This window comes from Dendropsophus ebraccatus, chromosome 1 (genome assembly GCF_027789765.1).
Source record: "Dendropsophus ebraccatus isolate aDenEbr1 chromosome 1, aDenEbr1.pat, whole genome shotgun sequence".
In the NCBI taxonomy this organism is placed as follows: Eukaryota; Metazoa; Chordata; class Amphibia; order Anura; family Hylidae; genus Dendropsophus; species Dendropsophus ebraccatus.
The window spans coordinates 195,918,359-196,028,495 of NC_091454.1; the positions used below are offsets into that span (position 1 = coordinate 195,918,359).

Below are 110,137 nucleotides of genomic sequence, written 5' to 3' on the forward strand. Positions count from 1 at the left end.
GTGCACAGCTGTTTTTGCTAAATATTCACTTTATTTAATATGAAAATTGGCTGGTTTGGACTACCACCCTCAGTGCACCATTCAAACCCGTCCCTCCTCATGTTTGCATAAGCCCGTTTTCCGTTTTGGTCACTTTTTAAAGATTTTTAGAATTTTTATCATTTGTATGACTGACGCCATCGTGCGCGGGGTGGGGTTTGACTATGAGGCTATCGGGGTGGCTCGGGCAGCAAGGTGAGGAGGAGCCCTCACAGGCTTAAATCATGATCCAAATGTACACCTGCTGGAAGTAGGAGTAGATATGGTATGCCAGGCGCACGTCTCTTAGTGAGTTCGGCCGGGAAAATGGGACAGGGCCCAATTTAAGACTGGCGTACGAGTACGTTGGTCTTGATTAATCCCCCCCCCCCCCCCCCTTTTGTGTTCATCCTCTGAGCACATAGCAATATGCTTGTTTTACTTGTGGCATTTAGATGGTGGACAGCTTTGCATATCAGGTAAGTCCCTGATTTGCTTACTGCATTAAATTGATTTCTAATAAATTAGTCTAACACTCCTTCCACGTGCACTGAAAATGCTTTCCTCATATTTCCTCATTATTCTGACTCAGATTATTGTTGTAGTGATTTATCCCTTGTAAAACCTCTATGCCTGGCCTGTATAAGCAGATGTAACCACTGAGGACAATCCTTATCAGATAGATGAACTCACCAACACTGTTTTCATCCAAAAGCTGGTTTACTCTGTACATCAAACAACAGGAATACAGCAGAATGAATGGATTTAGTATTATGCGGTCAAAAGATGATGCTTTCCTTAGCTTAGCATGCAGGATACAGGAGCCCTGTTACATGTGGTAGATGCAGGCAGCCATGATGCAGGAAAATACACCAAGAAGAAGCAGGAAGTGGTAATACATACACAGGAAATGGGTGGTGTATCCATAAAGGAACATGGAAACAAAACATACCAAGAACGACCACTAGGTGGCAGCAAATAACTAGTCATAGAAAGATCCATATACAATAATAAGAATATTAACTGTGTAACAGCATACTCATGTCATCCAGTTGCTCCACCAACAAGCAAAAGCTCTCCAATTGTGAGGGCATCTCCTGTGTACAGCGCCCCCTTTAGGTCAATCCATAGATTTTCAATTGGATTCAGGTCTGGGGCTCTGGTTGTAGCATTCAATATCTTTGATCTTCTTTCTTTTCTTGGTCTAGACCAGGGATGGGGAACCGGTTGCTCCACCAACATGGATCCATTCCCTGGAATATCCTGGCCACATATTGCCAGGATCGCAACTATGCACCCGGGATCGCCGGCATCAAGATCGGACCAAAAAGACTGAAACCAAAAGTCTGAAAAGTTCGCTCATCTCTACTAAATGGGGATGTACAAGCAAAGTACTGCAGTCATAGTAGACATGACCTCTGAGTAAATGGATAAAAGTGCAGTTATGAGTGATGTTCAGGGCGCCTGTACAGAAGTTATTAAGATGCACCTAATACTAATACAAATCTAGTCAATATGACTAGAAACCCATGTCTGCCACAGAACTTCTACATTATTTTCTTCTTTAATAGTATACTAAAGAAAAGTTGGTCTGTAAGTTCCCTCAATGCGTGTAGGAGACGTGATCCATCACACCGAGCTATTTTCTTCATTGTTCCAGGAACTTCTGTAGTTCTCTTATGGCTGCTTACCTGTTAGACCTGATTTTGTGTCACCTCAGGTTACTGAATATCAGACCTGCCTGAATGAACACAATATACAGCTACTGCAGTTGTTGCTGCTGCTTCTTCTATATCCACATATGAACCATGTCCTGGAATTAAAGGGGTTATCCAGCACTACAAAAACATGGCCACTTTTGCACCATTCTTGACTCTAGATTAGGTGGGGTTTGAAACTCAGTTCCATTGAAGTAAATGGAGCTTGATTGCAAACTGCACCTGAACTGGAGACAAGAGTGGGGCAAAAGTGGCCATGTTTTTGTAGCGCTGGATAACCCCTTTAAATATGTAAGTTACAAATCTTATATGAACTATATTTATCTCACCCTTATGACAGCACCAGGCCAGAGATTATCCTCCTCCCACCTAGGAGAAAGCAGAAACAATGACATATCTCTTTACCAGTAGACCCTCATCTTATGGTTCTACATATCTCTCCGAATGACCTAATGATTACATGTCTGGTCCATACCTTTCTCCTGGTAGCAAAGAGATGCTTACTAGCTAGATGGTTAAGGCCTGACATGCCCACAACGCACCATGTTATTCAACAAATTAAGAAGTACCTCTTGATGGGTCAGCTAGATTCAGAACCTGTTAGGACAAAGAGGGCAAAAGTTCATCATTACCTTTCTAGACCATTCGGAAATCCAAACATTTAGGAACACAAAATGGTACCTGGAGGCAGACATTGCTGGTTTCTTAGATGCACTGAGGTCGCCAGATAGAAGGGTAATGGTGCATTTACACAGGCAGATTTATCTGACCAATTTTGGAGGCCAAAGTCAGGAATGGACTTGAAAAGACAGGGAATCTCAGTCTTTCCTTTATGACCTGCACCCTGTTTATAGTCTGTTCCTGGCTTTGGCTTCAAAAATCTCTCAGATAAATCTCTGTGTAAATGGACCCTAAGGGTCAATTTACACAGAAAGATTATCTGACAGATTATCTGCCAAAGATTTGAAGCCAAAGCCAGAAACAGACTATAAACAAAGATCAGGTCATGAAGGAAAGCCTGAGATTTCTCCTCTTTTCAAATCCATTTCTGGCTTTGGCTTTAAATCTTTGGCAGAATCTGTCAGATAATCTTTCTGTGTAAATGGACCCTAAGGGCCACATGTATCATCCGGCGAACGGATGATTTTCGGCGGAAAGTGCCGATTTGCGCATTTTTTTATTCGCAAATGGCCGATTTGCGAATAAAATATTCGCAAATCGGCACTTTCTGCCGAGTACGCCAGGGGGGGCGGAAAGGGGGCGTGTAGTGGGCGGAACGGACTCAGAGTCCGCGCGATTTACCATCCGTTCCGCCCAAATGTACGCCGAAAACCTCCTCCAGTCCTCAGCTGGCGTAGGTTTTCGGCGGTGCGCACCGGCGCGCAAGGGATTTATGTAGAGGCAATCCGCCTCTACATAAATCTCCGTAGCGCCGGAGCTGCGGGGGCATTTATAAGTCCGGCGTAAAAAACGCCGGACTTAATAAATGCCACTCTAAGAGTTAGATTTAATTGTTGCATAATTGTGATTGATGCATTAGGGTCCTTTTACATGGAAAGATTATCTGACAGATTAACTGCCAAAGATTTGAAGCCAAAGCCAGGAATGGACTATAAACAGGGATCAGGCCATACAGGAAAGCCTGAGATTTCTCCTCTTTTCAAATCCATTCCTGGTTTTGGCTTCAAATCTGTGGCAGATAATCTGTCAGATAATCTTTCCATGTAAAAGGAGTCATTCCTCCCACTGTGCGCCCTCTAGAGGGCTATCAAGGACTGTGGTTACTCTTCGCGGGTCGAAGCTTGGAGACTTTTGTTGTTGTTCAAGGACTTTCCTGGTTTCTTTGTATGCACTGTATGCCTAAATTGTGGAAAACTTTAATAAAAATTTAGTTTGAAGCAGAAACAACAAAAACAACTTCTACTGATACAACGCCATTGCCTTCTTGTCTTTTTCCAGCCTAGACGCCATAGTGATACTATGCAATTATGGGTCCAATTTCAGTAGATCACAATGCAATATAGCACGTTGCTACTGTTAACCTACACGTGTATATCACAAACAAAACGGCATTGTTGAATTTTTGTCACCATGAAATTGAAGACTCATGAGCTTCATGCACGCACAGTGTTAGGTTTCCCCCATAGGTCAATTCTAGCAATAAATCGCTGTACATACAATAGCCGCTTTGGGTCTGGTGGGGAAAAAAAAATGCGGCAATATATGCAAGCATGTGGCCGCTGTACTTAAAGGGGTACTCCAGTGAAAATCTTTTTTTTAAATCAACTTTTGTGAGAAAGTTATATACATTTGTAATCTACTTCTATTAAAAAAATCTTAAGTCTTCCCATACTTGTAAGCTGCTGTATGTCATGCAGGAAATGTTTTATTTTCAGTCTGACACAGTGCTCTCTGCTGACATCTCTGGCCGAGACAGGAACTGTCCAGAGCAGGAGAGCACTGTGTCAGACTGAAAACAAAAGATTTTACTGCATGACATACAGCAGCTGATATATATGGGAAGACTTGAGGTTTTTTAATAGAAGTAACCTACAAATCTATATAACTTTCTGAAACCAGTTGATTTGAAAGAAAAAGATTTTTACTGGACAACCCCTTTAACTATTACTCAGGCATCTATCTGGCAAATATCACATTGTGGGCCAGCTCTCGGACACATCTACCTATGTTACCGGTCGAGCACACGCCACACGGGTACGGGTACGGGTACAAGGTTAGGTGTATGCCTGTTTGTTATTTTCCCTGTAGCCCCAACATGTCCAAAAACACCCAACATCCCCAGACAACCCCTTCAATGGACAAAAAGCACTAAAGTATAACTGCAGGATTATTCCATGAAAGGTTTGTTTGTTTTGTTCCAAATCTTTTTTGGAACAAAAGGCTGGGAAATTATAGACTGAAATAGGTAGCAGCCAAAAGTGAACCTTGTCCAAGGAGCAGAAGACAGCTGAAGCATTCTGCTTCTCTGTGCACACTTCCTGAGAAGGGTCCATTTTCTTTAAGGGTATATTCACACGAATGGACTCCAGCAGTTCCCACACACTATATACTCGCTGCGGTCTGAACGACCGCAGCGAGTATGTAATTCTACCACCCTTAACCCCTTCTGCTCCCGCCCGGCTCATTACCTCTCCTCGCTGCACGGGTCCGGCGTCCTGCTCTCCTGTCCGGCCAATCAGTGTGTTGCCCAGCCGCAGCCACTGATTGGCCGGTCGGGAGAGCAGGACGCCAGACCCGTGCAGCGAGGAGAGGTAATGTATGCTTACAGCGGGGGAGCCGGGCGGGAGCAGAAGGGGTTAAGGGCGGTAGAAATACATACTCGCTGCGGTCGTTCAGACTGCAGCGAGTATATAGTGTGTGGGAACTGGCAGGACCTGCCGGACTTGCAGCGAGGATCGCGCTGCGAGTCCGTTCGTGTGAATATACCCTAAAGGGGTTATCCAGCACTCCATATTAGTAAATATAACAAACATGTTATGCTTACCTCTCCGCGCTCCCCTGGTGTGGTCACCGGTGTCCCCTGCTGTCTGTAACCCACCCAGCCAATCACTGACGGAGACAGTGATTGGTTGAGCAGGCTATCACTCCTCAGACAAGCTCGTCTTGGAAGTAACTGTGGCTATAGACAGCAGGGGACACCGGCGACTGCATCAAGACACCTGGGGAGTGCAGAGAGGTAAGTATAACATGTTTATGTTAATTAATATGGTAGCAACAATTTTGGAGTGCTGGATAACTCCTTTAAGTGATTTTCGTCTGAGTACTGCCACAAACAAGAGGCAATCGGAAAGATTGGTACTTGTTTGCAGTGCCTTTATAAGGCATGCCTAAGGGTGCAGCCGGGCCGCTAGAATGGATCTCTACATTATTCATGTAGCCATGAACATTCATTGTTATTCGCCGCACATTAATTGTTTACAGAGAGATGTGCGGCCAATAATAATGGATTTTACCATTATTAAAGGGCCTTAAAGGGGAACTCCAGGTAGAGGGGGGGAGGTGGGAATGAAACTTCTGCACAAGCATATAGCATTACTTACCTGTCTATCCCAGTTTTAAAACTACCAAAAATCTATTTGTTTGGGGGTTTTTTGTTCTGTATTGTGTTTCTGTACTTCCTGGTTGAGGGTTGTACACAGTACTACAGGTTCCAGAATGCAATGCTTTCCCTCAGCTGTTCCATTACAGTCCTCCACCCTGCCCATTCCCCGCCCAAATCTATTGCAGAACATCTAGGCTAGTGTTCACACATTGCAGTTTCATTGTGTTTCTGAATTATTGTTCCCACCCACACAGCACACTGTATTGTCTACCTGTAACACCACACAGCACGCTATATTCTCTACCTGTAACACCACACAGCACGCTATATTCTCTACCTGTAACACCACACAGCACGCTATATTCTCTACCTGTAACACCACACAGCACACTGTATTCTCTACCTGGAACACCACACAGCACACTGTATTCTCTACCTGGAACACCACACAGCACACTGTATTCTCTACCTGGATTACCACACAGCACACTGTATTCTCTACCTATACCACCACACAGCACGCTGTATTCTCTACCTAGAACACCACACAGCACACTGTATTCTCTACCTGTAACACCACACAGCACGCTATATTCTCTACCTGTAACACCACACAGCACACTGTATTCTCTACCTGGAACACCACACAGCACACTGTATTCTCTACCTGGAACACCACACAGCACACTGTATTCTCTACCTGTAACACCACACAGCACGCTGTATTCTCCACCTGTAACACCACACAGCATGCTGTATTCTCTACCTGTAACACCACACAGCACACAGTTACTACCTGTAACACCACACAGCACGCTGTATTCTCTACCTGTAACACCACACAGCGATGTATTCTCCTGTAACACGCCACAGCGCACTGTATTTCCTACCTGTAACATCACACAGGGCTGTATTTTCTACCTGTAACACCCCACAGCACACTGTACGCTCTACCTGTAACACCACACAGCACACTGTATTCTCTACCTGTAACACCACACAGTGCACTGTATTCTCTACCTGTAACACCACACAGCACGCTGTATTCTCTACCTGTAACACCACACAGCACACTGTATTCTCTACCTGTAACACCACACAGCACGCTGTATTCTCTACCTGTAACACCACACAGTGCTGTATTTTCTACCTGTAACACCACACAGCACACAGTTACTACCTGTAACACCACACAGCACGCTGTATTCTCTACCTGTAACACCACACAGCGATGTATTCTCCTGTAACACGCCACAGCGCACTGTATTTCCTACCTGTAACATCACACAGGGCTGTATTTTCTACCTGTAACACCCCACAGCACACTGTACGCTCTACCTGTAACACCACACAGCACACTGTATTCTCTACCTGTAACACCACACAGTGCACTGTATTCTCTACCTGTAACACCACACAGCACGCTGTATTCTCTACCTGTAACACCACACAGCACACTGTATTCTCTACCTGTAACACCACACAGCACGCTGTATTCTCTACCTGTAACACCACACAGTGCTGTATTTTCTACCTGTAACACCACACAGCACGCTGTATTCTCTACCTGTAACACCACACAGCACACTGTATTCTCTACCTGTAACACCACACAGCACACCGTATTCTTTACCTGTAACACCACAAAGCACACTGTATTCTCTACCTGTAACACCACACAGCACGCTGTATTCTCTACCTGTAACACCACACAGCACACTGTATTCTCTACCTGTAACACCACACAGCACACTGTATTCTCTACCTGTAACACCACACAGCACACTGTATTCTCTACCTGTAACACCAAACAGCACGCTGTATTCTCTACCTGTAACACCAAACAGCAAGCTGTATTCTCTACCTGTAACACCACACAGCACACTGTATTCTCTACCTGTAACACCACACAGCACACTGTATTCTCTACCTGTAACACCACACAGCACACTGTATTCTCTACCTGTAACACCACACAGCACACTGTATTCTCTACCTGTAACACCACACAGCGTGCTGTGTGGTGTTACAGGTAGAGAATACAGTGTGCTGTGTGGTGTTACAGGTAGAGAATACAGTGTGCTGTGTGGTGTTACAGGTAGAGAATACAGTGTGCTGTGTGGTGTTACAGGTAGAGAATACAGTGTGCTGTGTGGTGTTACAGGTAGAGAATACAGTGTGCTGTGTGGTGTTACAGGTAGAGAATACAGCTTGCTGTTTAGTGTTACAGGTAGAGAATACAGCGTGCTGTTTGGTGTTACAGGTAGAGAATACAGTGTGCTGTGTGGTGTTACAGGTAGAGAATACAGTGTGCTGTGTGGTGTTACAGGTAGAGAATACAGTGTGCTGTGTGGTGTTACAGGTAGAGAATACAGTGCGCTGTGTGGTGTTACAGGTAGAGAATACACTGTATTCTCTACCTGTAACACCACACAGCACGCTGTATTCTCTACCTGTAACACCACACAGCACGCTGTATTCTCTACCTGTAACACCACACAGCACACTGTATTCTCTACCTGTAACACCACACAGCACACTGTATTCTCTACCTGTAACACCACACAGCACACTGTATTCTCTACCTGTAACACCACGTAGCACGCTGTATTCTCTACCTGTAACACCACACAGTGCTGTATTCTTTACCTGTAACACCACACAGCGTACTGTATTCTCTACCTGTAACGCCGTTATAGGGATAAAGTAAAGAACTTTTTAAATTTAATTAAAAAAAAATTTTCTCTTTATCTCCACGCACATATTATAATCAAGCATCTTTAATCTTTGAGGTTAAGCCCCACAATAAGGACTTTATCCGATATTATGTTACATGGGATATACTGCTTATGCCTTGTTTTTTCTCTAGGTGGGCTTGGCAGTGTCGGCTCTGATCCTCTCTGCCGTTTAGCATCATGTAATTGTGTTACTGCATCATTTTTGTGAATACGCTGCAGTACTGCAATCAAACTCCAAGATGTGTGAACACAACCCTAATTTCACTGCACACTTCTGCACAATCAGCAAAGTTGCACCACCTGCTTCTGGACGGTCAGAGATGGTGAATCACTCAGGGGATTGGGGGATGCAGCCAAGCCTCCTGTGACACCACGCCCTGCCCCTGTCTGCATTATCAGCCTGTGCTCACAATGTGAGACAGAGGCATGGAAGATTTGTCTCCTAAGGTGGGAGAGCAGAGGACAATGTGGATTGGCACAGAGGCCATTTTTCTTCACTTCCTGGGTGTCTATCAGCTACCAGTGTGGCAGAACCGTACAGATACGGTAATACATTGCATAGACACATTTATATAACTTTTAATAGAAAACAAGTTTTGCTTATGTGGAGTTCCCCTTTAAGCCTTCCAAGACATGGAAGGGCAGACAACCCCCTTCATGGCTTTATTAAAATGTATTATGGCTGTGTACAACCAGTAATCCATAGCAGAAGTCTATGAAGCCTTAGGGACATATTACATAGGTCAATAAATGTCCACACAGGCAGCTGAGTAATAGGCAATTGCTTGTATGTGCGCTGATCACGTTAAAAAGTCACTGGAGATTTACCAAACTGGTGCAAAGTAGAATTGTCTTAGTTGATCCTAGAAACCAATCAGATTCCACCTTTCATTTTTCAAAAAATGAAAAGTGGAATCTGATTGGTTTCTAGGGGCAACTAAGACAATTCTACTTTGCACCAGTTTGGTAAATCTCCCCCACTGTTTATCTGTTTATCTCCATATGTAAAAGGGATGTGCAGCCAATGACTGATAGAATTGCACGAACTATGTAGTGGTCAATAGTGCGGCCTGGTCACATAACTGATCAAGCCTTGTGAAGAGTCAATCCTTATAAGTGGCACCCATTCACTAACACGCCTGTGCCATCTAATGCGGCCATAACTGTGTAAAGCCTTAGACATACTAGATAGAACAGAATGGCCTCCTGCTCGCAGCTCTGCCTCATAAGAGACCTCACTTGATGTTTAATATTGAACATTTTGACATAATTGATGTAATTAAATATATAAGAAGCCGAGTTATGTCCTTGGGGGTTATCTCTTCTATTCAGTAACAAAGTTTCAGTCTATGTTAGTGCTGATTGTGTAAAACCTCTTCATAACGAAACTGAAATCATCATAATGCAGAAGGACACATAAGTGAGATATGATGCACAAGAGTTCTAAGGCTACGTTCACACAGAGCAAAAGGGGCGGATTACGTGAGGAAATATTTCCGCCTGAAATCAACTGACGCTGAATTCCGAGCAGAATATAAGCAGAATGCAAGCAGAATCCCTGCGTATTCTGCTAGGAAAGTGTTCAGCTCGTAATCAGCTCTTGACAAATTCAGCGCGGAATACTCGAGGAATCCGCGCTGAATCCGCATGCATTCAGCGCTGAAATTCAGCGAGTATTTGGTGAGTAAACTAGACTATACCAGAACATATACTAGAATCCTCCTCCCCCCCCTTTTCCCCATTTCCGCGCTGATTCAGCGAGTAATTTCCGCTTGTATTCCGCTTGTATTCCGCGCTGAATCCGCGCTGAATCCGCGCTGAAACAGAAAATCAGAGCCCCATTGATTTGTATAGGCTTCCGCTAGCGGAAGAATGAACATGTTCATTCTTCTGGCGGAAAGCGGATTAGTTCAGTGCGGAAATTCCACTGTGTGAACTGCAGAGCAGAATTTCCATTCAACACAATGGAAATAAGCTCTGCACCTATTTTAACGGCTGAAATTTCAGCGCTGATTCAGCGCAGAAATTCAGCTGCTTTTGCTCAGTGGGAACGAGCCCTAACAATAAACATTAACTTTGACTTACAGAAATGTTGACACTTTTTGCCTACATTAGAGGGTGCATGTTGGGAGGATCTTCTTTCGAACAGCTTTGGCTGAAGGCTGCAATCTTCCCCACTGTAGATATAATGAGATCTTACCTATAATATAGCCTCGCATTAAAAAAACAAAACAAAAAAACACAACAACAACATATACAGTGCAGTATACTGTATACCTCTGTATTGAACAGTATTCTAGTGAGTGGCTTTACAAAGACAAAAAATGTGCACTGATATCTACTGACCTGACACTCTTTTGGCCCCTGGTAGGTGAATGTACCAATATGGATATGTAAAAAAAAAAGTTATTTTTGCTTCCAGTAGGTAGTGGGGGTCTATAGATAAGATTACAGTGGTACCTCAGTTCTCGAACTTAATTTGTTCCGGGAGGCAGTCTGAGAAGCGAGCAGTGTCTTCCCATAGGAAATAATGTAAATGTGTTTAATTGGTTTCAGCACCCACCAATAATTACCTACAATACTCATTTATTACATTGAAAAGTGCCCAGTGTAATCTCTACAATACTGTACAGAGCAGCACTATATACTGTACAGGACAATACAGAGCAGCACTATATACTGTACAGGACAATACAGAGCAGCACTATATACTGTACAGGACAATACAGAGCAGCACTATATACTGTACAGGACATTACAGAACAGCACTATATACTGTACAGGACATTACAGAGAAGCATTATATACTGTACAGGACATTACAGAGCAGTACTATATATTGTACAGGACATTACAGAGCAGCACTATATACTGTACATTACAGAGCAGCACTATACTGTACAGGACATTACAGAGCAGCACTATACTGTACAGTACATTACAGAGCAGTACTATATATTGTACAGGACATTACAGAGCAGCACTATATACTGTACAGGACATTACAGAGCAGCACTATACTGTACAGTACATTACAGAGCAGTACTATATATTGTACAGGACATTACAGAGCAGCGCTATATACTGTAAAGTACAGTACAGAGCAGCGCTATATACTGTACAGGACATTACAGAGCAGCACTATATACTGTACAGGACATTACAGAGCAGCACTATATACTGTACAGGACACTACAAAGCAGCACTATATACTGTACAGGACATTACAGAGCAGCACTATATACTGTACAGAACATTATACACAAGAAACATTCAACAAAACCAGCAACTATAGTACAGTAGTCACCAACTCCTCACTCATCCTTTACTGTATAGAGTCCCCCCCCCCCCCCCCAGCACTGTAACTGATGGGAGATGGTGGTGCCCTGACTGTACTACTACTGTGCTGTATATGCACTCCAGCAGTCTTATACAGTACTGTACAGGATGGGAGATGGTGGTGCCCTGACTGTACTACTACTGTACTATATATGCACTCCAGCAGTCTTATACAGTACTGTACAGGATGGGAGATGGTGGTGCACTGACTGTACTACTACTGTACTATATATATGCACTCCAGCAGTCTTATACAGTACTGTACAGGATGGGAGATGGTGGTGCACTGACTGTACTACTACTGTACTATATATATGCACTCCAGCAGTCTTATACAGTACTGTACAGGATGGGAGATGGTGGTGCACTGCCTGTACTACTACTGTACTATATATGCACTCCAGCAGTCTTATACAGTACTGTACAGGATGGGAGATGGTGGAGCACTGACTGTACTACTACTGTACTGTATGTGCACTCCAGCGGTCTTATACAGTACTGTACAGGATGGGAGATGGTGGTGCACTGACTGTACTACTACTGTACTGTATATGCACTCCAGCAGTCTTATACAGTACTGTACAAGGTGGGAGATGGTGGTGCACTGCCTGTACTACTACTGTACTGTATATGCACTCCAGCAGTCTTATACAGTACTGTACAGGATGGGAGATGGTGGTGCACTGCCTGTACTACTACTGTACTATATATATATGCACTCCAGTAGTCTTATACAGTACTGTACAGGATGGGAGATGGTGGTGCACTGCCTGTACTACTACTGTACTATATATGCACTCCAGCAGTCTTATACAGTACTGTACAGGATGGGAGATGGTGGTGCACTGACTGTACTACTACTGTACTGTATATGTACTCCAGCAGTCTTATACAGTACTGTACAGGATGGGAGATGGTGGTGCACTGCCTGTACTACTACTGTACTGTATATGCACTCCAGCTGTCTTATACAGTACTGTACAGGATAGGAGATGGTGGTGCACTGACTGTACTACTACTGTACTGTATATGCACTCCAGAAATCTTATACAGTACTGTACAGGATGGGAGATGGTGGTGCACTGCCTGTACTACTACTGTACTGTATATGCACTCCAGCAGTCTTATACAGCACTGTGCTGTATGTGAAGCCTCTCCAGTGCTAAACTCACCAGGTACAACCCACCATCCACGCTCATAAAAATGTTCAGATACCGAGTACTTCAGGACTGGGGGCCCGAAAAGAGTTAGAGAACCAAAGCAAAGTTTCCTTGAAAATACAGTTTGAGTCCCAAGCAGTTTGAGAACCGAGGTACCAATGTACTGGAATATGGTAAACTTACACAGTAACACCCTGCTGTTACCAAGAGATAGAACACACACTTTACTACAATCCCCCTTGCTTACATGCACAGTGGAGATCAACTGCCAATACTAATGGGACAGATCAGGAGACTGTGGTTGAACTGAGCATGAGTGACCCACATTAGTAAATGGGCTGTAGGTCAACAGGTGATCAAAACAGAGCAGACGTATGGGTGATTAGTACATCTATACCTCTCATTGGTTTAAACCTATATATCTGCGTGATACAACCCCTTTAAGATGACCATACACTTTCATTAACAGGTCAGCAGAATGTTCATTCGGCCGACTGTTAACTCTTCCAATGTTCATCGGGTTCGAATTTAAAGGGCAACTCCAGCGAAATTTAGTTTCTCTCAATTCAACTGGGGTCAGAAAGTTATATAGATTTGTCATTTACGTCTATTAAAAAATCTCCAGTCTTCCAGTACTTATTAGCTGCTGTGTGTCTTACATATCTATGTCTATGACATACTTGAGATTTTTTAATAGAAGTAAAATACAAATCTCTGAACACTTTTGCAAGGTACTGTAAATGTGATGTTTAGCCATTGAATAAGAGGATTTTTTACTCACCGTAAAATCTCTTTCTCGTAGTCTTCATTGGGGGACACAGATACCATGGGTATAGGCTGCTGCCACTAGGAGGCGCTGACACTAAGAGAAACAAAGGAAGTGACTCCTCCTGAGCAGGATATACCCGCCCACAGGCACTGAGCTAAACCAGTTTGTACAAGAGCAGTAGGAGAAGTCAAGAACAGGTAAAGTAGGAATAACACCAAAAACGGAGAAAACTCCCATACCGAGGAAAAACCCCAAAAGAAAATGGGTGGGTGCTGTGTCCCCCAATGAAGACTACGAGAAAGAGATTTTACGGTGAGTAAAAAATCCTCTTTTCTCGTGCGTCTTATTGGGGGACACAGATACCATGGGACGTCCAAAAGCAGTCCATGGGGTGGGAAAGATAAACGCTAGACAAGGAGCTTGGTGAGAAGGCACAGAATAGCACCAACACAACCATCAACTAGGAATAGAGCAAGGGATGATGCTGAATGCATCAGAGAAAACCCCTACAGGTCCGCAGCAAAGGAAAAAATGTCTAGTCCCTGGAGCAACGTGCTGCACGGCAGACAGAGTGGGTTGTGTCCGTCCTGGAAGCCAGCAACATGATGTAACATCGAGTCCAACAGAACTAGTAGGCTAGATGTGGGGAAAAAAAGCAGACGCCCAGCCAAGTGGGTGACCACAGGCGGCAGGGACTTACTCTGAGGTAGAATAGAATAAAAGGCAAATACAACCATGACGGGAGAGACTGGAAAATGTTTCATGGCACATAGAGGTCTAAGGCGTCAAATAAAGGAGAGAGAGGACTGAGCGTCTCTCATAGAAGGTGCCACATGAGATGCAGGAGAAGCTGCGTCCTTGACTATGGAGCTGGGAAGAATGGCCAGGCTGGAAGCTCCATGGGCCTAGGAGTACAGTCTTCACTGAGAAGACAAAACTTGAGCACAAGAGAAGCCATGGCCTATGACATGAGTTATCCCATCTGAGAAACACATGTTAATAAGAAGAATCAAGCTGTCCAAGCATAATGCAGTCCAGGGAAGGAAGGAAAAACAAGATCAGAATCTTGAGTAAGTTGTCCTGGAAGGAGTACAGTAGTACCTGGTACCCCGCAGTGCCCGGCAGAAAAGAGGAGCAGAGGAAAGCCGGTAAGCCGGGGAAAAAACAACTCCATGGGCTGTTAGAGCCTTAGAAAGGAGGTTGATCATATAAAACACTCCGCTCCAAGGAAGCCTAGAGGTACTCGAGAGCCTGGAGTCCCAGAAGAAAACTGTCAAGGGAGGTCAAGGTAAGGCTGATGGGCATGGGAGTTGTCACAGGACAATGGGCACAACAGGTAATACATAGACTAGAGTCCATATGTAAACTAGATCCAGAAACCAACGCCTCAAAGGGTGAGCAGAGACGTTGCTTGGTAAGAGCAGAACAGCAAATGTAAGTCCTGCCAGAATGGGCCAGTGAACAACCCTGTTTCCAAGGAGAGGAAACCCTTAAGGGATTAAGTTCTCAAGGAATCCACATGGGAGACAACATAAGGGAGGGGGATGGCCAGTCAACAACAAGACCAAGGACAAGGAATTCAAGCAGGAGTGCTCATAGAGGCCAGTGAGGGTCAGAAACCCACACCTGCCTGTCGGAAGAAGCTATTACGGAATAGCAGTCCTCAGGAGGATACTTATACTAAATATTCCATCCTCCTGGAGGAGGGAAGGGCTGCTTGAAGATTTTCTGACTGAGTGGTAAAAAACCAAACCCAGGATGGGGGGGGTCATGCACAACAGTGCATTAAGCCAGGGAGAAGGAGTAATGGTGTAAGCGGGAGCACTGCAAAACCCTGAACTGAGAGCAATGCTTCATAGTCCATATGGCCAAGCAAGGACACCTGGAAAAGCTAGACCACGAAGAGACCATACACCTATGCTTAGGATGGTAGAGAAACAGTGCAGGCAGTAAACATGAAATCCTCACCCTGTGACACTGCAGCTGCCTAAGAGAGAAGACTAAATACTTGCCATGTTGGCCATAGGCAGATGCAGAAGGAGAAGTCCTAAAGTAGCACTGTGATAGACATGTAGGCAATTGATGTCCTACATACACCAGGGGTAGAAGAAACCCTTTACTGTTTTACCTGAGGAGCAGAGAGGCCTCACTTCATCCAGATCAAAGAGGGGACGGCCTAAGCAATTCAAGCCATACTACTGGGGAACAGCCAGCGAGACAAATGCCAGAACATGGTAGTTATGCCCAGACAAAGGACAGAAGAACTACCCTGACAGTACCAGGATGAAATAGTGACCGGATCTGTATGCTGCCGGCCACTCAGAGGACCAGAGTATGAGAGTCCAACAGTCCAGGGGCAGGTAAAGCGAGGGGTTCTGTACCTCGTGTAGTGGGACACGTAGCAGGATGCTTGGGCTTTAGAAAGGATACAGCCCAAGAGGAATACAACAAGGTTACGCTGCCTGAGAGCAGGTAATGAGACTTGTTAGTGGAAACATATAGAAGACAACATGGTGTAGTAACAAGTTACCCCATGATGATCCCCTGAAGTGACAGGCACAGATCATGGAAGTCCTACGAGGATGAAAGGTAATATACAGGGTAACACGAGCAGAGTAGCTGCAAGCAGTAAGTAACAGAAGACCAGCATTCAAGAGATACAAATACCTGGACTGGAAACAGGTAACGTGCCTGGTCAGACCTGTAAACAGAAGCCTACAGTGTGTGCTCTGGGAGCAGGGAAGAGAACAGGACTGTGTCCCTATGTAAATGAGGACTGGATACGAGAACTGCCCAGCATCACCAGGATAGTGAGCAGACCTGAAGGTGGTGTATTACATCGTGTAACAGGTTACCACAATCTGCGCACACCGAACTACAGGTAATGTAGTTGGAGCCATATCATGCAGCAGAGGGGAGAGGTCTGAATAACCTTGTACCACCACCTGGGAGGGGGTAACATGTCCAGTTCTATGTCTGTGACATCATGTAGTAAAGGAATCTATGTCATGAAGATGAGAGGCAGGTCTGAAGCACCGCCCGCTAATGGGTGATGTGAGTGACAGGACTGGAAGCTCTGAGTAACACCGGAACAACGACTGGCAATGGGTGATGAGTCTGGTCCCATAACCTGTCTAACAAACCATGTAGCAGACGGTTCTGTTGTGAGAGCACAGGAACACAGCATAGTAATAGGTAATGTGTCTGGTTCCATGTCCTGCTTGCGACATCATTTAGCAAAGGATTCTGCCTCAAGAACACAGTAGTCCCCTTAGGAACGGTAATGTGTCTGGTCTCATGTCCTGCTTGTGAAACCATGTAGCAGAGGGTTCTGCTCAGAGATAGTTTGTCAACGAGTAACGTGTCTGGTTCCATGTACATACCGTGACACTGTGTAGCAGAGGGTTCTGCTCAGGGCACAGATACACTGTCTGGAAACAGGTAACATGTCTGGTTCCGTGTACTTACCATGATACTGTGTAGCAGAGGGTTCTGCTCAGAGCACAGATACACTGTCTGGAAACAGGTAACGTGTCTGGTTCTGTGTACTTACCATGACACTGTGTAGCAGAGGGTTCTGCTCAGAGCACAGATACACTGTCTGGAAACAGGTAACGTGTCTGGTTCTGTGTACTTACCATGACACTGTGTAGCAGAGGGTTCTGCTCAGAGCACAGATACACTGTCTGGAAACAGGTAACGTGTCTGGTTCCGTGTACTTACCGTGACACTGTGTAGCAGAGGGTTCTGCTCAGAACACAGATACACTGTTTGGAAACAGGTAACATGTCTGGTTCCGTGTCCTGCTCGTGACACCGTGTAGCAGAGGGTTCTGCTCAGAGCACAGATACACCACCTGGATAGCGGGTAACGTGTCTGATTCCATGTACTTCTCGTGACACCATGTAGCAGAGGGTTCTCAGAGCACAGATACGCCACCTGATAGCGGGTAATGTGTCTGGTTCCATGAACATCTCGTGACACCATGTAGCAGAGAGTTCTCAGAGTACAGATACACCGCCTGGATAGCGGGTAACGTGTCTGGTTCCATGTACTTCTCGTGACACCATGTAGCAGAGGGTTCTGCTCAGAGCACAGATACACCGCCTGGATAGCGGGTAACGTGTCTGGTTCCATGAACTTCTCGTGACACCATGTAGCAGAGGATCTCACTGAGGGCACAGAAACACTGTATGGTGATGGGGAATATGTCTGTGCGTATGTGGTTGGAGGGGAACCAGAGTGTCTGTATATAAGTATTAATGTAATCTTATATATATAAAATCTGACACAGAGGTGTCAACCAGCACCAAAAATGCTGGATCTGCAGACCAAGGGTTGCTGGAACATTATATGGAACATTGGCCATAATAAAACATGATGCAAGCCATTCTCATATATGTAATGGTGTAATAACCACTTCCACCAGTAGGTGGCAGGAGAGATGCATCAAGTGTCCCAAGCTGCTGGAATAGAAGGGTAGTGTGTGTGGTAGCTCCATCAGGAGACCGCACACACACACATGGCAGGGGGAGGGGGAAGCAGCATCCCTCAGTGCAGGCTCTGGAGAGAGCCAAAAGGGGGAATGCCACGGTCCGCGCTGCACCCGAAAAGGGGCGGGGCCTACCGGGAGGGGGCGGAGCATCTTACTGTGAAGGCTCCACGGAGAGCCACAGGTAAGATTAAGGTGGGATGCTGAGGCCCACCCGACTCCCGAAGGGGGCGGGGCCTGCCGGGAGGGGGCGGAGCATTCCAGTGCAGGCTCCACAGTTAAGAAAAAAGGCGCAATTCTCCGGGCCGCGCGGCACCCGGAAGGGGCGGGGCTTACCTGAGAAGGCGGGGCATCCCCAGAGCAGGCTCCAGTGAGAGCCAAACATAATGAGAAGTAATGAAGAGGGCCGCGCAGCGCCCGAAAAGGGGCGGGGCATATCAGGAGGGGGCGGAGGTAGCCCTGTGTGTACTCTGGAGAGCCACAATATAGGGAAAAAAAGGGCAGGATGCCGCGGCACCCGGTAAGGGGCGGGGCTTAGGGAAAAGGGGCGGAGCATCCTTTAGTATGGTCTCTAGAGCCACATGAAAAGGAAAAGTGCGGGAAGCTGCGGCCTGCGCAGCACCCAGTCAGGGGAGGAACATCCCTCACAGTGGCACCCAGAGAGAGAGACACTAATAAAAATAAAATGGTGGAGAGGGCTGGCCTGCTACCGACTGAGGGGAGAGGAGTATCTGCCTGGGGAGGGCTGCAAGTGACTGGAGAGGGAGAGCTGCCTATGTGGAGTAAAATGGCGGCCTGGGAGGGAGGGCAGGGGGAATATACTCACCTATATAGGAGCACATACTCACCATTGTAGTCTTCAGCCGGTGGGTGCCTCACCTTAACGCGCCAAGCTTTGGGGGGCGAGGCGGGAAGGGGCTGTGCGGATACAGAGTCCGCAGAAAGGCGACCAGATAGTCAGACTGATCTGGGGCCCTGGTGTCACGTTGCCGGCCGGTGGCGACCGAGGGGTCACAGCCCATTTACATTTATGGTCTGTTCCCTGGTCGCATAGTGGGGGGATCAGGGTGAGTTTTAGATAACCCACCGTGCCCAAGAATCCATAGGACCTAGAAGGAAAAAGAAAAACCAACTAACTAAACATAAAGGAAGAAACTGGTCTGGAGAACCCAGACCTGTGTCTGCCTCCTACTGACACTAAGCTAAACTGGTTTAGCTCAGTGCCTGTGGGCGGGTATATCCTGCTCAGGAGGAGTCACTTCCTTTGTTTCTCTTAGTGTCAGCGCCTCCTAGTGGCAGCAGCCTATACCCATGGTATCTGTGTCCCCCAATAAGACGCACGAGAAATGGAATTTACCGTCTAATCTCTGCACTACAGTAAAAGTCATGTGTGTAATGGTTTGTCCAGGCTCTAGGCACTGCAAATATCCACCCACGTGAGCAATTGTTGTACAAACTGTGTGCGTAACACAATATTATTAACCTCTTCAACTACCAAGGCAGCGTGCAGAATAAGAAGCCACACAGGGAACAATTTATATTTAGATTTGTTAATTAATTAGCATTAAAAAAGCAAAACTTCCAACAATACATCATATTAAACTGTCAACAAGTTTTTTTTTTTGTTTTTTTTACACGTTGTGGTAAATATTACAAAGATTTTACTTTTCTGTTACTCCCCTATCCATGGGAGTCTTGAATGTTAACATTTACAGTCTACACCAGAGTGGTTGGTTAGTAGTAGACGCAAGATTACTTAAAGGGGTATTCCCCCCAAGAGATAAAAAAATGAAATGCTCCCAAACCTAGCCGGCCTTACTCACCATGTCCCCCTGAATATTTTGAGCCATCTCCCATCTTTCTAGCTGCTGCCGTTCCTGAGTTACAAGTTTTTCTAAAAGCCGATCTATATCCAAGATAGCAAACTACATTTCCCATCATGCAATGCTTCTGCCTGATGATGGTGAAGTAGCAGAGCTGAGACAATAAAGGAGATGATGACAGTGTAGCAGAGCTGAGATGGCGGCGTCGGTGTAGCAGAGCTGAGTTGGAAGTGAAGTAGCAGAGCTGAGTTGGCGGGGACGGCGTAGCAGAGCTGAGTTGGCGGTGACGGCTTAGCAGAGCTGAGTTGGCGGTGACGGCATAGCAGAGCTGAGTTGGCGGTGACGGCAGAGCTGAGTTGGCGGTGACGGCGTAGCAGAGCTGAGTTGGCGGTGACGGTGTAGCAGAGCTGAGTTGCGGGGGGCGGAGCTTGCCGCGGGCGAATGTGGGGGGCGGAGCTTGCCACGGGCGCTTGCGGGGGCGGAGCTTGCCTCAGGTGAGTGCGGGATGCCACAGGTGATAGGGGGGCGGTTGGTTGTGGGGCAGGGGGCTGTGTGCTGCGGGTGAGTGCAGACTATACTGCGGGTGGGTGATGGGGCGGGGGCTGTGTGCTGCGGGTGAGTGCTGGACGGTGCCGGGAGGCTCTGGACACGGGGTGAGCTCTGGGCTGGGGGTGACCGGGTGGCTGCTGTTACAGAGAGAGACAGTGGCTGATCACTGTCTCCATCTCTAACAGCAGCCACCCCATCAGTGTTCTCAGTCACTTCACTGTGCTGGGACTGAGGACACGTGGTGCCGTCTCAGAGGGTGGGGGCCAGGAGCAGGGAGCGTGTCGGAGTGGACTGAGGTCTGATGATTCTCTGCAATCCGTGGGGGTGAATGCAGCTGGATAACAGCAAAACTGTGCAGAATCCATACTAACTTTATATTTGAAAGATGAAAAGCTACGGGTGGGCAGCGTATTAATGCAAAAATAATTTTGGGGGGAATACCCCTTTAAAGGGGTTCTCCCACATTTATTGCCTATCTGCAGGAAAAGTGATGCGTGATTGACCACTAGCACCACCTAAACTCCAACTGAATGAACATGGATGCAGCCATCTTAAAGTGTCTCTGTCGTTTAATTACGACAGAAATCAATAGTACAGGCAATTTTAAGAAACTTTGTAGCTGGGTTTATTAGCTGAAAAATGCATTTTTATCATTGATAAGCAGTTTAAAGCTCTCCCCCCTGTCCTTATGGTTCTCTTATGGAGAGGGGAGGGGTGGAGGGAGATGAGGCACCAAAACAGGACAACAAAAGTTAATTTACAGCTACCCCACTGGGCTATCTCCTCTGAAGTCACCACTGACCTCTGAATACCTGCTTTCATACAGCTTCCGCTGTGTAATCCTTTGTTCTCTGCTGGCGACTAATCTCCCTCCTCCCCTCTCCATAAGTTACACAGGGCTTGACTGATGTAAAAGAGTTGAGATTTCCTGATAAGGAGCAGTGAATGAGAGAGGGGGGAGGGGGGGAGGGGGACCTAGGAAAAGTCTTTTTGAATGCAGATAATGGCATATTTGCCTAATAAACCCAATTACTAAAGTCTCTTAAAATCGCCTGGACTATTGATTTCTGCAAAAATAAAAAAGACAGTGGCACTTTAAGGGTCTTTACATGTGTCGATCTTCATCCGCCCATGGTCACAGATAGGCACTCGCTTGCAGTGCCTTTACAAGACATGATCAATCGCGCGGCTAGGCCACACGGAGGCGCACTGTATCATTTGTGCGACCTTTAACATGCATTGTGAGCGGTCAGACATCTCCTGTTCACAAAGTGATATGCAACCGATAACTGAATTTTATGGGTAAAAATCAAGATCACTGGCAGCTCTACATGAACAAAATATCACCTAAATGAAAGTTTCTAGAAAAGCTTATTGCCGATAATCATCCCGTGTAATAGGGCCTTAACATCATGGAACTGATAAAGATACAAGTGTACAGAACTCATCTTAAGTTGAGTTGACTGCAGTGTGTATGTTTAATCGTCACCCAACCAGGATATGGGGTCTATGTTGTCATGGCCGTTCAGATTCTATGGCCGCACGAACGATACCAGGATCATTCGTGCAGCCCAGCGGCTCAAATAATTGTGCAATGTGAAGGCAAGACAAGGGAGCACCTAGTTATATCTATATTCAGAATTCTGATTAGGTGTTACCAGGTCACATGGTTGGACATCAGCTGCTGGTGACAAACCCTATAGATCAGGGATGGGAAAACTCAGGCCCTCCAGCTTTTGCAAAACTACAATTCCCATCATGTCTGAACAGCCAAAGCTTTCACTTTAGCTGTCCATGCATGATGGAAATTGTAGTTTTGCAACAGCTGAAGTGCCAAAGGTTCCCCTTCCCTGCTATAGACATAGAAGATGACAAAATAGCATTGGTATACTCTTTGGATATATTCACACAAGGTTGATACACTGCAGTTTTTTGCAGTGGAAAATCTGCTGCGGTTTTTACGTGGATTATGTTATTATTAGAGAAAAAGTAAAACTGGATCTGTAATCTGCAGTTGGGGGTATTGCTGTGGAAATATATAGCAAAACCTGCAACAGAGAATATCTTGTGGATTCTGGCATGCTGATGTTTTTTCTTTGCAAAGAGTGGTCAAATCCCATTCACTTCCCTGTTGCAGATTTGCCGCAGGGGAATGCACAAAAGGCTTAGTCTATGCAGTAAACTGATGCAAAAAGCATGCTGTGCAGTTTTATTTTGTTTTGAATATTTTGGGGGGCATGGGCATCCATGAATGATATATGCTATATGCTTTACCAGCATCAACCTACGGTGCAAATGAATACTACATGAAACTCACATATAGTATAAAACCACCAATTATGTAGATTTAAATTGTAAACCATTGTAAGAAGTGAGATGACGCTTTACAACGCATGTACTGTGAAGTTATAATTAATACAAATCTAATATTCCATACCTTAAACATATTTTACAAACATATACAATTGATACATCCTCGCTGACTATACAGCAAACTTTATATCCATTAACCAGGCTTACAGTAAGCTTTAGACCCTCATGTTCATGGCAGATCATCATAATATGATGGTGCCAAAGATCAAGTCAACAAAGATGCAGACACACCTCGGCCTCTAGTGTAGAAGAAGTGAAACTAAGCCAACCAACCAATCAACATTATGGTTTTCATCGTGTTGTAGAGGAAAACAATAAAGATTGATTTTAATCAGTTGCTTCTCGTAAGTCCTTTACTTTCCTGTAGCAATAAATCCTATGGTCTCCTTTGCTGATATGGTTACACTAACATTATTTACTCATGGTAACATCTAAGCTGCTGATTATGGTGGTTCTGCTCGGGCAAGAGTATTTAAAACGCTGTACTAATTCCTGGTTATTCTCTATTATATTGCAGTATAGTTTATTACTTGCCCTCAGAATTCACATCTAAAAAAAAGAGCAAGAAAAAAAAAAGAAGTCTTTGGATTTCTGCTCAGCAGGAGGAGTGACTTGTTCTTCGTCTACATCACATAGGTAAACCTGATTTCCCAAAGCACATGTTGGGCAACGTTCACTGAATATTTATTACGCCGTCGGGTGAACTCTTTTGCTTGTTTAGTTTTGCTCTTACCAAGCGGGCAGTCATTGTGTTTTTTGATTGGCTGAAGTCCCAGGACTATGAACCATATTACTAGACCCAGACAAGGCTATTAGAGCGGGTTGCAGAAGCTGCCTGTTGACCAGTGATTCTCGGCTGTGAATTATGGTGCTACCTTCGTCCACCACAGATGGTACCCTGCCCAGGCTCTCCACAGCGCTTAGGTGGTTTCCTGTTTTCTCATTCACTTCTGTTTTTGCCAAGATAACAGTTTTAGGAGATGCTTGTAAAACGGGGCCAATCTTGGACAGCACCACTGTGCAGGCTGGATTTGATGTGCCGGCAATAGATGGAGTAGTAAAAGTGACTGCTCCAGGGCTGACAGCTGCTGAACTCTGTAAAGTCATAGGTTTGAGGGGCAGAGAAGTCAGGTCGCTGCCCACAGATTTGGTAAGTGCAGAAAGTTTGGCATCTGACATGACGTACAGTGTCTTGGGAGGACTTGTAGTCACTATAAAGAGGGAGGGGAAAAATAAGTTAGACCTTTTAAAGGAGAAATGAACAACAGGTTACTTGTACCTTCCAGTTGCTGATGGTTCTAACTAAACACGGGTTTAGTAGTAAGTTAGGTAGCAACTAATCAAGAAAATAAATCAGTATTCATCATACTGTGTTATATATTACATATAGTGCCAAGCTATAGTCGTCTAAAATACTGACCCAGTATAGGGCTCCTAGCTCTGAGGACTGACTTGTCAAATATTATTACAACTTTCTTCAGGTGCAATGATTTCTAGGAGGGGCTGAGCATAATAAAAGCATTTATAAAAGCTATAAGTGGCAATCAGTTTATATTGGGGGACTTTAAAGGGGAGCTGCACAGGAGCTAAACCTCTCCTGCTCTGGACAGTTCCTGTCTCGGACAGAGGTGGCAGCAGAGAGCACATTGTCAGACTGGAAAGAATACATCACTTCCTGTAGGACATATAGAAGTTAGACTTGAGCTTTTTAAATGGCAAATGCAGTCCTCTGTATGTATATTGTTGTTCTCCTGACTTCTGTAGGCCTCAAGCAGTATAGAAGAGGTGGGCGTAAAGGGTACTCCACTGTTTATTTGAGATAAGAGCTTTATAGTGTCACTGTTGTTTTTTTTTTTTGTTTTTTTGCAGAAATCAATAGTCCAGGCGATTTTAAGAAACGTTGTAATTGGGTTTATTAGTCAAATATGCCATTATCTGCATTCAAAAAGCCTTTTCCCAGGCCCCCCTCCTCTCTCTCATTCACTGCTCATTACCAGGAAAGAGTTGAGCCCTGTGTAACCTATGGAGAGGGGAGGGGGGAGGAGGGAGATTAGCAGAGAGCAGAGAACAAAGGAATGCACAGTGGGAGCTGTGTGAAAGCCTATTCAGAGGTCAGAGAGGTCAGTGCTTACATCAGAGGAGATAGCCCAGTGATGTAGCTGTAAATTAACTCTTTGTTGTCCTGTTTTGGTGCCTCATCTCCTTCCACCCCTCCCCTCTCCATAGAAAACCATTAAGACAGGGGGGAGAGGTTCAAACTGCTTTTTCATGATAAAAATGCATTTTTAAGTTAATAAACCCATTTATAAAGTTTCTTAAAATTACCTGTACTATTGATTTCTAAAAAAAAAAAATTAAAACGACAGTGTCACTTTAAGCAGGAGCTGCCCACTTGGCCAATCATTGGCCACAGTAGTGTCCCATCTTGGCCATTGATTGGCTGAGTCGGCAGGTTGTGCAGAGTCTTGGAGGCAGGAAGAAGAGAGGATCAGCACAGAACTGTATGGGGCCAAACAGGAGCTTCTGTGGGATCCGGGATAGATACAGTAAGTGCTGCCTTTAGTTTTTTCTATGGCCCTGGCAATACATGAATTTTTTGTGTGTTGGAATACCCCTTTAAAGAGGTTTCTGGAATGTGGAAAAAAAATTCAAAAGTAAAGACATGTAATAAAATAACAAAGGAACAATTACTCATCTGAGAAGCTCAGGACATGCCAGAAATCCCTGCTGGGCCTTATTTATTAGGCTGCAGCTATAACATAAGTAGGAATCACTTGGAGACCACTGAGGCTAGTGACTGGCTGCAGCAGAGTATACAAGCATGTTATTATTGCAAGACACCAATAAAGACCAGCGGCTGCAGTACAGCAGTGGTAAGGTGATTTATTAGCCAATAGGTCTCCTGATTTTTCTAGGCCTTGCTTTGGTCAATTTTTTTTTACATCTTGGAAAATCCCTCTAAGGGCCAAGAATTAAACAGGATGGCACTAGATGGATCAAGAATAAGCAATAATTTTTCAGACCTACCAAGGGGGCACAATGACAATTTTCTAAGCAAGTTTTAAAATGACTCTAAAAGGATGAACAAGGCAAAAACAAAAAAACACACTATGTAAGCCATCAATAGAAGGGTTATAAACAGAAAAGAAATCAGCGTGGTAAACGTGATGTAAACCCAAACTGTCTCAAAGTCTAACCAACAAAAAGAAGTAAACCTGTGTTAGTACTTACATCCTCTGATGTTTATGCGTTTATTATGCAAGTTTAAACCTTTTATGACATTGCCGCAGGTGCACACACTGAACCATCTCACCTGCTGGAGGCGTCACAGCACGCACTATTGACAATGTTTTTTCCCCAGGTGTCCTGTCGCTGGATGTTGCTACCTTGCACTGCTCTGTCACAAGAGGGGGGAGAAGTTTACTAGCAGAAACCGTGGTGGAGGAAGACTCTATTGCCTGGAGATCACAGCAGAGACATTGTTTCAGAGGCCAGTTCAAGCAAAGCATATTTCTTCCTAACAATAAGGGACTTTTCTTCCCTTGTAATAAATGTAAGGTGTACGTGACATAGGTTTACTAACTGCATCTGTATTATGGCCTTTACAGGTATAGGTATTACATCTATTGGTTAGATGATAATTCCCTCTATTTCCAGCAGGGGATCCCTTGTACAAGTACTAAGAAAACAGTAAAAAAGTTTAAAAAAAATAAATAAAAACACTATCGAACTCAGGGACTATAACAGCACCATAAAACAATGCATATAATTTAATGAGTGTTCACTTGTTTAAGCCATGTTTCCAAAAATCACATAACTCACCTGCTGGGAGACATCATCTTGTTTGGCTCCCATACTGGCCTGGCTGAGTGTGCTGGCACGATTTGGCTGACCCCGGAGGGTGACTGTGATGGTGGTTGGTGCTTTTAAACCTGGTGAAAAATTTTAAAAAAATGTATAGAAAGAAACATGGACAGATAAAATGTATATTTTTAGAACATAATCTAAGTTTTAACAAACATAGTGGTCTGTCCTGTTACCTGTAGACGGACTGGATAATTGTGCCAGGCCAGGGATACTACTAGCCAGTTTTGCTAGGCCTCCATTTGTAAGCAATTGATGGATCGCAGTTGGTTTCCCACCAGCTGAGGCCACAAGAGAAGAAGAAGCAGTGACTACAGGTATAGTGCGCAGGATTGTGCCTGTTCCTGTGGTGATAGTGGCCAATCCTTGGAGCGGGGCAGGAGCTTTAACAGTCATTGCCTGTGATAAATGAAGCTGTATTAATAACATTCTTGAACAAAAAAAGGTCAATTAATAAAACAGTAAAGGTGATAAAAAAACAAAACTTGACAACAAAAATGTGGTATTTAGTAATCTGCCCTCTGTATGATAGTGTCAGCACTGTGTGACTCAGGAGAGCAATTATTGACACCAGATACCAGAATATTCTCCAGCCAGCTCCAGGTCCATGAGGACAAATGGGAGATGTGCGGAACAAGCCCATCCAAATAAGGCTGGGTTCACACTACGTTTTTGTGAACCCAGCCTAAGGGGGCACCATATATGTCATGGTTGTGCTTAATCTTCAAAAATGAAAGCATCTCTTTGCGGCAGGTGGATCCTCCCTATGATTATCATGTGCACTAACAGGGAATATGCACATGGGTTGTCGTACTTTGACAAATCTCTTTAATACAGTAAAGTGCCTACTAGTAAGAGAAAAATAAAGCGTTGCAGAACCTGTTGGCGCTATACAAATAAATATTATAATCAGCTGCTCCATGTATTGTCTATGAATTTACACACATGAAGCGAAAATATCAGGGTATAAGTACCTGTGTGGTGGATCCAGTGTTGGCTGTAGTGTTGGGGAGGGAAGGTGATTTACCACCTATATCTTGAAGGCTGAAACTCAACCCCTGCAGAAGGCTGCTAGCGGAAGTTCCAGAACTCGTGCCTTAAACAAAGAGATAAATTTTTGGTATAGTTTGTAGTAAGGCATAACTAAATAAATTGTTCAAGAATGGAAAATCAGGGCTTCTTTTACCCCAAAACAGTGCCACATCTGTCGACAGGTTGTGTCTAGAATTGCAGCTAAGTCCAATTCACTTTAATGGAGTTGAGATGCAATGTAACACACAGCCTGAAGACAGCTTTGTTAAGGGTTGAAAGTGCTGGTTTATCACAATCTCTGGATTACATGATGCCAGTGGAATGAATGCATTTACCTGTCAATGCTCCTGACTGTTGGTGTTGTGCAGCAGGAGGAATACTGGAAGCTAGGCGGCTTTGAATGGAGTGAAATGCACTAGGGGCAGATGTACTGGGGATCAGGGCTGAAGAGACCGCTACTGACGCGACATTTTCAGATACCAGTCTGTGGGCACAGAAATAGGATAATGAGATTTAAGCAAGACAAAATGAGTGAGGATATACAGATATGGTGGCTCTTATTTTAACAAGGCAAAAAAAACATCTACTATGTCACAACCTACTATTTCCATTGCATCCACCCTACTTTTTAAATATGAACAAAAAGGGCCCTTTGGTGTATTTCAGCAATATCTTAGCTCTATCCTGTTACACCAGGGGTCCCCAAACTACGGCCCGCGGGCCGCATGCGGCCCCCCGAGGCTACTTATCCGGCCCCCGCCGCACTTCCACACCGCTGCCGTCGTCACCCCCAGGCGGGCCGGGCCCCTTGCACTTTCGGAATCCCTCCAGTCAGTCGCCGGAGGGATCCCCCAGCAGGTGCAGCAACGTCATCACTGCCCCTGCCGGAGGATCCCGCAGAGATCGTTTCCAGGTTACATCCGGGGCGGGGGGTTGGTGGTCCGTGAATCGCCGAGGAGGAAGCGGCAGGGCAGACATCATCTCACACTGCTTCGGGATCTGCGGTCCGTTGCACCGCCCTCCGGGGGGGGTTGGGGGATGTGCAACAGACCGCAGATCCCAGAGCAGTGTGAGATGTCTGCCCTGCCGCCTGCCTCCTCAGTGCTGCACGGATCACCGACCCTATATATGGGGAACATTGCAGGGGGACAATATAACTATATGGAGGACATTGCAGGGGGACAATATATATGGGGGACATTGCAGGGGAACAATATAACTATATGGGGACATTGCAGGGGGACAATATAACTATATAGGGACATTGCAGGGGAACAATATAACTATATGGAGACATTGCAGGGGGACAATATAACTACATAGGGACATTGCAGGGGAACAATATAACTATATGGGGACATTGCAGGGGGACAATATAACTATATGGGGACATTGCAGGGGGACAATATAACTATATGGGGACATTGCAGGGGGACAATATAACTATATGGGGACATTGCAGGGGGACAATATAAATATATGGGGTACATTGCAGGGGGACAATATAACTATATGGGGGACAACAGTGGATCCTACAAACAGGGGGTAACCCACATACCTGCTTGAGTGCTGCTTGAGGGGGTGAAGTGGGGGGAGTTGAAAGTGGGGTGAGGGGGCTGGTTGAGGGTGTGAAGGGGGAGTTACGGGGGGCTGGTTGAGGGTGTGAAGGGGGAGTGAGGGGTTGAGTGGGGGCTGGGTGAGGGGTGGAAAGAAAGAGGGATGCTTTTACTTTGGGGGGGGGGGGGGGTTGTGGCATTTTGCACTGAGATTTGATTATAGTTAGTTTTTTTATAGTCAGGCCCACCGACGGTTTTTGGGACAGTGAACTGGCCCCCTGTCTGAAAAGTTTGGGGACCCCTGTGTTACACGGTTGTTTAAACTTACAGGCCTAACACTGCTACTAATATTCTGTTGACAGCACACCCCCTAGTGGTCTGTCCAGGATGTGGTCATAAAGATCCTGTATGAATTCAAATTAAAAAAACAGTCCGTACATTCCTAGCTTGGATAGTGATGAATGTGTGTATATACATAAAGACATTGATGTATTGGTAATTTAAGTCCATACAACACTACAGTACAGTAAGCTCAGGCTGTCATAGTAATAAATATAAGGTTTTGCCCAATTAAACAGAGTGTATAATACATCTATATGCTGAATGGATATAGTTGGGTGTAACAGATGTTAAGGGGACACTGTGCAGTTTTAGGCTACGTTTACACTGCGTATGTTTCCGTCCGTAGTGCGAACCGCGAATATATGCACGTAGTTTTGAGGTTGATGCGTTCGCTTGAAAGTATACGATATACGCCGCACAGTGCACACTACGTATGAGCTTACGGCCGGATCGTATACGGCGCCGTGAAAAATGAACAAGACCATTGTTTGAGGACGGAAATGTTGAAACTCACGGCCGTGGATTTCCATGCGGTCCCGTACGAAGTACTTATTTCAGCCAAATTGAACTTGATTTTTCGATCCAAAAGGTTCTGTGAGTTTTATTGGGCTGGGCGAAGATTTCCAAGTAAATGACCTGCCTCAGATCACTACGAAACAAGCTAGGGAAGCAGAACTGTACTACGGGCGTATGTTCGCGATTCGTACGCATCCGGCCGCATGTCGATTTTTCCCATGCCAGTAGTTTCCGCCGCACATGTACGGCGGCGTACGAACTACGGCCGGACTCATACGCAGTGTGAACATAGCCTAAGGAAGGAGGAAAAATCAGGGGCTTAACTGGTTTTGTCAGGGCCCTTTAAATTCCATGAGTGTAAATTTTAATTCTGCCGAAACCAATGACATTCTGGGGATGTGTACACTCAGTATTTTTGCTTGGTAGTTACAATAAAAATGTCTTATTTAACAACTCTATGGGTATGGTACCATGTGTATAAAAACCATGCTTGCATGCAGTAGCTTCGGCTTTTTAAGTGTATCGATCACAATGGGCCACTTCCGGATCAGCGGTGAGATCCTTTGCTAATCCAGTACTTCAGGTCTCCATGGATACAGAGACCCAACGAGACGATAATGCAGGCGACCCCCATTAGATTCAATGTGAGTCACACGCATTATCATCTCATTAAGTCTCTGTATCCATGGAGACCTGAAGTTCTGGATTAGCCGAGGATCTCACTGCTAATCCGGAAGTGGCCCAATGTGACGGATACACTTTAAAAAGACAGTCAAAGGGGTTGTCTAGGAAGAGGAAGAAATCTGTAGTGTTCTCCTCCCCAGCGCTTACTCCCTATAATTCTACATTTCAGAAGTACACCTTTCAAGATGTGGAAAGGGTGGGGTGAGCTCCTTGCATCTCAGACAGTGACTCTAACAACCGTATCAGGATATAATCCTCTGTATATGACGGAGCAGGCTACCTACACTACAAGCAGCTAACATGGACCTGGCTATGTGTTGAACTAGAGGTGAGGGGCGCGATTTTTATACTCTAGCAAGTTCACTATGGCAAATCAGATCGACTGTTATATATAGTCCCAATACTGGGATCTTCATTTTATCCCAAGGCATAGCTTATGTTTCCCATTTATTGGTTTTAAAATCTTAATAATAGTGATGATTCCCATCTTACACTTGACCACTATAATGTGATTTAATGTACAGTACAGGTAAGGATTAAAGGGAAGCGGTCTCTACACCCCACCCTCGCTGCCAAGCTGGGCTGAAGTCGATGGGAACCACTCTGATGACTCGCGGCTCAGGCAGCATGAAAATGACAAGCTCTCTTCATACCATGACACAAAGAAATAAAGAACTCTACATTACATACTTAGGTGCTGTTAGAAGGCTGGTCATCTCTTTGGTACCCACTGGAGATTGGCCAATCAGGGCTGCGGGTGAAGGCTTTGAAACTGTATCAAAGTATAGTGATCAAATGTTAGACATATATGTAAAATAAACATAAGATAAAATAGACCTGCTTACATATCTAAGGCTTTGGTCACACTCCAGTCTGAGGCTCCATTACTAGTTTCTGTCATACTTGATGGAATGAATAGCACAGTATGTACTCTTTTCTTAAAAACAACAGACACTACGACCATACAGACCCCAGTATATGTTACTGCGTATGACAGGTGACAAAATTTGTGTGAAGAGAGTCTAAAGCTCTAAAATTCACACAACATAAGTTCCTATTTGTAACTACATACATTTTACTGTTACCTGAGGACTTAAAAGAACAATTTTCATTGACAAGTAGCATAGATAGCACTATACTATGTATGTTGGGTAGCCATTTCTTGTGGGAATGGCACATCAGTGGATGTTGTGAAAGCGAGTACAGAGGCGGAAAGCTACAGGCCCAGGATCTAACAGCTGTGGAGGAGCGGGACAGGTAAGTATGTGGCACAGTTATGTCCCCCACAGCCCCGTCAGCAGCATAGAATAATAGTTTATGCTGGACAACCACTATGGTGCTGTATTATACAAAATTTATATTAAGCTGTTACAAGTTATTGTGGGGGTTTCTCAAAAGGAAACTTAATAAAACGAAGCAGAAGTGCTATGATAATAAAACTGCAGTGTGGATCTTCTGGAACAATGCTTGCTTTCTCTATGGGGTCATTACTTTGAACGGAAAAACAGTTAGTAATTCAGATAAGAAATCTAAATTTCCTTTAAGTCAATCTACTAGGAAACAGGTGGCTGGCAGCCAGACAAGGGTTAAGGAAGAAGCACGTCCACACTACATATTGCGTGTGTCAAAATTACAAACCTTCCTGTGAACTGGTGTTCCCTCCGCCTGAAGTATCTCCATGGGAGACAATGGTCACTTTGATTTTGGCCCGCTTGGAGGGCTTCACTCCAGTGTTACTTCCAGGACTAGGAGGCCTCTTTAGCTGTCCTCTAACATCATCTTTCTCTTCTGAAGCGTCTGTAGACACAGGGACTGAACATGGGAAAGTTGGGATTAGTGGAAATTATAACATGATTCTGAACACCTTCTTTAAAGGGAACCTGTCACATTGCAAATGCAAGGCAATCTACCAGCAGCATGTTACAGAGCCCATCTACACAGCAGATGCAGGGCTTCCAGCAACATTCACTTTATAGGTGACATTACAGAGGCTTTGCTCAACAGCTGGTCGGCGGGGGTGCCAATCCTAGACAAGCTCTATACAGAGGAGTTCCAATCCACATGACTCTAAGAACTCCTTGATGATATCTGCAACTCTTATACACGCATAGCTTTCTATAAATTAAATAAGGATGACCTTTTTCTTAAGAGCAATGAAGAATCTAGTTAGTTGTACTCACCAAATACACATGAGGGAGAGCCTGTTGGGAGAGATTTTCTCACCAGCATGTTCTGTTTCAGGAAAGCAGCGAACTGTGCTGAAATACAACAGGAAGATAAAAATGTTAACTGAAAGATTCAGCTTACTAGTTCTCTTAAAGGCATTATCCAGTTTTCGAAAGCCACTTCCTTCCATAGACAGCACCTCTCTTTGCTTCCAAGTTTGGGTGCAGGTTTTGCAATACAGTTCCATGGAAAATGGAGTTTTGTTTTTGCAAACCACACCTGAACCGGAGATGAGAATGGTGCAGTCTCTGGAAGAAAGTGACCATGTTTTTCAAACACTGGATAACCCCTTTAAGCCAGCAGTTACAAAAAGTGAAAAGCTAGGAAACCTGGATGCCTACGAAAACTTCAAGAGAATGTTATGCCTAGACTTGTTTTTACTGGATTAGATCCAGATAATGAAACCCTGTTCTTTGTATAGGACACATCTGTGAGCATGCACTGTGGGCTTCCTCCATAGGGGAGGCTCGGTGGTAAGCAGGAACTATTCTGCATACCCCTTATCTATATATTGGTGTCACCTGTCACTCTACTCATGTCTGTGATGATAAGGAGGGCACTGCTGGGAAATGATCTGTACAAAGCGGGAATACTCAGCTTAGTTTTAAGCCTAGTGGCCTAGTAGACACATTTACACTAGCTCACCTTGCTTAGGGTTTACAGTGGCTCCTGGTCTTTGTATTTGAGTCTTTAAAGGCACCGTTGTTTGTCCTGGTTTATGAGATGAGGAGATTGCTGTTAACTTAGTTTTGGGGCTCGAGGCTGGACTGCTGGACAAATCCTTTACAAAGAGAAAAGAAATAAAAAGAACATTTATCATTTACACACAAAAAAGTACAGGCCATCACCCCCTAGAATGTATTCATTCTAGATGCATTATATCAGTTAATAAAAATACTGTTGAAGGTGAACATAACCTTCAAACGTAGTTACGATTCAAAGCCAACTTACTTGGAGGTATAAAGGAAACCAACCAGCACGACTGTGCCGATATGGATCCCAGCTGCACAGTATAGATCTGCTGTGCAGATCCCCGAGGCTACCAGCCGCATCTGCAGCGGGAACTTTACATGGGGGAAAAAGGAGTTTTATTCCAGCGCGCTAGTCATCTGGGTGGGGAGCGACCATGACTAGTCACGGCTCTCATTCTGTCAGCACACTCTGTGGGGATGGTTGACAGGCGGAGAGAATGAAATTCCTTTTTCCCGCAATGTAAAGCAACTGCTGCAGATGCGGCTGGTATCCTCGGGGAGCTGCACAGTACATCTATACTGTGCAACTGTGAACCATATCAACACAATTGTGCCGATTGGTTCCCTTTAAACAACCTGAAAAGGAAACCAAAAATTTTCAGGGTTCTGTAATGAACAACTGTATTAAATAAATTAAAGGGGTTATCCACTTTTACCAGAAATTGACCCATTTTTGTCCTCAGTTTGGGTGTTGGTTTTGCAGCTCAGTCACATTTAAGTGAATAGAGCCGAACTGTAATAACACACACAACCTGAAGACAGTGGTGGCGCTTTTTTTCTTTTTTTTTTTTGCAAGAAAGTAGTTGTGCTCTTCTAATCCTTAAAGGGAACCTGTAACCCCCCCGTGCCGGGGTGACAGGCTCCTGACCCCCCGCTACAGCCCCCTATACTCACCTGATCCCGCTTCTGGATCCGGTCGGGTCACAGAGATATCAGCCGCTGCAGCCCAGCACGCGCGCTGAGAGATGAGTCCAACGCTCATCCAGAAGCGGGACCCGGCGGGATCAGGTGAGTATAGGGGGCTGTAGCGGGGGGTCAGGAGCCTGTCACCACGGCACGGGGGGTGACAGGTTCCCTTTAATAAATTAAGACCATTTCACATAGCAATACTATGGTCACCATGTTGTTTTGGCATTCGTAAGCCGAAAACTAAAAGTGGGTGCATACTACAGGAGATACAAATCTTTCATCATCCTTTTTCTATGGTGCCACTTGCTCAGATATGGGATGTCATTTCCATTCTTACATTGGGGAACTTTTTTTAAACTCTTCCATAGTAAATGTATTACAAGTGCTATGTTGAACATGTACAAGTACATCCGGAATTGTACAACGTGTGTAAATAATAATATTGAATCTTCATCTAAACAGTAAATAAAAGATATTGACGAATAAACTGAACAGAAAAGACCAATACATTGACTTTGCAATAACTTATTAAACAATAAAAACTCAGAGAGATGCCATTTTTATTTCCTTTCCTATCTTAAAAGCTTAAACTTAGGATCTGGTACAAATAATCTGAAGTTTACAATGGTGTTTTTACGGTTTACTGTATGAGCTTTCCACCATTTATACAATTCTCACCTCAGAGCCAGAAGGGGAAGCAGGAAAACGTGCGGCAGGGGAGGCCGGTCTGCTGTTCCTTTCGGATAAATCAAGTGACAAGTCTCTCCTCAGGAACTCTCTGGGCTTTTTTTTCTTTTCTGCATCAAGATCACGTGGATCTGAGCCAGAATGGCCATCTGCTCGGGTTAAGACCCCCGTAAGAAAGTCAGCAATCTCATCCTAGATTAAAAAGTAATAAATAAATTATGCGATCCATGACAGGGGTTTTCTGTGAACTTTTAATTGATGTCCTTATCCTCAGAATAGGCAATTATCATCTAATCGGGGGGGTCTGACACCTGCCACCCACACCGAACAGCTACAAGTTAGCCCACTGGGCTGCAGTAACCAGGCATGGCCAGTGCATAATGTACGGAGCTGTTTGTTTCTGCTTCTGATGACTATGTACACAGGAGATGTGGCTGTGTAATACATTGACTCAAGGAGGTAAACACAAACAATGTGATCAGCTTATCCCCCTTCGTAGATAATCTTCCACTGGAACCACAAATTGCTGCCGTAAGTATAGAATGAAAGGGAAGTATCTATGTCTAGACATTTATGTATTGATGGTTTTAGAACTACATCTCTCCATGTGCTGGACTTTCCGACTTCATGGATCAGATGTTGATGACTGATCCTTAGGATAAGTCATTAATTAAAAAGTCCCGGAAAATCCACTTTACCACTTTAATGTATGATTTGGCTTTAAGATGCCCTGGTAAAGGCTGGGGCATGCAGTGACTGTGTCTAGGAAAGATAGCAAGGCGATATTAGGAAACTTTGTAATTGAGTTTATTAGCAGAAAAATGCATTTTTATAATGAAAAGACAGTTTGAAGCTCTCCCCCTGTCTTCATGGTTCTCTACGGAGAGGGGAGGCATGGAGGGAGATGAGGCACCAAAAAAGGACAACACAGAGTTAATTAACAGCTACATCACCGGGCTATCTCCTCTGATGTCAACACTGACCTCTCTGACCTCTGAAAACCGGCTTTCACACAGCTCCCGATGTGTAATCCTTTGTTCTCTGCTCTATGCTGGAGACTAATCTTCCCCTCCCTCCTCCCCTCACTATAGGTTAGACAGGACTCAACTGATGTAAAAGAGTTGAGATTTCCTGATAATGAGCAGTGAATGAGAGAGAGGAGTGTGTGTGTGTGTGTGGGGGGGGGGGGGGGTTACCTGTGGAAAGACTTTTTGAATGCAGACAATGGCATATTTGCCTAATAAACCCAATTACAAAGTTTCTTAAAATCGCCTGGACTATTGATTTCTACAAAAAAAAAACAACAAAAAACGAGTGCAATATAATCATAAGATCCAATCATTTTTTCTGTTTTATAGAAGAGAAGTTACCGGATTTTCAATAGTTTAAAAAAAACTAACTCTGCTGTGAAAGTTTGACACAAAGAATATCATAGACGTATATTCTTATCTATGCAAAAGTGACTTTCTTCCAGTAATTTATCCTGCAGCTATCCATGCTAAACAGGGATAGAGTAGTTGATAGTTCAGCTGTGTATAAGACTAGGACTGAAATCTATTTTACCTGAATGCATCGGTCCACCATGCTTTGAGTCAGGCTTTCAGTTTTCTTCTTAATTTTGCTTATCCTGTTCAAAATAATATTGTTAAAGGGGGAATACGTACAAAAGCAGACAGTATATTTAGGGAATGGCTATAAGAGGGGAGAAAAATCAAAAGAGCTGTAATTCTTTACAAGGTAGTCACAACCACAGCAAAGCCTGGCAGCATCAAAACAATGGTGCAGCACAAGGCTGGTCAAGATGATAACAGTAATAAATAGCTACTTCTGATCAGTTGGCAGGAATCTTATAATCAATTATAAGTATCTTTGTATATTTTTGTAGACTTGGAAAAAACATCTCTTAAATTTAATGGAAAGAAAAAAATTACCACTTTATTAAATTAATCCTTAGCGGGCTGTTTTACGTTTTTGCTCTTTACAACCTTATTGCTTTTCCATTCTCTTACCGAAGATTATCGTCAGCCCCTCCAACTATAACTAAACTGTTATCTGCTCGGAGCTTCTCTCGAAAGTCCTCCATTGTCTCTGGGTGACACTGAAGGGAGTTCTGGCCAATCACAAAAAGGACTGGCGTCTTCATGTCAAGCAGAGGGTCATCAACATCCTGCAAAGGTAAAGATGGGTATTTAAGCATATATTATAAAAAGACAATCTAGTTTTGTAAATGACCATATTGAAAGAACATAAATCCAAATCAAACTTATTACTTTTTTTTTTTAGGTCCCTAAAATCTCTATCCATGCTGTCAGTTTGCAGACCACACAAGCATACTTACCATTAGTGCTGCCATGTGATCTGGCACTGTGAGTTCCCCTTCTGCAGCTCCAGTAACTACAGGCTGGGCACTGCATACGTGATCTGCAAACTGACATCTGTGCTGTCAGTTTCCCTTTGCTATTGGCCGGACAACTCCTGTTTACACAGGAAGATGTGCGGCCTATAACGATATATTTTAAAGCCTCCTGAAAAGATGCGACCAGCCGAGGATCCAGCCTTTTCCCCGTCCTCGGCTGATCTTTGTCTCTTTTACATGGGCTGATTGTCGCCTGCAGGATCATTTCTAGCAACACTCCTTGACGTTAATCGGCCTGTCTAAAAAGCTCTTAAGGCTGAGCTGCAACACTGAACACTGTCAAAATGAGAGTGCTCCTGTTTCCGAAAAAAAAAAACAAGCTATGTTTATGTATGTTAATTCTGGACACCGCTTCAGCTAGGTAATATGTAGTTATGGCTTTGATCCACTAAAAAGCTCCATTACAATCCTGCAAGTGACTAGCACGGATGATGTTTTGTCATCAGAATCTCACAATAGTCCAGCCTCAGGCTTTGTTCCTATATCTTTAAATGATCAAAGCATAGAATGTATAAAGAAAAGTTCTTCTTATTTTTAACCTACACTAAAGGCCGCTTATAATTTTCCTACAGGGTGTGGTCCTGTGTGTTATAGGTCACCAGCCCAGTGGAAGAATAGTGAGACAGTATGAATATAACCAAATAATTTATGGTACACAGCAAGAATTAGATCGATACTTACCCCCCTGGGTCCATCAATAGTAAGCAGAGGGAACCCCAAACATACTACTGCTGTCACATATTCCATGAGTGAAACCTGAACAGAGCAGAATAGTATTTGTAATGTCAGTATAGAAAGCACTGTGGGAAAGGGATGCATTTGATGTATGACATTATGTAAATTTAAAATAAAGGTAGCAATTTCTAAATAGACACAAGATGGAGAGCATAAAAACATATGTCTACATTGGGGGGGGGGGGATTTACGAAGTACGCTGGTCTTATTTTAGGCCCCGCCCCCTTTTCCCAGGCAGGATTCACAAAGAGGCGTACTCCTCTTAGTGAATCCGGACGGCCAGGCACCTGAATCTGCAGGTGTAGATTTGCGTCATGATTTGCTCCTGCGAGCAGGCGTAAATCATGATAAACCCCTCCTCCCCGCCTTATCACGCCCCCGCAAGCTTCGCCAGCCCGCCCGTCGGGCGAGCAGGGTGTACGGGAGATGTACGCCAGGGAGAAGGGGCGAATCTGCACCTTCTTCCTGGCATACGCCTGTGGCGTACACTTTGTAAATCCCCCCCCATTGAGTTTAAAACTAATTTCATTTGCAGTCTTCTATCATTTGCAGTATGCCTCCTGATAATAAATGCTGCATGTAAAATCTCATGTACTAGCACAGCGGCAATCCTGTACTTTGCTGACAACCTGACTTCACACATAATACAGAATACACAAGCATTTTTGTGAATGTCAGCACCACCATAGGTCTCATGATCTGAAATGACAGCCAGGCCAGACTTACACCACCAGGACTTGCAACCATAATATGAACCAAAAATGTGTCCATATTGCACTAGTGTGAAGAAGTGTGTGTGATTTCCTGCTCCTTCCTCTCCCATACCTCGCTTACTCTCTACACAGCCTTTGTGCTTTCTTACCCTGCTTACCGTACTGCCACCTGTGCTCTCCCCCCATCTAAATTCTGCTACAATTAAGCACACATGCGATCCATTTTTAAAGAGTACCTGTCATTATAAATAACTTTTAACATGTCATCAGGCAAGTCAAAAGTCATTGATCGCAGCGGGTCTAACTTTTAAGACCTGCTGCAACCGCAAGATACAGGCAGGGAGAGAGCACGGCGGCTGCTCGCTAATTCCAAGACTTTAGCCCCACTATATTCTATGAGGCTAAAGTGTCACAGTGAGTGGATCACACTGCTGCAGCACTGTCTCCCCAGCTGTATCTTTATATCACAGCATGTCTCAGCAGTAAGACCTGATGCAATCAATAACTTTTGACATCACAACATGCCAAAAGTTATTTATAATGACAGCGACTTTAAAGACATGGATGCTTCCTCCATACCTACAACTATCATTTGCTATGCTGGTATTGCTAACACCAAGAAAAGTAATGAGGAGAACAGAGAGTGCCAACACAGCTATTAACAGTACTGAGTGTTGACATTCGATCTATGTCAGAAGAAACAGAACAACCAGCTATGTGAACAAATTACAAAGACTCTACATCAGCTAAATGATACCACATTAAAATGGCACTGTCATTACAGAAACTTTTAGAGAAGTGTCAACATTTTTTATCAATCCAGGCTTGAGTGTTCAGACGCATACCGATCGTCAGAATGAGCGCGGAGAGGACTGTGCTGGAGCGCATGCTGCTTCCTGCTCTGTGTCAGCAAAATCGGTCTGGCTCCATACCCTTACATTATGAGCCCAACTGATCACGTGACACAGAGCCAGGAGAGGACCATGCTTAGCGCAGGGTTCTTCCAGCTTGTACTCAGATCTGGATCGATCAAAACAGTAGAGAACAATCTAAGGCTGCGTTCACACTACGTATATTTCAGTCAGTATATTTCAGTCAGTATTGCAACCAAAACCAGGAGTGGATTAAAAACACAGAAAGGATCTGTTCACACAATGGTGAAATTGAGTGGATGGCCGCCATATAACAGTAAATAACTGCCATTATTTCAATATAACAGCCATAAAATAACAGCAAATATTTGCCATTAAATGGCGGCCATCCACTCAATTTCAACATTGTGTGAACAGATCCTTTCTGTGTTTTTAATTCACTCCTGGTTTTGGTTGCAATACTGACTGAAATATACTGACTGAAATATACATATACTGACTGAAATATACGTAGTGTGAATGCAGCCTAAGGATGTGTTTACACAGATTTCCCATTGCAATTATTAAAGCCAAAGCCAGCAGTAGACTATAAATAGAGAACAGGTCACGGAAAGGCTGAGATTTCTCATCTTTTCAAATCCATTCCTGGTTTTGTTTTCACCAATTGCATCCATAAATCTGTACATAAACACACCAGTAGGCACTCCTATATACAATGAATGGACCAGGAGTTGAGTCTACACCCTCTCCATTCAGAGCCCCAGTGTGGAGATCGCAGGGGGTCCCAGCAGTCAGACCACCTGTATTCAGACACTATTTCATATTTCTCCTGTGGAGAAAGGATTAGTGTCTAAAGCAGTAAAACTCTTTTAAACGTATAAAGAATATACTACTCACGTGGCAGGCAACTAAAGCTCCAGTATTCCACCCAATTAATATGACGGGCTTGTGAGGAAAATGGTTGTGGATCTGTATGCAGACATAAATAAAAAAATATGATCAATATCCAACTTCATTTACATTATTTTGACAGAAAGGTAGATGATCTAATTTAGGAACTTCTATAATGTACCTCAATAACTTTTCCTCGCAATCCAGCAACCATGTTTTCTAGGCACTGTAAAGAGGTCAGTCCAGCACCGCTGTTTACCAGTTGGGAGCCGACGGGAATAACCTAAAAGGTATTGAAAGTAATTACATTGGCTGTCACATGGCATTGATAAGCTTTTATACTATAATGAAAGATAATAGGCAATAAGAAGGGAGACTTAAAGAGGTTAACCAGCGCTACAAAAACACGGTCACTTTTCCCCCTACTGTTGTCTCCAGTTCAGGTGCGGTTTGCAATTAAGCTCCATTTACTTCAATGAAACGGAGTTTCAAAACCCCACCCAATCTGGAGACAACAGTAGGGGGAAAGTGGCCATGTTTTTGTAGCGCTGGATAACCCCTTTAAAAGGAGTCTGTTAGGAAAAGAAAGAAGAAGTATGAGAGTGCACTCACCCGATAAAACTTGTCCTTTATTGTATTATTTCATAAAATCCATGCAACCGGTGGTAGCTTGAACGCCGACACCTTCCACAAACGTGACAGCTGTTTCCTCTGACGTCACCCCACCACCTGTGTCTGCAGCTAAATAGCTACCTGATGATGCCGGTGCAGGGGACGTAACACTTTAAAAAAAAAAAAAAAAAACCCACATACAATATTTGAATTCAAATTCTGTACAAAGTATCAATCCAGAGCTATCAAAGAAATATAGACAATGTCTATGTTTCTTTGATAGCACTGGATTGATACTTTGTACAGAATTTGAACATTGTATATATTTTTTTTAAAGTGTTACACCCCCTGCACCCGCGTCATCAGGTAGCTATTTAGCTGCAGACACAGGTGGTGGGGTGACGTCAGAGGAAACAGCTGGCACGTTTGTGGAAGGTGTCGGCGTTCAAGCTACCACCGGTTCCATGGATTTTATGAAATAATACAATAAAGGACAAGTTTTATCGGCTGAGTGCACTCTCATACTTCTTTTTTCGTATGCTATTGTTTGAACTGCTATGTTCTAGAGAGTAGCACCCCCATTACTACCACTGCCCTTAGAGTGCCCTGCACCCCCATAAAGCTGCACTCCGTGCACTGTTATTGCCCATCGCTTCTTTTTCGGGACTGGAGTCTGTTAGGAGATTTACACTGCCCGAATCCATGCACATGCACTTTTCTGATGAACAGGATTTATGTAAAAAACTTGCTTGGTGCCAGACATCTGCCTAAGCAACCGCAACCTTCCAAATGAGTTGTATCTCCTTGCACTGATCCTTGCAGAAAACACAAGAGACCTCTGCTCAAGGGTTCACTTTAAAGGGGTACTTCACTGAGAATTAAAGGACATGGCCACTTTCTTCCAGAGACAGCATCACTCTTGTCTCCAGTTTGGGCGGGGTTTTGCAACTCAGACCTATTGAAGTGAATGGAGCTTACTTGTAAACAACACCTGAACTGGAGACAAGAGTGTTGCTGTCTCAGGAAGAAAGTGGCCATCTTCTAGCCCCCGCTGAACGATCCTTCCTCCACAGACTAATGGCTGCAGTGATAGCGCCATCAGCCAATCACTGGACGCAGCGCTGTCCTGTCTCTGTCAGTAATTGGCTGAGCGGGCTGTCACTGCCGAAACAAGTCTGTCCCAGAAGTGAAGGTGTCATCGGGACCCAAGGATGACGTAGAACAACACAAGGGGAGTATGGAAATTTAAGAATAGCCTGTTTGTTAAAGAGGTATTCTGCTCAAAATTAACTTTTAAAACTGAGCCAGTACAGGAGGTGTTTTTCCAAGTTTGGCCTGCCGAATAGGTTAGTGGGTTTCTCTCTATCTATGTACTGGGAGAAAGCGGGCAGGGGAAAGCAACAGGGGAAAGTTCATAACACAGCAGGCTTATGGCGATTCAATAAACAAATAAATCATAATTTTCACAGTTAAATAATATAAAAAAGAAACTGTAGCCTAACAGTATGCAAAAAAAGGAGCCAAAAAATAAAAATAAAACAGTGTAATCATCATGTTTCCCTGCATGGAATCTGCACCCAATGCTTTAGATTTAATAGTGAGGATAAGATTACAGATTTTATGCTGTGTTCAATGAATAAAGTGAATAATAAAACCTGATGTATACATATCCTTGCTATGAGTGAACATATTCTAAAAACAGGATATAAACAAACCTTGGCCAAGCAAGAGAGTTGGGACTGCCAGAATCGGTGTCGTCGTGAAGTAGGGAATATAGAATTTGTGGGTCCTGATGGAGCAATAAGGATTAGAGGGGAACCTGGAAGCTTGCTCTATTCAGAAAGAAGACAAAAAAAAACCCCATATCAATTGCGTAAAAGATCCAGCAATATCTAAGGAGCACTAACACTTCAAGGTAACTTACAGGTTTGTTGTGAGACAAGACTCCAACTGCTGGGTCCCATGGTCTCTTTAACAGCAAAGATAATGCCTCTGCGCTAGCGCCTCCTGCTCTGACGGTGGATGCTAAAAGCATGCGGTCAATAAGAGCGGGAATCTGCAGGGAATACAGAGGGTAACTCAACAAAATATATAAAAAAATATTATGGTACATTCACATGAAGTGTTTGGAAGAATTCGGAGGTAAACCATCAGATTTCTGCAGTGGAATGTACACAAGAGCGAGCCAGCGCCAGGCACCTCCACTTCATGTGTGACAGAATGGAAACACCACCTCATCCGAAACAATTTGCAGCAGTAAATCACAGCCTAGGATGGGCATAGATAAGGGAACTGGAACTTACCTGTGACCCTCATTCTATGCAGTGATTTCTGCAGATCAGGCTGTGAACTAGTCTTATTCAATGGGCCTAACCCACATCTAAGCCTCATACCATTTCCAGTTCAAAATAGGACGTCACCTTTTTTTTTTCTCCCCCAATGACACATATTTAAAAAACACATGAAAGACTGTGTAAACGGACCCTGACCACAGAAAATATGTACAAAACTCTATACAGCAAATAGACCATTTACCTTTCCTTTCAGTGTCTGCAATGCGTCAAGATACGCAGCAAGCAAGGGCAAGCTGAGAGTATCCACAAGGGTAGTATGTAGCCACTGAACCAACTTGGTATCCCAACTTACTGACGCTAAAGCTTGCCGTACACGACGTGCACACTTATCCACTGCAATCCTTCTCAGTACTGGCTCATTGACTGCCTGGAAGGTTTATAATACACAATGATTATTTTCTTCTCTTACAATAGTCTACAATGTAATATCATCTAAGGATGTGACTGAATATTGCTAAATTATACTTACACCATCATTAGCCAGTCGAGCAAGACGATCAGACTGAAGAGCTTTCAAAATCTTATTAAAAAGTTTATTCTGAGCAGTAGTCCAGCCAGTTCTAAAGGAAAGAAGAACAAGAAATGAGTTCAAATTCTAAATTTTATTTTGAGCTTTCAGGCCATGTTCACACAACGTAAGTTGTAACGGCCGTGATTGGTATGGAACTTACGTTGTGCTGCAGGCCAAGGGAATCCCAGACGGAGTGTATACACATAGTATACACTCTGGCCGGGATCCCTAATGTCAGCTTTCTGCGGCCGCTATTCAGTGTCAGTTCACACAATGTCAGTTCACAGCAGCTCCGGCCACACACTTTATTTTGTGCTGTGGGGAGCTCTGATGCGGGCGAGCACGGATGAGCCCGCATCAGAACTAAGCAGCGCTAAAGATCATCCTGCCGGTACTGCAGTACGGGTCGGGGTGATCTTTCCTGAGACGGCCGTTCCATGACTCGGCCGGGTCACGGAATGGCCGATCTCATACTAAGTGTGAACATAGCCTTAAGGAGTATTTCAGCATTTAATGAAAAACCTGCAGGGACATTACACAAACCTAACATCCTACACACGTCCAATTATACTGCATAGGGTCGTGGTTTCCGTTGCATGTTTTCATTAAAATTATGCTCTACGCAAAGTAAGCAGCTGGGCCTAAAGAGTTGTAGCCTTTGGTAAGGAATGAGGTATAATATCTGGGTATATTTAAGAAACTCTTTTTTAACTGGGTATATTTAATAAACATTTAAAAAACACCATAAAATCTAACCTGTTAACATGATCTTCCCAATCATCCGGGGGTGGAGGAGCTTCAGTGTCTGTGCGCACAAAAATCACATGACGTTCGCACTCACTCATAACACTTCTTGCCTTTTGGTTGTCATATAACGGCAAGGGTGTCGGAGAGACGGTCTCCACATCAATGGGGACATCTGCTTCACTGGAAATGAATTCAAAATTAAAACAAAGAACTTTAAAATGTGTTTTCTGTATTAGCTGAAAAAAGGGTAAGGACAATTCTGCTACTGAGCAGATTTGTTTACATTTTAGAAAGATGCATTAAATGGATATTAAACAAACAAAAACTATACTCATCTCCCGTGCTTTCTCCCCACCATAATTTTTACGAAGCCTAGTCCTGCTCTGTAGCACTTCCTGGAGTGAGCACGAGAAGGTGCCCACTAAGCAAATCAGTGATTGGCCGAGCAGACAATTCCCAGGGGCCCAACTAGAGATCCCCAGGGGACAAGGAGGTCGGACCCACCACAATCTCATACATGTCTCCTATCCTTTGGAGAGGGGACAAGTAAGGTTAAATCGGAAAACCCCTTTAATACAAAGAAACACCAACGGATACTACCATACTGTATGCCAAAAGGACAATCTTAGCTGAAGCTGGGCTCTATATATTATATCCTGATATATATTCTTAAAGAAGCAGTTCACAAATTTTTTTTTATTGGACCCCCTTGCTAGGCGCTGGCACGTATACTCACCGCAGCTGATAGATGTCCCGTGGCGCCATTCAAGTTATCCGCTGCTGTGACCCCTCTTCTGTCTCCTATAATAGAACGCCGGAAGTCGCTTTACAATGAATTCTCTATGGGAGTGCATGACTTCTGGCGTTCAATCACAGGAGACAGAAGAGGGATGAAATCACAGCAGCGGATGAAATGAGCGTGCGCTGGATTTCAACAGTGGCGCTGGATCGGAACGAAGCCACGCCGTGAGACACTGATCACCTGCTGTGAGTATACATGCCAGGGGTAGGGGATGGGCAATAAAAAAAATTTTGTGAACTGCTTCTTTAATGTGTGAAAAAATCCACTGTTTATTTGTCTGTATACAAGGCATTTCACAAATCACAGTAATAATACATGAACATCAAACTTACACTGCACTTTCTTGCTGTCTTCTTGGAGTAATAAAAAGAGTACGAGTGGGACGGGCATTGCTGGCATCCGGGTGGGCACTCCAAGGTTTTGCATAGCTGTGGTCAAGAAATACTAAGTCCAACTCTCGCTCGTGTACAGACAACTGAAAAAGGAGTGAGGTACCCATTCTTCTCGCTGAGGATTGTAAGTCTCGTTCACTTGCTCTATGTGTCATCTTTACTGTTCCACAGACCCAGGGTCCGGAGAAGGCACAATGCTATACCCTGTTTCAATACAAAGAATAAACAAAAGAAATTAGTCTAACCAGATAAATATATGTAATACACACAAAGTCCGATATAAATTTCCTGACAATAAAGCATCAGCAATAACTGACACCCAGAATCAGTGAACTACAGTATGTCAATGACAAGTATCATCTGTACATATACAGTATGGAACAAAGTGCTAAAATGGTCACACACATAAGATCACTCGTTGGGCTGAAACCTTTCTCCACCATCCTTCCCATAAAGATAAACATACTGATGTCAGGTTTGTGGGTTTATTCCAGGGGTGGGGAACCTTTTCATGGCGAGGGCCATTGGGGCATTTATAAAATCATTTGCAGGCCATACACTACACGGCCGCCGCACTCAATGTTATACTGTACGCGGCCGTGGTGTAGCAGGGGTTAGGCAAAGTAATGCGCCCCCTTATGCCCCTACAATTGTAGTTCACCCCAGTGGTAGCCCTTGTAGCTGATGTTAACCCCCAGTGATGCCCCTGGCTGCGTAGTTAATCATATAAAGGCCAATGAACTCAATTTTTTACTGTGCGCAGCAGTGGTGTGGTGTGGGTTGGCCGCACTCACCGCAAGGCAAAGTGTATTCGGCCACCTGATGCCCCTACTATTATAGTTAACCCCCAGTGATGCCCATGGTTATCATAGTCAACCTCCTCGTAGTTAAAAGGGTATTCTGGTCAAAGCTTAAAACACATCTTTTCAAGCAAGCTTGCAAGTTCACCCCCCTTACCTGCACTACCTTATCTATGAAGATGGCAGAACCATAGTAACAATGAAGCACTTTTCCCCTCTGCCTTTTTGTCTCGCACCCCCTCCTAATAGTCTAAGCTCATGTATGGATAATCATATGGAGATCTCTAATATAGAAAGATCTCGGCACTCACGTCTTGTTGCAATAACGTATTTGTTTATGTGAACATAGTATGCAGCGCGCAGCATCTGTTGAGAAAGACCGCCAGGCTGGAACGCGAGCAGCGTCCTATGTTCACATAAATAAATACGTTATTGCAGCAAGACGTGAGTGCTGAGATCTTTCTACATTGGATATTGTTTAATCCACGAGCACGACCACGGTACGAAGATTAAGGGTGGAGTGCCAGTATACAGACTTTATTTACATATGAATATCTTTGTAATGATTTATGTCTATGTATGTACCCCCAGAATTGTAAAGGGCTGCGGAATCTGTTGGCGATATATAAATTAAAATTATTATTATTCACACGGTCCATGAATTGTGAAGCACTACTGATGTACATTGAGCAATCCACAATTACTGACTCCACTACAGGCGGGTGCATGAGGCCATAGGGCCCTATTCCACGGGACGATTATTGTTCAGATTATCGTTAAATCGTTTAAATCTTGTAAATAATTGTTCGTTTGAAAAGCAGTTAACGCTTAACGACCGGACGAGAAATCGTTGATCGTTTAATAAGACCTGGACCTATTTTTATCATTGCTCGTTCGCATTGATTAAGATGCCGTTCGGTCGTTCGCAGTAGTGACGACCGCAATAGCGACGACAAGACGACCGCAAGAACGATCATAAGTAACGATTATCTTTCCATGTAAATGGGCGAACGATTTCAGGTCTATAGTAATAGCGGTCGTTTGGATCGGTTATCGCTAACGATTATCGTCCGGAGGAATAGGGCCCTTAGACTCACTACAACAGGGGTAGGGAACCTTGGCTCTCCAGCTGTTGCAAAACTACAACTCCCATCATGCCTGAACAGCCAAAGCTTGTAGTTCTGCAACAGCTGAAGAGCCAAGGTTCCCTACCCATGATGCATTATGATGTAGTGATGAAGCCATAGTAATACCCAGCGCAAGTGACACAGTTGTGTTAGTTCAGTATCGTAGCTCTCCCACTGTCAAGACCCCACCGCACCATCATTCACTAGGATACAGAGTCCCGCTGGGCGCTTACACAGGGGATCCCGACTAGAGATTTTATAGAATACACATATAGATGGGGATCGTCCTACTGACACAGCACCTGAGGCTTTGTTCACACTGCTGTATACAACTCGTCTATTTGCACCTTCAGCTACCACCAGTATGCAGTGATATACGCTAATGTGAGCAGAGACTTATATACAGGGGCTGTGTCACTACAGAGTCTTATATACAGGGGCTGTGTCACTACAGAGCCTTATATACAGGGGCTGTGTCACTACAGAGCCTTATATACAGGGGCTGTGTCACTACAGAACCTTATATACAGGGGCTGTGTCACTACAGAGCCCTATATACAGGGGCTGTGTCACTACAGAGCCCTATATACAGGGGCTGTGTCACTACAGAGCCCTATATACAGGGGCTGTGTCACTACAGAGCCCTATATACAGGGGCTGTGTCACTAGATAGATCTATATACAGGGGCTGTGTCACTACAGAGCCCTATATACAGGGGCTGTGTCACTACAGAGCCTTATATACAGGGGCTGTGTCACTACAGAGCTCTATATACAGGGGCTGTGTTACTACAGAGCCCTATATACAGGGGCAGTGTTACTACAGAGCCTTATATACAGGGGCTGTGTCACTACAGATATCTATATACAGGGGCTGTGTTACTACAGAGCTCTATATACAGGGGCAGTGTCACTACAGAGCTCTATATACAGGGGCTGTGTTACTACAGAGCCCTATATACGGGGGCTGTGTCACTACAGAGCTCTATATACGGGGGCTGTGTCACTACAGAGCTCTATATACAGGGGCTGTGTCACTACATATATTTATATACAGGGGCTGTGTCACTACAGAGCTCTATATACAGGGGCTGTGTCACTACATATATCTATATACGGGGGCTGTGTCACTACAGAGCTCTATATACAGGGGCTGTGTCACTACAGAGCCCTATATACAGGGGCTGTGTCACTACAGAGCCCTATATACAGGGGCTGTGTCACTACAGAGCTCTATATACAGGGGCTGTGTCACTACATATATTTATATACAGGGGCTGTGTCACTACAGAGCCCTATATACGGGGGCTGTGTCACTACAGAGCTCTATATACAGGGGCAGTGTCACTACAGAGCTCTATATACAGGGGCTGTGTTACTACAGAGCTTTATATACAGGGGCTGTGTCACTACAGAGCTCTATATACAGTGGCTGTGTCACTACAGAGCTCTATACACAGGGGCTGTGTCACTACAGAGCTCTATACACAGGGGCTGTGTCACTACAGAGCCCTATATACAGGGGCTGTGTCACTACATATATCTATATACAGGGGCAGTGTCACTACAGAGCTCTATATACAGGGGCTGTGTTACTACAGAGCTCTATATACAGGGGCAGTGTCACTACAGAGCTCTATATACAGGGGCTGTGTCACTACAGAGCTCTATATACAGGGGCTGTGTTACTACAGAGCTCTATATACAGGGGCAGTGTCACTACAGAGCTCTATATACAGGGGCTGTGTTACTACAGAGCTCTATACACAGGGGCTGTGTCACTACAGAGCTCTATACACAGGGGCTGTGTCACTACAGAGCCCTATATACAGGGGCTGTGTCACTACAGAGCTCTATATACAGGGGCTGTGTCACTACAGAGCTCTATATACAGGGGCTGTGTCACTACAGAGCCCTATATACAGGGGCTGTGTCACTACAGAGCTCTATACACAGGGGCTGTGTCACTACAGAGCTCTATATACAGGGGCTGTGTTACTACAGAGCTCTATATACAGGGGCAGTGTCACTACAGAGCTCTATATACAGGGGCAGTGTCACTACAGAGCTCTATATACAGGGGCTGTGTTACTACAGAGCTCTATATACAGGGGCAGTGTCACTACAGAGCTCTATATACAGGGGCTGTGTTACTACAGAGCCTTATATACAAGGACTGTGTTAATACTGCTGCAGCTCCTGGTTGGATGTATTGTCAGGGATGTAACGTTACAGCTAGACAGTGACTGCTGCAATACCAGTTATACCGGGGGTAACCGGACATAGCATAGGGCGGTGCTCACACTACTGCTGCATTGTGCCAGATAATCGTTACACACTTGTATGCACTGTCGCCATATTAGCCCAGCTGGGTATACCACTAGCCAGACGACGAATAAGACCGGACGCAAATAGAACGAGTATATAAACTGGCCTCACCTTCCGGATTATTTATTTCACGACGTCATGTTCACGTTGGCTCCGCCTACTCCTCCCAGAGTCGCTTCTCGGTCTGCCGATGGCTCAGGCCCCGGTACGTCGTTAGAGCGTGCCGACGTCCTCTGAGCAGTAACGTGCGTTTGACGTCACACTGGTGGAGGAGGAGAAAAGGCGGGAAATGTGAAGGGCGGAGCTAACGTAGTGAGCTTTACAGCGCGCATTCATTGGAGCAGTGCATTACAATGCAGAGCCGTGACTGACATAGTGCGCGTTACCTCATATGTATGGGATAGTACATTCTGCTTGTAAAACGAGGGGGTTTGTCTACATTTGGATTTATTAGGACAGACATGGCCATCACTATTACTACCAGTCACTTGGAGTGATGAGGCAGAGCCTAGTGTGTGGGCAGCTTGCTGAGGGCTTCATTACATGGAGTGATTATGTGCCCCATCGGGCCTATTGGGCAGGTTATTGCTCCGTGTAATAAAAACAACCATCAGCCAAAGAAACAATACAGTTGTTTATAAACTCGCTCCAACGAGCGCTCGTTAACGATAATCGCTTCGTGGAATTGGTGTAAACGAGCGAACGACAAAGGCGAAATCGTTATATTGTCATTCAAAATAGTTTTTCAGCATGTCGAAAGAAAATCGATTAGCTAATCGGTTTGTAAAATTAGAAATCTTTCAGTCGTTCGTAAAAAAGTTTTAAAAAAAGTAGGCGTGTCGTATGGTCATGATCACCCCGGCGAACGTTTTAAACGACCATGTAACGACCCAGGCAGGCGTACATTTATGCCCTCCTACCTTAAAGGGAACCTGTCAGCGGGGATGTGGACACAGAGCCCACCCGAGCCGGTCCTGGGATGAAGATCTCAGCGCCCAAAGCCGTGCGCGCGCGCCGCTGAGGGGGGTCCGGTGCCCATAGAGAATGTTTGGAGCCGTCATTCTCTATGGGCGTCAGACTCATCTCAGCGGCGCGCACGGCTTTGGGCGCTGATATCTTCATGCCGGGACCGGTTCGGGTGGGCTCTGTGTCCACATCCCCAGTGACAGGTTCGCTTTAAGGCCCAAGCTGCGGGGGTGTAAATGTACGCCCGCTGTGCTTAAAGGGTTAAGTAATCCCTGCCTATATACTGCCACACTAGATTTATCGAGAGGTGTATGCCTCCTGACTAGAGATGAGCGAATTTACAGTAATAATAAAGCAAATTGCTTTGTTGGCTCGTCAATCGGCTTATCAACAAGCTGCCATGCCGCTCCGTGTGCCTGGAAAAGCTGGATCCAGTCTAAGGGTATATTCACACGGACGGGCTCGCAGCAAGATTCTCGCTGCGAGCCTGGCAGGTCCTGGCAGTTCCCATACACTACATACTTGCTGCGGTCTAAACGACCGCAGCGAGTATGTAATTATACCGCCCTTAACCCCTTCTGCTCCCCCGCTGTAAGCATACTTTACCTGTCCTTGCTGCACGGGTCCGGCGTCCTGCTCTCCTGTCCGGCCAATCAGTGTGTTGCCCAGCCGCAGCCACTGATTGGCCGGGCGGGAGAGCAGGAGAGCAGGACGTCCGTGTGAATATACCCTTAGAAAACTTCTCCCTCCCGGACTGTGCTACACTCCAGCGCCAGCAGCCAGGAGAAGGGCCCAGGGAGCTGCTGTAGGCAGGAGGAGCTTCTCCAGATGGTGGAGAGAAGCAGTGGCTGCCCACGGGAGAGTGCAGGAGGAGCAGTGCGGAGGGCCGCCGGAGGCAGGGCCGTCTTACCCATTGGGCAGGGTAGGCGGCTGCCCGGGGGCTCTTGCGTCCTAGGGGGCCCCTGCCCTCTGGGACACACCTGTATTTTTTGCTTTATAAGACGCACTTATAAAACTAAGTGCGTCCTATAAAGCGAAGACGGCTTCCAAGCAGTGCTGAGCACCGCAAGGAAGCAGTCCCGCCCGCCCCCTGTATTGCCGCTCACTAAGCATATGCACAGTGAGCGGCCCTGAGCGACCCCCTCCGCCCGCCCCTTCTATCGCTTCTCAGCTGAGCCGATCAGAAGCCCAGGAAAGTGCAATGAGCAGCACTTTCCTGGGCTTCTGATCGGCTCAGCTAAGCGGCGATAGAAGGGGCCGGCAGTCCAGGAACTCACCCGTCCGCCGGCCCCAGCAGCTGATGTCTCCCGTCAGTGCGCTCCCGTCATCTTCCGGGCACAGGCAGCGGAGTACAGAGACGCTGCCTGTGTCCTGGATGTGTCGTGCAGCCGGACACTTCCGGCACAGGCAGTCTCTCTGTACCCCGCCGCCTGTGCCCGGAGGATGAAGGGAGCGCACTGACGGGAGACATCAGCTGCTGGGGCCGGCGGACGGGTGAGTAACTGGTTTGTTGTTTTGGGGGGCACTGGCTACTATGGGGGGCACTGGCTACTATGGGGATCACTGGCTACTATGGGGGGCACTGGCTACTATGGGGGGCACTGGCTACTATGGGGGGCACTGGCTACTATAGGGGTACTGGCTACTATAGGGGTACTGGCTACTATGGGGGGCACTGGCTACTATGGGGGCACTGGCTACTATGGGGGGCACTGGCTACTATAGGGGTACTGGCTACTATGGGGGGCACTGGCTACTATGGGGGCACTGGCTACTATAGGGGTACTGGCTACTATGGGGGGCACTGGCTACTATAGGGGTACTGGCTACTATGGGGGGCACTGGCTACTATGGGGGCACTGGCTACTATGGGGGGCACTGGCTACTATAGGGGTACTGGCTACTATGGGGGGCATTGGCTACTATGGGGGCACTGGCTACTATGGGGAGCTCTGGCTACTATGGGGATCACTGGCTACTATGGGGGGCACTGGCTACTATGGGGGGCACTGGCTACTATGGGGAGCACTGGCTACTATGGGGGGCACTGGCTACTATGGGGGGCACTGGCTACTATAGGGGTACTGGCTACTATGGGGGGCACTGGCTACTATGGGGGCACTGGCTACTATAGGGGTACTGGCTACTATGGGGGGCACTGGCTACTATAGGGGTACTGGCTACTATGGGGGGCACTGGCTACTATGGGGGCACTGGCTACTATGGGGGGCGCTGGCTACTATGGGGGGCGCTGGCTACTATAGGGGTGCTGGCTACTATAGGGGTGCTGGCTACTATGGGGGGTGCTGGCTACTATGGGGGGCACTGGCTACTATAGGGGTACTGGCTACTATGGGGGCACTGGCTACTATGGGGGGCACTGGCTACTTTAGGGGTACTGGCTACTATGGGGGGCACTGGCTACTATGGGGGGCACTGGCTACTATAGGGGTACTGGCTACTATGGGGGGCACTGGGTACTATAAGGGTACTGGCTACTATGGGGGGCACTAGCTACTATAGGGGTACTGGCTACTATGGGGGGCACTGGCTACTATGGGGGCACTGGCTACTATGGGGGGCACTGGCTACTATGGGGGGTACTGGCTACTATGGGGGGCACTGGCTACTATGGGGGGTACTGGCTACTATGGGGGAATTGGCTACTATGGGGCGCACTATATGCAAAGATGTGGGGGATTTGATGGCGGTGGTTGGGGGGGGCCCAATTCGCACCTCTGCCCAGGGGCCCATAATGCTGTTAAGACGGCCCTGGCCGGAGGTGGAGCGCAGCAGAAAGGAGGAACAGGGAAAAGCTGTGCAAATGATAGCAAAGTCAAGACAGGAGGAGCTGTGGTGCATGGACAGGAGACTGCAGAATCTGGCCAGGGTCCAGGAGGTCTGAGCTACTTCGGAGCCCAAGGACCTGGGAGCGGTGTGGATGAGTGTGGGACACTCAGAGTGATTTAGAGCCTGGGGAGAGGCAGGCAGTTCACTTCCAGAAGGAAAGCCAATGTTGTATGGCTTCCCTGAGCAGGGGCAGGCTGGGGGAGATGTTGCCACAGGAGGGGTGCCGAATTTAGCTCTGCAACCTGTAATGGTCTGTCCAGCTGCCTTTTTCAGTGCTTGGGGGAGACCTGGTTGCATGGCTGCTACACAAGCTGTGAGCGTTTTGCTTGGCTCTGAGGACAGCCCTAGCAGCATCCTCTCCAGCAGCTGCCGCACAACTCTGGGACTTATGCCTCTATTCCACGAGTCGTTTGTAGGAGCAAACGAGCGCTATTAGTGCTCGTTTGCTCCTCGTTCCCCGCTCGCTGCTGCCGCCGCTATTCAGCGCGGCGTCAGCGAGCGGGTGAGTGCGGGAGGGGCGGCGGGGAGCTGCTGGGGGGGCTGCCCGGGGGATCGCTGATCGTCCGGGCAGCCCATAGGATATAGCAGCATCTGCTGCCGACGGTCCTATTCAACGGAGCGACGGCAGCAGATCGCTACTATATCAGTCGCTTGTTTTTCAACATGTTGAAAAATAAGCGACTGCAACAATCAGCCGACATGAACGATGTCGGCTGATCGTTGCACTCTATTCCACGGGACGAATATCGTTCGTAGCGGCCGTTATCGGCCGAATACGAACGATATTGCTCCTCTAAACGACCCGTGGAATAGGGCCTTTATACACATGAGGGTCGTCACATCACCTTTAACCCCTTAAGGGCCAGGCTTTTATCTATCCGGCTGATTCTGAGATTCTCGTGACATATTGTACTTTACATTTCTGCTAAATTGAAGTCGATACTTATAACGAATCTTTATGGAAAAAAAAAACAAAATTGTGAAAAATTGCAATTTTCCAACTTTGAAACTTTTCTGCTTTTACAGAAAATGGTGATGCCACATAAATTATATATTAACGGGGCCCATTTTCGTTTTTTGCGTTTTCGGTTTTTCCTCCTTGTGTTTAAAAGGCCATAGCACTTGCATTTTTCCACCTAGAAACCCACATGAGCCCTTATTTTTTGCGTCACTAATTGTACTTTGCAATGACAGGCTGAATTTTTGCATTAAGTACACTACGAAACCAGAAAAAAATTCAAAGTGTGGTGAAATTGAAAAAAAAAACGCATTTCTTTTATTTGGGGGAACTGTGTTTTTACGCCATTCGCCCTGGGGTAAAACTGACTTGTTATATATGTTCCTCAAGTCGTTACGATTAAAACGATATATAACATGTATAACTTATATTGTATCTGATGGCCTATAAAAAATTCAAACCATTGTTAACAAATATACGTTCCTTAAAACCGCTCTATTCCCAGGCTTATAGCGCTTTTATCCTTTGGTCTATGGGGCTGTGCGAGGTGTAATTTTTTGCGCCATGATGTGTTCTTTCTATCGGTACCTTGATTGCGCATATATGACTTTTTGATCACTTTTTATTACATTTTTTCTGGATTTGATGCAACCAAAAATGCGCAATTTTGCACTTTGGGATTTTTTGCGCTGACGCCGTTTACCATGCGAGATCAGGAATGTGAATAATTAATGCAGCATAAGGAAGATTCCAGCACCATAAAAGTTTAAATACTTTTATGGTGCTGGAATCTTCCTTATGCTGCTTTAAACCGGTGAGGCTCACACCTCCGTGCACCTGAGGAGGAGGAATTGTATGCAGGTGTGGTGAGCTGGACTGCCTATACCTTGTGAATAATTAATGGTTCGGGCGATTACGCACGCGGCGATAGCAAACATGTTTGTTTATTTATTTGTTTACTTTTATTTAACCCTTTGAGGACCAGGCCCAAAATGACCCAGTGGACCGCGCAAATTTTGATCTTAGTGTTTCCGTTTTTCCCTCCTCCCCTTCTAAGAGCTCTAGCACTGTCAGTTTTCTATCTACAAGCCATGTAAGTGCTTGTTTTTTACAGGAATAGTTGTACTGTGTAATGGCGTCATTAATTTTACCATAACATGTATGATGGAATTCCAAATATATTATTTATGAAGATATAAATAGGTGAAATCGTAAATAAGAATGCAATATGGTAACGTTTGGGGGGTTCCTGTGTCTACGTAATGCACTATATGGTAACAGCGACATGACACTATTATTCTATAGGTCAGTCCGAACACAACCATATGCAGGTTACACAGATTCTCTAATCTTATATATGTATTTTTTAATGAAATCCTTTTTTTTGGCAATTAAATATTAATAAAATGGGCCTATTGTGACGCTTATAACGGTTTTATTTTTTCACCTACGGGGCTGTATGGGGTGTCATTTTTTCCGCCATGATCTCTAGTTTTTATTAATACCATATTTGTGAAGATCGGACGTTTTGATCACTTTTTATTGATTTTTTTAATATATAATGTAACATAAAATCAGTAATCTGCGCACTTTTTCCCCTCTTTTCGTGTACGCCGCTAACCGATCACAATGACGCTTGTTATATTTTAATAGATCGGACAATTACGCACGCTACGGTATATTATATGTTTATCTATTTATTTATTTTTATATGTTTTATTTATATAATGGGAAAGGGGGGTGATTTAGACTTTTATTGGGGGAGGGGCTTTGGGGTAGTGTAATAGTGATTTGAACTTTTTTTTTTTACACATTTGAAGTCCCTTTGGGGGACTTCTACATTCACTACTTTGATTTTTACACTGATCATTGCTATGCCATAGGCATAGCATTGATCAGTGTTATCGGCGATCTGCTCATTGAGCCTGACTGTGCAGGCTCAGTGACCAGAGCGCCGATCGGACCGCACGGAGGCAGGTGAGAGACCTCCGGCAGTCCGTTTCAACGATCGGGACCCCCGCAGTCACACTGCGGGGGTCCCGATCGGTAAGTGACAGGGGACTCCCCCTGTCACTTACACTTAAACGCCGCGGTCGCGCCGCGATCGCGGCGTTTAAGGGGTTAATGACACGCGGCAGCGCGATCGCTGCAGCGTGTCATTACCGGTGAGGTCCCGGCTGCTGTTTGCAGCCGGCCCCCACCTGCTATGAAGCGCGCTCCGCTCCGGAGCACGCTTCATAGCGGGAGAAACACCCAGGACGTAAGGTTACGTCATGGGTCGTCTGGGGACAGACTTCCATGACGTAACCCTACGTCCAGGGTCGTCTAAGGGTTAAAACCTGGGAAAAGGGGGGATTCAGACTTTTATTGGGGGAGGGGGCTTTTTTTTTTTACACATATACTAGAAGCCCCCCCTAGGGGACTTCTAGTATAAGTGATCTGATCTCTCATTGAGATCTCTGCAGCATAGATATGCTGCAGAGATCAATGAGATCGGCACTCGTTTGCTTTCGGGTACTGCAGCCGGAAGTAAACGAGTGCCAAGCCGGGGACGGCGCCATCTTGGACGAGTCCCCGGCCGGCATCAGTAACGGAGATCGCTCCTCCGGGACAACGTCCCGGAGGAGCGATCTCCCCCACTAGACACCAGGGAAAGGTTGCCTCCGGTAATCGGAGGCAGCTGTTAACTTTGACAGCTGCCTCCGATTAACTAATTAGCGGGCACGGCGATCAGACCGTGCCCGCTAATAGCGGCGGTCCCGGGCTACACGCCGCGCGGCCCGCTTTGAAGTGCTAATGAGGACATATGACGTACGAGTACGTCATATGTCCTTAAGAGGTTAAATAGCATTAGCAATATGTGTACTTTATGTTGGAAGCATTTATTAAACTATATTTCATTTTTTTTAGACAATAGAAAGCTTAAAACGTTAGCAGCAAATTTCCAGATTTTCTATAAAATTTCAAAATCAGATATTTTTAGGGACCTGTTCAGGTTAAGCTGGGTTCACACTACGTATATTTCAGTCAGTATTGTGGTCCTCATATTGCAACCAAAACCAGGAGTGGATTAAAAACACAGAAAGGATCTGTTCACACAACGGTGAAATTGAGTGGATGGCCGCCATATAACAGTAAATAACGGCCATTATTTCAATATAACAGCCGTTGTTTTAAAATACCAGCAAATATTTGCCATTATATGGCGGCCATCCACTCAATTTCAGCATTGTGTGATCAGATCCTTTCTGTGTTTTTAATCCACTCCTGGTTTTGGTTGCAATATGAGGACCACAATACTGACTGAAATATACGTAGTGTGAACCCAGCCTTAAGTGTATTTGAGGGGCCTGTATGTTAGAAAGCCCCACGAAGCACCCCATTTCAGAAACTGCACCCCCAAACTCTGCAAAAGCAGATCCAGAAAGTTTTTTAACCCTTTAGGGGAGTCACAGAAATAAAAGCTAAGTGTGTAAGAAATTTTAAAATTTTTATTTTCTGTGCAGAGATTTTATTGTAATCCAATATTTTTCATAATTATAAACCTATTACCAGAGAAATGCACCCCAATATTGATTGCCCCGTTTCTGCAGTTTATAGATATACCCCATATGTGGCCCTATTGCGCTATTTGACGCAACCACAATCCTCAGATACAAGGGAGCGCCAAGTGAATTTCAACGCCTCTGTTATATTTGGTCATTTCTGACTGTACCACTTCAGGTTGGCAGAGGCTCTGGGGTGCCAAAACCTAAAAAACACCCCTAAAGGGACACCATTTAGAAAACTACACCCCTCAAGGAATGTAACAAGGGGTGCGGTGAGCATCTGGACCCCACAGGTGCTTCACAGATTTTCAGAACAATATGGCATGAAAAATGAAATTTTTTACACTAAAACGTTGTTCTAGCCTTCAATTTTTCATTTTTACAAGGGGATGAAAGAAAAAAAAAAAACACAAAACATGTATCGCAGTTTCTTCTGAGTACGGAAATACCCCACATGTGGACATAAAGTGCCAAGGGGGCGCAGGACGAGCCTCCAAAGGGAAGGAGCGCCAATTGGCCTTTGCAAGCTGGATTTCACTGGAATGGATTTCAAGGGCCATGTCGCATTTACAGAGCCCTCGTGCTGCCAAGACACTGGAAACCCCCCACAAGTGACCCCATTCTGGAAACTACACCCCTCAAGGAATCTAACAAGGGGGGCAGCGGGGATATGGACCCCACTGGTGACGGGCACAAATGTGGAACAATGTGACGTGAAAGTGAAAAATTTAATTTTTTCACTTTCACGGCACAAATGTGCCTGTCATCAAGGGGTGCACAAAGGGTTATCCTTCGCCATTCCGCAGTGTGCACATACCCTAAATCTGTAAGTGTACCCTGAGGTACTCTCACAGAGTCTCTTATTGGGACGGTACTGGCTGAAAAGACATGTCTGGGGGCCAGCATACGCTACGCTACCCCCAGACATGTCACTGGATGAGGATGATGAGGATGAATGAAGGAAAAAAGGATCCCCCCATTTATCCTCACTGGCTGTTACGGTGTCGGAGGCAATAATAACGTATGCGTCCGGCGCCGAAAACACCCTGGGGGCCATCTTTATATGGAGATTAGTATATGGGGTATGTAAATGTGTAACGGTGTAGTGTAAAACTTTATTCCATGTAGTGTGGTGTAGTGTTTTTTACGTTTTTTTTTTTACAGTAAGAAAAAATATCCCTACGCCAAGAAAGTAGTTGCTGATAAATGGCGCACTTATCAGCAGACAGTGGCGGTAGGATGTAGAAAGAAAAAAAAAGGAGGGGGGGAACCCATACACCAAAAAGGAGGAGTTGCTGATCAGCGGGACGCCCGGATCAGGTGAGTATTGTGCACCTACACTATAAACACCTAGCCAGGAAAACTTTAATCACCTTGATGGGTCGGCCGGTAATGGCTGGCCAATCACGGCAATCGTGAGGGTGGCACTGTGGCCACCCCCATCCAGGACACTAATGGCGGTTGGCGATGACCCGGAAAGGGGGGGGGTTAACCACCGACAAGCTATGATGGCCTGCTATACATTATATATTTACGACCGTGGTTTCCCTGATCGCTGTGTGTGTATCGATCGGGGAAACCGCGGGCGTAAATGTACGCATGGGCTTCAGGGGGCGTACATTTACACCCGCAGTTGTTAAGGGGTTAAATTCAGGGGTCCTCTCTGCACTAAGCCCCGCCCATTCGACAAGTGTTTACTGAGCTAATGGAAAAACATTGAAATATTTGCGCAAACCAGGAAAGAAATTGCAACTTTTTGCTGATTTCTGCCGGATGTAATATGTCCCTCCCCCCGATGTGTCATGAGAAAATGACCTCTTCCTAAAGCCTATGATAAAGCTGGGCCATGCTATTAGTACAGTTGTTGTTGAAAACCTATAACGCTATATTGTGTGTTAATATTATAGGGAAGACCATTATACAACGCCTAAATATTACAGGGCCGCTCCATACACTCACTACCTTGAAGAACAATGGAAGTCACAACCTTTACCTGCCGCCTCTATCCACAGGGCGACATCTAGCGGTCCAGCCTCGCAGCTGCACACGAAGAAAGATATAAGGCTTGTAGGCGGGACCTGATAAATGCGACCAATCACCGAGCAGGAAGTCCTGGGGCTGGCCAATCATAGCGCTGAGCGAGAAGGAACAGGAAGTAGCTGCGGCTGGAGAAAGATGAGAAGGGAAGAGCTGGCAGTGAGAGGATCAGTCTATGTGTGTACTACTCCTGTGTGCTCCGGCTGACTGTATGTGACACTGTGTGCTCTGTGTGTAGCTGGAGGGGAGCGCTGGTGTGCGCCTGTAGCCTGGCTATAGACGTGTATAGGGGACGTGCCGGCTGCTGTCATTACTGTATCTCCTGGGTCTAGTGTACATGTGAGAGCCCTGCTGTATGTATATATTATATATACTGGTATATACTGTGTCCTGGTTATCTGAATATACATACTGCACCTATAGGGGGTTATTATATATCATGCAGCAAGACCATGTGATTGTATGCAGCACAATGTCACCCCATGGCCGCAGCACGTATAGTGTCCTCTTACGAAAAACACTGCGCCTCCTGCCATAGATTAGGACAGGTAGCAGGACTGGTCGGTTTCTATGGTAACCGACCTCCATGGACACTGACATCCATGGATATCCCACCTGCCTAGGAGACTCTAAATGTCTATTCTTCCCCATCTGCGGTTCCACTATCACCTATAGACTTTCACTTAAAGGAGAAGTCCGGTGTTTTTTAAAAGCTGGAGGGGGGGAAATTGATTTTGAATAGCAACTTACCTCTCCATGTGCCCGTGGTGAGGGGCTGAAGCAGCCGCAGGACCCCAGATGGAAGACATTTTCCCCTGAGTTGGGATGACGTCACGACTCGGGGTAAAATGCCTGTCCTGGCTGATGGACTGGCCGCTCAGCCAATCAGTGATCGGAGTGGCATCCTGCTCCAGTCACTGACTGGCTGAGCGGCCAATCATCAGCCTGGTCGTGACATGGACACCTTGGAGATCCCACAGCCCAGTGTGGGTCCCGTGGCCGCAGAGCTAACGGCGGGCACGGGGAGAGGTAAGTTGTTACTTTAAATCAATTTCTCCCCTTGAGGCTGTCCACTTTTAGAAAACACCAGACTTCACCTTTAATTCCCATCATGCCTGGACTGCTAAAGCATTGGCTGTCTAGGCATAATGATGGGAGTTGTAGTTTTATAACAGCTGGAGGGCTGCAGGTTCCTTGTCCCTGCAATAGCGCAGTGTTCCCAATCTGTTGGCCCTTTAGCTGTTACAAAACTGCATCTCCCATCATGATGAGACAAGGGGCAGGATGAGAGTCCTAGTATTAGCTACAGCTGTAAAGCCAAAGGATGGGGAGCACTTCTATAGAGCAGAACTGTAATTACATTGTGTTGTCAGGGCCAGGGATAGGTCTGCAGTGTCAGGAAAAAACTGCCAGTAAATGCAGCTTTATACGGGTCATGTGAGGTGACGTCTAATGTTCTTTTATTTATAGAAGATGAGCAAAGCTTTGCCAGGTTAAAGGGGTATTCCACTCAGACATAACTTTTCGTATATTGCTGCCCATGGTGAGATATCAATTCATTCCATACTTGTTATTATCTAATTGGTCTCCTTCCCCCAGTTTTCAGCTGCTGCTTTCTGCTGAAGACACAAAAATCTGTGTGTGAGCTTTTCTCTCCATCTCCCCCTCCCTTCTGAGAGGTCAAGTTGCTGATGAATTCACTCTGATTAACCCTCCCAGCATTACAAAGAAGCTACATTATTACATCAGCCATCTCAGAAAGGGGGGGGGGGAGAAAAGCGCACACGCAGATTTTTGTGTTTTCAGCAGAAAGCAGCTCAGAACTGGGGGAAGGAGATTGAATAGATAATACCAAATATGGAAGGAATTGTTAGTCTCACCATGGGCAGCAACATATCATAAGTTATGTTTGAGGAGCATACCCCTTTAAGGAATGAGCTACACAATGTTATATTACTGCCTAGGCCTTACATGTCAGACACAGCAGCCCTCCCCTCTCCTTATCAGTCCCCCTACTACCTCTGTATTGGCAGATTTGTTCCCAAGTCACAGAGAGCTTACATACCTTCCAATGGTCACAGAAAACCTACCCCAGTACTGGTACCAGTAGCCACCCCCAGTGTACCCCTGGTGTACTCCCTGTATGTTCTCTAGGCTACACACCAGCAGAAGAAGCATCATCTAGCCCTGGTCACCATTGCAGATTGTCTAGGGGCACTACTAGGGGTTTTTCCATCCTAAAGCAGGTTTGGATACAAAAGCTGAGCTGTAGTCCATGGGCTCTATGCCTCACTATAATATTCAGCTGTATCCAGACTGCAGATGAAGGTCTGATGTTAGACGCCCCTGCTTTATGACAACAAAGTCTTGTCAGGGTTTGTTTTATGGAGCAGGGTGATCCGCTGCATTATTCCATAGAGCAGTATACTGTACCTGGTTGCCTATGTATGATGGATGCCACCGAGTCCTTTTGACGGCCACTGCAAAATGCAGCGTTGAATGAAATAATATCAGTAATGTTTACAGGTGTTAATGGAAAATGTCCATAGAAGTCTATTATAACGTGCTTCGACCTATAGTGGGTCAATCTTGTAGGACGCAGTTCTCCTTATAGACTTTGAGGGTTTGTCCTTTTAGTTACTAGACCTAAATCATAAAAAGTCCTAATAATGTACGTTGGTATGATGGAGTCAAGCCATGGTAGGTGCTCAGGGTTTACAGCCAATCGCTACGGTTTTACAGCAAGTAGCTGGAAACCATGTACGGCCTTTGCTGCAGCATCGTGACCTGAGACCAGACTCGGCATACAATGTTACAGACTCAGAATCTGCAGAATAACCAGGGCTGTGGAGTCAGTAAGCCGCAGCTCGGACTCGAACTCCTGAATTTTATCAGGACCGACTCCCGACTGACTCCTGCTCCTTCATAAATGGCCAGTCATATACCAGGGGAATTATTTATCACACTGGCTCAGCAGCTTCTCCCTAATGTCCTACATGATCCTGGGGCGACTTCTGAGTGAATAAGGAAAGATATAAAGCAGCTTCTCCTGTGTGCAGTGGATGCAGCCAGTCTCCAGCCTCCATGTCCTGAACTACTCACAACTAGACTAGATGGAGCAGGTGATCTTTTCCTGCAGACAACATTCTATGTTTCTAACTAAATATTAACCATACTTAAAGAAACACTGTTAACAATGCCAGATCCCTGTGATATAGAGGTCAGCCATAGTGATATACAAGGGGTCACACATAGTGATATAGAAGACACACACAGACAGCCTGTTGCAGCCATAGCACACACACAGACAGCCTTCTGCAGCCATAGCACACACACAGACAGCCTGCTGCAGCCATAGCACACACACAGACAGCCTGCTGCAGCCATAGCACACACACACAGCCTGCTGTAGCCATAGCATACACACACACAGCCTGCTGCAGCAATAGTGTGCACACACACAGCCTGCTGCAGCCATAGCACACATACACACAGCCTGCTGCCGCCACAGCACACACACACAGCCTGCTATAGTCATAGCACACACACAGCCTACTGCAGCTATAGTGCGCGCACACACTCACAGACACTCACATACAGCTGCAGCCATGGAACACTGAAGAAAAACACACAATCTTCTCCCAGAGAGAAAACACCACACAGAGGTTACTGCTACACTACTTATGTCTTCTCCTCCTCCTCCTCTATATTACACAGGATATCTTCATCTTACACTGCTGCTCATATACAGTCATCCAGCATCCAGGAAGAGAACAGCACAGATCTCCCCCCACACAATGGTCTCTTCCAGCTCAGAAACAAACTGCCAAATAGTGACCGACATTTTTTCCATGACCGCCCTTATGTAATAGGGCCAGTGTCCTTTTAGAATGTTGCTCATAACATATATATTCATGAGCAAGACTTGTAAAATTCATATCAAAATTCAATTCTACATTTTTTAAAGATTTTTTTTTTTAAAGCTGGAGTCGGTACATTTTTTTCCAAATCAAACGCCGACTCCAGCTAAAACTAGCTCCGACTCCACCTCCACAGCCCTGAGAATAACTACATGATTAACCGATAAAAGTGGCCATTTTACTGGTAAAACTCGAGTACTCTGCTGTTTATCTCACTCCATAGGAATGAATAGAGCTGCGGGTTGCATACCGGACCCGCTGATCTATTCATAACAGAGCTGGCGGGGCCTAATACAGAGATCGGTGAGCGACCTGACCCCCTACTTTCGTGTGGATAGGGGACAACCTCTTTAACCCCTTAGCGACCCATGACGTATCTGATACGTCATGGTGCCGCTCGGGGTGTTCAGAGCGGGGTCCCGCCGGGACCCCGCTCTGAACGGCGCTGATCCCGGCTGACACGTGCAGCCGGGCAGTGCCTCTATTAGCCGGCGTGGGTCCCGTTGCCGCGCCGGCTAATTAAGCCTCAAATGCAGCTGTCAAACCTGACAGCTGCACTTAGAGGCACTGCGCCGCACGTCCCTGGTGTCTAGTGGGACGGATCTCCCCCCCGCGATGCGATCGCGGGGGGGAGATCCGTTCTTCTGCCCGTGCCGGGCCTCTGCGTCGGAATGACGCTGATCCCGGCTCGGCAATAGATTGCTATGGCCTGCAGCAGGCCATAGTAATCTATGACCGATCTAATTGATCTTTGCTGTGTATATACACAGCATTGATCTCTATGAGAGATCAGTGCTGTGTATATATAAGTCCCCCAGGGGGGCTTCTAGTTACAGTAAAAAAAAAGTAAAAAAGTGTTTTTATTAATAAAAAAATCCCCTCCCCTAATAAAAGTCCAAATCACCCCCCTTTTCCCATTTTATAAATATAAATAAATAAATAAACATATTTAGTATCGCCGCGCGCAATCGCCCGAACTATTAATTAATCACATTCCTGATCTCGCACGGTAAACGGCGTCAGCGCAAAAAAATTCCAAAGTGCAAAATTGCGCATTTTTGGTCGCATCAAATCCAGAAAAAATGTAATAAAAAACGATCAAAAAGTCGTATATGCGCAATCAAGGTACCAATAGAAAGAACACATCATGGCGCAAAAACTGACACCTCACACAGCCCCATAGACCAAAGGATAAAAGCGCTATAAGCCTGGGAATGGAGCGATTTTAAGGAACGTATATTTGTTAACAATGGTTTGAATTTTTTACAGGCCATCCGATACAATATAAGTTATACATGTTATATATCATAGTAATCGTAACGACTTGAGGAACATGCATAACAAGTCAGTTTTACCATAGGACGAACGGCGTAAATGCAAAACTCCCCGAAATCAAAACAAATTCGTTTTCTTTTCAATTTGACAGTGCAAATGATTTTTTTCCGGTTTCGCAGCATATGTTATGGAAAAATAATGCCTGTCATTGCAAAGTACAATTGGTTTCGCAAAAAATAAGCGCTCATATACGTCTCTAGGTGAAAAATGCAAGCGCTATGGACTTTTAAACTTAAAATGGAATAAGCAAAAGCGCAAAAACGAAAATAGGCTTTGACCTTAAGGGGTTAACAAACAATAGTTGCCCTGGACCAAGTAATATTGTAACTTGATGGACCACTGTAGATGAATATTGGCCGAACCCGCCAACCCGCTGTTGCTGAACTACAATTCCCTACATAAAGCAGCTAACTGCCCTGTATATCTCCAAACGGTAATTCTCACTAAAGAACGTCCACCATATCCTTCTCAGTCCAACATATTATACAAAATAGTGAGAGAAAAAATTGGTGTTTAATACACCTGTACCTGTGTACCTCCAGACTGTAGTCCTCTGTACTACTGGATCCTCAGAGAAAGAAATCCACAAACTCTGGCCATAAGTCCATGCAAGAGAGTTCTATTCCAAGGTACTGAGACATATTAGCTCACATGCTGCTACATTCACCCGTCCACCTGGTGTCCTGCGCAGGATCTTCAAGGAACTAGTACAGAGGACTACGGTCTGGAGGTACACAGGTACAAGTGTATTAAACACCAATTTTTTCTCTCACTATTTTGTATAATATGTTGAACTACAATTCCCATCATGCCCGAAAGATGGCCAGGAATAATGGGAATTGTAGTTTTGCAACATTTTGCAACTCATTTCTAATCTATGTGTGATGGCTTCCCAACTTTTTACCAGGATAGAGAAGAATCAGGTTATTGGATTTCGACATGCCCTATCGCTTATCAGGAAAGATGAGAGGTGACTGGCAGCAGCTTATCCTCCTCCCCTCATTTATAACACATGCACACTCAGCCGAGTATTCCTCCGACATCTGACCTGTATGGCCAGCACTAGTCATGACTCGTATAGGGTAAAGATACAACCGCCTCTTATTTCATCAGCTATTGCTGCCGCTCTTTGGACGTTTACCTGACTACAGTCATACAGCCAGTCCTATATGTATTACAGCAACGCTCACAAGAACTTCTTGACCTGTGTAAGAAATGCCGATACACATCTAGTAGACAGGCAGGAGCATGTTTCTACGCTCCTTGGTTTGGGATGGGACTAAATCCTTCTTATAATTAAAGGGGCCTGGTGTGATATCATGTGTTTATGTAAGAGGAGAATGAAGCTGCCCTGTGTGCAGAGGCCATCACCTCCGCCTCCAGTCAATTACCATACACCTTCAGCTAAAGCCGACATGCAGGTGGAATAGACCAGCGTCACAGCCATTTCTGTATATGTGCCTGTATCCTCCTTTCTGCATTGACAGCTTCTCTGTATGATCTTGTTGCAGGGCCGGGAGTTCTGCCTTGGAGAAGATAGGAAGCCTTACAGATGTGAGATTGGATACTGCTGCGGGGACACTGAATGCTGCACGTACTACTATGAGCTGTGGTGTAAGTCTGGATTACTATTACGCCTCAATATACAGGATTTTGTATGGGTCATAGAGGGGGGATTCTGTCATTAGGTGCAATGTTTTATCACTTATTGGGACAACACGTAAAAAAAGTAGATGAGATCAATGTATTTCATGGTTCTCTATGTGGAGGGGAAATCTGCAGGTAAACTATGGATCTGGCACCAGCTTATCCCTCCTAGAACAAAAAGGCCAGGCAGCAGAAATTCAGCATGCCCAACCCTTCTCTCCACCAATATCATTTGTTGGTGGAGAGTTTGGAGGCTGCCATAGACCACCAACGGGTTTAGGTTCACTATAATGTGTATGGGCACCATAAGGGTTTGAGGGAGGTTGGACAATGTTAAAAAAGCAGGACGGGAAGACTTCATTTTCTTATATATTGGTAGAGAAAAGTCAGTACATGTAGAAGTAAGCTGATGTTGCACAATAAGCAGATGATAAACCTGTTGGATTTGCATAGACTCCTATGTCAGTGTTCTGTGAGAAGATAAGCCGCCTCTCGGGCTGCACTAGATCTCTGAAATGTATTACCCCAGAGAATCACACTAGTCCCCGATATCCACAGTTTTATGGGGAATGTGTCATCAGGAAATGACCTATTGTTTAAAGGGAACCTGTCACTAGGTTTATGCTACCTTAAATGAGGGCCGCATAAACTAGTGATATAAATTCTGAACAGGTCAGTGTATTACTTACATCATTCTGTTCTCCTAATATGCAGGAGAATAGGATACTTGCCACAACCCTCCCCCGCCCTCCAGCTGCTGATTGACAAGTGACTGCCTATACACAGCACAGATAGATAAATGCCAATCAGCAGCTGGTGGGCGGAGTTTTCTGCTTCTCATGAATATCCAGGACTACTGAGCTCATGTACATAATGAAGAGGACTACTTATTATCCATGTTATTCAGGAGGATATCTCTGGATCATCATTCTGTTCAGCTTCCCTGTCACTAGTTTATGCTACCCTGACAAAGGACACCATAAACGCACTGACAGAGTCTCTTTAAGGGTGTGTTCACACGTACAGGATCTGCAGCAGATTTGATGGTGCAGATTTGATGCTGTGTTCAGTTATTTAGATGAAATCTGCTGTGGATTAGCAGCAGAAATCACACTGCGGATCCGGTATGTGTGAACGTACCCTAAATAAAAATTTTATGTTAACAGATTTTTTTTCCCCAGAATTTTTTTTTTTTTTTTCAAAAGTTGCATGTTACTATCTATATTCTAAAATAATCCTGAAATCTTGGAGTTTTCATATTGGTCACTAGGCTTAAAACTAAGGTGAGACTTCCTGTTCTGTCTGTGATAATAAGGAGGAGGCTGCTGGGTAGTCATCTGTACAGAATTACAGGGTAAGGTGACACCAGATAGATAGCAAAGACAGTAGCAACTCAGCCTCTGCTCCCTGTGGAATGGTCTGTGCACAGGTCACAGAGGTCATAGAGCAAGCTTACAAGTGTGCCCACAAAAAATAGGGTCTGGAGATGTTTATTGTGGCTATATTAATGAGGCTTGCCATAAAGCATGTCACTAAATGCTGTTAAAAAAATTGTAGGATTGTGAGCTTCATTCCTTCAGTCCTCTTGTATGAATTGCTGATTACTTTGCTCCTCCGTAATGTCTGACTTTGTCTGCACATGCTCCCTGTGTATCGTAACGTGCTGCAGACTATATTGGTGCTATATAAATAAATATAATTGTTATAAAGTATATATGTATACTAAATGAAGGCTTTGCCTTTGATGCTACATACATGTAATTGTCCCTCTTTCCTGCTCAGGGTTCTGGTTGGCGTGGACTCTTATTATTCTGGCCGGGTGCTGCTGTGCTTATCGTCACCGTAGGGTTAAACTGAGACATCAACAGGAGCTGAGACAACGTGAGATCAGCCTCATGGCCTACCAGGGGGTCGCTCCTTCAGCATGTGCTGCCACTGCCTTAGGTATCCATTTATATATCACATTGCATATATGACATAGGCCTGATCCGGACATAACTGGCTATTTTCCTTCAAAAAATTCCCATAATCCTGGAGGCTAGGGGGGAAAAAACCCTAAAACCTATACTTAGCTACCCTTTGTCTCCTGCAGCTCCTTTCAATTCCCCAATCCCCTATCTTGTTTCTGCTACCAAGACGAGCCCCTGGAACAGGGCCTGCATGCTTAGTCAGTCACTGACCTCAGCAGTAAGTGGGTAGGTCCTGCTTCAATCGCTTGTCTCAGAAGTGGGAAGAAGACAGGAGATCAGGTGACCAGAAGTCGAACAGGCCCCACCAATATGAAAATAACCCATTCAAACACATTGCGGGGCAGATATACTATTGCAGATGTAATACGACACCGATGCCACATTTGTGGCATATGCTGTAGGTAAAGAATGGGGAACCTTTGGTCCTCCGGCTGATGCAAAACTACAATTTCCTTCATGGCTGGACAGCCAAAGCTTTTACTTCGACTGTTTAGGCATGATGGGAATTGTAGTTTTGTAACCTTGGTAGGGCTTGCAGGTTCCCAATCCCTGCTGTTGCTATTCTGTAAATGTTTGATGAAAATACTTCTTCAAAGGGGTACTCCGGCCAAAGCTCTTTTACTGTGCAGCTCTGACTTCCAAAAGTGTTGACCTCTTGTGACCAGAGCCGCCATATTGTGGCGTGACGTCAGCTTGGGCATCTTGCAGTAGGCGTCTCTTCTGTGCCACCCTCCTCTTCACAGACAGCGCTTGTATGTTGTATTCTCGCGATAAGCAGGTGTACAGCCAACAGGACTGAGCCATTAGTCTCGCCTCCCCCTGTGACCCTCACAGGTGACACGATACTACTGGATGCATAAGTTTGAGCATTTTCACAAGAGGTCAACACTTCTGGTGGTCAGAGGTGCACAGCAAGCGAGCTTTGGCCAGAGTATCCCCTTTAAGTATAACTAGGTTCATCTCAGTACTGTGCATAGACTCTGCATTCTCATCTCAGCCCTTTGTACCTTCATTTACAGAGCCATGGCCTACCTGCAAGCTGCCTACCTACGATGAAGTGACGCAAGACCCTCCTACACCTCCACCACCTTATTGTGAGATTTTGGATGAGATTGCCACTGGTCTTGATGCTCCAGTCAGTCCCATGGCGTGGTCTCACCGAGAGGACCCTTCCCCCGAGGCAGCAGAGGGATCTGCAGAAGAACATCAGCAACATGACAATGTAGACCAGAGGAGCTCAAGTGCCTTAGAGAGAAGACGTCATGTCACTGGGGACTCTGGGATTGTACTGTGTGATGAGAAGGTGGCCTGCCCCTGTGAGAAAGAAGAAGAGACTGACTTGTGTCCAAGAGAATATGTCAGTGTGGAGACCGAGACGTCATCTGCCAGGGAATAAGTAATCTGTCTCTGGTCTGTAGACTGTAGTGGGCATATAGGATGATAAGGGGCTGTATCACAAAGACATTTACTTCCAAGGGCTGTTACTCTGGGGGAGCAGAGGCCTCGCCAACCCTGACAACCCTCTATTTCCTGGCACTATCCTTGCACTGATGGCATCTTCTTAAGGAGCTTTTGCACTTTGTTTTGTATGTTTGTCAGCGGATTTCATGAAGAATCCAAGTTTTTGTTTCCTTGTTATTATTATTTTTTGTACAACGTTAGACACATTTTGTTATAGACATCAGGACGCCTAAAGTAATCTCGTATTCACATGACAGACAGATGTAACAGAAGGGAATACTGAGAAATAAACCAGCTTAGTTCAACATTGGAGCCTTGTTTTTTTTTTTTTAAGGGGGGGGGGGGGGTTACTAGCTGTGCCTGTTGTCATATTTAAAGGGGTATTCCAGGATCAGAAAACTGTATTTTGTTAAATTACCCCAAGCTACAACCTACTAATAGTGTCATCACAGATTGTACTGAATACATTGCATTGTGTCTTTGCTTGACTCTCTGACAGGAAATTGTATAGTCCTTACATTTTCAGTGTGGTGTTGTCTCAGCAGTTCAAATTGAGTTTGACACTCTCTCAGATATATTTTCAGTTGATCTCCAATTCTGCTGGAGCTTGTGAGAACACCCCAGGATCCTTGTGTGTATGTACTAAAGAACACAGAATTTTTTTCAGCTCCGTAAAAATAAGATCCTTTGTAAATTGCAGTGTGAACTCTATATGGAAGCCTCAAAGCATCCTAAAAGGGGTATTCCAGTCAGGTAAAATACATGTTGAATCATCCCCCCTCTGAGACTAACAATCCTTTCCATACCTATTATGTTTTCATTCTCCTTCCCCTAGTTCTGATATAAATTTTTATCTTAATTGGGACATTTAGGAAAGAATGAGGTGCATATACAGCATGCAGCGTGCTGAACAATGCCACAGGAAGAGGAACAAACAGAGAGATGAATACAGCAGCTGCTGCAGACTCACTGACTCAATGGCTGTCTAAAAAACCGTTCTGCAGCAGCTCTGAGCAGGAAACTGTTTGGAGGGCTGTCCATCCAGGAAGTAGTGATTTTTGACATAGTTCAGCCCCACAAAACTAATGTATTTTGTTGGTTGTAGAACAGCTAGAAAGGTAAGCAATGCTATTGATTCTGCAGCATGTTTTGTTTTCTTACCTGACATCGGAGTGCCCCTTTAAGTCTATAGCAATGTAGGAGGAGATGTTTGTGGCATAATTATGTTCTAATAAGACTGCTATACAGTGGTGCCTTGTATTACGAGCATAATTCGTTCCGGGGCCATGCTTGTAATCCAAATCCACTCTTAAACCAAAGCAAGTTTTCCCATAAGAAATCACTGATATGCAGACAATTGGTTCCACACCCCAAAAATAATGATTTATTATTCTGAATAACATGTAAAACAGATGAAACAAACATTTAGAAACAGCAGAATATGTGATATTATAAGTTACTGTACAGTTATGGAGAGGATAGGAAACACAAGGGCGGACAGAGACTGCAGGGAGAATGAAGGAATGAGCAGGGCAGATGTGGGCACAAACATGCAGCGCTCTCTGTCCGGAGAGAGAGGGGTTACAGCTATGGAGAGATTACCTCCACAGTCCTGTCCCCTGATGTAAGCCCCAGCCTGAAGTGGATCTGCAATGATTTGGAAGGTGACTGAGACTTCCTGGGTCAGAGTACAGGGCTGTAGACCCCGCTATGCAGACCATGCCCCTGTCTCCATTCGCATTCCCACCCAGTACAGGGAGCTCTTAAAGGGGAACTCCGGATAAGAAAAACATGTTTTCTATTAAAAGTACATTTAAAGGGAACAATCACGGCGAAAATCCACCTAAAGATAAAGAAATGTGCTGGCACATCACCCAGCACGTTTCCCAACACATCCCCCTGTACCCTCGGTGCCTCCCTCCATCAGTCAGTAATCTTACTTAGAAGAACTCCCGCGCTGTATGTAAATTTCCGGCAAGTAGTCACGGTGGGCAGAATCAGTCACCGGTCCTGGGCGTCTGGAATCGCTGTAATCACGCCCAGAGGGGCGTGATTGAAAGGTCTGCGTTCCATTCACGTGAGGCGGCGCTTGTGTTCCACGTCGGTGGCTCGCCAACGTCATCCGCACGCAGCGCTGACATCTTCCGGAGTCCGCGCATGTGCAGTACGGCGCCGCTGATGTGGAACGCAAGTGCCACGTTACGTGGATTGAACGCAGACCTTTCAATCACACCCCTCTGGCCGTGATTACAGCGATTCCAGACGCCCAGGACCGGTGACTTGATTCCGCCCACCTTGACTACTTTGCGGAAATTTACATACAGCGTGGGAGTTCTTATAAGTAAGATTACTGACTAATGGAGGGGGGCACGGAGGGTACAGGGGGATGTTTGGGAAACGTGCTGGGTGATGTGCCAGCACGTTTCCTTATTTTTAGGTGGATTTTTGCTGTGATTAGTTCCCTTTAAAGTTATATAGATGTGTCTATACAATGTATTACTGTATATGTATGGTTCTGTCACACTGTTAGCTGATAGAAATCCAGGAAGTGGAAAAAAAGTGAAGTGAAGCCCCCCCCCTAGGAGACAGATCTCCCATGCCTCTCTCACATTGTGTATTGATGATGCAGACAGGCGGCTTGGCAGGATCCACCAATCCCCTGACTGATTCACCATCTCAGACCAGCCAGAAGCAGGTGCAGCACTAATTTTACTAATTGTAATGGGTGGGGACTGATGATCAGCTGAGGGAAAGCATTGCATTCTGGGAAATGGTAAACCAGGAAGGACAGAAACACAAAACAGAATACCCCCCCCCCCAAACAAATGGATTTTGGTAGTCTCAAAGCTGGGATAGACAGGTAAGTAATGTGTTATGCTTCTGCAGAAGTTTCATATTTTTTAACCTCTACCTGGAGTTCCCCTTTAAACCAAAGCAATGCTCTTAAACAGAGTAACAATTTTGAAAAACTGTGAGCTCTTAAACCAAGTTACTCTTAAACCAAGGTACCACTGTATTTGCAAAGCAGGCCCAGAATGCCCGAGTGCAGCTGAAGCGCTTGTCATCATGATCTTCCCCAAGAACAATATATTTAGAGTTATTTATGCCTCTTGTTCATGTTGTAGTCTCATGGAAAGTGGTTACTATGTTCAGTATTGGCTTCATTTTCCGCTAGCCACATTTTGGCCCAGTTACATGAAAACACAATATAACCATAAAGACAAGGAGACCTCTATGGCAGATTTTCCCAGTTATTTTACTTTGCAAGCCACATTCAACTCGGCAAAATAATCTGAAGCTGTACATGTATAGATTAGCTAGAGATAAGCGCAACTCGAGCACGCTCAAGTCTGATCGTTCTGCATTTGAGTTCAGCCCTAGGGAGTCCTGGAAAACATGGATACAGCCTATGGTCTTATACATTTTCCAGGCAGAAGAGGTTGGATGTTTTCTGCACACTGGATATATCCAGCCAGCTATTCCTCTGGTATGTGGTCCTACTACAAATCACCATGGTTTACAGGCCAGACTCCAGGTGCCTGGAAAAGCTGGGTACAGTCCTGAGAAACTTCTCCAAGGATAGCATCCAGCTTTTCCAGGTACCTGGAGTGGAGCTGCAGAGTTCAAAAGCAGCTGGCTGACAAGCTAACCGCCGTTCCTACTATAAATTTGCTCATCCCTACAAATGGCCACTTGTGATACCAAGGTTCTTTGCCTCCGACAACTGTGTTTAGAGCACTGAATCACGCAAATGTGGTTTTGGGAACAGTTTATTAAATTATACAAGCAGAAACAAGATGAAGGCAGCATTGAACATTCACAGTAACAAAAAAAAAAAAAAAATCAGTGCTACAACCAAATAAAATCTCTCCCTGAGCCAGAAGTGGGCACACTTTTACATAGACATGGCAAGCAGATGCCCTCCAGCTATGGTAGAGGTAACATGACCCAGGGTTGCGTGTAGTGCAAGTAGATAATAGTAATGGATAGCTGGTAGGGGGCAGGCTGACCACTCTGGATTATTCTGTGTCTTGTAATATAGTATACATGATATGTAACAGTAAGTAAGGATCTGACCAAACAGAACATGGAAAAACCGTGAGTACAGCAGAGGGACGGAGGACCTGACACGTCTGTTTTAAATGGCTTCTCTCCAGAAACAGCACCTCTCCTGTCCTTAGTTTGGGTGTAGGTTTTGTAGCTTAGTTCCATTGAAGTGAATGGAGGTGAATTGTAATACCACACACAACCTGAGTATGGGGTGGTGCTGTTTTTGCAAGAAGGTAGCTGTGCTTTTATATATCGTGGATATCCCCCTTCAATAGATATTTGTATTATGCTTTCTTCTATTATTCTTCCTAGGAATATATGAATACATTAACAAGACAATGCCAGCCTGTGTACGGTGCAATGTCTGGACAAGATACGTGCTCATCCCAAGATGTCCATTTATTCAGAAATATTTCCGCGAGAAGTAACTGAGGAGTGCCACAATACAAAAACCTAAGAAAAATTCCAAAAAGGATCCCGGCCACAACCTCAGCTCTGACCTTGTGGACAATAGCTGTAAGTCAGGCACACATATTATATGAGAATCTAGTAGAGATGGGTGCAACGGGAACATGCTCGAGTCCGATCGTTCGGCATTTTATTACCCAAGGGAGTCTGGGAAAACATGGATACAGCCTATAGCTGCATCCAACTTCTTCAGCCACTGGTTTGCAAATGCCGAACGATGTGACTCCAGCATGCTCAGGTTGCGCTCATATTTCGTTATCAGACTGCTTTATCATAAAGGTAACAGACCCATAAAAGAGAAGGAACACATTATTCTCACCAGCCAATAGGTTATTTCAGTGTTTCCAGCGTACACAGTAAAAGCAGCAAACAGCTCTGGATTACATGCAAATACACCTACTTTCCATTGCGATGACTACATGCACACAGCTTCTCGCTGAGGAGATCCTCTTCACCTCCCTAAGTAAAAGCTGGTGTTTAGGTGCATTATCCTCCAACGCACAATTACCCATGGCTCTATAGCTCTTGGTAGACTACAACTCCCAGCATGCTGTGAGCTGTGGATTCCCAACAGGTGTCGAACCACAGGTTATAGCTTTCAGCTGTAAAGAAATCTCAATATTATCGTGTCTGTTAGGCTAGGTTCACACTGCGTTTTCAGCATCCGTTTAACGCATCCGTTTTTTTCAAAAAACGCATGAAAAACGGATTGCAAAAAACGGATTCATTTGTATGCATCCGTTTTTCCATTGACTTCCATTATAAAAAAAAACGGATCCGTTTTTTTTGGCGGACCAAAAAACGTTGCTGACCCTATTTTTCTGGACGTTAAAAAAAACGGATCCGTTAAACGGATGCTGAAAACGCAGTGTGAACCTAGCCTTACTGAATAGTGGACAAGTTAGAAAAAAAAATAGAAGAGGTAGATTGGGGTCCATTCAGACACAGCAAGTGTAGTTTGCATCCGCAACCTCAGACCTACACGGAGCCTAAGTCTGAATAGATCCTTATACTATTTAATAAAGGGGTTCCCCAAGTTTTTGTATCCTTAGGATAGGCCATCACTATCCATTCAGTGGGGCTCCGGCTCACTGAAGAGACCAATGTGCTTGTGCCAGTGTTGCAGCTTTCTCCCACCAGGCACATGGTAGCAGGTGGACTTGGTATTGCAGTGAATGGGGCAACTACAATGCCAGGAGAAGCCACTACTCAGTGGACGGAGCTGGGCCAGGTAGGAACACAGCAGTGCCTTCTATCAGCTGAACCATGGGGATTCTGGGACTCACACTATGAATAAACGATCAATAAAAAAAAAAGCACTGGAGAAGCCCTTAAAAGGGGCAACAAAGTTTCAGAAAGAATATTGGGAAATTCATACATGAATAACTTTGCGGCCATAATAGCTTTTTAAAGTGTTTATCCAGAAGTTTGGTGTTAATCAAATAAAGAGCAAACCCCCTATAACGCACTTGGTAAAAGCTCCCACCACTCCAGCACCAATGTGCTTTCAGCTATACATGTACATAGCGATGACATCACATGTATCCACATGACTGCTGCAACCAATAAGTGACCTCAGAGGTGACTAAGCCCAGCGATTGGCTGCAGCAGCTGCGTGAAGAGAGATGAGATCATTATCGCTGTAGCTAAATAAAGACTGGTGGGGACCACTGAAGCATCGGAGGGGGGATTTTTTTATGGGTGTTTTAAAACCTTTCTGCTGTTAGGCTAATTTCTGTAACAGACAAATAATAGATGTCTAATAGGGTGTAGACGTGAATTAACAAAGAGTTTTGTGGATAAACAAATACTAATACTATACTAATATGTAAGGTATAATTACTAGTGTTGAAATGTTCGGGTTCAGCAGCATTGGGGTTGGTGTTTGATTTCCAGTTGCTGCAGAAGTTGGATGCCACCCTAGGGAGTCCTGACAGCTCTAGGGCAGCACCCAACTTCTGCACCTGCGGGGAATCAAACGCAGAAGGTTTTTGGATAGCGTTGCCACACCCAAACATTTTGACAGGTTCACTCAACACTAAAAATTACCCCATAGGTGAAAGCATATGCATGCGGAGAGGTGCTCACATTTCTAAAGGGAAACGCTTAGGCAGCATATAAGTGGTCAAAACCTTCCATACTTGTGTGAGCTCATAGGAGAAGAGCCAAGTTGCAGGAGAGCAGTTCAGAATACATGCTGTGTAGACTGGTTTCTGCTGGTTACTAGGGCTCTTTTCCTCTGAGGTTTAATACACAAGGCCCAGCATCGCTAGAAGTTTATAGTTTATGTGCTTTCAGCAAAGCTATTCACAGTAAGAGGTAGAAATGAATAGGGTTTTCCAGGCCAAAATCATGGAAGGCCAATGCATGACTGATGATGGGCATACAGCCTCCAGGACTCCCATCAAGCTTCATGGTGGCTTGTCCTTAGGTGACATTCACCCAAGTAATGCAGTGCGGCCCCATCTCTAAGGATAAGGATAGGCCGCCACAGTTTTGGTCCAGGAAAACCCTTTTAAGGGACAGGTAGATCATACAGCTTGTTCTTCACAAGTAGAGGAAAATTATAGGCAGCAACCCAGATGCATACACGCATAAGAAAAGATTTAGCATTTAAAGCAACCCATCACGTCACTGATTTCATTTTCCAAAGAGCATCAGCAAAAATAAAAGCTGGAATCTGATTGGTTCCTAGGGCAAAAAAAAACAAGCAAATGTCTACTTATAATATGCTATAAATAATAAATCTCAGGTCTGAAGGCAGCATCGATATGTCTGTGTCTATGCTTGTCATATTTCATTGGTCTGTACAGCCTCATGTGGTTCTCAGGACTCAAAAAGCTGCAGTTATATGCAGTATATGGCTAAAAACAATGGGTAAATGACCTACTGGTGTATCAATTATACAAGTCATGGGCATCTTGCAGCCAGTTCCACACAAGTGTATTACATGCTCATTCATGCATCTGTATTAAGGACGCAAGTCCCAGGCCTGACCATGAATCTGATGACCCAAACAGACAGATGTTAACTAGGGTCATCAGAAACGTGGTCAGGCCAGGACTGGAATCCCTAATACAGACACAAAAACGGGCCTGCAATATGCTTGTGTGAAACCAAGCCAAGAATCCCTACCTGATAAAACCGACAATCTGACCCAACCCAAAATAACAATTACAACAGCTACATTGAAGGGGCTGATTTTTTTGGAACATAATCTCTTCAAAGGGGTTTTACACACGTCCATCATAGTGTATGACAATGTGAGCACATGCTTTTTACTATGATAAAGTATTGCCAGTACTAGTAGTAATAATGCAATGACCTAAGAAGGAGTCATAAGAGTTCACAGTGTGGTCATGTGTACAGCTCTCAGGTGAGATCAGTGTACGGCGCTGCGTGTGCTCACCTTATGATACACACATATAGAGAAGTTAATTCCCCTTTAAAAAAAAAAAAATCAAATTTTATTTTTTCCCCACTAAAAACAGGAGGCTCTGTCAGCTCTACTGATATGTTACTTGTATTCCCTGTGAAATAATTCTGCATGCATTTTTCTAAAAATGGTGTATAGTGCTGTTCCTCTGTTTTTCCTCCTGGAAACGCATAAAAACATTAAGATCTGGGTCTTTTCCTTTGGAGGTCCAGACACTTTGGATACTAACAGACTGTGCAGGTACACAGACATAGCGAATGGTAATACCCAGCTGTTAGCTTATTCATACATTTCTAGAAGAAAAACAGAGAATCTGCTCTATGCACAGATATAAAAACTGGCCTTCCAGAATTACTGCTTAGGCTGGGTTCACACTACGTTTTTGCAATCCGTTTTTTTTTCATCCCTTTTTTGCAAAAAAAAAAAACTGATGAAAAAAACGGATGCAACTGTGTGCATCCGTTTTGATCAATTTTTCCATTGACTTCCATTATGTAAAAAAAAAACGGATCAGTTTTTTTTAGCATACACAAAAACATCGTCGACCTCATTTTGTATCCTTTTTTTCAATAATGGAAGTCAATGGAAAAATTATCAGAACTGATGCACACAATCAGTTTTTCTTCGGCGGCGATTGGGCGGCCGGGGCTGCGGGGGGGCGATCGGGCGGCCGGGGCTGTGGGGGGCTGGCTGGAGCATATACTTCACCTGGTCCCCGCTCCGGCTTGCTGAAGACATCGGGAACCGCCGGAGCCGGGATCAGGTGAAGTATCAGCTCCGGCGGCCGGGGGGTTAATGGGGTGGGCTGCAGACAAACTCGCAGCAGGGATGTACATCCCTGCTGCGTGTTTGTCTGCCATTAAAAGTATAGGGCCGGGATCTGCAGCGAGTCTCGCTGCAAAAACGCAGCATGGAGACTCGCTGCAGACCCACCAAGTGGGTTTGTAACCTTACAGGCGAGCATGTACACATCAGGAGAGCCGACCGATCCTAGGAGTGTAATATCCTGAAAGGAGTTCATATGTGTTACCACAGAGGTCCGATTTGCTTTCCGTAAGATTGATAAGGTGTGACCTTAAAATATCATACATATGTATTATATATAGGAATTCTGTGTGATCAGAGGGGACGTGTTCTAAAAACAATAAGATTGTGAAGGCAATATACATTCTGCTTTATCTTCAATGATTCCTATCACCTACACACAGCAGAGGCAGCTAGGATATGGGCATAACCAGCAATCATGTATCATTGTGAAGTACTGTCATCATCACATTATAAGGCAATAGTAAACTGATAGACAGGACGCCCATGACTGCCCCCACTGTGTGTAGGTGACAGGCAGACATAAATAAGAAAACGCCATGGATCTGTTACAGATAGATACGTCTTCAGTAGCAGCTTACAAAATAACAAACCAGTGTTTAAAACCACCGACAAGAGCGGAGTCTGCTACATCTCTTGTGATAAGCTGGAAGGATTCCTATTCCGACCCATTCACAGAATGACTCTCCACCAGGGACGTTGTCTGCAAGTCTCAGCAGTGCTGACACAGTGGCAATGGACTTAGTAGAAATGCTTCCGGCTCCTTTCCTGCCACTTGTTGTACACAATGAGCAGTATGACACCAGCGAAGACCAAACAGACCAGCGAGAAGAAGATGATAAGGAACAAGGCAAATCCACTCATGGACTCTGCTGGATCCTCCACTAGAAAGAGCAACACATGAGAAGTTTATTGGAATGGAACATCCATACATACCGTAGAGAAGAAGAGAATAGAAGACCTGGGGACCTACATCCTGGCAGCTTCATGTTGTCTACGCTCGGAATGAAAACCTCCTTGTCCATCTTTTCCTCTGCAGGCGAGCGCTCCACGCTGATCTGGTACACCTTCAGGGAGATGATGTCATGGTTGTCTGCAGGCAATAATATATATGGGTGATAAACATATACAATAGGCTACAGGGTAGCCCACCTATTCCATACCACTGACTACCAGTAATCCCATGGTGTGTAGACTACTCTATAACCAATCCCTCTCCATCATGGTTTGTTACAATAACTCTTCAGAGTGTTAACAAGGTGGTTTTGGACTCTGGTTACTGCTATTAAAGGGAACCTGTCACCCCCCGTGCCAGGACAGAGCCTGGCCAACCCCCTGGTGCAGACCCATATACTCACCGCTTCCGAGAAGTCCCTGCTCCTGGACCTGCTCCCGCCGCGGAGATATCTCTGTCCGAAGCCGCGTGCCCACTCCCAGAGAGGAGTCCGATGCCCATAGAGAATGACTGAAGCCGTCATTCTCTATGGGCGTTGGACTCATCTCTGTGGCGGGAGTGGGTCCAGGAGCGGGACTTCTCGGAAGTGGTGAATATATATGGGTCTGCACTAGGGGGTCGGCCGGGCTCTGCCCCGCACGGGGGAAAGAAAACTGCCCATGAATGAATAGGTGATGGGAGAATCACCTTGAATTACCTATCAGGTACAGTATGGACACTTTAAAGGAGACAGACAGACTAAGCCAGCCTGGACTGTGTATGTAATCTCCTGCACATAGTACTAGCTAAGCCCCGCCCCCACTTCCTGTGTTCTGTCTTGGTCTCTGCTGCTAGAGACTAAATTACTCTGATAGTTAGTGGACAGCAATTTCCAGAGAAGTGAGACCCCTAGTGGCCAAGACTTTATATCTTTATTCTGGGGTAATGGGTCCTTTTTTAAGAATAAAGTGATTTACCAACATATTAGAAATCACATTATAGGAAGTTGTTTGAAACAACAACAACAATTTAATCCTACCTGAAAGATCCCCAGTAGCGGCTGAAGCTCCAAAGTAATATCCACGAGGCAAGCGCACACCAGGAACATCCAGGCAATCTCTCCATTCCTGCTTACCATCAATGTCAAGCATGACCTAAAAGTGCAGCGGATGAAGAGTAGACAGGTGAGGGTTTGGAGAGAACTGAGTATTATATAACATGAAGCCAAATATTCTTATAGTAATGAAGCTGTTTGTAAAGTTTTCAATATGATTATTCCAGGTGCACAGGAGATCCTGAATTACGGCAAGTAAAATAGTATGTAGTCTAGTCAGGGTTTTCTCAGCTCAGCATCATTTATATAATTAAAAGGGTAAACTCTTACCGTCAGTCTGCGCTTTACATAACGTATGACAAGGAAAGTGTCATGGTTGAGATTTCTAACCATAGCTGTGCATCCCCCGAGCTCAGTAGGGCGGCCATCCCGGCTGTGATCATACGACAGTGATCCATTGCTCACCATTGCCGACACATAAGGAAATATACGCTGGTGAAAGAGGGAAGGACAAGAGGAAGATGAGGATTATACATGCTCATACAATACTATCCATCTGTACTAATACTGATCACCCTACTTCCCATCAGGTACAGAGCAGAGTCATTCCTATTACATACAGCATGCTGACTAATACAGAGCACAGTCATTGCCATCACATACAAATAAAGCATAAAGTGGGGTCAGCATAATACTGAGCAGTATTATTACATATAGAGGAGATAAATAATACTGAGCATAGTCATGTCTATTACATACAGAGGAGGCAGCCTAATACTGAGCATAGTCATGTCTATTACATACAGAGGAGGCAGCCTAATACTGAGCATAGTCATGTCTATTACATATAGAGGAGATGACTAATACTGAGCATAGTCATGTCTATTACATACAGAGGAGGCAGCCTAATACTGAGCATAGTCATGTCTATTACATACAGAGGAGGCAGCCTAATACTGAGCATAGTCATGTCTATTACATACAGAGGAGGCAGCCTAATACTGAGCATAGTCATGTCTATTACATACAGAGGAGATGACTAATACTGAGCATAGTCATGTCTATTACATACAGAGGAGGCAGCCTAATACTGAGCATAGTCATGTCTATTACATACAGAGGAGGCAGCCTAATACTGAGCATAGTCATGTCTATTACATACAGAGGAGGCAGCCTAATACTGAGCATAGTCATGTCTATTACATACAGAGGAGGCAGCCTAATACGGAGCATAGTCATGTCTATTACACACAGAGGAGGCAGCCTAATACTGAGCATAGTCATGTCTATTACATATAGAGGAGATGACTAATACTGAGCATAGTCATGTCTATTACATACAGAGGAGGCAGCCTAATACTGAGCATAGTCATGTCTATTACATACAGAGGAGGCAGCCTAATACTGAGCATAGTCATGTCTATTACATACAGAGGAGGCAGCCTAATACTGAGCATAGTCATGTCTATTACATACAGAGGAGGCAGCCTAATACTGAGCATAGTCATGTCTATTACATACAGAGGAGGCAGCCTAATACTGAGCATAGTCATGTCTATTACATACAGAGGAGGCAGCCTAATACTGAGCATAGTCATGTCTATTACATACAGAGGAGGCAGCCTAATACGGAGCATAGTCATGTCTATTACATATAGAGGAGATGACTAATACTGAGCATAGTCATGTCTATTACATACAGAGGAGGCAGCCTAATACTGAGCATAGTCATGTCTATTACATATAGAGGAGGCAGCCTAATACTGAGCATAGTCATGTCTATTACACACAGAGGAGGCAGCCTAATACTGAGCATAGTCATGTCTATTACATATAGAGGAGATGACTAATACTGAGCATAGTCATGTCTATTACATACAGAGGAGGCAGCCTAATACTGAGCATAGTCATGTCTATTACATACAGAGGAGGCAGCCTAATACTGAGCATAGTCGTGTCTATTACACACAGAGGAGGCAGCCTAATACTGAGCATAGTCATTACTATTACATATAGAGGAGATGACTAATACTGAGCATAGTCATGTCTATTACATATAGAGGAGATGACTAATACTGAGCATAGTCATGTCTATTACATACAGAGGAGGCAGCCTAATACTGAGCATAGTCATGTCTATTACTTACAGAGGAGGCAGCCTAATACTGAGCATAGTCATTCCAATTACACACAGAGGAGGCAGCCTAATACTGAGCATAGTCATGTCTATTACATATAGATGAGATGACTAATACTGAGCATAGTCAGGTCTATTACATATAGAGGAGGCAGCCTAATACTGAGCATAGTCATGTCTATTACATACAGAGGAGGCAGCCTAATACTGAGCATAGTCATGTCTATTACATACAGAGGAGGCAGCCTAATACTGAGCATAGTCATGTCTATTACATATAGAGGAGATGACTAATACTGAGCATAGTCATGTCTATTACATACAGAGGAGGCAGCCTAATACTGAGCATAGTCATGTCTATTACACACAGAGGAGGCAGCCTAATACTGAGCATAGTCATTCCTATTACATATAGAGGAGATGACTAATACTGAGCATAGTCATGTCTATTACATATAGATGAGATGACTAATACTGAGCATAGTCAGGTCTATTACATATAGAGGAGGCAGCCTAATACTGAGCATAGTCATGTCTATTACATACAGAGGAGGCAGCCTAATACTGAGCATAGTCATGTCTATTACATACAGAGGAGGCAGCCTAATACTGAGCATAGTCATGTCTATTACATACAGAGGAGGCAGCCTAATACTGAGCATAGTCATGTCTATTACATATAGAGGAGATGACTAATACTGAGCATAGTCATGTCTATTACATACAGAGGAGGCAGCCTAATACTGAGCATAGTCATGTCTATTACACACAGAGGAGGCAGCCTAATACTGAGCATAGTCATGTCTATTACATATAGAGGAGATGACTAATACTGAGCATAGTCATGTCTATTACATACAGAGGAGATGACTAATACTGAGCATAGTCATGTCTATTACATACAGAGGAGGCAGCCTAATACTGAGCATAGTCATGTCTATTACTTACAGAGGAGGCAGCCTAATACTGAGCATAGTCATTCCAATTACATATAGAGGAGATGACTAATACTGAGCATAGTCATGTCTATTACATATAGATGAGATGACTAATACTGAGCATAGTCATGTCTATTACATATAGAGGAGATGACTAATACTGAGCATAGTCATGTCTATTACATACAGAGGAGATGACTAATACTGAGCATAGTCATGTCTATTACATACAGAGGAGGCAGCCTAATACTGAGCATAGTCATGTCTATTACATACAGAGGAGGCAGCCTAATACTGAGCATAGTCATTCCAATTACACACAGAGGAGGCAGCCTAATACTGAGCATAGTCATGTCTATTACATACAGAGGAGGCAGCCTAATACGGAGCATAGTCATGTCTATTACACACAGAGGAGGCAGCCTAATACTGAGCATAGTCATGTCTATTACATATAGATGAGATGACTAATACTGAGCATAGTCATGTCTATTACATATAGAGGAGATGAATAATACTGAGCATAGTCATGTCTATTACATATAGAGGAGGCAGCCTAATACTGAGCATAGTCATGTCTATTACATACAGAGGAGGCAGCCTAATACTGAGCATAGTCATGTCTATTACATATAGAGGAGATGAATAATACTGAGCATAGTCATGTCTATTACATATAGAGGAGGCAGCCTAATACTGAGCATAGTCATGTCTATTACATATAGAGGAGGCAGCCTAATACTGAGCATAGTCATGTCTATTACATATAGAGGAGATGAATAATACTGAGCATAGTCATGTCTATTACATAGAGAGAAAGCTGCCAAATACCGAGCATAGTCATGTCTATTATATGCAGAGAAGGTTGCCAAATACAGAGCATAGTTATTTCCATTATATATAAAGAAGACAACCTATACTGAGCACAGTCATTAGCCCTAACATACATGCTAATCCCAATGGCGGAGGGAGGGGTAAATGGATCAAGTCATCTATTCCTCTGCTAGTTTTAGAGACTGTGGGGGGGTAAGTGTGATCAGTCCCGGACTCTTTTTTTTCCCCTGTGCCCATACACACAATCTAAACTGATTTTTTCCTTTGTAAAGACCCTCTGGCCCTCCTTATATACTAGAAGTGGTAGGTTCCTGTGCTGTATTCTCCAGTAACACTGAAGAACATATAGTTCTTATAGCCAATCACTGACCATGTTAGAAAGCAGAGCTCATCGTAGCTGACAGGCTCAAGGCTCTAAGACTGGAAATTAATTCATACAGAAGGGAAATGCCTGTGTAAGAGGGATTATTGCAAGACTCATTTCCCAACACTACAATTACATGTGTATGTATAGGCCAGCATGTCATCAGATCAGCCAGTGCACCCTCCAGTGCTTGGTGGTCGAGATTTAGTGCGACAATATGCTGTGTTAATAAATCCTTGACATATTACTTGGCCTAAGCCGAGTGATCTTCAAATGATGGATTTAAGAAACTGATCTGTAGAAATCCAATGTTCCTGCAGATGGTGGGCGCTGCTCTTCATATCCCATTTTCACAGGCTTTTCCCACCATCATTTCCCTGTATGCGTCATTACTTGGCACCCAGACGTCCTCTGTAGAGAGGATACAGTAATGGCTATATGTCAACAGGAGGCTTGTGGATGGGACCCAAATCCTCAAGAATTACTGTCATCTGCTGCTGTCTGCAAATACATGCATGGAAAGTAGACCCACATGCTATAAGGTCGGGGATGGTTCTCCAGGCTTGTGCTGCCAATACGTAGTCAGGTAGTCATCACAAGAGGCCATGACATGTTACATTGCTCAACCACTGCCCCATAAGTGAGTCCTATGAGAGCTAACGAGGAGTCAAAGTCCCCACACACCAGAAAGTAGACTGTTGAACTCTTCGCTCTATAAAATCACAGCCGAACCCTTTGTTTCGGGGGAGATAAGCCGCAGCAAGAACTCTCACTGCAACTCACCCCTCCCCATAAAGCACACAGGAACGCTCAGCTGTGCGGAACGTTCCTGTGTATGGGATGGTGGGTGAGAGAGATAACTGACAGCCAGAAGATAATGAAAGTGTATCGGGACCTATAGACACTGGCGATACACTGCTACCGGAATGTAGCCCCACAGCCCCTCTGTTCTAGTGTTCACTGGGGGTCTTGGCACTTTTTTTAATGTCTGTAGGACATATTATCAATACAAAGTTACCCTAGAATTGATTTTTACAGGTACAGGGCCTGCTTTTTAAAGGGTATATCTTACTGGGTCCAATCCAGAGAAAAGGGGGTCCCTTGTGTAAATGGAGAGACCATAGAACAGGGGTAGGGAACCTTGGCTCTCCGGCTGTTGGAAAACTACAAATCCCATCATGCCTGGACAGCCAAGGCTAAAGCTTTGGCTGTCCAGTCATGATGGGAGTTGTAGTCTTGAAACAGCTGGAGAGCCAAGGTTCTCTACCCCTGGTATAGAGGATGTGCTCTACTGCTCTATTCACTCTCTATAGGACGGCTATATTCAATCATTCCCTCTGCGGTTTGCCTGACAGGGGACTGGGTTTCCAGCAGTCGGACCCCCACAGATCTATCATTTATCCTCTCTTTAGTGCACAGGTGATCAATGTATCTGGTTACAATGCTAGAGAAAGATGCGGCACAGGAAGCAGCAGGTGGCAGGATATAGAAGAATGATGGCGGACAGCATGTGACGTGATGCACATAGCACAAGGGAAACAGACAGCATTAATATAGCAAACACAGACCAGGGAAGCCAAGTGTAATAATAGAGGCGCTTAATATACCTGATTCCCTGCAGAGTATCTCTTCTTCAGAGACGGCCATCCAGAAGCAGAGGAGAAAGCACAAGCAACAATACACAAACATTGCATCTTAGTAACAGACATGGAGGAGCAGAGACAGTACAGGCTACATTACCCACTATACATCCTAGGAAGGGGCAGAGGCTGGTATTGTTCTCAGTTATCTGCCAGGACCAGGACAGTGCTATTCTGCTGGATAATTCATACACTTGTGGTCCATTATCACACTTATTATGTATCTCATTAAATTAACATGCATTCTGCACCAATAGGTATACCAGCCATATCAAACAGCTGCTCTATACTAAGATATTCAGGCCCTTCAGGCACCATGCCTTATGGGTACATCATGGTGCTGGGTAAAGGGGTATAGAGTGGGTTCACGACGCAAACCCTCTCTATACTCAGCAGCTCCCAGCAGCTAGGGGGTGTGAGCTATTTAACTATTTAGATACCGCTGTCAAAACTGAAAGTGGCATTTAAATGGCCTTACTTGCATTGGTGGACAGTGGTTTGGATCAGCTCTCTGCAGAGAAATCGTGAGGAGGCGATGCCATCAGGGCTGTGGAGTCGGAGTCGAGAAGTCGGAGTCGGAACTAGTTTTGGCTGGAGTCAGAAAAAACGTACCGACTCCGACTCCAGCTTTTTAAAAAAAATCTTAGGACAATTTAAAATTGAGTTTTGATCTGAATTTTCAAAATATATTATGAGCAACATGCTAATAGGACACTGGCCCTATTCCATAAGGGTGGTCGGGGAGATGTTGTCGGTCACTATTTGGCAGTTTGTTTCTGAGCTGGAAGAGTCCATTGTGCGTGTGGGGGGAGATCTGTGCTGTTCTCTTCCTGGATGCTGGGTGACTGTATATGAGCAGCAGTGTAATATGGAGCTATCCTGTGTAATATAGAGGAGGAGAAGACATAAGTAGTGCAGCAGTAACCTCTGTCCTCAATGTGGTGTTTTTCTTCAGTGTTCTATGGCTGTGTGTGTGTGTGTGTGTGTATGTGTGTGCGCGTGCTATGGCTGCAGCAGGCTGTGTGTGTGTGTGTGTGTGTGTGTGTGTGTGCGTGTGTGTGCGTGCGTGCTAGGTGTGCCCCCACACCCACAGTGACCCCTCTAAATCACTATGGCTGACATTTATATTACAGGGATCTGAAAGGGGTAAGCAGCGTTTCTGTGTGTATGGTGAATATTTACTTAGAACATAGAAGATTGTCAGCAGGAAAAGACCACCTGCTCCATCTAGTCTAGTTTTGAGTAGTTGAGGACATGGAGGCTGGAGACTTGCTGCATCTACTGCTCACACAGGAGAAGATGCTTTATATCTTTTCTTATTCCCTCAGAAGTCGCCCCAGGATCATGTAGGACATTAGGGAGAAGCTGCTGAGCCAGTGTGATAAATAACTCCCCTGGTATCTGACCAGCCATTTATGAAGAAGCAGGAGTCGGAGTCGGGTGTTGGAGTGGGTCCTGATAAAATTCAGGAGTCGGAGCTGCGGCTTACTGACTCCACAGCCCTGGATGCCATGTCATTGTATGTTTTTCAAGTTATAAATAAATCTATCCCATAATTAAAGCTTTAAAAGGGGAAAGAATACACCACTTCCTGCAGGACATACAGCAGCTGATAAGTACAGACCAATAACTGTTTAGTAGAGATGAGCCGAAGCACTCATCGAAGCGCTTCATTTGATCGGCGCTCTGCTGATCACGCCGCCGGGCTTCCCACACTGCTCCGCTCCATTCCACACTTCCCAGGATGCGGGAAAAAGCAGGGTTCAATTCTGAGAAACTTCTCCCAGTTTCCCAGGAATGGATCCAGCATTTCCCTGGCACCCGGAGTGATGTGGCAGGGAGCAGAGCAGTGCAGGAAGCCCGGCGGCGTGATGGGCGGAGCGTTGATACAGCAAAGCACTTCGCTCATCTCTACTGTTTAGACAAAGGATGCACGGACATCGCTAACTATGTCCATGCAGCCCTTGCTAAACGATTATTGAGCCTGTTTAAAAGGTCCAGTAAACGGCCTCATTTGCATAATTAAAAAGAAAGTTTATATTTCCCTAAAGGAGAGGACTACTGAATTAAAAAAAAAAAAAAGTCTCTGCAGAATCAGGAGGACCAGCCCTATCTAGCCATGGGCCTCTATTAATAAAAATACATTTGTAAAAACACTCATAACACGATGTCCACAATCAGAAATATTCGTTCGCCAATGTCACCACAGCCTCCCCAAGGCAAGAAGCAATGAGACCACGACATGGAGGATCTCAGGGATTTTAGGGTCACACTTACTTCATGCTGCTTCTCCTCATTCGGGTAAGTGTCCACAAACACTCCGAGACCTACAAATTGTTCTTTACTTCCAAACACAGAACCTGGAACATCAGATCGGTAAAAATCAGATTAACAAGAAACACTACCTAAAGGGAATCATCTTTCCACACTGCTGACACTGTTAGCTAGCTGTTAGGTCAAGGAGACACGTGGTAGCTTTCATATATCTGGCTGTGCTTCTAGAATGTAGAAAATGCTTTCATTATTTGGTGAAAAGTATCAGATGATTTCCCGAGCTCAGGATGTGCTCCCCCTCCCATCACTATCCCTCCTTGATTGACAGCCAGCTGTAAGATGAGCCATGAGAAGCAGTGTGGGGGATATAGAGTGAGGAGGTGTTATCTTTACAGCAGCTTAGGAGCTTTGGAACACCTGTCTCTTTGCACTGAACAAAACCATTTTCCCTTCTGGAAACACAGACGGATATATATAAGGTACCATTTGTCTGCGTAACCTAATAGTGTCAACAATTTGTAATGTGAACTGCAGCAGACCGATTCACATTAAAGGGGTTAGCCAGGGGGATAGGATAGGGGATAACAATATGATCAAGGGAGGTCCAACTGCTGGGACCCCCCAGAATGGGGACTGGAGTCTCCTGTAGGAACAGAGCAGCAATTGCATATCAACACCAATGCTCAATTCTCTGTGGGAGCTGCCAGACACCACAGAGTACATCATTTGGTTATCTTTGGTGGTTTCCGGACAGAGTAAATGGAGCACTGGTTGTACTCCTTTTGTCACAAGAGACTTGGAGCAGTTGGACCCCCTATGATTAGATATTTCCTATCCTGAGGATAAGGGAAAACCCCTTTAAAACAAGAGAGATAAAGTACTTCTTACCTTCTTGCATTCGATCCTTGGTAAACCAGAGGGCAAAGCCATCTCCATTTAGGTTTTTCTTGCCCTGTCCATGTACTTTAAAATGAACCTGTAGTTCCCAATCTCGTAGGTAGCAGGGCTGGAAAAAGTAATTATAGTCTGTCATTTAAGGAGATGGATCACAAGTTAAAGTAGAGTTATCAGCACAGAGGAGGATAATATCATATTACAGAGGGATTTGGAGAAGCTAGAGGCTTGGGCAGTGAAATGGCAAATGAAGTTTAATGTGGATAAATGTAAGGTTATGCACTTGGGCCGTAGAAATAAGTACAGTTATGTGCTAAATAATAAAACACTGGGTAAAACTACTTCCGAAAAGGACCTGGGGGTATTGGTGGACAGTAAACTCAACTTAAATGATCAGTGCCAGGCAGCAGCTGCCAAGGCTAATAAAATAATGGGATGCATCAAAAGAGGTATAGATGCTAAATATGAGAACATAGTTTTGCCTCTTTATAAATCACTGGTCAGACCACACATGGAATACTGTGTAGTTTTGGGCACCGGTATATAAGAAGGACACAGCTGACCTAGAGCGGGTGCAGAGGAGGGCGACAAAGGTCATTAAGGGAATGGGTGGATTACAGTACCAGGACAGGTTATCAAGCTTGGGGTTATTTACGCTAGAAAAAAGACGTCTTAGGGGTGATCTGATCAAAATGTACAAATATATGAATGGACAGTACAGAGGTCTTTGTAGTGGTCGTTTTACTCCTAGGTCTGTAACCATGACAAGGGGGCATCCTCTACGTCTAGAGGAAAGAAGATTTAATCATCAGCATCGACGCAGGTTCTTTACTGTAAGAGCGGTAAGACTGTGGAACTTTCTGCCACATGATGTTGTCATGGCCGATTCATTAAAGAAGTTTAAGGGAGGCCTAGATGCTTTTCTTGAACAATATAATATTACAAGTTATGGGCATTAGATTTCCGGTGATACGTTGATCCAGGGATTGTTCTGGTTGCCATTGGAGTCGGGAGGGAGTTTTCTCCCTGTGATGGGGCAATTGTCATCTGCCTCATAGGGGTTTTTGCCTTCCCTGGATCAACACAGTAGGATTTCCCTAGGTTGAACCTGATGGACTCTTGTCTTCTTTCAACCTTATTTACTATGTTACTATGTAAGTTAAAGCCTAAATTATAGTCTTGAGCTACATTCACTATTCTCCAGGCTTCAGAGCTGAAATCTCCCAGCATTATTAAATAGTACATTTACACTGCAGGGTATGTTTATTGTATTCACTGGGAATGCTCAAGTATCCTTAGGCCCAACATTCACCTGATGGTGTACTTTGGGCATTCAGTGGACTGATGTATATGGGGGGCCTTCCACAACTCCTCTGAATGCAGAAGTGGGAAGAGAGAAGGACCAGGCAGTTTAGAGCCACCATTCAGCAACAGCTTTTCTGCACTGAAAACAAATGCACACTCGGCCAAGCTGAGTGTGAACGTGTAAGAGGAGGCTGGGCAACAACTTAAAGCTTTTAATCCAAGATCTGTCCTGCAGTCCGTTCGGCAGGTAATGCAGTTATTGTGCTAAAAATGTACTTTTAAACTGGCAGCCCCGTGCCTTACGGGAGTGGCCTGGATTGTGTATGCATTAGGCTGGCACAACCTCTCCGTCTCTCCTCCCCGCCCTCCTCATCATTAGGAATGCTCCAGGCAGATTGCCTACTACTCCTCACCTGTGTGAACCGGTTCACCCAGTATGGGATCCGGTTCGGATTTTCCCAAAAATCCGAGTCCAATCGGATTCGGATTTTTGGAAATCCGCTCAGTTTTTTTTTTTTGCTTTCCGGACGGGAAAAGCGCTTTCCCATGATGCCCGGAACATATGCAATCAGCAGGGATCTTGCACTAGCCCACCCCCTGTGTGAAGATGGAATTGCTTTAAGAGGAGCGGTCACATGACCGCACCACGCAGTGTGTAGAGAGAGAGGAAGCAAGCTGCTGTTGTGTACTACAGACTACTGAAAAGATATTGTGGGAAAGGAAAGGAAAGATTAGGAAAGTAGAGAGAGGAGAAACATCTAGTGATTGAGAGAGAAATATAGAGAGGGCGATAGATAGATTAGGCATAGGACAGCAAAGGGTGCACGGAACCAAAACGTACAGTACAGATATACAAGTCCTATACTTCTGATAGTGTGTATATCACATCCGTCTTATCCTGAGAGACAAAAATACCTGGTTGAGGTGTATAGCATTGTATCTTAAAAAAGTGCTATATTTATATAATATATATATATATATCCAATTTCTATACTAGCATTTTCTATACTAGCATTGTATCTTAAAAAAAAAAGTGCTATATACCCAATTTCTATACTTGGACACTTCTGATAGTGTGTATATCACATCTGTCTTATCCTGAGAGACTAAAATACCTGGTTCAGGTGTATAGCATTGTATCTTAAAAAAAGTGCTATATACCCAATTTCTATACTTGGACCCTTCTGATAGTGTGTATATTACATCCATCTTAACCTGAGAAACAAAAATTCCTGGTGCAGGTGCTCCTGCCTGGCCTCCATGTTGGCTACTGCTGATCCTGCCTGGCCTCCATGTTGGCTACTGCTGATCCTGCCTGGCCTCCATGTTGGCTACAGCTGCTCCTGCCTGTCCTCCATGTTGGCTACTGCTGCTCCTGCCTAGCCTCCATGTTGACTGCTGCTGCTCCTGTACTGGCCTCAAATGACTATTGCTGGACCTCCACTGACCTCCAATGACTACTGCTGCTCCTTCACTGCATTTGTGACCTTTTTCCTGCATAGACCCTGTAATGGTGAGTTTCCTGCATAGACCCTGTAATGGGCAATATTGAAGTCTAAAAAAAAAAAAATTGACTGAGATATCGAAAAGATAACGATGTTACTGACATGTAGAGCCCTTAATTCAACCAAATACACTACCCTCGTATCATATAGATGCTTTAAACTATGAAATCCGAAGAAATCCGAAATTCGGTCGGACCGAACTTTCCGTAAAAATCCGAAAGTCCGGTCGGACCGAACTTTTGAAAAGTTCGCTCATCTCTAGTTAGGGCATAAACACTCCTGTAGGGCACGGGGTTGTAAGTTTAAAAGTTGTTTTTTGGACAATAACTGCATCACCTGCCAAACGGACCCCAGGACAGATCTTGGATTAAAATTAGCTATCTGAAGGTACAAGTGGTTTGGGGGGGGGGGGGGGGGTCAGATTGTGGGTACAGAGTCGCTTTAAGAATATCCTGTTAAATAGCCATCTGGGAAGTACTGGAACATGAAGACAATAAAAAAAATAAAAAATAAAAAGAGTAAAAATAAGACTGATATACACTACCAAAGCATAAAATCAATGGACCATACACAGTAAAGCAGATGCTCTCTCTACTTACCATACGGTTCCACACAGATCCCCGTTTGCTCTGTAAATCAGGTGTCAGGCGGACATACTGAGGAGTAACCAGCACGTTGCCATTCAAGTCCCATAGTGAGGACGGTGAAGAGCCCAACCCTGAAAAGTATATATATATATATATTTTATCATCTCTTACTTTTCTCTTATTTATTCCCCAATACCATCCAAATGTCTATCTGGTGGCAAATAATCTCTCATGTGCTTCCACAGACAAAACTTCATAGTTCCACATTCTTAATAATGTCATTCTGTATTTAGGTACATGATCCTCCATCCATCCCAATATACACTCTCTGCACTGCTCTGTGTTAGGCCCATGTCACACAGCTGTTTATTCTGGCCACAAATGCTGACCCATACATCTCTATGACCCCCCCCCCACACACACACACACCCGTACTGAGTGGCCCAAAGTTGCGGCACTTATTATTGAATAGTTCTGTGCAAATGCATATGCAAGTGCAAATCCTGTCCGTAGTTGTGGGTCTTTGGCACTACAGATGTTTAAGTCAGGCCTTACTTTATGCCCCTGATCTCCTCTATTCTGCTCAGCTATAGTCTGCCCCCTGACATCCTCTGTGCTGCTCAGCTATAGTCTGTACCCTGACATCCTCTGTGCCTAGCTATAGTCTGTATCCTGACATCCTCTGTGCTGCTCAGCTATAGTCTGTATCCTGACATCCTCTGTGCTGCTCAGCTATAGTCTGTATCCTGACATCCTCTGTGCTGCTCAGCTATAGTCTGTATCCTGACATCCTCTGTGCTGCTCAGCTATAGTCTGTATCCTGACATCCTCTGTGCTGCTCAGCTATAGTCTGTATCCTGACATCCTCTGTGCTGCTCAGCTATAGTCTGTGTCCCCTGACATCCTCTGTGCTGCTCAGCTATAGTCTGTGCCCCCTGACATCCTCTGTGCTGCTCAGCTATAGTCTGTGCCCCCTGACATCCTCTGTGCTGCTCAGCTATAGTCTGTGCCCCCTGACATCCTCTGTGCTGCTCAGCTATAGTCTGTGCCCCCTGACATCCTCTGTGCTGCTCAGCTATAGTCTGTGCCCCCTGACATCCTCTGTGCTACTCAGCTATAGTCTGTGTCCCCTGACATCCTCTGTGCTGCTCAGCTATAGTCTGTACCCCTGACATCCTCTGTGCTGCTCAGCTATAGTCTGTGCCCCCTGACATCTTCTGTGCTTCTCAGCTATAGTCTGTACCCCTGACATCCTCTGTGCTGCTCAGCTATAGTCTGTCCCCTGACATCCTCTGTGCTGCTCAGCTATAGTCTGTACCCCTGACATCCTCTGTGCTGCTCAGCTATAGTCTGTGTCCCCTGACATCCTCTGTGCTGCTCAGCTATAGTCTGTGCCCCCTGACATCCTCTGTGCTGCTCAGCTATAGTCTGTGCCCCCTGACATCCTCTGTGCTGCTCAGCTATAGTCTGTCCTCTGACATCCTCTGTGCTGCTCAGCTATAGTCTGTCCCCTGACATCCTCTGTGCTGCTCAGCTATAGTCTGTCCCCTGACATCCTCTGTGCTGCTCAGCTATAGTCTGTCCCCTGACATCCTCTGTGCTGCTCAGCTATAGCCTGTCCCCTGACATCCTCTGTGCTGCTCAGCTATAGCCTGTCCCCTGATTTTCTCAGTAAACCACGTGACCGCCCTGTTGATCCGCACAGTCCTCTCTTCCTCAGTCACATGCTCTCCCCCTTCCTCGCTCCCCCTCCATCTCCCAGTTGCACTTCCGCCCCGGCCAATCCCCCGATGCCCCCAGCGGTATTGTTCCCTGTGTCCTCCCATGTCTCGCAGTGTAACTTACCCTGATAGGGTTTGCTCAGCGAGTGCTCCCTCTTTAGATACTCCTCGGTCTGATCGGCGGCAGCGGCGCACAGCCACACGGCCAGCAGCGGAATGACACCGGTCCACGAGACCCCCGACCAGCCACAAGCGCCGACACTCCGTTTGCCGACCGCCGCCATCTTGCTACTCTCCGCTCTGACACTAAACCAACCAATCAGAACGCAGGAGGGAGGAACGTTGACCTGACGCTTCCAGAACACTGATTGTTGCCATTGGAAATCCGATAACCAATGGGAGTAGAGATGGCCGGTGCATTGTAAATGCTGCAGTCTGATTGGTTGGTTAAGCGTGAGCCTGGTTGCCTAGGTTACGAGGAGCAGTAATATTTACTGACAGCCGGTCTCTTGGGGGTTAATAAAAAGCACTCTGCTCCTGTGTGTATAGACAATAGTGCTCATTACTTATGCTGAAATCCCATGTTACCACATAGACATAATTACCGCTGTCCTCATTAATACTCCAACCTGTGGTAAAACTACAACTCCCAGCATGCCCTGACAACTTTTATGCTGGGAATTGTAGTTTCAGATTGATGAGCCCCTTAGAACACAGGTGTCAAACCTGCGACCCTTCAGCTGTTTCAAAACTACAATTCCCATCATGCCTGGACAGCCAAAGCTAAAGCTTTGGCTGTCCAGGCATGATGGGAATTGTAGTTTTGCAACAGCTGGAGGGTTTAACACCTGTGCCTTAGAAGATAGGCACAATTTTTCTTTTTACAGCATCGTATGCAGATGCCATGCTTTCTTTCATATACATAGATCATGAACGATGTAGTAAATAAAATAGATCGTACAGGTTTTTACGATATAAATACGATAAAGGTTTTTACGATAAAAATATCAGTAACTGCCTATTACTTTATGTTTCAATGTCTGTAATAAAGTTTATTGTAAAAATACTTTTTTAAAAAATTGATTTTAATTTAACTTAAAGAAGTACTCCATAATATTTATACGAGCTCGTCCATTGCCCAGGTGACCTGGTCTCATAGTGATACACAGACAACTGTGACTTAGGTTGCCTTCACACACACCGGATCCGCAGCAAAAAATCCGCTGCTATATGGTGTGTGTGAAGCTACCCTTATGGTGTACACTAATGGTACATTTACACAGAGCGATTTACAGACAGATTTTTGAAGCCAAAGCCAGGAACAGATTATAAACAGGGAACAGGTCATAAAGGAAAGACTGAGAGTTCTCCTCTTGTCAAATCCATTCCTGGTGTTGGCTTAAAAAATCTGTCAGATAAATCTCTGTGTGAACGCACCATAAGAAGCTCTAAGATGCAAAAAGTCAGAGATCAGGTCATGTGGGCACTCAGCGTGATACGAATGGTGTCTCTGAGGAAAACAACACCACAGCATGAGTAAGGGACTAGACCGTGTGAATAAGCCTTATATATATGTGTGTGTGTGTGTGTGTGTGTGTGTGTGTGTATAAATATATATACATATATATATATATATACACATATATATATATATATATATATATATTTACACATATATATATATATATATATATATATATATATATATATATATATATATATTCTTCTTTTTTTTTTCCATAGTGTTGCTGGTGTTCTGTCCCAGTACAGGTGGTCCACTAAGTTCTATACCATATGGGGAAAGTCTCTCGAGTCAGGTATTGCACAAATGGGAGGAAGGTGTTATTTGTGTTTTCTCCACTAGATGTCTCACTCTTCTTTTATAATGTTTGGGTATATGAGTGTTGCACTGTTTGTTCACTGTTCTTCTTTTAATAAATTCTTTTCTTTAAAAATGAGTTCCTTTTAATAATGAGAATAAACATTTATAGGGGTTGCTTCAAGAAAACAACCCTGTCCATATTCCTTGTTTGGGCATATGGACGCCATAGAGGGGGATGCCCTGCTTGGGACTCTATGAGGTAGAACAAACAGCCAGGCAAATCAAATTTAAACAATCCTCATATTATATAGACAGCAATTCATTGGTGCAGTTTGCTGGAGTTTTATCCCAGACGATCCACTGATCACTTATGAGACAAACTCTTCCAATGAAATCTTGTGAGCCCCAATGCAATGTGAGTACTAGGTTTCCTGCAGGCTTCCGGGGCATGATGGGAGTTGTAGTTTACAACAGATATAGAGCCACATGTTGAGGAACACTGGTCTACGGCAATGCCCAACCTTATTACTATGAGGGAACTCTCCTGGGGACCCTTTATTTCTGGTTCAGATGAGTATGGCGTCTCAGTGCCAGTGTGTACAGAGGGCATCTTCTTCAGCAACAAGAGGAACTGAAAGACTCTGTCCATAGTAACCCTCTCACCCTGCCCACCCTAGCATGAGCAGACTAGCATGTGACTTTGGAATTTCCGCTTTGATTGCGTAAGAAAACCGTTTTTAGCTTCCAGACATAGGATCTTCTCTCCTCTACACACATCACAAAACCATTTCATCTTATCCTGTAAATATAACACGTTGTGCCGTGCCACCGCCTCAATCAATTGTTCTGGATGAGACATGATGATGGCAGCTCTAGGGCTCTGTACAAATCATAACCAGGTATAAATGATTGTTTTTTCCTCTCACGTACAAATTAGTAAAAAATTGGTAAAACTAAAAATAAAAAAATATATTGATTTTGCCTTTGTAAAGGGCTCTTAGCTGTGTGTCTCTACTATCAACTTGGAGGAAGAATTGCCCTTTTACAGCATGCTCCCCTGCACAATCAGGCCCGTATCTGCCATGAGGCGAGGTGAAGTGTTCGCCTCAGGCGGCAGATAACACAGCCCTTGAGGGGGGCGGCATCAGCGTCCTGTGTCCTTATCATTACAACTAGTTACGGCTCAGTGCCTGGCCGTGTTTCCTGTCAGTTGCCTCATGAGAAGCGCTGAGGAGGCACTGGAAGCCTCGTATTCACAGGTATTCACATCACATAAGACATAGATATAGTGTTATTTCAATAATGCAGAGTTATTATACTCTGCATCAGGGCCGTTTCTAGGGCCGGGCGGGCCGGGCCACCGCACGGGGCGCCAACAGCTAGGGGGCGCCCGGCGGCCTCCGACAGCGCCCGGCCCCCCGCACTCACTAAATCAGCAGGGCCTCCTCCACCGCATCGCCCGCCGCTATCGTGCGCCCCCCGGGAGGGGGGGGGGGGGGGGGCGGGGGGTGGTGGTGCTGGTGCGGGGGTGCGATGGGTCCGCCGAGGTGAGCTTCCGGCACAGACAGCCTCTGTCAGACAAGCCGGAAGCTCACAGCTGCAGCCCCGAACCTCTCTCCTGCTCGATGACGTCATTTGTGCTGGGACCGCGGGGCTGCAGCTGTGAGCTTCCAGGTTGTCTGAGAGAGGCTGTCTGTGCCAGAAACAGCTCACCCCCGCCTTGTAACAGCATCAGAAAGGTGCCCCGGGCTGCTCCCCCTGCCCCCCCCACTGCTCCTCCTGCCCCCCTGTTGCTCAGCCTGCCCCCTCCCCCTGCTCGCAGACTGCCCCCTCCTGCTCCCTATACTCCCCCTGCCACCTTAGCTGCCCCCCTACCTGTCACCCCAGCTGCCCCCATCTTCTCCCCCTGCCACCTTAGCTGCCCCCCTGCCTGTCACCCCAGCTGCCCCCATCTTCTCCCCCTGCCACCTTAGCTGCCCCCCCTGTATGTCACCCCAGCTGCCCCATCTTCTCCCCCTGCCACCTTAGCTGCCCCCCCTGCATGTCACCCCAGCTGCCCCCATCTTCTCCCCCTGCCACCTTAGCTAACCCCCCTGCATGTCACCCCAGCTGCCCCCATCTTCTCCCCCTGCCACCTTAGCTGCCCCCCCTGCCTGTCACCCCAGCTGCCCCCATCTTCTCCCCCTGCCACCTTAGCTGCCCCCCTGCCTGTCACCCCAGCTGCCCCCATCTTCCCCACGCCACTCCAGCTGCCCCCATCTTCCCCCCTGCCTTCCCAGCGGCCCCCACTACCAACTTAGCTGCTCCCCCTGCCCATCTGCTCTCCCTGCCCCCCGGCCGCTCCCTCTCCTCTCCCTGCCCTCTGGCTGCTCCCCTTGCTCCCCCCCCAAGCTTCTCCCCCTCTCACCGTAGCTGCGCACCCTGTCCCTGTCACCCCAGCTTCTCGCCCTGTCCCTGTCACCCCAGCTTCTCGCCCTGCCCCTGTCACCCCAGATACGCACCCTGTCCCTGTCACTCCAGCTTCTCGCCCTCCCCCTGTCACCCCAGCTGCTCCCACTGCCCCCCTAGCTGCTCCCATAGCTTCTCCCCCTCCCCTGTCACCCCATCTGCTCCACTTCTAACCCTAGCTGCTCCCCCTCCCCCAGTCACCCCAGCTGCTTCCCCTGCCCCCCTAGCCACTCCCCTTGTCCCTGCCCCCTAGCTGCTCCCCCTTTCCCTGCACCCATAGCTTCTCCCCCTCCCGCTTTCACCCCATCTGCTCCCCTTGTCACCCTAGCTGCTCCCCCTGTCCCTGCCCCCTAGCTGCTCCCCCAGTCACCCCAGCTGTTTCCCCTGCTCCCCTAGCTTCTCCCCTTGTCCCTGCCCCCCAGCTGCTCCCCCTTTCCCTGCATCCATAGCTTCTCCCCCTCCCGCTGTCACCCCCAGCTGCTCCCCCTGTCCCCTGTCACCCCAGTTGCTCCCTTAGTCACCCCCAGCTGCCCCTCTGCAAATGAGTTGTGGTTGGAGAAGTCTTCATGATGGCTGCGCCAGATGGAGAGGAAAGCAAAGAGTGAGTGAGAAGACGTCACCTGTGAGTCTTTAGTAACTGCACTGTAATCACTTCTGTAGTTTGCAGAGTCTGTGTACCATTGGTGTCTAAATGGGTAAGTGTATTGTTTGCGGTAGTGTACTGACACAGCCCTGTGGTCACTACAGTACACTAGCGCAAACTTTTAAACTAGCTGCCAACAAACTAGCTAGCAACAGCTGCCAGCACTACAACTCCCAGCATATCCTAAGGGCTGCAGACTGTCAGTACATGCTGGGAATTGTAGTACCTGCAGCTGTTGTAGTTGGGTCCTATACACTGGATGCTTTGTGGCATATAAGAATACATAGATCTGTGGGGGCTCAGTGTAGGGAAGTGACCCCAGAACGGCACTAATAAGGGACAGAACAAACACATCTCCCCCTATATCATATTAGTGATGTTCTGGGGTCACTTCCCTACACTGAGCCCCCACAGATCTATGTATTCTTATATGCCACAAAGCATCCAGTGTATAATGCACCTAGGACCCAACTACAACAGCTACAAGCACTACAACTCCCAGCAAATGCTGACAGTCTGCAGCCCTCAGGATATGCTGGGAGTTGTAGTGCCTGCAGCTCTTGTAGCTGGGTCCTATACACTGGATGCTTTGTGGCATATAAGAATACATAGATCTGTGGGGGCTCAGTGCAGGGAGGTGACCCCAGAACATCACTAATAGGGGATAGAACAAAAACATCTATCCCCCTACCATATTAGTGATGTTCTGGGGTCACTTCCCTGCACTGAGCCCCCACAGATCTATGTATTCTTATATGCCACTAAGCATCCAGTGTATAATGCACCTAGGATCCATCTACAACAGCTGCAGGCACTACAACTCCCAGCATATGTTGACAGTCTGCAGCCCTCAGGATATGCTGGGAGTTGTAGTACAGTGTAGACAGATTTATTGCTCTACCTTCAGGGCTGATGGTTGTCACCCACAGATTGCCGCTACCGGGAGCCTCTGTACACAGTGATTTGTTAAAGGGTTGTCCGCTAAGAAACTACAACTCCCAGCATACCCTGAGAGCTGTATAAATGTAGGGGGTTCTCAGAGTTTTAGTTCGACTGAAAACACATGGGATTTGTCACAGATACAGATGTCTCAGCATGCAAGGAGCCTAACATGAACTCTAAACACAGGCCTGCTCTAGACCAGCAAGGTTTCTCAATCTGTGCCACGCAGGCTGAGGGGGTACGGCAGGAGGCATCAGGGACCAAAAGGAGAGGACCTTAATTTAAAAAAATCAGGCCAGGGCTGAGCAGTTAGAGCACTGTCGGCTCCTGTCACACGGAACCGACAGTGCAGTGTGTACACACTGCTTCTTCCTAGGGACCCGAATCTTGATAAAAGCCCCCGTTCCTTTCCCTGCGCTGAACTGAGTAAGGTCCAGGAAGGGGGGGGGGGGGGGCGCTTTTATCAGGATTCGCCCTGTTGCCAAAATAGCCTAGAAACTGCCCTGCTCTGCATCACTTACACACCGTAGAAAAGAAAAAGTTAACAGCAGCGGGGACGCTATATTATGTCTTCTCTGCACTGCCGACCTCCGAGCTGACCTCAGCACAGTGCAAGAACAGGAGAAGAGGCATAAAAGTAATGTTCTGCTCTGCTGTTAACTCTTTCTGTATTGCAGAATGGAAGTGATGCACAGTAATACTCTACATTCTGCAGTACTGAAAGAGTTAACAGAGCAGCCCGTTTTATGGCTCTTCTCCGGCTCCTGAGGTCAGAGGTCAGCAGTTGCAGATTGTTGTTTGTTTTGAAGCTCTTAGGGGGCCCATAGTGGCTCAAACAGTTAAAAAATCTGGTCACCGCAGGGCGCACACTGTTATCTATAGTGCTGTCCCATACACACTGCGCACACTGTTATCTATAGTGCTGTCCCATACACACTGCGCACACTGTTATCTATAGTGCTGTCCCATACACACTGCGCACACTGTTATCTATAGTGCTGTCCTATACACACTGCGATGCTGCACTGTACCTGTCCTGGATCTTCTCTCCCTGACTATTGCTCTGAGGTCCCTGCAGTTTAGACTGCTGTCAGGTTACAGGATAGGATACTCAGCTGAAGCATTCATCATGTTGAATGGGGGGACCTGGGAGTGCTGGAGTTCTTGTATGGGGAATGTGAGGGGCACTATGGGCATGGTGATATTACAGGGAATGTGGGGAGGGCAGGGGGCATTATAATCTTGTAGAGGGAATGTGAGGGACACTATGGGCATGGTGATATTACAGGGAATGTGAGGGGCACTATGGGCATGGTGATATTACAGGGAATGTGAGGGGCACTATGGGCATGGTGATATTACAGGGAATGTGAGGGGCACTATGCACATGGTAATATTACAGGGAATGTGAGGGGCACTATGGGCATGGTGATATTACAGGGAATGTGAGGGGTACTATGGGCACTTGGTGATATTACAGGGAATGTGAGGGGCACTATGGGCATGGTGATATTACAGGGAATGTGAGGGGCACTATGGGCATGGTGATATTACAGGGAATGTGAGGGGCACTATGGGCATGGTGATATTACAGGGAATGTGAGGGGCACTATGCACATGGTGATATTACAGGGAATGTGAGGGGCACTATGCACATGGTGATATTACAGGGAATGTGAGGGGTACTATGCACATGGTGATATTACAGGAAATGTGAGGGGCACTATGGGCATGGTGATATTACAGGGAATGTGGGGGGCACTATGCACATGGTAATATTACAGGGAATGTGAGGGGCACTATGCACATGGTGATATTACAGGGAATGTGAGGGGCACTATGCACATGGTGATATTACAGGGAATGTGAGGGGCACTATGGGCACATGGTGATATTACAGGGAATGTGAGGGGCACTATGCACATGGTGATATTACAGGGAATGTGAGGGGCACTATGGGCACATGGTGATATTACAGGGAATGTGAGGGGCACTATGCACATGGTGATATTACAGGGAATGTGAGGGGCACTATGCACATGGTGATATTACAGGGAATGTGAGGGGCACTATGGGCACATGGTAATATTACAGGGAATGTGAGGGGTACTATGGGCATGGTGATATTACAGGGAATGTGAGGGGCACTATGCGCATGGTGATATTACAGGGAATGTGAGGGGCACTATGGGCATGGTCATATTACAGGGAATGTGAGGAGGGCAGGGGGCATGATAACCTTGTAGGGGGAATGTGGGGGAACAGGGATATAATGCTGAAATGCAATTTTTCAGCTCATTTAAGTACAGCTGCTAGTACTGCTTCATCTGTGTTTTGGTGTATTTTTTCTGCTTATTTAACATAAAAATTGAAAATCAAGATTTAAATCGAGAATTGTCTCAAAATGAAAAAAAAAATTGAGATTTTATTTTTTGGCCATATCATCCGGGAAGGGGGGGGGGGTCGCGCTTTGTCAGTTCTTGCCTCAGGCCGCAAAAAAAGCTAGAATCGGCCCTGTGCTCAATACCCTATTTTCTGCCAGTATTGGTGGTGACTATCGCATTGTTTGGGTATGTTCCCACTACGGAATACGCTTAGAGACTACAAGTGGATTCCGCCACGCACCTCTGCTTAGAGTCCCATAGACTCAGTGGGGGAGATTTATCAAACATGGTGTAAAGTGAAACTGGCTCAGTTGCCCCTAGCAACCAATCAGATTCCACCTCTCATTCCTCACAGACTCTTTGGAAAATGAAAGTTGGAATCCATTGTTTGCTAGGGGCAACTGAGTCAGTTTCACTTTACGCCAGGGATTTTGGCCAGGGAATTCTGCCATCTGCCCAAAGAATTGACATGTCACTGAGGAGGAAGGTAAATTTCTTACTTTTATCCTCAGTGCCGTTTTTAAGGATATTTGCAGTTAAATCCCTATGCTAATGAGGTGTTTTGGTGCACTGGGCTGGTGGCGGGACTTCCGCCCCCCAGTACACCAATCCACCAATGAATATGGGGGTGGCACTCTGTGCTGCTTTGCTGATATTCATTAGGTGGGGTGGGCCAGCTGGGAGTGGATCAGTACACTGGGGGTGGTAGTCCCGCCTCCAGCCCAGTCAACCAAAACGCCTCATTAGCATAAAAAATAAACTGCAAATATCCCCAAAATGGTACCGAGGATGAATTTAAGGAAAATACCTTTGCTCCCTGTGCACTATAGTGACATACTGTATCAGCAGGTTAGATGCTTCCAAACTGCTGATAGTTTCCCTTTAACCGGCAATGGATGATCAATGCAGTGAAAGTGAAATGCATTGGCATGCATTGGTTAAAAGGTATTAAAAGTACTGTCGTGTATTCATTGGTCTGTGAAGGTGTGGTGGTCTCCGCCTTATCTCTCTATAACACACTATAAAGTTAATCTCCTAAAGGTCAAAGAGCTGGAGTGGTCAGAAGTCATACCAGGAATACAGGATATCACCAGGGTGCGGTTAGGAGCTTGTGCCAGGAGAGACAACCTACTTCTATTCTGAAGCAAGACACAAGTCATCACGTCAGCTCAGGCTTGTGTCTGCAGCTCATAATGAAGCAATGCAGATGAGGCCCGATTAGACGTCTTCGTGACAACAATGATCTGGTAATTAGAAAAGTTCATATAAGTATACAGCGGTCAGACTGGTTCTCATCACTAACAAGATTACTTAATATAATGTAAATAAGGTTTACACTGAGCAGTACTGTAAATCTAAAGGAGTTGTCTCATCAAGACACCTCCCTTCATATGTCCCATTAGGGCATCTGGACGTCATTGGGGTTTCCTCTACTGCTCAGGACTAGAGATGAGTGAACCGGATTCGGGTTTGAGTCCATCCGAACCCGAACGTTCGGTATTTGATTAGCTGGGGCTGCTGAACTTGGATAAAGCTCTAAAGTTGTCTGGAAAACATGGATACAGCAAATGACTATGTCCATGTTTTCCACATAGCCTTAGGGCTTTATCCAAGTTCAGCAGCCACCGCTAATCAAATGCCGAAAGTTCGGGTTCGGATCGACTCGAGCATGCTCCAGGTTCGCTCATCTCTGCTCAGGACCCCCTCTATAATGCTATGTTCCCTTGTGGTGCTGGTGAGTCGGGCTGACGTAATTAGACCATGGTGATAAATCATTTTGTAACCACATTAGAACCATTTTTTTATTCGTTTTGGCTTGGGTACTGTAAAAATAAACTCACCCACCCTGATCCCCTGCAGTTCTGACAGTTCCTGGTCCCCACTGCTCTTAGCTGCTTCCTTTTACATGAGGTCCCTGCAGGAAATCCCATCAATCATTGGCTTAGCCAACTCATCACTGCGGACAGCGATTGTGTGGGAAGTTCCTGCAGGGACAACGTGTCACAGAAACTGGAAGCCATCAGAATGGCAACTGTGGGAGATCAGTGCAGGCGAGTATGGTTTATTTTTATATTTTTAAAGCACCTAAGTCAAAAAGAAAAGTTTTGCTGTTGCTGGTGAACCCCTTTAACCAAGACCCCTTTAAACATCACAATACCAGTGGCGTAGCTACCATGAAGGCAGAGAAGGCAACTGCTATGGGGCCCTTGCAGGAAGGGAGCCTGGGAAAGCCTGCTCTGCAGCCTTTATGGTAGGTAAGCCACAGACAGCGAGCGGACCACCGCATCCCCCCTCCCCCAGGGGACCAGAGAGGAAGAGGGATCTGGCACTGTACTCTTCAGCCCGCTCACTGTAGTGCAGGGTGAGTGGGCTGCACATCAGAAGGATGTGCCATGTCCTGCACGCACAGGAGAGGGATGAAGGACCTTATCACATGACCCAAAGATCCTCACTACAGGAGGAGGAGGGGGAAGTCTGGGAGCTGTAAGTGCTGTGTCTATGTGTGTGTGTGTCAGTGAGTGTATGTATCTGTGGGTACATATGTATTTGTCTGTGTGTGTATGTATCTGGTTAAATATGTATATGTTATGTATATGTCAGTGAGTGTATGTATATATGTATCTGTGGGTATATATGTATGTGTCAGTGTATGTATCTGTAGGTATATATGTATATGTCAGTGTATGTGTATATGTCAGCGTGTGTATGTATGTATGTATCTGTGTGCATATATGTATATGTCAATGTATGTATTTTCGCGTATATATGTATATGTCAGTGTATGTATCTTTGTGTATATATGTATATGTCAGTGTATGTATCTTTGTGTATCTATGTATATGTCAGTGTGTGTATGTATCTGTGGGTATATATGTATATGTCAGTGTGGATTCATGGGGCCCTCTACAGTTTTTTGCTATGGGGCCCCATGAATCCTAGCTACGCCCCTGCACAAAACTATGAAAATTCACAATAAAAACATGTGTTGTCTTTTTCCACTGACCTTAAAGATGTTATAAAACACAAAAATAATTGCACCGTGTGAACCCAATCTTAGCAAGTTTGGGAGGGTGGGGCAGTTGATTTTGACTAAAAACATTGGGAATGATTCTCAAAGCAATTTTAAGTTTTGTGTTTTTTTTTGTTTTTTTTAAAAATAAATATAACATTATTCATGGACAGACTGAATACTACTGTATATTTTTTGTATTGACTTGACTAAAAGAATTTGCAGCACCTATTGCCATGATAAAAATCCAGTCCCAGTGCCAGGTGGGCAGCTCCCTGGGAAGGAATAGATTTTCCATTGTATGACTAAGTGCATGAATTATTGAAGAAGAAGCATGAGCTGTGACTGTGTGAGCTGAATGGCTTTGGTTGCACCACAGGGAACTTATCCTGATTAACCCTTGAGATTATATATATATATATATATATATATATATATATATATATATATATATACATACATATAATTCTAGAAAAATCCTGTCTGGTTTCTCCAACAAGTAGTCCTAACAGAAAAGATAAATTGTACCTCTGGGAACCATAAGAGGTGTTGCTGACATGGCTAAGAGAAGAAAATAGCTATGTGTCATAAAGGTGGCACACCACAATGAATTTAAATAAAAAAAAAAAAAAAAAAACATTACATCCAAATGCAGGGTGATCAGGCAGTACAAATGTTTAACATAAAAATGCAGAGCCAAAAACAAACAATAAAATCACTTAAAAAGCTGCAAACAGCGTAAAAACCATAGTAGACTTTAAAACAGAGGCTGCGCCACTCACTGGCAAAAGTCAAATCTCCATCTTTCTACAGGTCTAAATGTAAGCCGTGATACCCAAGTATCTGTGTGCAGTGGCGTAGCTACCATAGAGGCAGGGTAGGCGGTTGATATGGGGCCCGTGCAGGAGAGGGGCCCGGAAAGAAAATAAGAACTACCTGTGTCCTTCTGCTTAACCCCTTATGTACTGCAGTACATAACACCAACACACAAAAAAAAAATAACAGGCAGAAGACAAAAAAAAAAAACTTTGCTTCCCTGCACTGATAACCCCTGAACCCTCTGTTCTTAATGCCTGCTGTGCAGAGGTCAGGGGTTATCAGTGCACCAGCAGTAGAGCAAAGATTTCCTTGTCTTCTGAACTTTGGGTCTTGTACTTACACACTGCAGTACATTAGGGGTTAAGCAGAAGGTAGTCTGCTACTGAAGTGGTGATTGGTTAATGTCATCACATGACCGCAAGTCGGACAAGTTATGTACAGGCTCAAGTATGTACATCCATACCCATTCAGCCTAGGTAGGCAGCATTATGCATAATAATTTTACAAACAACAATGCTCCACTAACATATATATTAGATAGCCAAAACGCTCCACACAGATGCACCCCCAAAAAACAAATATTATGATCATGCAGTCACGCGAAATGCACTGTGGAGCCACGGTCATCCATGTTATGTATGGGCATATGTGTGTGTATCCATGTCTATCCAGCCTAGGTAGGCTGCGCTATATATATTACAAATGACAATGCTCCACTAACAACACTATGCTGATAGTTCCCCTAAGAGACTTCCCTTCATTTTCAGTGCCCTGTGCTGATAGTTTCCCTTTAGTGTCCCACAAGTACAACTATATAAGTTCAGATAAAAATTCCCCTTTAAAGGGGTTATCCAGCGCTACAGAAAGATGGCCACTTTCCCCCTTCTGTTGTCTCCAGTTTGGGTGGGGTTTTGAAACTCAGTTCCATTGAAGTAAATGGAGCTTAATTGCAAACTGCACCTGAACTGGAGACAACAGTAGGGGGAAAAGTGGCCATGTTTTTGAAGCGCTGGATAACCCCTTTAACCTATAACCACCTAATGCACCATTAAAGAGGTTATCCAGCGCTACAAAAACATGGCCACCTTTTTCCCTACTGTTGTCTCCAGTTCAGGTGTGGTTTGCAATTAAGCTCCATTTACTTCAATTGAACTGAGTTTGAAACCCCACCCAATCTGGAGACAACAGTAGGGGAAAGGTGGCCATGTTTTTGTAGCGCTGGATAACTCTTTTAAGGAGAAGTCCAGTGAATTTATAAAATCCGGCAGGGACAGGGGGAAATTAATTACAAGTACCAACTTACCTCTCCCCATGCCCGCGGTGAGAGATGAGACCGGCCTTGGGACCTCCGACAGGCACCGGGAGCTGACACGTTAGGACCTGGCAGCTCAGCCAATCAGTGACTGTGGTGGGACACCTCTCCACTTACTGATTGGCTGAGCGGCCGGTCCATTAGCCGTGTCGTCATCACAACTCGGGGGAAAATGCCTTCCAACGGAGG

General features: G+C 45.2%; 3 protein-coding genes across 8 annotated transcripts; 1 reads left to right on the forward strand and 2 right to left on the reverse strand.

Moving 5' to 3' along the window:
- Nucleotides 1–23,058: 23,058 nt before the first annotated feature.
- On the reverse strand, nt 23,059–51,164 carry KANSL3 (KAT8 regulatory NSL complex subunit 3). 3 transcript variants are annotated; one of them, XM_069943468.1, is made up of 23 exons: nt 51,022–51,163; nt 46,596–46,859; nt 45,471–45,641; nt 44,673–44,763; nt 44,385–44,570; nt 43,774–43,905; nt 43,565–43,681; nt 41,419–41,520; nt 41,244–41,315; nt 38,708–38,782; nt 37,620–37,777; nt 37,174–37,237; nt 35,602–35,802; nt 33,908–34,043; nt 33,217–33,294; nt 32,675–32,848; nt 31,727–31,808; nt 28,274–28,422; nt 27,881–28,002; nt 27,083–27,305; nt 26,865–26,974; nt 26,356–26,500; nt 23,059–24,253 (listed from the first exon to the last, which is right to left on the reverse strand). In XM_069943468.1, the coding sequence occupies exons 2-23, from the start codon at nt 46,808–46,810 to the stop codon at nt 23,787–23,789; spliced, it is 3,270 nt and encodes a 1,089-aa protein (XP_069799569.1). In that variant the 5' UTR covers nt 46,811–46,859; nt 51,022–51,163; the 3' UTR covers nt 23,059–23,786. The 3 variants fall into 3 exon arrangements, 2 of the variants coding, with proteins under 2 accessions (XP_069799569.1, XP_069799579.1); XR_011358678.1 differs by having other exon boundaries at nt 24,166–24,253; nt 26,356–26,439; nt 51,022–51,164; XM_069943478.1 differs by lacking the exon at nt 26,356–26,500 and having other exon boundaries at nt 24,166–24,253; nt 51,022–51,164.
- Nucleotides 51,165–61,190: 10,026 nt separating this feature from the next.
- Nucleotides 61,191–71,909, forward strand: LOC138766130 (WW domain-binding protein 1-like). Of its 3 annotated transcripts, none has more exons than XM_069943492.1 (4): nt 61,191–61,446; nt 68,036–68,138; nt 69,954–70,115; nt 71,161–71,909. In XM_069943492.1, the coding sequence occupies exons 1-4, from the start codon at nt 61,318–61,320 to the stop codon at nt 71,535–71,537; spliced, it is 771 nt and encodes a 256-aa protein (XP_069799593.1). In that variant the 5' UTR covers nt 61,191–61,317; the 3' UTR covers nt 71,538–71,909. The 3 variants fall into 3 exon arrangements, with proteins under 3 accessions (XP_069799593.1, XP_069799608.1, XP_069799601.1); XM_069943507.1 differs by lacking the exon at nt 61,191–61,446 and adding an exon at nt 67,679–67,732; XM_069943500.1 differs by lacking the exon at nt 61,191–61,446 and adding an exon at nt 67,812–67,945.
- Nucleotides 71,910–75,795: 3,886 nt separating this feature from the next.
- LMAN2L (lectin, mannose binding 2 like) lies at nt 75,796–96,927 on the reverse strand. Of its 2 annotated transcripts, XM_069943521.1 has the most exons (9): nt 96,693–96,927; nt 94,860–94,978; nt 91,445–91,562; nt 90,560–90,642; nt 88,250–88,273; nt 82,700–82,861; nt 82,355–82,469; nt 81,355–81,474; nt 75,796–81,265 (listed from the first exon to the last, which is right to left on the reverse strand). In XM_069943521.1, the coding sequence occupies exons 1-9, from the start codon at nt 96,850–96,852 to the stop codon at nt 81,123–81,125; spliced, it is 1,044 nt and encodes a 347-aa protein (XP_069799622.1). In that variant the 5' UTR covers nt 96,853–96,927; the 3' UTR covers nt 75,796–81,122. The 2 variants fall into 2 exon arrangements, with proteins under 2 accessions (XP_069799622.1, XP_069799630.1); XM_069943529.1 differs by lacking the exon at nt 88,250–88,273 and having other exon boundaries at nt 96,693–96,924.
- Between the last annotated feature and the right edge of the window lie 13,210 nt (nt 96,928–110,137).

Coding starts and splice junctions, on each gene's coding strand:
- KANSL3 (XM_069943468.1), bottom strand. CDS start 46,810: ATGACACATAGAGCAAGTGAACGAGACTTACAATCCTCAGCGAGAAGA. Junction 44,571..44,672: donor CTCGACTGGCTAATGATGGT/GTAAGTATAATT, acceptor TAAACCTTCCAG/GCAGTCAATGAGCCAGTACT. Junction 38,783..41,243: donor GAGCTTTAGTTGCCTGCCAC/GTGAGTAGTATA, acceptor TGCTCTGTTCAG/GTTTCACTCATGGAATATGT.
- LOC138766130 (XM_069943492.1), top strand. CDS start 61,318: ATGCGACCAATCACCGAGCAGGAAGTCCTGGGGCTGGCCAATCATAGC. Junction 61,447..68,035: donor CAGTGAGAGGATCAGTCTAT/GTGTGTACTACT, acceptor ATCTTGTTGCAG/GGCCGGGAGTTCTGCCTTGG. Junction 68,139..69,953: donor GTACTACTATGAGCTGTGGT/GTAAGTCTGGAT, acceptor TTTCCTGCTCAG/GGTTCTGGTTGGCGTGGACT.
- LMAN2L (XM_069943521.1), bottom strand. CDS start 96,852: ATGGCGGCGGTCGGCAAACGGAGTGTCGGCGCTTGTGGCTGGTCGGGG. Junction 90,643..91,444: donor CAAGGATCGAATGCAAGAAG/GTAAGAAGTACT, acceptor CTGATGTTCCAG/GTTCTGTGTTTGGAAGTAAA. Junction 82,862..88,249: donor GATACTCTGCAGGGAATCAG/GTATATTAAGCG, acceptor CTCTTTCACCAG/CGTATATTTCCTTATGTGTC.